Genomic DNA, 141,918 nt, shown 5'->3' on the forward strand with positions numbered 1-141,918 from the left:
TCGGGTCGTGATCTCAGGGTCCTGGGATCGAGCCCCACATCTGGCTCTCTGCTCAGCAGGGAACCAGCTTCCTCCTCTCTCCCTCTCTGCCTACCTGTGATCTCTGTCTGCCAAATAAATAAATCAATCAAAATCCAAAAAAAAAAAAGAGAGCCATAATCTATCAACATTTTGGGTACCTGGGTGGCTCAGTCGATTAAGTGGCTGCCTTTGGCCCAGGTCATGATCCCAGTGTGGGATCTAGTCCCACATTGGGCTCCCTTCTTGGCAGAGAACCTGCTTTTCTCTCTCCCTCTGCCTGCTGCTCTGCCTACTTGTGCTCTCTCTCTGTCAAATAAATAAAATCTTAAAAATCTTACCAACATTTTAATGTTCTCCATTGTTTTCATGCAAAGAACTTGTACATAATTGTAATCATTCTGCATTTTAAGATGCTTGGTTTAATAATAAAAATGCATGAAGATATTGTATGACTTCAATATAAAAATGCATAAATATCTTTTTCTATGGTACACATAAGGAGAAATTATATTGCTATCGTGTACCCTTAAGAAGTTAATATATAAATGGTTTGTGAATCTGTTGTAAGTTCCTCACTTTTTCTCTTTTACTTGTCTTCCTTGAAACATCTTGACTTGGATGATTTTAGGAATCTAACTTAAATTTGCTTTTTTGAAGTTTCATTTTATTATGGTGGTTAGGAATTGCCCATACCCAGGAAACCTGATGGTAAGTTGAAAATTTTAGGATTTCTGAATCTGAACTCCGAAGGCAGGACATTAATAATAAATTCTAAAGGTTTCTTTTCTTCAAGTGAATCTCCAAATTGTTTGAATTTTAGGACTGTAGAAAAATAACTTTTAGTTAAACTCTTATTATTGGACTAGCTTATTCCAGTTTCAGCCTTGTTCTGTGAAGTTTTGTATTACATCTATTAGATCTTTTTTCCTTGAATTCACTGATTTCAGTTCATGCCATTTGAATTTCAGTAGGGTTCCTACTGAAGAATCAATGAAGTAAGAAAAAATCAATTATGGTGCTGATCATACTGTTTTTAAAAACTTGATTTTAATTATTTTTTTCCCAAATGTTCATTAGCGGAGACTTTTTGAAACTCTCAAAAAATGTTTTAGGGGAAGCAAAAGTTTCGGATGTGTATCTTTTGCTTTTGCTTCTTTGCATAATTCAGGTGACACAAAGCTTTAAATTGGAGGAGTGGGAATACCGGAAAGTGAAAAGGTAGTTATTAAAAGTATAAACCTCTCTAAGGTTAATTAAGTTGCTTGAAAATCTGGTTCTGCCATTTACCTTGAATATTAAGCTGGATAGTTGAAGTTGTATATCTACCTTAGAAACTGATGGTTGGCGAAGGCCTGCAGGTTCTAAAGGTCACTCATTAAAGGGATTCTCGCCCTTTTGGCTGAGGTAAGCGTAAAGATGACTCATTAGAGGTCCCATTAGGTGACCCTAGAGGGATTTCGTTAGGTGTTTCTGAGACTTGAAAGGGGCCTGACTCCTGTGATAGCACAGCTTCTCAGACATTTCTTTTTCTGTGATTAGTTTTTCTTGACTGTAAAATAATCTTTTTTTAAAAAAATTTTTAAAGACTTTATTTATTTATTTGACAGACAGAGATCACAAGTAGGCAGAGAGGCAGGCAGAGAGAGGGGGGAAGCAGGCTCCCCACCAAGCAGAGAGTCTGATATGGGGCTCCATCCCAGGACCCTGAGATCATGACCTGAGCCAAAGGCAGAGGTTTAACCCACTGAGCCACCCAGGTGCCTCTGTAAAATAATCTTCATTGAGGACATCTGCAACAGTGTATTTTGGTACAGTAATCTCTGAAAGCTGAGTTGAGACCAAAAAAAATAGTATACTTAAATTCTATGTAAACTTGAGCTTTTGTTGTTAAAATATACTTAGTAATTGACTTGATGGCATTTGATGCATAATACTGTTTTCTCTAGAATTTATAATTGTTCTGGTCTGAAATTTGGTAGGAAGAGAAGAAAGAGTTTTGGCTTTCCCAGACACAGAAGGTGTTTTAGTTTACTTTATAAATACAGTGTCTTCCTTTTTGGAGGACAATTTTGTAATGTCAACATAAAAAGAAGCTAACTGTTAGACCTGCTAATGGGTCTACTTCATGGTATCTTCTTTCAGGAAGTGTCTGTATACCAGGGAGCAAATACTAGGATATAACATTGCAGCTTTTTACCGTTTCATCCTTCCCCTCCCCTTATCATAATCTCAGGGACTACGCTACCTCCAGCACAAGAAATTAACCAGGTCTGTATGTGTGCATTATGATCTCCAGTATGGACTGTTGGAGAGAGAAACAGGCTGCTGAATAATACAGTTCCCAGTTTAAAAGTGCAAAAGAAAATGATTATGTTCTTGTAGGCATATAATACATATGTAAAACTTGTAGTAAACAGGGTTTCAAAAGGATGTACATCAGAATACTCTTGGTGGTAACTTTGCCCAAGAAGAATGGGATTGTGGAGAATGGTCAAAAGGGACATTTGGTTTTATCTGCTGCTAATTTTTGTTTCCCAAAGGATGTGTCACTATAACTTGCACGGTTTTAAAAGTAGAATTAAAGATCAGAGAACCTAGCTGCTTGGTCAGTGGAGCATCTGATTTTTAATCTCAGCTCAAGTCTTGATCTCAGGATTGTGCTTACAAGCCCCGTGTTGGGCTCCACACTGGGAGTGGAGCCTACTTAATAAATACAGTAGAATAGAAGTAAAGGTACAGTGTTTGTCATTAGGATATGTCGAAATTGAAATAAAAGGAACAACTAGCATTTAGGTTTAATTGTCCTTTTATGATTTGAATAGAAATTTTGAGTTAGGTAGTAATAAGAAACTTTGGACAGTTGTGAATGGCAGCTTTTTATCATTTATATAGAAAAAAGCCTTCCAGGTAAGCAGGTGTCAAGAGATGTATTTTAGAATTTAACTTCTTATAGAATTGCAAGATCTATGTGGTTGTGACCACCTGTTTTCTTATGTCATTGCCCTTTTAAAACTTCTGAATAACTTACAAATTTCTTTGAAGTGGGACCTATCATGGTATTCATGGCTATTTTCATTACTATGTGCCAGGTGCTAAAAACACTGGACATGGTATTAATGCCAAACAGTCTTATGGGATATGCCTAGTGAAATTCTGCTTTTTTAGTAATAATAAATCATGGGAAATCGGAATTACACTAGCAAGATGGGTTATATATATTTCTTAAGATAAATCACTTTTGAGGCATAGCAGAAATTTTTTCTAAACTTAGAACAAAATAATGACTAATTTTTGGATGTCAGTGATTGGTCAGGGTCTTGAAATAGGCTCCCTAAATATTTCTGAGACTTGAAAATAATGGTTGTTAGAGGGACATGGGTGGCTCAGTCATTTGGGCGTCTGTCTTCAGCTTAGGGGGTGATCTTGGGGTTTTGGGATTCCCTGCTTAGCAGGGAGTCTTCTCCCTTTCCCTCTGCAAACCCTCCCCCCGCCAATCGTGCTTACTTGTGCTCTCTCAGATAAGTAAAATCCTTAAAAAATGTGTGTGTGTGTGTGTGTGTGTGTATGGTTCTTAAACTTCACTGCACCTAAGAAAGCACTGGTGTGGAATAAGGAGGGAAGACTAAACAACATTATTGATGCTTGCATTCCACTACCAAAGATTCTGGCTAGAGAGAGGAGTAGCCTTAGCATCTATATATATATATATTTTTTTTTTTTAAAGAGCTTCACAGATGATTTTTAATATATGGCTAAGGTTGCATACCACTGCCTTAAAACCAGTCCTTATGGGGCGCCTGGGTGGCTCAGTAGGTTAAGCCTCTGCCTTCAACTCAGGTCATGATCTCGGGGTCCTGGGATTGAGCCCCACATCGGGCTCTCTGCTCAGCGGGGAGCCTGCTTCCCCTTCTCTCTCTGCCTGCTGCTCTGCCTGCTTGTGATCTCTCTCTCTGTCAAATAAATAAAGTCTTAAAAAAAAAAAAAACCAGTCATTGTTACCTTTGGTTGTGGCTTAAAATCTAGTGAGCGTGGCTCATTAGCAACGATTTGCTGTAGCAATTTCACCTCCATGTTCTAGTTGTTTCCTTCCCCTGATGCAGTCTCTCACTGCACATTCTAGAACACCATTTCATAATGCTAGCTGCACATAGAAGAAAATGCTCGATAAATATAGAGTGTATGAAGTAAATACTTTTAAATAATTTTTAGAACAAATTTCTTTCACCTTGTTGGCTTAACTGAAATCTGACTCTTCCTGAGGAAGTCCTGTACTTTCTCTGATAGCCCTCCCAGGTAGATGGATGCTGCCTTCCTCTAGGATAAAATTCCCTGTTTTTCGGGCTTCTTTTATCTACCTAGATACCCAGGCACCTTTCCTTATTACTGTTACCTGTTATTCATTCTCCAGAGAACTTGGTACCAATTTCCAGGCCTGTACTTTGATGTTGTCCTGAGAGACATCCATGGCTTTCCCTAAAGATGCTTTAACCAGTACCACCATATAAATAAGTTCTAGATTCATTCAGCAAACAGATATTAAATGCCTTTTATATCTAACACATTGCCCTACTGAGGTGTTGTGTATGCGGTGGTGAATTAAAGGAACCTGGTGAACAGTTTTTTAGCTCTTAACTTGGACATTTAGGTGGAAAATAGGAGACAGGAAGAATGGAAGCAGGGAGTTCAGTATGGAGACTAGCATAGTAATCCAGGTGAGGTAGTGGTGGCTTGGACCGGGGTAGTAGCAAAAAAGATAAAAAACAGATTGATTTGAGACATGTTTTGGAGGGAGACTAGGCAAGATTTTTTGGTGGATTGGTCACTAGTGGCCTTTAAGCTCTACTCTGTCTCAGATATCCACATGTATATACTAGTGGCCTTTAAGCTCTACTCTGTCTCAGATATCCACATGTATAGCCCTACCTCTGAAATCTTAAATTCACTCATCAGGTTTTCCACTAGGGGATCTTTCTTCTAATAGTGCTTTGATTAGACTTGTTCTTCAGTCTGTGTCCATGCCCTGTTCTCCTCCTTGTTTCCTCCCTGGGGTGACCAACTATCATTGGTTTACTTGAACGCAACTGAGATATTTCTTGGGATGCCAGACTTTGAGCACTGAAATCAGGATAGCTGGTTCACCCTGAACCTACCCCAGTAGACCCTTTTTTCTACTCTTAAGTGGTATGCTTCAGCCATATAGACCTTTTCCTCTTCCTGAGAATTTATACACATGATCACACTTTGCCTATGTTGCACCTCCTCCCGTTTCTTACTGGCATTCCCTTCCTGTAATCGACTCCCACCCATTCTTTGACCTGAGGCGGTTTTCCTAGCTGTCCCAGTTTGTGATCCTGGAACACTCTGCTTACTCTAGCATGTCTTAGCACTTGACTTGATCATTTTATTGTCTGCTGCTGGTGCTGCACTGTGCTTTTATGGGCTGTCTTGTTCGTTGTGATATCTTATTTAAATGGGTCTCCACCACTTACTTTGTTCCTTCTATCACTTCAGGTAGCCTGTACTTTGTTGCTTGGTTTCTTGTTTGTGGTCCCTTGTCCCCAGGTGACCCACCTTGTATGCTCTGGTCCCCCAATGGCTAGCACAAGGCCTGGAACATTGTTATCACTCAGATGATGAGCAAGCGAATGGTGTTCTCCAGTGCACTTTGGTTTTGGGAGTAAGGTGAATGATCAGTAAATGCATGCTGAATGACTGATAGGCTTTTGATTGAGTGAAATGTTATGCTGCCCTTAAAAAGTAATGTTTGAATTTGTGATTATATGAGGGAATGCATATGCTACCAAACAACTTTATAAAAACCATGTATATCGAATAGTTAGTTATAAAACAAAAAGTTTGTATTTTTAGCATTAAAAGTATAAAAATACAGGTGAAATTTTTATGTGTTGTTCCCCCCCAGCCCCCCCAAAAAAACCAGTTAAGCAGAAATTAGAAACCTTTCTTCATATCTTGGAATACTGGAGTGCCAGCATATTATAAGTAGAAGTTTAAAGCTAAGGAACTAGGTATCTGAATGTCTTGTTCCATTTTCTTTATTCTTATATGGCTGTTCATAATGAACTATGTAGCATTTAGTTAGATGGTAACTCATAGGCCTAAAAACTGATAGTGATTAGAGGAATGGAACTATGCATCTTAACACATGTTTTTTCTAAGTATCAGGAGTGACATAACCAGTAGATGGAATCTGCCCATATCTTGCCCTCTTTAATGGAATTATTGATGCCTACAATTTCATCTTACACTAAGTCTGCTCTTCAATCTATGTTACGTTTAAGTAAACATCTTTTTTAATGTTGTTTAATGCCAAATGTATTGGTTTATTTTATCTCCATCTGTAGGCTAAAGAAATCCTGACAAAAGAATCCAATGTGCAGGAGGTTCGATGTCCAGTCACCGTCTGTGGAGATGTACATGGGCAATTTCATGATCTCATGGAACTGTTTAGAATTGGTGGCAAATCACCAGATACAAACTACTTGTTTATGGGAGATTATGTTGACAGAGGATATTATTCAGTTGAAACAGTTACTCTGCTTGTAGCTCTTAAGGTAATTTTGATTTTGTTTGGGGTCATTTTGTACTGGGTTTTCTTTTTTTTTTTCCCCTCCCAGTTTTGGTGTGTTTCTCTCCCCCCCCCCCCAGTGATTTGTGATTTTTCTCTGAATGTTACATTTTAGAATAAAATCCCATATTTAGAAATGCAGTATTCAGGTTTGGGACTTAAAAATCATACGCCTGTCTTCATTCTGAATGAAAGTTAAAAGGTTATTCTTATCAAGTTACTTGAGAAATGTTAGAAGGCTGGTCAAATAAAAATCTTTCTTCATTTAATCAGGGGATGGGGAGGTTGTATAATTACCTTTCTAGGTGCTTTTGAAATAAAAGATACTAAATGTCAGGATGTTTACATCTTAGGGCACAGTAATCCTATAATTAGATTTTTACTGAAGAAGAAATTCAAGAAGAAAAGAGCTTTATTTGTGTGAAAATATTAATTTCAGCATTATGTTTAATACTAGAAAAAGTATTGATCTAAATATCCAATGAAAGTGAATATCTAAATTTTGATTTCTCTCTGGAATAGTTGGCAGCCATTAAAACTTGACAGCCTAGAACAATAGGAATGATAATTAAGGCAAGTTGCTTTATACCAAATCGTAGCTGTAGGGATTGTACGAAGATCTGAAAATGAAACAAAGTAGTGGTCACTGGTTTTTAGAATGGCAGGCTTCTGCCTTTCCTTGGAAAGAAAGTGATTTTACCTTTGGGGGAGATTTTATTAAAAATGTTCACAATGATAAATGGGCTGCCAGAAACCTCTAATACTGCAGAAGTGGTAAGATGTGGTTTTGGCAAGAGCTGAATTTTAGGTAATATGTAATGTATATGTTCATGAAGCTACTAGTTTGAATTGTGTAACATGCTACAAAACATTTTTGGAGGCAATTCTAAGTTCTGCATCTGCAAACGAAGCAGTTGGATTAAATGATGGAAAGTTTCTCTAGATATTATGAAAACAACCTTGCAAGCTAATTTGTACTTAAAGCCCAGGATTAATCCCAATGATTAGCGGAAGAATGAATGTGCTGCCTTTAAGAATTTTATTTAAAGGTTATGGGGCTGAATTGAGCTGCATATACCTCCCCCTATTCATATGTTGAAGTCTTAACCCCAGTACCTCTAGAATGTGGTTGTATTTGGTGATAGGGCCTTTAACAGGTAATTGAGGTAAAATGAAGTCATAGGGGTGAGCCCTACTTCCATATGACTGGTGTCCCCATAAGAAGACATTAGGACACAGGTACAGAGGGAAGATGATAAGAAACATGGAGAAGATGACCTTTTATTAGCCAAGGAGACAAGCCTTCAGAAGAAACTAATCCTGCTCACACTTTGATCTGGACTTCCAGGCTCAAGAACTGTGAGGAAATTATTTTTGTTGTTTGAACTGCCCATTTGTTCTACTTTAGCTGTGGCAGCCCTTACACACTAATGGGGGGAATTGGGGGAAGGAAACTTCAGTAAGTAGTGCTAGGACGGTTGGATATCCGTATACAAAAAAATGGACTTAGATATCTCATACCATACAAATGGATCAAAATCAGAGGCCTAAATGTAAAAGCTAAAGCTATGAAACTTCTAGAATAAAGCATAGGAGAAAATATTTGTAACTCTGGGTTAGGCAGTGATTTCTAAGATATGATATGAAAAGCACAATCCATTAAGAAGATTGTTACATTGGACTCCATCAAAATTAAGATTTTTTTGTTTCTCAATTTTGTTTTTTTTTAATCACTAAGAAAAAAGTACTTGTGTTCATATAATAAAAACCTATTTATAATTCAATAAGAAGACATTAAAAATGGACAAAATACTTGAAGAGGTATTTCATCCAGGAAGATACATGAATAGTCAATAAGCACATGAAAAGATGCTCAAAATCATTAATTATGGAAATGCAAATTAAAGTCACAGTCATACCCATTAGAATGACTATCATTAGTAAGGCTGATAATACCAAGTGTTAGTTTGTGGAGAGATTAAAACATTATACCCATATTTATACCTAGCAGTTATATTGGACTAGGAATATACCCAAGGGAAGTGAAAGTGTAGTGTTTGTCTGTACAAAAACTTACAGGCAAGACGACCATAGCAACATATTCAGAATACTCAAAACCTGTAAGCCATTCAAATGTTCCTCCTACTGGTGAATAAAGAAAAAAAATATGGTATAGCCATTCAACAGGATACTGTGCAGCAATAAAAAGGAACAATAACAAGGATCCACTGATACATATTCAGATGAGCCCCAGAGATACTCTGCTAAGTGAATAAAGCCAGACACATGAAAAACTGTATCTTGTGCTAATCCATTTATATGAAATTTTACAAAAAGATCTCAGAAGAGGAAATCATGAGACCAGGCATCACACAAATATAGAGTTTCTATGATGAGTGTTTAAGGAAATACGGAAAAGACAAAGTAAATAAGTGGTTGCTGGGAGTAGGAGTTGGGACAGCCCCCACAGGGGATAGTTTTGGACTGATGGAAAGGTTCTAAAGTAATTATGATGGTTATTGCATACCTAGACATTGACTCAAAGTCATCTAACTGTAGAAAAAATTTCATGGAGTTCTGTAGCTGATGATTATGCTTAGTGTTAAGTTGGTAGTAGCAGAAGTTTGATTGTAGTTGAGATGGAGTTTGCCGGTTCTCCATGGACAGATGTCTGTGGATGTGGGGTTTCATTTCAGTGTTTGGGGGCATGGGATTTCCCCACCACCACCACCAAAGTTGGAACTCTGGCTTTTCCTGTAGGAAGTTTGCTGAATTGTCATTTAGTCTTTGAAGGAGCCAGGTATTCATATTATTTTCTATTTTGTTGTTTCAGGTTCGTTACCGTGAGCGCATCACCATTCTTCGAGGAAATCATGAGAGCAGACAGATCACACAAGTATATGGTTTCTATGATGAGTGTTTAAGGAAATACGGAAATGCAAATGTTTGGAAATATTTTACAGATCTTTTTGACTATCTTCCTCTCACTGCCTTGGTGGATGGGCAGGTATGTTGGCCTTCCTAAAACTTACATTGCTGGTTATTTTCATGAATCTGCTCTCTTAATGTTTAGGTGCCACTCATTTTTCCACCTGCACATCTCTTCTAGACTTCTAAAGTGCTGCCTTTGTATTAGGCACTGAACTGTATGTTGGGACAACAGGGATAGAAGATGTAGCCCATCCATCCTCTCAGGTTGTTTCTGGATGAGTCTTAGAGATGTAATTAGCTATTTACTAGTCCATGTAGAAGAGTGTACAGAAGACATGGCAAGAAAATTCTATGAGAAAGATGATAGTTTATGCTGAGGTTAAGGTGAGAGAAATGTTATCTGGGAGAAAGGGAGTGTATTCACTAGGTTAGAGTGGGTTGGAAGAAAGACAGCTCCTGCCGAGACAAGCCTGGTTCTGGTAGAATACAGAAACACTAGTCACACCAAGTGATGTGGGCTGCTGCCTGCAGCTTAGTCCAGAATGTTTAAAGTTTCTTCTATGTGAGGTTAACATTATAATAAACCACTCTTTCCAGATATTCTGTCTACATGGTGGCCTCTCACCATCCATAGATACACTGGATCACATCAGAGCACTTGATCGCCTACAAGAAGTTCCTCATGAGGTATTGACTTTTTTATTTTTTTTAATGAGGTATTGACTTTTAGTTGGTAATGAAATCTTTTCAGAAAACCTTTTAGAGGAAAAAATTCTATCGTAACTTCTTTTTTTTTTTTTAAAGATTTTATTTATTCACTTGACAGATAGAGATCACAAGTAGACTGAGAGGCAGGCAGAGGGAGAGAGGGGGAAGCAGGCTCCCTGCTGAGCAGAGAGCCCAATTCGGGGCTCAATCCCAGGACCCCAGGATCATGACTTGAGCTGAAAGCAGAGGCTTTAACCCACTGAGCCACCCAGGCGCCCCCGTAACTTACTTTCTTATATGTATTCTCTCCTTTAATGCCCAAAAATGACCCCATGTGGTATGAATACTCTTGTCAACAACCTCTTTCTTTAGAAGCTGGTATTAAGAAACCTGTCAAGATCACAACACCTTTGGGACTGGGCCTAGAATCTCTGTTGTTGTCTTCAGAGCCTCTGCCTTAAGTACTTGTCTATATTGTCTGATACTGAATTTTGCATACTATAGGACTTATTGCTCTTGGGGCTAATTGATCTAGGATATGTCTTTTTTTTTTTTTTTAAGATTTTATTTATTTGACAGTGAGAGAGGGAGAGCAGGAGCGGAGTGAGGGGCAGAGGAAGAGACAGACTCCCCGCTGAGTTGGGAGCCTGACATGGGGCTCGATCCCAGGACCCCAGGATCATGACTTGAGCCAAAGTCAGCCACTCAACTGACTGAGCCACCCAGGCGCCCTGATACGCCTTTAAAAACATTTGGAAATAGTTTATTTATTTGACGAGATGCTTGACTTTAAAGCAAACCTTAAACTTTGTTTAGCAAATACCACTCAAAGTGTGACTTCACAGGGTGCTCCCTCTGATGAAATACTCAAATCATTTTTGTAAGAGGCACTTTAAAACTTAACTTGCTTTTTAGGGTCCAATGTGTGACTTGCTGTGGTCAGATCCAGATGATCGTGGTGGTTGGGGTATATCTCCTCGAGGAGCTGGTTACACCTTTGGGCAAGACATTTCTGAAACATTTAATCATGCCAATGGCCTCACATTGGTGTCCAGAGCTCACCAACTGGTGATGGAGGTATGTTCTTGTCTCTGAAATCTGATTTGCTTTTTAAATAAATGTAATGAAGGAAGATACTAGGAAGTGTTTTTTTGGTGGGGGGTGCTAATTAATGATATTAATGAGGATACTCCATTTATCCCTTCCGGTGAATTTCCTGTTGTAGCCTGAGCCTTTACTGTAGATGCACATTAGAATTAAAATCTCAAGCTTTTGATCATAATGAGTTTCATAGTTGACGTGTTTTTCAGAGAATTCTTAATGACTGGGTAGTGCTTTGGATTTAAGCCTGGGAGAATAAGGTTCAGGGAACAGGGGAGAGGCATTGTAACATTTTTTATCTCAATTTTGTTTATTTCATGTATTTAACATGTGTATGTATGGAAGAGAGATTGAGATGAAATACCAGAATGTTTCAGTGGTCCTTTGAATGGTAGGATTATAGGTAATTTTAAAGAAGAAACTGAAAGGGAAATGAGATGTTGATTAGCATACTTGCAAAATTAGGGTCCTACTTAGATTAATACTAATAACAATTGTGATTATTATGAAAACTATGACTTTGTTAAAGATAGGGAACAGTATTTGTGTACAGTACTTAAAAAGTAACTCGTGTATTCACATGGACTTAGAATGAGGCTGGAGATCTAGAGCCTATTTCTTGGTACCTAAGCAGTGATTGACTTGGGGACCTTCACCTCTGACTGAGAGAATTAATGTGGTTTTGGTCTTGAAGAGTATTTTATCTGCGTCTGCAAGGAATGCCTGTATACTCATTCTTGGATTATATTCAGGGCCACTGCAGTGGGAAGCTAATGAAATACTGCTATTCACAGGAGGCCAGATGTAGAAGAAGCACTTTATTCTTTGGTGATTGGTGTTTTTTAGTGTCTTTTCTATTTATAATAAGCTAGTTTTGTAATTCAGGAAAAATTCATGTTTTTTTTAAAGTTGTACAGAGTAGAAAATTATTAAAATATCCAGAAACAAAACATTAATAGTTTTTAAGCCTTTGGAAGGGGCTTTTTTTGAGTCACATTTAGTTGTGTAAATAAGGGAGTAAAACTTCAGGGCACTTCACCTTTCTTTTCCTTGTAGGGATATAACTGGTGCCACGACCGAAACGTAGTAACGATTTTCAGTGCTCCAAACTATTGTTATCGTTGTGGTAATCAAGCTGCAATCATGGAACTTGATGATACTCTAAAATACTCTTTGTAAGTATTTACACCTTAGTAGTTGGCTGCTATTGCAGCTGAGTCACACTGTATAGCTGGAATGGGAAGTTTAAGAGTTGAAGGGCTCATGCTATATCCAGATTCCAGTTTGATTTTTATGTTTCCATGTTGTTGTTTTTAGATTTTATTAGAGAGCATGAGTGTGGGGAGGACAGAGGAAGAGGGAGAGAATCTCAAGCAGACTCCATGCTGAGCACAAAGTCCAGTGTGGGGTTCAGTTTCATGACCCTGAGATCATGATCTGAGCTGAAACCAAGAGTTGGACGCTTAACCGACTGAGCCACCCGGGTGCCCCCGTGTTTCCTTTTGAACAGACTTAGGATATGTTGAAATTCATCAATAGAAACTTATTCTATATAGGCCCCTGTGTATATTATTAGGATTTTATCTTCTAAACACATGCTTTTATTGTGGGGTTAATAAAATATATCCTGGGGTTGAGAATACAAGTACATTAGGCTCTTTAAATTTTATTTATTTAGTAAAACCCTTCTTTCAAATAATCTTAGAAGGAATCCCGATGTATAAAATTTCTGTCTTAAAAAATTACCTGAAGTTTGCCTTGGCTCTGAGGAGGCACGCAGCTAGAGGACTGGTTGATTAGGCTACAAATAGGATTCTGTTCCATTAAAGGCAAGCTGAAATTATATAGGCAAAATTGTAAAGTTTGAAAGAACAATGTTCTTGATTGTCAGTACACTGTACATATATGTATAAACAAAATATATGTATAAACAAAAAATATGTTTTGTGTTTCAGCTTGCAGTTCGACCCAGCACCTCGCAGAGGCGAGCCACATGTTACTCGTCGTACCCCAGACTACTTCCTGTAATGAAATTTTAAACTTGTACAGTATTGCCATGAACCATAAATTGACCTAATGGAAATGGGAAGAGCAACAGTAACTCCAAAGTGTCAGAGAATAGTTAACATTCAAAAAAAAAACTTGTTTTCACACGGACCAAAAGATGTGCCATATAAAAATACAAAGCCTCTTGTCATCAACAGCCATGACCACTTTAGAATGAACCAGTTCATTGCATGCTGAAGCGACATTGTTGGTCAAGAAACCAGTTTCTGGCATAGCGCTATTTGTAGTTACTTTTGCTTTCTCTGAGAGACTGCAGATAATAAGATGTAAACATTAACACCTCGTGAATACAATTTAACTTCCATTTAGCTATAGCTTTACTCAGCATGACTGTAGATAAGGATAGCAGCAAACAATCATTGGAGCTTAATGAACATTTTTAAAAATAAGTACCAAGGCCTCCCCTCTACTCGTGAGTTTTGAAATCGTTTTGTTTATTTTCAGGGATACCGTTTAATTTAATTGTATGATTTGTCTGCACTCAGTTTATTTCCCTTCTCAAATCTCAGCCTCATGTTGTTCTTTGTTATTGTCAGAACCTGGTGAGTTGTTTTGAACTGAACTGTTTTTTCCCCCTCCTATAAGACGATGTTACTGCACAAGAGCACTGCAGTGTTTTTCATAATAAACTTGTGAACTAAGAACTGAGAAAGTCAAATTTTAATTGTATCAATGGGCAAGACTGGTGCTGTTTATTTAAAAGATACATCAATTGATAAATTTTAGAATTTATAGAATTCTAGGTAAAGAAAAATAAAATCAAGGTCACTATATAATCTCTCTGGCAACTTCTTGACATTCTTCAGAAGATTTTCAAGACTTATTTGTAATCCAGATAGTACAATTTGTCAGAGAGCCAGCGTGCTCTTCGTGGGGTTCTTCCTGCATATTACCTTGTCTGCAAGAAAGGAAATCTGCAACTTCAGTAAGACTGGACTGTAAAACCATAGAACTTGAGATTTAAGTGTTTTGGTTTTTCTTTTAATAAAACATCATGTTTTCAGGTAGAGCTTGAAAAACTAATGTGTCTACTTCTCAGTGCAGTTTCTGGTTATAAATACCATATTGCTATGTATGTTAGATGGACTCAAAAAAATGATGGACAGATTTTGTATATTGCTTGTCATGTTATCTTAGAGTTAACTTTGTCTCAGATAAAAAAGCTGTTAAAGTATTGTCCTGTATTAAGCTCTTTAAGTGCTACTAGTTAAACCAAATAGAAAACTATTGCTAGATCATGGTTTGGTGTAATATGCATTCATCCAAGGACAAAAATGGCATTTGAAATGAAGTGGCAGTGCTAAGCACTTACTGAGTTTCCTCGCACCCTTTTCTCCTTTGAATAGGATTAGAAAGTTAAAACAGTTCTTCTGTGGAAACTAATATTTGGTAATCTTCAGCTATCAGGGTAAACTTCAGGGCACTTAATCATTACTTGTGAGAATGTAGTAATAAAAGTTCCTTTGCTTTGTATTGTGTTGAATTTGGAACTGATAAGGAAGTTTTTTCATATCTAAGATGCTTTAGGAAAATAACTGACACAGCTCTTACATTTAAAAAAAAAAAAAAAAAAAGGTCTTTTTCTTTTTATCTCTCCTCGGACCTAACTGACAGTATTTTTGGTGCCTTGTGGAGTTGATGGTCCAAAGCAAAAAACACTTTTTCTACATGTCTCCATTCCATTTTATTTTATGCTTTCATAAGAAATACCTATTTGTGTTTCTGCTTTCTCATTTTATGCCCTTCTTTTTGAACAAATAATACATCGGTGTGAGTAGTTTTAACACAGGGTCCAAGTTATCTAGATACCAAGCAGCTGTTTTCAGGTCCTGTGGTAACAGAACTGATTTGAAAGAATGCCTTTCTTCTAATCAACATGTGGTACTATCCTTCAGGTGTACAAATTCTCTAATTCTTGTGGTTAGCAGAAAACGGTTGTGGCCAAAATGGCTTGGATTTAGAACAGTTTTCCAGAATTTGAACCAAGTTTCTAATTGTACGGAATGACTGAGCTTTAGCCTTCTCAACTAGAAAGTGTTAATAACCTACCTGATAATGAAGTAAGTTAAAAAAAAATGCTTTGGTAAGTATAGTAATTTCCCTTTAAAAATAGATAATTGCTGTTGCTGATTTCTCAATTAGTAACAGATTAAAAGATAATTTTTATAATTACTTTTTAAAAAGCTTTTCTTTAAAAAAAAAAATCAGACATCAAGTGAAAATGAGTGCTTTGGGATTTCCATACTGATAACTTGGAGAAGTTGCTTAGGAACTTTGAAGGGTAAAATGAAATGGTAAATGGTGTGCTCATTTCTTAGATGGAATATTCTTAGCAAACGTAGGTGACTTCTTTTCTTGGTTGCAGTAGTTAAGTGTTTTAAATGCAAGCATAGTTAATATTTTTCAGAAAGATTAGCTTTAGATTAGTAGGATAAAGCTGGTTATTTCAGTGTTTCTTAGCGTTGATGCCCATAGAGATTCTGATTTAAATTGGAGGCATATCCAGGCATAGGTATTTTTAAGTTTCCCAAGTAATTTTAATTTACATTTAGATTTAAGACTCACTGTTCAGTATACCAGCTACAAATTTAGGAGAACTGACTTTTGTGGTGATTGGTGGTGGTTGTAGGTTTTGGTAAATAAAATATACCCTGTGACTCTGTTTCAACAGGGAGTTTTATCCTATATACTATGTAGTCCCTTAGTTTTCAAAAAGCTGTAATGTGTTCCTAGAAATAGGCCTTAAAATTTAGTGATGGACTTGTTTGCTTTGTAGTGGATTCTGTTCCCAGAGCTGCAACTTTTTTTTTTGTTTGTTTTTTAAGCCTTCATCTGTTCTCACATTCTTTGACATATTTCTGGGTTTTGTAAACTCTTCTGTTTAACTTGGGTTTTTTCCCTTCACAGTTGTACGTTTGTTTTATGAAGGTTATGGGTGTATTATTTTGGGCATTCCTGATGATCTCCATTCTTGTTTCAATTTTTGTTTAAGCTATATCTTAGGACTATGAGTATATTATATTTCTCCTTTTTATCCTGTATATTTATACAGATACTGCCATCTAGACAAAAATGGGGTGTTGCTGAAATGGCACTGTTGCAGTCCTAGTGCTGTCCTATAAATACGTTAGTGTTTATTATCAGCTGGTGTATAAGTTCAAGGGAAAGAAAATATGGAATATGAGTATTTATAATACAGAAATTTGTTTAAAAGTTGAACTCGCAGAGATCAGTGGTAATGAAGAGTAAGAGGATTGAGCAGAAAACCCTAGATGTGTGATTCCTGTCATACCTGGACCAGAATCTCTCTCCCAGAGGGTAAAAGAGATAGTAAATGCTGGGGAAGAGGCCATGTCTTCTTTTTCTTTAAGGCAAAACACAAATTCTCATGGCTGAAGGTTTTGTTTTAATTGCAGTATAGTTAACATACAGTGTTGTATTAGTTTCAGGTGTACAATTTAGTGATTGAGCAGTTCTGTACATTACTCAGTGCTCCTCAGAATAAGTGTACTCATCAATCCCCTTCACCAATTTTACCAATCCCCCCACCCGACTCCCCTCTGGTACCCATCAGTTCTCTAGATCTCATGGCTGAAGTTTACTTGTTCAGGTAGTTTGTATCCTCAACAGGTTTGGGATGAGTTGATGGGCTGTTGAGTTTTCTTTCCCTGAAAGGCTACTAATAATGCAACATGCGGCTCATTTTGCTACTTAGACCCTTTGGCAGTCCCTCTGGAGATAGCCTTACCCATCCCCAGAGTATTGTCATTGGGAAAGTCCATTTAGGCTTCTATGGACAGTACCAGTTGTGTTCTTCAAAGATGATTAGCGGACATTTCCTAGTGCAACGGTAAGCTGTAGCTGCCAGCAGGTCCAGGGCCCGTTGGTGGGAGTCAAAGAACAGAATTGTGATAGAAAGGAGAGTTAAAGAGTGCTTGCTCTGGAGTCATGAAGTCCTAAGTGAAAGGTTCAATGAAAGCCATTGGGAATGCCAGACACCGCTGAGTGCCCTACCTCAAGGCTTAGCATACCTTCGGAGCTGTAAGGAGACTCAGTGCTCTAATTTGCTTTATGCTTATACAGTAGATCCAGAACTGCTTCAGCATGGCATAGTACTAGGGCAGGGGCAAAGGCTGGTAGGTAGGTTTTTGTCAGCCTGGTCAAGGAGGAGGCCTCCTGACTCCCAAGGTCAACTGTGTCCAAATATGTCTCAGGGGAAAAGCCAGGTTATGGGGTACAGTGAAATTTAACACCTGTAAAACGTGTAGAAAAAGCCTTTTCTGTGTTGGGTCCAGCTTTCCTTTCAAGTACCTTGGCAGCAGTAGTAAGGGTCTGGGAGGTGTTTTGAATGCAGCAGGCCAGAGGAGTTGGAGAAGCTATATAAACTGATTTTGAGCATACATTTGTTTCCCAGAATCATACAAAAGAAGGATGATTAATCTCTTCTTTGTTACACACAAAACTACTGTTTTTATTTTAATCCTTTCAGTGATCTGTGACTAAAAGTAGACCACAAAGATAGACAAACCCCAGCTCACCACTACCTCCCCATAGCCACACTGGAGTTGGTTGTAAAGGGCTGGCACATTTGAATCAAGATCTCATGACTTTGAAGAGGTCAAGGTGATAAGAGATCTGATTATACCCTCTTTGCCTGGTGCTGCTACAGCATATTTTGCCCTTAGCTTTGGGTTTTGTTTTTGTTTTTTTGTTTGTTTGTTTTTAAAAGATGTGTCAGAGGGAGAGAAAGAGCACAGGCCAGGGGAGTGGCAGGCAGAGGGAGAAGGAGGCTCCCCAGCTCAGCAGGGAGCCTTACACGGGGTTTGGTCCCAGGACCCTGGCACCGTGACCTGAACTGAAGACCGATGCTTAACTGACTGAGCCCCCCAGGTGTCCCTGGATATCTTTAAAACAATCTTGAGGGGCTCTTGGCTGGTTCGCATTCAATTTCTGATTCCAGGGCAGGAGTTTAAGCCCCATGTTCGGTGGAGCACCTGGCTGGTTTAGTGGGTAGAGCATGTGACTTGATCTTGGGGTTGTAAGTTTGAGCCCAAGGTTGAGTGTAGAGATTACTTTAAAAAAATCTTGATTGTGGGGCGCCTGGGTGGCTCAGTGGGTTAGGCTGCTGCCTTCGGCTCAGGTCATGATCTTAGGGTCCTGGGATCGAGTCCCGTATCGGGCTCTCTGCTCGGCGGGGAGCCTGCTTCCCCCTCTCTCTTTGCCTGCCTTTCTGCCTACTTGTAATCTCTGTCAAATAAATAAATAAAATCTTTAAAAAAAAAATCTTGATTGTGTTATAGGCCTTTTGGTGTTTCCAACTTAACATCGCATCCTAGGAATAATAACCCTAATTCTAGAAATCAGAAGCCAGGATTTTATTTTTTAAGTTTATTTATTTAAGTAATCTTTATACCCCATGTAGGGCTCAAACTCCAAGAGAATGAGTCAAATGTTCCGACTGAACTGGCCAGGTGCCCCAGAAGCCAGATTTTAAAAATAGGGCCAGAAATGTGGCTAGATGACTTAACCGATCTTCACAAGAGTATTTGTTGAAGCCACCTTTTAGAAGCACTTGAACAGGGGCACCTGGGTGGCTCAGCCAGTTGAGCAGCTGCCTTTGGCTCGGGTCATGGTCCCAGGATCCTGGGATTGAGCCCCACATCAGGCTCCCTGCTCAGCAGAGAACCTGCTTCCCCCTCTCCCTCTGCCTGTCGCTCTGCCTACTTGTGATCTCTCTCTCTGTGTCAAATAAATAAAATCTTATTTAAAAAAAAAAAGCACTTAAACATTTCTGCTATCAACCTGAATGGCAGAGAGCCTACATCATTAGGTATGTTAGAAGAATGTAGGGTAAGTGATGTGTGGCTTCTGAAATACATAATCTCAGTGTAAAAATCTTAATAGTGACGGCTGACATTCTGAACTAGTTTAGGGTTCCGATGCTCAGCATCTGTGAATGAGCAGAGTGCTGGAATGACCATTACTTAACGTAAAGACAGTAGTTGAATCCAGAATGACTTGGAAGAAAAGTAGGTATTGGACATTCAGACCGATATGGCAGAAATAGCTAATGATGAATCATGTCTAATATAGCATTTCCCATGTGCCAGGCATTTTACTTGGATCATTTTACCGTCTCAACAGTTTAAAACGGTAGAGAAGGTAGAGTTATTCAGGCATCTGCCCCAGAATCCCATAGAGAAAACACTAGAGTTCTCTTTTTCCTTTGCTGTGAGATAAGTATTTAGCAGCCTTTGAACGGTGGGCAAAACCCTCCACAGCTTTTGGTTCCTGAGAAAATGACTTTTTCTGTGTCTGACCCCTGCTTCTAGAAGCTGAGTGTGTGCCAGGCCCTTTGGGAAGCATGGCGAGGGAGGTTTGCACTCTGGCCCTGTGGAGGTTGGCCCAAGTCAAGTATCCTGGTCACTGCATTCCTGGAGCTAATGGAATGACTTCACTTGTGTGTCTCAAGGACATTTATATAAACCACATTTTGAAGTTGCTGAGGCTTATTGAGAGTATAATTTTCAACTCGGCACCTCACACTACAGCCTATTCCTGAGAGTAAAAGAATTTTCACATTTGCCTTGGATTGGCAAATGTATTAAAAACGGAAAGGAAGGGGCGCCTGGGTGGCTCAGTGGGTTAAGTATCTGCCTTCAGCTCAGGTCATGATCCCCAGGGTTCTGGAATCGAGCCCCGCATCGGGCTCCCTGCTCAGTGGGGGCCTGCTTCTCCCCTCTCTCTCTGCCTGTTGCTCCCCCTGCTCATGCTCTCTCTCTGTCAAATAAAATCTTAAAAAAAAAAAAAAAAAGGTTTACGGGTACCTCCACAGGCATATATACTAGCATACAAGCCTACCTATTTGTAGAGTGGTCATCATGCCTCATAATCGTGTAATTTAAATTGCTTCCTTTGGGGCAACTTAGGTTAGCTTTGTGTGTGGGTACTCGTTACCTTTTTAAAACACGGTAGCAAACGCGCTTGCACATCTCTTTCAATTTTAACATCTTGAGTAGTGTGACCACCATTATTTTACAAGTAACTAGTAGTGAGTTGGTGCAAAGTATGCTGGGTCCTTGCAGTAGTTTAATGTTAAACAGGGAGGCAAAACTAAGGTAACTCGCCAGGCTTTGTGAGTGTGGTCTTAATTGGGCCCAGTTCCAATACAGGGTGACTACTTGTCTTGGTTTGTCTGGGACTTAAGCAGGCTTTCCGTCCTCAAACTGGGACAGGTGGCCACCCCGCTATGTTCTGTGCCTTCATCTTACAGGCACAGGAAGCCTTTCCCACCCTCACCAGCTTTGCGGGATCAGCTTTGCAGGATCCAGGCTCTGCTTTGGCTGTCCTCTGAGTTCCTGGCAGGAGAGGGGGGAGGTGGTAGCTGGATGAATGACTCACACCTGAGTCCTAAGTCCATTCGTTGTGTGGCCTGGTGTCTTGGGTCAGCAGGAACCAGTCTTTGCATTTAAAAACCTTAGGACTCCGGGACCTGCAGACTCCCGACCTTCCAAGCCTTGTGCTATATTGATGGCTCTTGTTTGTGAGAGAATTTCAAGGCTTTCCAAGTCTTGAAGCAAAGGACAGAAATACTTGTTGAAGGGGGAGATGAGAGGTAGGAATAAATCGAAAAGAAGAGGAAGAAAGGGGGAAAGCGAGAGTGTGGGGGGTGGGGTATGTGATTCTAGCAAGAGGGCTTAGTTGTCTGAGCCAGAGTGTAGTAAGGGGCTGCTTCCATCGGGGGGAGCAGAGCAGTGCACCAAGAAAACGTGTTGCCTGGTGTCTGAGTAATGTCCATGGATAAGTCAACCACTGCCAGGCACCAGCTGAACTGCATGGTTGGGGAGAGTGTGGGTAGTGGCTGGTGGTCTGTCACAGGTACCTGGAGTCTAGACGGTCTCAAAGGGCTTAGGAGTCATTTTGACTTTCATTGCAGCAGAGGGCTGTGTCCTGTCTTCATAACACAGAACGGTATGGCGTGTAGGGAAGAGGAGGAAGCGTAGAATGAGGCCCTGATCCCAAGTGTGTGGTCCTGGGTTTCCTCATGAGCACTTCTCCATGTTAGCCAGGAGCCTTTTCAAATATCACAACCTTTAAAAGGGCAAACAGGAGAAAACAGATTTAAAGGTGCCCAATTAACTACTTACTGAGTAGCAGTTACATGCCAGGTGTTAGTAGGCACTGGGTATAAATACAGTCATGTCCAATGCCAAGTGTCTGCCCTTGTGGAGGTTACGTTCCTGGGAGATAAATACCAAAGTCAGATAGGAACAATGTGCTATGACGAGAAATAAAGCAGGGTACGAGGCAAGGAGGTAAAAAGATGTACCCTGTTTTTAAATTTTTCAAAATTTAGATTCTGTTAATTAACATATAATGTATTATTGGTGTCTGAGGTAGAGGTCACTGATTCAACAGTTTTAGAGAACACCCAGTGCTCACTCCATCGTGTGCCCTCCTTAATGCCCATCACCCAGTTACCCCCTCCCTCCACCCCTTCCCCTGTACCCATCCCCAGCTTGTTTCCTGTGATGAAAGAGTCTCTTGTAGGAGGTACCCTTTTACCACACCCTGATGGCATAATACATATTGATGTAGTAGCTTTTAAATGTTTCAGTTTATATAAATTTTATTTAAATTTAACAACACACCGATTGGGCTGGTAAGGAGGCTGGTGTTTTCCGAGGAAGTGACATTGAGCTGAGACCCAAAGGATGAAAAGGAGCTACCCCTTTCCACCAGTGTATTAGACACTATTTATCACAAGGTCAGCCTTCTTCTAAAAGAGAAAACTAGAGTGTAGTTTGTAGAGCAACACCGACCCTCAGGATGACATCTCCAGAGATTTCTGCTTTTACCTGCTGAGGGGAGGAGGTTTGGGGCAGTAGGAAGCTGCGGGATGGGAACTTTCTGTAGCCCGGGCTGGGATTTTCTGTCCAGAGTCTGACGCCTGCACCTGAGCAGCAGGACCTGGCCAGAGAAATGGACGCAACTGTACCGACAGGGACTCATTTATCCAAATGCCTAAGTGACCGTAGTTACTGCCAGACAATCCCCTCTGCTTCCAGAGATTCCTTCTCAGGCTTCAGGAGGACTGATTCACATAGTCTCTTCTCAGATTGCCAGCACCTCCTCTCCCGAACTCCAGAACTCTGATGACCTTGCCAATTTATACTTTCTTCTTCCTGCCACCACCTCCACCAACCTTTCTGCAGCTCAGTCTGTAATGTTGACCTCAATTGGCTTATTCCCAACAGCATACAAGCAGGGCACCAGTATCTTCAATCCAGAAAACAAACTCTGTTGACCTCATAGCCCCTGTAAGCATCTGTGCCTTCGCTATGCCTCTCTTCTTGGCAAAACTTGGAAGAACTGTTACCTGTTCTCTTGCATTGTCTTCTCGGCCCATTGCTCCACTTAAATAGGTGCCTTTATCAAGGTTATTATTACATTGCCAAGCGGAGTAGACATTTTTCTGACCATATTAAATTCTAGTTTGGGGACATCTGGGTGGCTTAGTTGGTTAAACGTCTGCCATCAGCTCAGGTCATGATCCTGGGGTCTGGGGTAGAGCCCCAGTCAGGCTCCTTGGCTCATCAGGGAGTCTGCTTCTCCCTCTTCCTCTGCCTGTCCCCCTCTTGCCACCAATCGTTCTCTCTCTCTGGAATAAATAAATAAAATCTTTTCAAAAGTTCCAGTTTTTAAGGGCACCTGGCTGGCTCAGTTGGTAGAGTATGTGGCTCTTTTTTCTCTTTTTTTAAAAGATTTTTTATTTCAGAGAGTGAAACAGGGAGTGGGGTGGGAGGTTGGGGCAGAGAGAGAGACAGAGAGTGGGGTGGGAGGTTGGGGCAGAGAGAGAGAGAGAGAGAGTATCCTAAACAGGTTCCATGCTGAGCACGGAGCCTGACGCTGGGCTCCATCTCACAGCCCTGTGGTCATGACCTGAGCCGCAACCAGGAGCTGGATGCTTAACCACCCAGGTGCCCCACTCATGGGGCTCTTGCTGTCAATGTCAGCAGTTCAACCCCATGGTGGGCGTAAAGGCTACTCTTTAAAAAAAAAAAAAAAAATCTGTTTTTGGCATTGGAGGCAATTGACCAAAACAACTTCCTGGAAATTATTTCTTTCCTTGTCTACAATGACACTCGATGGGCTTGTTTTCCTCCTGTCTTTTTGGCTGCTACTTCCCAAGTCTTTTGGTAAATGTTAGTGTCACCCAGTGCTTAGGTTTCTGTCTCTCTTCTACCTAGATGATTTCGTCTCATCCCATCTATAGGCTGAAGGGTCCCAAAAGTCTATTTCTAGCCCATGTTCTCCCTTGAGCTCCAGAGTTATAACTCCGACTATCTCCTTGACATGACTCAAATGTCTAATATGCAGCTCACGCTGAAGTCCTGATCTCCCACCCAAACTCCTGGTGTTTCCTGTCTCTGTAAATAGTACCACCATTTATGCAGTTATCCTCCACTTGTAATCCATTAGCTATACACCTCCACATAGATCTTTCTCCAACTCCACTGGCCTGGCCCTGGGTTGAGCCTCTTGAAAGATCTTACTACTTCCCTTCTTCCTACCAACTACATGCTCCACACAGTCACAGAACGATCTTTCTAAACCGTCGATCAGATCGGGCTGCTTGCTGCTTACCCTTCGTCCTCTGAGGCTGCTAAATACAAACAATAAAATCCAACTTTCCTGTGCCTTCCCTGACAAGTCTCATGCTTTGGTCCTGGCCTTCATTGCATTTCACTCTCCGCGCATTAAGCTCTGATGATGCTGGCCTTGATGTTCCTGGAACATACCAAGGTCATTCTTAACTCGGAGCCTTTGCACTTGATCTCCTTGAATAGCTGTCCCACTTCTTTCCATGGCTGGTGGCTTCTTCGGCAGGTTTCTGCTTACACGTAGTGCTGCCCCTGCCTTCCCCCACTTTCTATATCAGCATTTATTTTCCTCACAATACTTAATCTATTTAACATTCTCTTATTTGTGTGTGCTTATCGTATCTTACCCACTAGAAGACAGACCCCCCAACACCAAAGTCCTTTTTCTGTCTTGTTTACCACTTTCTCTTACTAGGTAAACATTCATTGACGGGTTGATTGACACAGAGCACACTGGCAGCTTTCTGGTCATGGGTTGGGCCTGTACTCAAGAGATTCTCCAGAGGACGTCCTTGCCATTCAGTGGCCTCTGGGCAATCAGGCCTTCCTAACTAGGCTTTCAAAATTCACAAACTAGCCCTTGGTTTGTAAGAGATATTAAAGTCATACTTGCTGGGGTGCCTGGGTGGCTCAGTTCAGCATCTGACTCTTGATTTTAGGCCAGGTCACGATCTCAGGGCTGTGAGATTGAGCCCCACACTGGGCTCTGCCCTACATGTGGAACCTGTTTAAAATTCTCTCTCTCCCTCTGCCCCTCCTCTCTCTTTCAAAAAATAAAAATATAAAATATGAAAAGCAAGTTATACTTGCCTCCCCCTCATTGGTATCTCCCCAAGTCTGGCTCCTGGAATGTTCAGCATCTCAGGGTCGGGCCTGGAGCTCCATGGGTAGCCAGCTGGCAGGCTGGGCTGTGGACCTCTCAGACAGATTGCCTTCTCTTGTGGTTTTTGCCCGTGTGCTGGGCTTCAGATGCCACACTGGGGCTGCTGTCCTCTGGTTCCACTAGGGAGGATATAGTGGAAGATGGTAGGACATGCCTGTCATGATGCTCTCCTCTACAAAACAGCCCTCGGTGGCCTACACCCCCCTGCATTTGACTGAGCATACCTGGCCCCTGTTGACAGGACTTGTGCATCTGACCTTGATTTCACAGAGGGATGCTGTGGCCTACAGGGCTGGAAGCTAATTCCAGGGTCACACTGTGGGTGTGTAGTCAAGCTGTACTGGCATTCAGCTTCTGATGGTCACACCAGGGTTCTGGACAGGACTCTGTCCTGGAGAGTAGAAAGGGCAGTTTCTGGAGGCATCTCAGTGAGGGGACTGTTTTGCATGACTCCTGGCCCTCTGGCACCATCTGCTGGCCAGAGGCAATCAGTGCTTGGGGACTGGCAGGACCAGATCATAGGGCGACCCCCTCCCTGTCCTTGCCTTTGCTGGGCTCTGTGAAGCCATCTTGGTACCCACGTAACCCCATGGACTTTCCCTCCCAGGGGGAGCTGGAACAGAGGTATCGCATGCTCTTCTGGGAAGCTTTGACTCATCCGTGGTTCAATCCCACCTCCCCACTCTCCTGCTGTGTGGCCTGGGACAGGTTACATACATCAGCCGTCTCAGTTTCACGGGCAAGCCCACTCTGGTTTGTTAACCCTTCAGTGCAGCCTGGAACCCACAGGTCTCTGATGGTGTTGGGCACAGATATGGGTCAGGAGGTTTCCTCCTCTTCCATTTAGGTGTGGATGCCACTTCTGCCTAGAGCTTCCATAGCAGCTTCCCGAGGATGGGTCCATAGCCTACCAGAGGAGGGCCCTGCACTGGCTGGCTGAGGTAGAAGCAAGGAAGCTGAGGAGGGGGCGCTCTCTGCAGCTTTGTCCAAGGCCTCAGTTGGACTCTTGGGCCCTGGGCAGGTGAGTCCACTCTGTGCAGAGAAACCTTGCAACAATCTCCCACCTTCCTTCCCAACATCTTGCATTGCTCCTCCAGCCTTGGCTGTGAAGGGTTGGACAACCATGTGAAAGGAGAGGCTACAGCAGCTCAAAAACTTCTTAATTCCTTGAGAAATTGACACTGGCACCATGCTGAGCATGCAACATTGTCACATTGTATGCCTCCCTACTGATAAAAACTTGATATATTACTGTATGCAGTGCACAAATATGAGTATTGCTCAGTGAATTTTTGTATATGGACACACTCATGGGACTATCACCTGGATCAAGATCAGAGAATTTCTAGCATCCCAGAAGCTTCCCTCCTCTGTGGCAGGTAACTACTATGCTATTTTCTCTACATTAGTTTTTGCCTGTTTTCAATCTTCATTTCCGTGCACTCAGACGGTAAGTACTCCTGCATCAAGCTTCTTTTGTTCAACATTACGTCTATGAGATTCATCCATGCTGTTGTTGGGGCCAGGAGTTTCTTTTTTCTTGCTGTTTACCCTTCCACTGGGTGAATGAACGAGGGTGTTTTTTAATTTACAGTTGATGGATTTGTTATTCCTGGCTTTTTCTATTAAAGTTGCTGTGAACATTCTTAAACATACATTCTTTAAAGATTTTATTTATTTGTCAGAGAGAAAGAGTCAGAGAGAGAGAGCGTGCACAGGCAGGCAGAGTGGCAGGCAGAGGCAGAAGGAGAAGCAGGCTCCCTGTCAAGCAAGGAACCCAATGTGGCACTCGATACCAGGACACTGGAATCATGACTGGACCTGAAGGCAGCCACTTAACCAACTGAACCACCCAGGCATCCCTTAAACATATTTTTTGGTGCACGTTAGAATGTGTCCTGTTGGGTGTTTGTAATTAAAATGACTGAGCCACTGGGTATATGTATGGTTTAGTTTTCGTAGACACTGGCAGTCTTCTGGTCTACCAGCCCACACTCCCACCAGCTACCTGGGAGACTTGCAATTGTTCCGCATCCTTACCAAGTACTTGGTGTGGCCAAGCTATTAAGTTCGGATCTCCTTGTGACTCAAATAATTAATATGCACAAAAATCCCGTGAAGCAGGTACTGCAATAAGCCCCATCCTACAGATAAAAAGTCTGAGGCTACAAAGAGGAAACCACTTGCCCTTCCCGATGACACAAGATGTGGGCAGCAAGCGGGAAGCACCGGGTCTGCAGGATACTTGTGCACCTGTGATCACACATTATTTTATAGGTTTTAAAAAAAATTTTATTTGACAGAGTGAGAGACAGTGAGAGAGGGAAAACAAGCAGGGGGAGTGAGAGGGAGAAGCAGGCTCCCCACTGAGCAAGGAGCCCAATGCAGGGGTCAATCCCAGGACCCTGGGATCATGACCTGAGCCGAAGGCAGTTGCTTAATGACTGAGCCACCCAGGCGCCCCCATATGTAATTTTAAAGTCAGAAAACATGGGTATGCCAAAATGATAGGTCTTTTATTTTTTTACTTTTTTGTCCATCCGTTCTATTGGATGGCAGAAATGCAATGTGCTTACTTCCTGGCACAGTCAGTCAAGTGAGTGTATGATCAGGCACTGCAGGGGTACACTCAGTCACATCGAGGGTTCTTGTCCCTCTTCTCTCTAGTCAGAGCTCCATCCTGCAGAGCTAATGTGGTCATGGCATGGAGTAGGAGATGAGAGTTGGAAGTTGTCCCATCTTCAGTCATCATCCATCCTCCTGTACTGCCCCCCGGGATGCAGGCACACCTCATCCTGGCCCCTTGTGAGCTGTCATCCTTGGTTTCTGCTGTGCCCACAGACGGCTGCATTTGTGTGTGGCTTCTGGCTTGGATGATGTAGGTTCCTCTAGGTCGACCAAGTTCCCTTGATTACATTGCACTAGCCCCTTCTTTGCCATCTATCCCCTCTTTGAGCAACTGCCATGATGCTTTAGGGCTTTAGGACGCATTTAGAGGGACTCTGAGATCCCTACGTATTAGGTATGAACCTGAGACACTTTCAGGCCACCTGCCTAGGCACACCCAGCTGCCTCTTCTATTTAACTGATCCCGTATTTTCTCATAATGGAAGACTTTAGACTTTTCTCACAGACTAAGGCATAGATTCTCTCTACTCTCAGAGCCTACAAACCTTTCTGGGGTTCCTAAGCTCTCCCTATCCCTGCACAGAGAGGATGGGGAGAGGGGATGGGAGAGAGGCCTTTCTCAGAGACTGCCCCCCCCCCACCAAGAGTTAACTGCAATGCTCTCTTTGCTGCAGTTTTTTCCCACCCCTATCCTTTTGAAAAATTGGTTCTGGTATCATCATACCTTCTTTGTCCTAACTCTGCTGTTGCTGGTATACAATTTAAGATTTGAGTCCTTCAGCCTCCTGGGATTTCAGTGGTCCAAAAAATCTTCTTGCTCTAAAAAGTCCATCTATTCTAAGAGTTCATTTTGCAAATCAAGATCCAAGAATTTGACCTTTTTCTTTGCATTCAACCCTCTCTTTTCTGGAGTATTAAGGTAGTCTAATTTTTAGATGGAAGGCTTAGATTTTGGAAAAAGGAAGAAGGAAAGCCAGAGATCTCATGGGGACTGGATTACTTCTTAGCTTATATGCAGTCCTATGGGCTGGAACACACCTCCAGAGTTCAGTCTGTCCCATGGGTAGGTGCATGACAAAGGGAGTGCGAAATGAATTCTGGGTAGCAAAGTCCCATTTCAGATGCAGTGAGAGAGCTGGTCCTTATAAGAATTCTCCTGTGAACAACTGACAGCAATGAAACTCAATTTATAAAGGGAGATAATCTCTGGAAATGAATTCACCATAAAAAGCAGATTTTCCCACCTGAACTTGAATGTGAGCCCTTTAGCTTCCCTGCAAGTAGTATGCTGGAAACAGTAGTAAATCAGAAAATATTCCTGGCATTTGAGGACTGTAGCTAAAATTCAGTATGTGTGCTGTTGTCCAGCAGCATAATGGGGCTGGAGCTTGTTCCACAGTGGCTGTGTGACAGTGGGAATGTCCTTTCTCTTTGATTTTATTTCCTCCCTCTGTAGAGTAAAGAGCTTTGAGCACATGGTGTGTGGAGTGACCGAAGTTAGGACAAGACCTCGACCTTCGTGGGGCCAGCTTTGAAGCCAGAAGAACCCCCCCTTTCCTTGCACTCTTACTCATCTAGAGGACCTTGTGGTGGGCTGGTCCTTCCTGATCTGGGCTGGTGATTATGAATAAATGAGGGATAAGCGGTCACCAGCCTGCACCCGACAGTCCTGTAACAGCCTTGTCCGTCCTGAGAGTATGAAGGATGGAGAGGGTTGATTCATAAAGTGTAGGGCTAAATGAGTCACCTTTGACAGACACTGGTGGCCCTTTCTTAGCCATAATTCATCACTGAGACCCTACCTACTTACACAGGTTTCTCAACGTACCCTGGGCTTAAGAATCACTTGGAGAATTTGTTTAAAAGGCAGAAAAACCTGCCACCAGGGAATCAGATTCATTAGCTCAAGTGCGGACCCAGGAGTCTGCATTTTTCTTGACTTGATGCAAATTTATTTTTTGAAACTTTTTTTTCCCAGAAGATATATTTAACAGAGATAGAGAGCACAAGCAGGCTCCCTATGGAGCAGGGAGCCCGATGCAGGGCTTGATGCAAGGACCCTGGGATCATGATCTGAGCTGAAGGCAGACACTTAACCAACTGAGCCACCCAGATGTCCCAAAGTAAAACATTCTTTGAATATGTAATATATTCATACGGATTGAAATCCAAAAGGTAGAAAGGGATATAAAGTGAACAAATCACCCCCAACCCCTGTACCCCAGTCACCTAGTTCCCTTCCCCATGAGGCAAACAATATCTTATGTGTCTTTCCTGAGATAATCTATGAATATAAGAGCATATATGAATAAATGAAATCTGCATTTTAAAAAGAAGCATCTCTTGGTGATTCTAATATTGGGGGTCCCCAGACATAGTTGGAAAAATACACCTACTTCATGCTGGGTCCTCAGGCTAGGTGTGTGACCTGGCATTGCTCAGTCCTTCCTGCTCAGGATGTTTAACAAGACTTTGCAAGGTGCCACCTTGAATGCCACAGGCGCCGGAGCAAAGGGGCCACAGTGGGCCTTGCCTAGGGGACCTGAATCCTGAGCTGCAGAGGGCAGGGCTGTGTTGTGGAAAAAAAGTACGAGAGCTTTAGGTCCTTTCATCTCCCTGCCATCAGCAGTGGCACCTGGCAGACACTGGATAGCACAGCACGTAGACAAAGACCTGGTAACCCAAGAAGCTGCTTGGCCTCCCTGCCCAGTCCCATCCCAGAAGAGCTGTAGGCCTCTGATTTCTTTAGGAGGCCCTGTGTGGAAGTGTCTTTTGTCTCCCTGGCGTCAGGAATCCCATCACATGCCTGGTGGTTAGGTGAGACAGGCGCCTCAGTCTCCTAGGGAGGGGTGGCAATGTTCACCCAGCAGCAATGGGATGGAGTCCCACAGAAGCCCTGACTGGATGGCATGAGGCGGGGTGGGGGGGAGGGGGGCAGTATTTTGCCACGAACTCTAACCCCTTTCCTATAGCGTTGGCTTCATCCTATGGACCCAGGGGACTTCAGGGAGTATCCCATACAAGAGTTCTGTGCACGCTGCACCCTGGCTGCCTGGTTCCCCCCCCCCCCCCACCAGAATCATGCAGGACTGCCTCACACACACGTTTTCGCTCAGTACCTGACTGCTGAGTGAATGGATTTTCGCCGCTAGGGAGCCTCCTTTCCAGACTTGGGGTTTCGCTGCAGCAATGGTTCTTGTGGCCAGGAGGCCTCTCTAGAAAACAACTGTAGGCAACAAGGCTGAAGAGCACTACACCGTGCTGTTCTGGATCTGTTCTAAGGCATAAAGCTGGGAAAGGGGGGCGCCTGGGTGGCTCAGTGGGTTAAAGCCTCTGCTTTCGGCTCTGGTCATGATCCCGGAGTCCGGGGATAGAGCCCCCACCCCCCATCCCCCTCATGGGGCTCTCTGCTCAGCGGGGAGCCTGCTGGCTTGCCTCTGCCTACTTCTGCTCTCTCTCTCTCTGTCAAATAAATAAGTAAAATCTTTAAAAAAAAAAAAAAAAAAGGCTGGGAATGGGCAACACACTGCCCCTCATGGGTCATTGTGGAGAGTAAGTAGCTAACGCATGCCGGGCCCGGGGGATGTCACTGAGACCCTAAGAGGAATCCCAGAGCGGTGACTGCCATCGTCCATCTGCCATTCTTCCTCCAGGTTCCCTCTCCCCATCACGAAAGGGGAGTCACCCTCCTCAACACCAACCCCTCCGCGCCACACACCCACTCGCGGTTTCTAGGCTTTTCAGGACTGGGGTCTTTAATTCGGCTTAGGCCAGCCCCTGCCTGAAGGACCCTTGCAGGCTCCAGAGTGCCCCAGTCAGCCCGGCGTTCCTGCTTTCAGGACAGCAAGCCGCGCTTGCAGGGGTGCGGTGGGGGTGGGGCGGGGGTGCGGGGCGCCGTGTGAGAACGAAGCCCCGCCCCCGCGCCGTCGCGCCCGCCGCCTGCCCGCCCCGCCGTCCTCTGCCTGCGTCAGGCGATCTCGGCGGCCAGCCCCACCGGCTCTGTGACGCCACGGGCGCCGGGGTCCTCGGCGCCTGCGCCCGCTCTTATAAAGGCCGACGCCGCGCCGCGCCGCTGTAGTGGCCTTGTTCTCCGCGTTTCTCCCCGCGTTCCGGAGGCCGCTGTGTTTTTGTCAGCCTCCGACCGGCAGTCGGCCTGAGACCGAGCACCGTGAGTGGCAGCCGACCGAGGGGGAAGGGCGGGGGGCGCCGTAGATTGACGAGCTGGGAGGCCGCACGGCTGAGGCTTGGGCCTGCCGGAGGCGGGAAGCACTGGGCCTGGCCTAAGGCCCAGTGGAACCCGTCGCCCACCCTGTTCTCGGGAGGTGGCGGCAAGCCCCTCTCCTGGCCGCGCGTCCTCACAGCGCCTCGTGGGCCTAGGGGCTGGCGGGCGAGCGGGAGAAGGTGCGAGACGGGCCCGGGATTGGTCCCTCTTCGCACGGGGCGAGTGTCCGCCCGCGCGGAGCTCGGCTGCAAGGCCCAGGCGGCGGCCCGGAGCCTCCTTTGGCCGTCAGCCTGTCGGCCTCCGGGACCCAGGGCGGCGGGGCTTTCAGTGGAGGCCCCTAGGGTGGCGTGGGCGTGGGCGCGGGCGCGTGTTTGTTGTTTTGGTGTCTGGAAGGAGCGTGGCGGTGGGAGTCTGGGAGCGCTGGATTTTCCGCTCCCATCCTTTCTCTTCCTTTTATCTGGCGTTACTAGTCACCGGTGCTGTTAACTGTGCTTGGGCTGCACTTTTGCCCAGCAGGCTGCCTGCTCCTTCAGAGTATTTTTCTCCATTATTTTGCCGTAGTTTGGAGTTGGTGAAACAACTGTTGAAATAGCAGATGTTCTCACCATAGTGGTGTGACTTTTAGACGGCCCAATTCTTTCAAAGCCAGACACTTAAGTTTTACAGAAATTGGAGGTTGGCCTGGACAAGGGTCTCAGGTTTGGGTTTTGGGGTCATGAATTTTTCATCAAAGCCTCACAATAGAGTGTATCTGTGTCATAGAGCAGTGCATACTTGTCCATTCAGCTTTCAAAAGGTGTCAGAATTCGGGTCACTGAAAACACAGGTGTTTTCTTTACGTTGTTGATAGAATCTACCTCATGCCAGTCACGGAGGATGATTAATTTTCCAGATAAGGAACTTTAGGAGTTGTCTTACAAGCATGTCAAATCAAGATCTCGTCCGTTATCAATACAGTTTTGCGTTGAATTCTAGCTCTGTGACATTAGAAAAATTTCTCTTGTGTGTTAAGTTGGGGATCACAAAATACATTCGATTACAGATTAATCCATTGCTGCCTGCTTATTTAATAAGATCTCAGCTCCCTTAATAGTAACCTAATATAGGAATTTGACTATGACTAAGCAGATCTGGTTATTTACCAAGAGTTATTTGAAAGAAATATGAAATGGTCATCGTGCTTAAAATTTTATCGACTGTATTGCCAGACTTGTCTTTCTTTAGTGTTCATTCCAGTACTATGGAATATAAAAAGAGTATAGAATGTTTTGTAATTAAAAATTGGGTTCACGTTAAAATATTTCTTTGGGGGGTACCTTTTGTTATTGCCTTGTCACAGGGAAGGTCCTATGCTCTGGGCCCTTCTCTGTTGAATAGGACAACTGCATTATTGGCAAGCACTAAGCAACATGGAGGAACAGACATATTTGTGAACTGAAAAGTGAAATCTGATTCGCTTCAACCATGGATGAGTGAGAGCAGCATATATCAGTGGCTGATTTTAAAACATAGTTTTACCTTTTTGCTTCCTTTCTCTAACAGCTTATTTGGGAGATGGAAATAATTGTCTAAGAAAAGCCAAATGGATATTTTAACTAATTTAATGGAGGCTTTGATCCTAAAATAGGTGCAGGGAATGTTTTAAATGCCAAATTCTACAGTCTTAATAGTGACATTGCAGTATTATGAATACCTGAGAAGCACGGTCCTTTTAAAATCTATTTTATATTTGAAGGGATCATGAAGTAATTATCAGGTATTGCTGCCCTTCCTTCTTCCCTCAAGAATCTGAAAATAGATTGATTGCTTAGAACCTTAAATTGTAAAGAATTGGTTTTTGTTTTGTTTTGTTTTAGTTTTTGCTAGAATTTAAGTCCTTTGTAGTTAATTGCTTAGCTGATTTTTATCTAAGAGGTATTTTTTTCCCAATGATTCACAATTAATCTGAGTTAATAAACACATTTTTGAAGCAAGTAACAGGTAATTTCAATGAGGATTTTAGCAGAAAAACTTGGGCACCTGGACAGTCAGTAATGAAAGATAAAAAGGCCTGTTAAATTTAAGTACCTTATTTGGCTTAGCAGATTAGATTTATTCTTAAAGATATTATTATCTTGTATATTTTACATTGATGCAAACATAAAACAAGAATTTCATACCCTCTTTGGATCACAACTCATTTTTCAATGGTAAGTCTCACTATTGGAAAGTTTGTATTTTATTTGGTAGCTTTGTTTATTTTGGACTGACCACCCTCTGGTTTGCAGGTTGATTGTGGCAGCTAACTATTCAGATGAGAATAGTCCGTATTTAGTGACATCAGAAAGACAGGCAAAGGGGTCCTTGGGTGATGCAGTCGGTTAAGCCTCCAGGTCTTGGTTTTGGCTCCAGTCATGATCTCAGGGTGATGGGATTGAGCCCCATGTGGGGTTCCATGCTCGCACAGAGTCTGCTTAAGATTCTTGCTCCCTCTGTCCCTCCCTCATGTGGGTATGTGCATGCATACGTTGTTCCTCTCCTGCTCTCTTTAAAATAAATAAATTAAAAAAAATGCAGGCACAGACTAAATAAGTTTATTTTAAATATATTTTGCATTAAAAATGTAGAATGTAAAAAAAATGTAGAATGTAACTCTTAAATTTGTATCAGTAGTAAGTTCAGTAGGGCAAACCTTAAAAACTTGGGTTCCTAAGAGCTATACTTTGAAAAAATTGATAGCAACCCTTCTGTGCTGGCCTGTGAATAACACTTGCAGTGTTTTACAGGGTTATATAGATAACTACATGGCATTAAGATTTTATACATAATTTCTAAAAACAGACTAGTTGATGAAATGTATAAAACGAATCTCTCTTAAATTTCAAATTCAATATAATACTTTTTTTTAGATGCCTTCAATTAAGTTGCAGAGTTCTGATGGAGAGATATTTGAAGTTGATGTTGAAATTGCCAAACAGTCTGTGACTATCAAGACCATGTTGGAAGGTAAGTTTATTAGAAGACTTTGGCCAGGGAAAGAGGAAGTAATATTTAGTTGGAGATAACCCGTGAACATTGAATTTATACATGTCTCAATTTGTCATTAAATCCTCAAAAGTATGAAGGAGTCAAGTTTACATTTTTTTTAATTAAAGAATTAACTGCATCTTTCTGATAACGGGACATCCTTTCTGCATTGTCTAAATTAATGGATTTTTTTCATCTAGGGAAGACCATAAGCTAATATTGAAGTGATTTCCAAGCATCAGACAATGGCCCAATTCTGTTTCAAGTGAATTTGGATTCACAGTTTCTAATGAGAAAAAAGGCTCTGAAAAAGAGATACCTTCCTGTATGGTATCTAAATACAGTACTTTGTTTCAACAGAGAAGTAAGCTGAGTAGATGGTAAACTGAGATGTCTTTTTTTTTTTTAACCAAGTTTTCCATTTTGTCCATTGTCATTCCTCTGAAACTGCTGCAAAGCATATACATAGCACATTGAAGAAGGTAAAGTTAGAAAACAGGTCCTGAAACATTTTGAAACTTGAGTTAAAATTAATATTAACCAGTGGAATGGGGGACATTAATAGTATATGGAGACATTACAATTTGATTTCTAGCATTGGTGGAAAAAAAAACTAACAGTAATAAGACTTCTCTTTAGTATTCAGATATCAAAGGTTTTCATGTAGCTTATGCTTAAGAGAAAAGTTACATGTGAAGCACTAGCTATGGGGGTCAAAGGAAGTTAAGTGTGAAATAGTCTTTGCTCTTGAAGAATTTTTAAACTAGAAAGGGAGAAAGACACCAAACAAGACAGGCTGTCACATGTAATTAGTGTAATTAGTGTATTAGTGTAGTGTGCCAAGGGGTGCTGGATTCCATCTTGGCTGATGTTATTTTTCAAGCTTGTGGAGAAACTACAGTGGATAGTGCTAGTGAGATGGTACTTTCAAATCTAGTAAAATTAGAATTTTGGGGAGATTATTTTGAAGTAAAGTAGACAAGCTATGTTAGCAAAAAGTAGAGTTGAGGTTTTTAGTTGGGGTTTATTGGTGTGGAATGAGATTGTGATACTGTAGTTGGTAAAACTCAAGAATGGGTTTGAGAGAAATGGAAAGTGACTTTGAGGTGACCATGTTAGGTATGTTCAGTCCGCCCTCCCACTTCCCCAGAAGATTTTTGTAACAGTCTACTAGGCAGTTGAGTAGTATGTGGATCTTGGCCTCTGAGCTGTGGACTACTGGAGATACATGGACTTTGTGTAGTGGATTATAGGAGTATTTATGGGAGTAAATGAGGTTGGCAGTCAGCTATATTGGAACGGGAGGCAGGTGTTAAGCAAGTAGAAGTCAGAAGTGGAGAATCAGTGGAGTAAGATTTATGGAAGCCAAGGGTAGAGGGAGGCATTTTGAGGTGATCAGAATGATTATCACATTCATACACGGCACACTAGTCATTTGGAATTTCATAGTAAGAGGATTTCTTAACTGCTTTTATTAGGTGTGGTAGAGGCAGAAGCTAGATTGCAGAGGGTGTGTCTTCTATTTTCTAAGTTGGTGACTTCTGTTTGCTGATAAAAGCTGAAGGTGTAACTCTTTTGGTAATTAGTACCAATCATGTGGTGCTTAGAGTTCTGTATCCTGGTAACTTAAATAAATAGATGACTTCTACTTTGTTGTAAACCCCTTGGTACCTCCTTCAGTCACTGTTCATCAAGTACTTGTTGAGTGAAGAACTATGATATGGTCACTAATAAAGAGTGTGAAAGCAATCCAGGTGTCCCTAAAGGCAGGTGAATAAGGCTTTATCTAGAAGATGTGGAAACTGATGCCAAAATTGCTGCCTGAATACTTGCTTTGGCAATGAAAGTGCTCTTTATTTCATCTCATTGGTGTCTGGCACACTGATCTCTCCTGTGCTGCTTCAAAGAGGCATTTGCCTAGTGTAAGAACATAGGGCTCCTTGAAGGTTTTCCATGCCTCTTTTGATCACTGAAGCAAGTGGAGTGATAGACAGCAACAGTTAAATGATTCTTTTTTTCCATAGTCTTTGGACATCAAAGGTGAATGGCTTTAAGTACCGGCGGCTTATATAGAATTCTAGCCTGTTCAGGATTGGAGTCTATTGAATTTGGCATCTGCAGTATCTCTGATTATGAGTTTTTTGTGACTTAGAAAACGGAAATAAAACCTAATCACAGGATAATCAGAAGTGAAAATCTTGGCATGTATACATGTGGATTGACTGATTTGTTCAGGTCCAGGATGTGGTATCAAGATACAGTTGTCTTTCAGAAGTCCTTGAAACTAAATAGCTTAAAGGCATGACTGTTGATACTTGTGCATTCAGTCTAAAAGTAGAAAAGACATTGTGCATTCTTAGTTTAAATGCTAGAGAAGTGATCCTAAGGCCCTTATTTTTAATTCGACTTAAAAGCCTTCTTCCAAATAATGTTTGAATCTAAACCAGTTGGTCTTCTGTATTATATTTCCTGTACTATCTTGATTCCCCAAACACAAGTATTTTATATAGTGAACTTCTTATTCTCTCCTGATTAAGAATAGTTCATACTAGTACAGGAAAAGCAAAAGTGGGCTTAGTCCAAATTGACACAGTCATTTTTTATAGTTGTACTCTAGGTTGAGATGGGATCAGGGAATAACATTGGTAGAAAGGAGGAGAGTAAATGAGTGATCCATCTCTCCAACAAAATAACATAAATTTTGAATCTGCTCTGCTCTTTACCACTCCAGTGAAACTGCTTGCTAAGCTCAGTGGCTTCCATGTTCTCAAGTGCATCATTTTCTGTTTGATTTCTCATCTAGACCACTCGACCCCATTTTATCATCCCCTTCTAATTCCACTTCCAGGATACTTTACTGAGCTTTTTGTCTTCTCATCTTTAATGCTTGTAGTTCACGAGGACTGACTTAATCATTGGATCTTTTCATTATATTTATACTCCTTCGTTTCCTTGGTTATCTCACTTAGACTGATAGTGTTATAAGCTATCTATACATTAGTTCCCCAAGCTATCCTCTTTTAATTTTTAGTCTTGGCATATTTAACTGCTTGGTCTACTTGCATACCTTTATAGGTACCTCAGACTTAGGAAACTAAGTTCTTAATTCCCAGCCCTTCAAAATAACAGTTCTCTGATAGCCTTCCCCGTATCAGTTAATGGCAACTCCAGTGGCAGTTTCATCCATCGAGCTCCTCATGTCATAAACCTTAGTCTTCCCTTACTCACATTGTACTTGCCATCTGTTGGCAAATCTTTTTGCCTCTACCATCAAAATGCATACAGAATTGGATCATTTCTTCTTCTATAGCTGTAAACCTGTAAACAGGCCACCATCTTGTGCTAGGATTATTGCCAGCCCCATAGCTGATTTCCTTCTTTTCTTGGCTCCTCACTGCCATCTCTTCCCAATACAGTAGCCAAAATGTTTGAGACCCTGTTACCATCAGGTCTCCTGTCACTGGTCTCATCTAGTTCTTTCACCCTTGCTAACCATGCTCTAGTAACACTAGATTGCTTTAGTGTTACTACAACATGCCAGAATGTCCTATCAGACGGCCTTTGTGTTTGTGACTTCTACCGTTTAGGTGTTCTCTCTCCTTTAGGATTTTACTACACAGTATCATCTTGTCAGTGAGACATCTTGAGCAGTTCTATCTAAAATTGTAACAATTCTTTTCTATCCTTCCATATTCATTGCTGACTCTCCACTGCCTAGGACACCTGTTACATATAAAAAATTCAAATGGTTTGACTGAACACTGGCCATGTCAGCATAACTGATACTCAGCTATAAGCAGTATAGAGCTGAAGTAACTTTTGGCCTCTAATATTGGTACTTGCTAACTACTAATTAATTGTGGGCAGCTCTTTTTTAAGTCATGTAGAAACTGGAAGACAGACACATTTGGCATGAAAAATATTCTTATTTAGAATCTTTACATAATAGGGATTTTAATTTTAAGTTTTTTCTTTGAACTTAACCAGTCACTTTGAGAATTTGAAAGTTAGGCTTTTTATCAGAACAACCTGTAGATTAAAAATTATAGATAATATGTATATGAATAATAATGGGTATACATTGAAATTGAATCCCTCAACCCACATTGTTGTTAACTTCCCTACACGTAATATTAATAATTTGTTACGTATACTGCTGGAGATATTTTAAATCTAAATATATAAGCGTAGGGGCACCTGGGTGGCTCAGTCAGTTAAATGTCTGCCCCTGCTTGTGCATGTGCTCTGTCAAATAAATGAGATCTTTAAAAAAAATTTTTTTTAAATAAATAAATATATACATCTATACCCATTTTTATTCAAATAACATTTTCTTATACCTGACTTTTAACAGCTTTAATCCTGAAATCATACCAAGTATGTATGTAGCTGCCTGCCTTATTTTTGTCAGTGGCTGCATGATTTGTTGTGTATGTATATATACATATTTGGGCTTCGGGTTTTAATAGATTGAGATTCCATTACTTGAAATGCTTTTTATTCTGTTTTTCTAAATGCTGCCCATCTAGAGATTTTGGTATAAAAAGTAAGGATAATGGTCTGGCTTTGATGCCTCCAGCCCACATGGCTTTCTAGTCATCTCAGTCCCCTTTGTTACTTTTCTTCCTCATTAAGGATTCTGTTTATGTAATATTCCTGTGTTTGTCTACTCATACAACTTTATATAGTTTTGTGTGGTTTATGGACCTCTTGTTAGGAACTGCTAATTTTTAAATGCTCATAAGAGAACTATTTTAAGTAGAATACTTTTCATGTTACTTGTCTGAGATATCTGGTTAGTGTAAATATTAGAATTGGGAAATAATGACAAGTCTCTTGGTTTTCTTAGATTTGGGAATGGACGATGAAGGAGATGATGATCCAGTTCCTCTACCAAATGTTAATGCAGCAATATTAAAAAAGGTAAGGCAACTAAGTGTGTACTTGAGTATGTACGTTTCTTTTGTCATTGAACATTTGGGCGGTCTTCTATACTGCTACATAGGTAGCTCCCTTACATAGGCGGATTAGGACTCTAAATGTCTGTTGTAATTATTTAATCAGGCCCTGTGAATACTTGATTTGTGTAGTCTTTTTTTTTTTTTTTTTTTGAGTAGGTTCCATCCCCAGTGCAGAGCCCAATGTGGGGCTTGAACTTAGCACCCTGACATCAAGACCTGAGCTGAGATCAAGAGTCGGACACTTAAACTGACTGAGCCACCCAGTCACCCTGAGTTCTGTAGTCTTTTGTTGTTGTTTTTTGATTAACATATAATGTATTATTTGTTTCAGGGGTAGTTCTGTAGTCTTTTTGATTAACATTTAAATTACTGAAGTATGACTGTATGTGCTTAGCAAAAAGGAAAAATTTTGTTTGTCCACTGGATAGCTGTAGCCTCAAAGGAGCTTGAGAACAAATGTTTCCCCATCCTTGATCACCTTACCTTGTGTTTTAAGCATAAAAGGCTCTTGACATTGAATAGAATCCTTAGTGTTTCAGGGCACATGGCTCCATAACAGAACCAGGTATTTAATGGGATACTCATTTGGAGAAACAGCACCCAGTTTTTACAAGGCAGAGGAAATTAACTAGGCTTAGAAATGGGAATGGTTGGTTCCATTTGGCCCTTTTCTCAGAGATTTTCAAAAGTCGTTAGCCATATGCAATTTCATCTTCTGCTTTCTCTTGACCCTGGTGTGTGATGCAGCTGTGCTGCATATTTTTCCATATCTTACCATAATTGACTATTATCAGTTCTTTTAATTGCCCTGAACTGGGTAAAAAGTGATTCTCTAAGCCTGAACATTTTTTATGCATGTTACTGACCATTTATATTTTCTTATTTGTTTTCCCTTGCATGTCTTTCTTACGGGCTTTTAAAAAATTGTTATAAATACATAACATAAAAATTACCATTTTTTTAAAATTACCATTTTTAACTTCCTTACATGGACAATTTAGTGGCATTAAATACGTTTGCACTGTTGTGCAGTCACCATGACTCACTGTCTCCAGAAAATTTTCATCATTGCAAACTGAAACTGTACCTTTAAACAACTCCTCAATACTCCCTGTCCAGCCCCTTGTAACCACTATTCTGTTCTCTGTCTCTATGAATTGGACTGTTGAGGGTACCTTCTAAGGTGGGATTATACAATATTTGTCTTTTTGTTTCTGGTTTATTTTACTTTGCATAATGTTTTCAAGGTTCATCCATTTTGTAGTCTAGTGGGCTTTTTTTTTTTAAGATTTTAAATTAAAAAAATTTTTTTAAAAAAGATTTTATTTATTTATTTGACACAGAGAGAGAGATCACAAGTGGGCAGAGAGGCAGGCAGAGAGAGCAGGGGAAGCAGGCTCCCTGCTGAGCAGAGAGCCCCATGCGGGACTCGATCCCAGGACCCTGAGATCATGACCTGAGTTGAAGGCAGAGGCTTTAATCCACTGAGCCACCCAGGTGCCCCTGTAGTGGGCTTTTTTTTTTTTTTTTAAGATTTTATTTATTTATTTATTTGACAGACAGAGATCACAGGTAGGTAGAGAGGCCGGCAGAGAGAGAGAGGAAGGAAAGCAGGCTCCCCACGGAGCAGAGAGCCCAATGCGGGGCTGATCCCAGGACCCTGGGATCACGACCTGAGCCGAAGGCAGAGGCTTTAATCCACTGAGCCACCCAGGCGCCCCATCTAGTGGGCTTTTTATGGGAGTTATTTATATAGCATTTCTATCACTTTGTGTTTTCTTAGGTCATTTTAGAGTATTTTATGGTTTAGAAGCTTTATATTTTATGTAGTTAGAGCTTCTGGGTTTTGTCTTGCAATTAACATTATATTTTATGCTAATGTAAAGTGCATCTAAAAGGACTTATGTTTGCACTCATTCAAGTGCCAGGTATTTTTTAGGTGCTGGAAGTATAGCAGTGAACCAGAGATAGTCTTTGCCCTTAGGGAATTAACATTCTAAAACTGGGGGAAATGTATAATGTAAGAAATATGTCAGATGGGAAAGCTATGGATTATAAGTGGGTTGATTGGTGGATAGTTAGCAATTTTTAAAATAAAGTGGTCAGGAAATGCCTTACTGAGAAGTTGATCTTTTTTTTTCTCCCCAAGATTTTATTTATTTGATAGAGATCACAAGTAGGCAGAGAGAGAGAGGAAGAAGCAGGCTCCCTGCTGAGCAGAGAGCCTGATGCATGATGCAGGACTCGATCCCAAGACCCTGAGGATCATTACCTGAGCCGAAGGCAGAGGCTTTAACCCACTGAGCCACCCAGGTGCCCTGAGAAGTTGATCTTTGAATAAAGAGATGAATATGTGGAGGAAGAGAACTGTGGGCATTGGGAACAAGTGCAGTGACCCCAAGACAAGAGCATGCTCTACCTTTTGAGGAAAGGTGGGGAGGCAAGTGTTGCTGACTAGAGCATAATGAATAAGCAAGGAGTTAGTACAGAAGGTCAGTTGATGGGCTGGGTGATATAGAGCCACTTCTGAGAGTAAGTTTTTTTAATCTGTTTGCATTATTAAGTCTTAGGCATATTTAAACCTATGCATTGAATAATTAAATGATCTAAAAACTGTAAAAGTACACAGTAAAATCTCCTATCCTTGTCTCTATCGGACCTGAAACCCCCTCAAGTAAGAATAATCAACGTTAATTTCTTAATACTCTTTTAAGAGTTATTTTTAATGCCTATGTAAACAAATATTAATTGCTGTCTTTTTCTTACACAATTGGAATACTTCTTAAAAAGATACTGTTTATTTCATAAAGACTCGTATTTTGGCTTTTTCTTCCAGAAATAGTTCTTTTCTTTTTTTACCTCCTGACAGTATAATTTCTCAGCTCTGCCATTTTTTTCAGCATTTTATTTCTCTAACGTTATGTACTATGAACTAAATTTAATCACACAGAAAAGTGGTATTACACAGCAAATACCCTACCACCCAGATTCCACAACTTAACACTTTCAGTGTTGATTTTGGTCTTTATTATGGTACATGTGGTCTTACCTGCTTCCTGAAACTTAAATGTTTACTGCTTTGTTCTTTTTTTTTTTAACTTTTTTTATAAGATTTTTTTTTTAATATTTATTTATTTGACAGTAGTAGTAGGCAGAGAGGCAGGCAGAGAGAGAGGAGGAAGCAGGCTCCCCGCCGAGCAGAGAACCCGATGTGGGGCTCGATCCCGACCAGGACCCGAGCCGAAGGCAGAGACTTTAACCCACTAAGCCACCCAGGCGCCCCATAAGATTTTTTTTTTCAAGGTTTTGTTTATTTATTTGACAGAGATCAGAAGTAGGCAGAGAGGCAGGCAGAGGTAGAGAGAGGGGGAAGCAGGCTCCCCACGGAGCAGAAAGCCTGATGCGGGGCTCGATCCCAGGACCCTGGGATCATGACTCAAGCCGAAGTCAATGGCTTTAACCCACTGAGCCACCCAGACACCCCAGGATTTTATTTATTTATTTATTTTTAAAGATTTTACTTATTTATTTGACAGAGATTACAAGTAGTCAGAGAGGCAGGCAGAGAGAGGAGGAAGCAGGCTCCCTGCTGAGCAGAGAGCCCGAGGCGGGGCTCGATCCCAGGGCCCTGAGACCATGACCCGAGCCGAAGGCAGAGGCTTTAACCCACCGAGCCACCCAGGTGCCCCAGGATTTTATTTTTTGTAACAGAGAGAGAGAGACGGTGAGAGAGGGAGCACGAGCAGTGGGAGTGGGAGAGCCTGGGCAGGGAGCATGATGCAGGCTCAATCCCAAGACTCTGGGGTCATGACCTGAACAGAAGACAGACGTTCAATGACTGAGCCACCCAGGTGCCCCTGTTTACTACTTTGTTCTTATACTCAGTAGTCTTGTGGTATTTAGAATTGCTTGGTGATAATGTACTCACATCATCTTCACTAGGTAGTTGCTAGATTACTTTTCAAAGGTGTTACACCATTTTACACTCTCCAGTATAAAAGTTCTTGTTGTCCTTACAATGTTGCCAGTGATGAGTATCAAAATTTTAATTTGGGGGGGCGGGGGTCATTCTAAAGTAGGACCTGACTGGAGCGTTGATTTTTGTATCTAATGAGACTGAGCGTTTTCTCCAGTTTGAGTATTCAGATTTCCTTTGTGAATAGCCTGTTCATATCTGTACCCCATTTCTTTGTAGTGTTTTTTTTTTTAAGATTTTATTTATTTATTTGACAGAGAAAGAGATCACAAGTAGGCAGAGAGGCAGGCAGGCAGAGAGAGAGAGATGGAAACAGGCTCCCTGCTGAGCAGAGAGCCCGATGCAGGACTTGATCCCAGGACCCAGAGATCATGACCTGAGCCTAAGGCAGAGGCTTTAACCCACTGAGCCACCCAGGTGCCCTGTAGTGGTTTTTTTTCCAAGCAACGTGGGGCTCAGACTCACGATCCTGAAATCAAGAGTCACATGCTCCACTGACTGAGCCAGCCAGGTGCCCACTTTTTAGTGATTTTTAAGATTTATGTTCTAGAGGGTGATCCATTGCTGCTTGTTCATGTTGCACATATTTTCCACTCATTATCCTGTCTGACTTCATGTATTTTTTTAATGCAGGAGCTTTTTAATGTGGTCAAAGTAATCTCTCTGCCTGGTTTTCTTTTAAGATCTTTTAGTCTCTAAGGTTGTGAAGATTCCTCAAGCTTCAGTTTTGCTCTTCAAGCTCAGCCAGTAATTTGCTTACTCAAGTCACCTTCTAGCTAGCTCTTAGCCCATTGTAGGAATAACTCTGCCCCAGTAGTGGAACGAGTACCTTGTGACGTCATGCCACAAAGGAATGCGCTTTCTTTGTTCCAGGTCATTCAGTGGTGCACCCACCACAAGGATGACCCCCCTCCTCCTGAGGATGATGAGAATAAAGAAAAGCGGACAGATGATATCCCTGTTTGGGACCAAGAATTCCTGAAAGTTGACCAAGGAACACTGTTTGAACTTATTCTGGTATGTTTTTAATGCATTCTTTAAGATATCTCTAGTTCAGAGCCTTATCACTTGTAAGAGAGTTTGTTAAATTCATTGTTACTGAACTTTTAATTCTTTCTAAACTCAAATGCACTGGTATATTTAAATTCACATATTAACAATCACGTTAAATGCAAATGGTCTAAACATAACAAGTCAAGGGTGCAGATTATCACATAGGATTAAGAAAAAAAAGATTCGGCTATGCTGTCTCCAGAATACCCACTTTAAAGACACACTTAGATTTACAGGGTGGAAGAAAAATAAATTACGCTACTAGTAATCAAAAGAAAACTGCAGTGACTATTTTAAAGTAGATTTCAGAGCAAAGAATATCACTGAGGTTAAAGAGGGTCATTGCATAATGATAAAGGGATCAGTCCATTATTAAGAGGCTAGTATAGTCCTAAATGCTAAAAGAATTTCCAAAAAGTGAAACAAAAACTAATAGAACTCAAAGGATAAATAGATAAATCCACTGTCTGATGTGTCTCCTTAATTGATAAAACAAGTAGAATGAGGAAGGATATAGAAGTTTCGAATAATACTATTTTTTTTTTTTTAAAGATTTTATTTATTTATTTGTCAGAGAGAGTGAGCACAGGCAGACAGAGAGGCAGGCAGAGGCAGAGGGAGAAGCAGGCTCCCCGCTGAGCAAGGAGCCCGACGCGGGACTCGATCCCAGGACGCCGGGATCATGACCCGAGCCGAAGGCAGCCGCTCAACCAACTGAGCCACCCAGGCGTCCCTTCGAATAATACTATTGACAAACTTGTTCTGATAGACATTTATAGAACATTAAATCTCATGACAGCCGAATACATCGTCAGGTGTATACAATTGAGATCGACATGGTCGAGGTAAAAAACAAGTCTCAAATTTGAAAGGATTCAAGGCATACACAATGTGATTTCTGATCACGGTGATATTAAATTAGAAGTCCATGAGCGAAAGCTACCTGGAAAAACAAGTAACTTCTCAGTAACCTATGAGTCAAAGAAGAAATCGAAAGAAAAATTGGAAGAGAGAATTAGAAATTTTATGCCAGAAAGTATTTTGATCTGAATGGAAATAAAACCCAACTTATAAGAATGTGTGAGATGTAGCTGAAGTAGTATTCAGTGGGAAGTTGGTAGCTGAAGCACCTGTATTGGAAAAGAAGAAAAGTTTCATAAAAGAAAAAAGGAAAGGAAAAAAAGTTAAATCAGTGATCTAAGTTTTTACCTTAAACTAATCAAAGATGAAATTAAACCCAAAGAAAGGAAATGTTAAAGGTAAGAGCAGAAATCTATATAAACAGAAAACAGAGAAAACCAAAGAATCCAAAAGCTTATTCTTTGAGAAGATAAGTAAAATGCAATGCTGTTACTGCTTCTGCCTCTTTAAATATTTTTGTCAAGATTTGCCATGTAGTGCTTGTGTGCCCATGAGAATACACATACACACACCCACAAGTAGTGGCCATTCTTCACCATTTCAGGTAGTGTGGTTTGCTTAAGGCAGCAGCAGGACTCGCTATTATAGAAGGTGTAACGAAGGGGATGTATGAAAATACTTCACAAAAGAAGCTGATTTTCCCTTTAATTTCACAAACTTAACTAGTATTTTTAGCTTAATTAGGTATGGATTTACAGTCACTAACCTTGGATTTAGTTTAAAACATCACATATACTTTAATAAAAACAATCACTTCCAGGCTGCGAACTACTTAGACATCAAAGGTTTGCTTGATGTTACATGCAAGACTGTTGCCAATATGATCAAGGGGAAAACTCCTGAGGAGATCCGCAAGACCTTCAATATCAAAAATGACTTTACTGAAGAAGAGGAAGCCCAGGTAGGTTGCTCATGGCTTGTTTCTGATCACATGCTTTAAAAAAAAAATAAAACTCAAAACATGCCTGGAGAAGATCTGTCTCTATCGAGGAGACTTGATTTGAAGGATGGTAATAGGTACTTCTCTGTCATAAAACTATTCTTGTTCAGAGGCTGGCCTGTCTTTGAGTCTAACCACTTATATGCTACTGCTCTTGTATAAGCATAAGAACAATTAGTTTTCAACCATAGGGGCTCTTTGGTATTTCCTCCTTCACAGTTCCTGGTTTGGGCACCTGGGACCTTAAAGGTAACCCATAACTGTGACTTCAGAATAGCAACCCCTGTGGGTGTTCTGCCAGGATACTTGAAAGCTAAGACTTGTGAATGGGAGAAGAAATGAATGAATCACAATGTTGACACAACTACAAACTGAAATAATGTGAATGAAGTATTTGAATTTGCTGTTAGCTCTGGCGTCTGAAACTTTAATTGCCCATTGCCTTGCTTTTTTGATAATTTCAGCAGGGCAGAATAAAAACCTGGGGAGGCAAAGAAGGGTAAGGAGATGTACTTGTAACTGGATATTTTTCTAGTTTTCCGTCTGTCCCTTTGTGGCCCTCCTCACAGGCTGTTAATGAATCATTAGGTAGTAGTCTTAAGACTACTTAAGGTACTTCCTTATATCTGTCTCTTCTAGGTACGCAAAGAGAACCAGTGGTGTGAAGAGAAGTGAAATGTTATGCCTGACACTGTAACACTGTAAGGATTGTTCCAAATACTAGTTGCACTGCTCTGTTTATAATTGTTAATATTAGACAAACAGTAGACAAATGGCAGCAGCGAATCAGTTGTTTAAGCAGAATATTGTCCTCCTTGCATGTGTAGTTTGAGTACAGATTCCAAACTTACGGCTGAGTTTCTTCTAGTACGATCAAAAGTTTTTTTTTCTTTGCTCTAAATAAACCTGAACTGTGAGTTCTCTGTAGAAGGTGGCATTTTGGGCTTTCCCTCTCTTTGTAAAGCGATTTCTGCCTAGTTTATTGTCTAGTTAACTTTAGTTTAATGACCTTTTAAAAGTTGGCATTGTAAATAAAACAAGTTGAAAAAAGTTTTCTGAAATAGAATTAACAACGTATTATCTTTATTCATGAGTTGGAAACTGGAAAAAGGCTACTTGAGGTAAATGTTTTGATTGGGATTATTAGGGTGTCTTCCGGCTTCCTGGAGTCAAGGAGTACCACTGGTATTGATTAGCCTGTATGTAGCAGGGTTCCCTTAATTGGATCTAAGGACTTGTTTTTGCATTTTTAATTCTCAGCTTTGAATATGTTGGCTAGAGACTCAGTTACTACTAAGTTTGTGGTTTGGGGGGAATGTAACTAGCCAGTCTGTTAGCTTTTCAATTAAAAAAGACAAATAACCCATGCGGTGTGTCATCTTTTTATAATCAGTGATCCCATGTGGGGGAAACTTCACACTACTTGCATGTAAAAAAATAATTTAACCTTTAACGTTAAAGTGTCTGGAAAAACCTAGAAAGCATCCATCACGAATGCAAGATACTTTCAATAAAAAATAAGTTATGTAGTAGGTGGTAAATGGTTTGCTTTTTTGTACTTAACTGTGTCTCTTTGCTTATTAAATGAGTTAAGTATATGTGTGGTCATGTAGCTGGAGACAGCTTGCAGGAGGTTCATGTCCTAGCTTGCTGGAGGCTGCTGACCTAGCAGCTTGGTTCTGATAGACTCGTGTCTCTCCTGATTGTCATGATCTGGTTCACTGGAACCAGTGCTTCAGTTCTTAACTGGTGTGTGTGGCTGTACAGAACTGCACTGCCCCTGTTTACAGTAGAAGGAAGTTGTCCTGGTGCTTGAGATGGCTTACAAATTGTTATGTCTCTTTCTTTCCTCCTTGTGTTCCCTTTTTTCTTGCTTTCCCATTTAGCATCGTCTGTATTCACATGTAGTCTTACTGCATTCTCTTCATGTTTACTGTGAGCTGTTTGGGCTCAGATTATTCGCTGATAGTAGTTTGCCTTTATAGTTCATTTCTTGTTTGCCTGAATCTGTATCTGACTTAATAAAATCCCATATGCTGTCTCAGATGAATTCCTATTTGTTGTCTTTACCAGAGATTGCAAATTACAGCCCATGTGTGGATGAAATCCAGCCCACAACTTATTTTTGCAGTCTTTGTTTTGGTTTTATGTTTTTAAAGGATTATTAAAAACTCAATATAGGAGACTGAATTTGACCAACAAGCTTAAAATGTTTACTCCCTGGCCTTTGGGAGAAAAAGTTTGCCAGCCCTTATGACTTCTTCTGGATTCCTCATTCTGTTTATTCTCAGGAATTTAAGCTTGTTTCCGTTGTCCTGGGTTCACTTGGGAAGGTAGCAGAATTCAGTCCTAGTTGGAGTATCTTACCTGTTAATTACCACCATAAGGGTCAGTTCTTGCACAGAGTGTAACCACCCCCAGCAAGATCTCTAGCATAATCATGAAAAATAGAACTCTTAACTGAAAGTTTAGGATCATTAACACATGCCTTGTGTAGTTTGGAAAGGAAATAACGGCTTCCAGGAAACAAAAGCTTATTCTCTATTCTCAATCTGTATAACCCCCAAGGATGGTTGGGATTACAGGACTAAATAATGGCACTACCCATATTTAAAGGACACTGGGATTTTTTTGAATAGGTAAGACTGAGTGGACAGACAATACGGTAGTTAAGATTTTTGTTCCCTTCCTGATTTTCTGTAGACTGTGGCCCTAGGCTTTTAAAAAAACATCCTGATGGGGCGCCTGAGTGGCTCGGTGGGTTAAAGCCTCTGCGTTTGGCTCAGGTCATGATCCCAGGGTCCTGGGATCAAGCCCCGCATCAGGCTCTCTCCTAAGCGGGGAGCCTTCCTCCCCCCCCTTCTCTCTGCCTGCCTCTCTGCCTACTTGTAATCTCTGTCTGTCAAATAAATAAATAAAATCTTTAAAAAAAAAATCCTGATAATCTTAAACTCTCAGGTTTGGTAAAGATCTAACCGCTCACATAAGAAAATAGGCCATTTTTGGGTGTTGTGTGCCCACATCAGCCATAAGTAGGGTGTTCAGGGGCCCTTTAGGCTGGCTGCCACATGCTGCCTGCCCTGTTTGCTCTCGCCTGCTGGTTGCTCACTATTTCTTTAATAAGTCTATCAAGAGTTTTCTAGGCCCTCACCTTTCCCAGGGAAAACAAGCGGCTTTTTCCCATTATCCACAGTAGCCAAACCTATCTCCAGAGATACACTCTTTCCTACCCGCTCACTTCCCAGCTGTTCTGAACTAATACTGTGGCATGAAGTCATACTGTGAGGCTGGACTCCTGTTTCTGCCTCTTAGTGCCTACCTGGTCTGTGGTAAGTTGGAAATGGTAGTTATGTGCAGAGAGGTGCTGTTGGTGATGAAGACTCCTGTGTGACAGTTCTTTGGCTTCTCAGCTTTTCATTGACTATGTCACTTATAATTGAGAGGAAACCAAACTCCTTCTGAATACTAGTTTATTAGTCTTTCCCTGACATTGTCATGGATTAAGGATATGCCCCCTCAAACAGATTCTGATAATTCCTACATTGTAGAACCAAGTTATGTCATTTGAATGCTATTATATTTTATATATTATTAGCTTGCCTTTATAAATCTACCTTTAATACACAAGGTGGGTATTGCTTTGCAATTTTTATATTTTTCCAAAGATCCACAAAGTTATCCCAATAAGGTAAAGATTCCTGAGCAGCACAGCAGCTGTGATCTGTTGATTCTGCATCTGTGGGAACATACCAGCTGCTGGAATTAAACGAGATCTTTACTGTAATTTGGTGGAACAATTAGGACTGCACCCCAGTAACACGAAGCAATGGTGATGCTGAGTTTAGACTGGAACTAGTTGGAGAAGAAGGAGAGTAAGTCCTATGAGCATGTGACTCAGGGCAGGCAGATATTCCAAACCACACGATCTCTTAGTGTTCCTTTTTTTTTTTTTTTTTTTTTTTGAGATTTTACCCATTTATTTGAGGGAGAGAGAGCGCATGAGAGCAGAGTGAGGGGCAGAGGGAGAAGCAAAATCCCCACCACATAGGGAGTCCAGCATGGGGCTTGATCCCAGGACTCTGAGCTGAAGGCAAACCCTTAACCGACTGAGCCACCCAGACACCCCAATCTCTTAGTTGACTTAAAAATGAGCCAGTTCTATAGTTTGCTGATCCAAGGGAAATTAAGAAATTAGATAGGTTGCCTAGACTCTTAATAGGGTGATTTATACAGGGATAAGAAGTAACTTCCACAAGTTAAGAACTGAGAGCAGCAGACCTCTTGATCTGAGTATTGTTCACTCTGTCTGTGGCCAAAAAAGCTTTTATATTTGGAAGCTTAACTTCTGCTACCACTTCCCACTTGAAGGTGTTTCAGATCTTTCTTTTTTTTAAAGCTCCCTAAATATATATATATATATATATATTTTTTTTTTTTTTTTTTAAAGATTTTATTTATTTGACAGAGATCACAATTACACAGAGAGGCAGGCAGAGAGAGAGGAAGGGAAGCAGGCTCCCTGCTGAGCAGAGAGCCCAATGCGGGGCTTGATCCCAGGACCCTGGGATCATGACCTGAGCCGAAGGCAGAGGCTTAACCCACTGAGCCACCCAGGCGCCCCACTCCCTGTATATTTAAATGGGAAAGAATCAAAGGTCTTCCTGTGAAGTTGCTTGCACTTTAAAAAGATAATCTTCAGTTATTTAGTTTGTATGAAAACTGATTTCTAGCTAATACAGAAGAGAATAAGGGGAAAGATTGTTGGTAAAGGGAAAGCCTATGAAATGGCTGAATCTCTAAAGTATAGCTCCTGGCTTCTCCTTTGTAGGAAGCGTAAGACATGGTTTTCCTCTTGGGAGCTTTTGGTGGAGCTGAGGCGGCAAAACATAAATACTGCCAGGAGGGGATGAGGAGCTATAATAAAAACGTTCCTGGACAGAACAAGATGAATGAGCAAATGGGGACTCTAGGGCTGGAAGGGTCTAAGAAAGTTTCCATGAGAAGAAACTAATTTGGTGGTTTTGGTTGGAGATGGAGGGATGCCAAGGTGAGGGGGAAAGCAGTGCTCAGTCTGGAACTACCAACTTAGGGTTGGGTCTCAGGTCTGCTGGAGAATATAGGCTAGAAAGAGACATTGTGCTGGATTAGTGATAGAATTTTGGTGACTCTCCAGGAAGAATGTTGATCAGACCCATGTCAGGCAGTACAGTTCCTGGGTGGTTGAGCTAAAATATATGTATTTTTTTTTTTTTTTTAAAGATTTTATTTATTTATTTGTCAGAGAGAGTGAGCACAGGCAGACAGAGAGGCAGGCAGAGGCAGAGGGAGAAGCAGGCTCCCTGCTGAGCAAGGAGCCCGATGTGGGACTCGATCCCAGGACACTGGGATCATGACCTGAGCCGAAGGCAGCCGATTAACCAACTGAGCCACCCAGGCGTCCCTAAAATATATGTATTTTTAAAATATTTATTTATTTGACAGACAGTGAGGGAAGGAACACAAGCAGTTCGGGAAGCTGGAGAGGGAGAAGCAGGCTTCCTGCCAAGCAGGGAGCCTGTTGTGGGGCTCGATCCCAGAATCCTGGGATCATGACCTGAGCTGAGGGCAGACGCTTAACGACTGAGCCACCCAGGCGCCCCCTTAAATATTTTTTTAGTACTGTACTAAAGGATTGTGATGGGGGTTTTGCAGTTGGAGTCCTAATTGATGCCTTTGTTTACTCTTGTTGAAAATTACTCTAACAGGCAGAATGAGTAAGAGAACTGGATGTGCATAGCAAGACAAATGATGTGAGAAGTTTAGAACATACCCAGTGGCCCAACATCGAGCTGTTTGGACGCCTAAGCAGAATAGACTGTCCTTACTGTTGAGCAGTCAGTGGATATGAACCTTATCGGTGGCATAAAGGTGTTGGTCAGGGAGCTCTCGTTTGATGAATTTCCAGTGTGGGACTTGAGTGATAGTCCAACTCACAGGTGACGTATGTGCTGCCTTTGTGGCGTCTTACACCGTTGGCTACATCTGGTGTGTGCCAATCCCGAGAGGCATTTTGTGGCAGGAATATTGAATACAGTTGCTTACAACAGTATCTCTTGGTACATTCTATAGTTCTCATGACCTTCTGACACTGCTTAACTTGAAATTTTCACAAGTATTTACTGAGCACTTGATCTGTATGCCAGCCTGCCTCCTCTTTTACTCTTGAGAATCTGCCTAGTCCATAAAAGTGCTCCCAGTGTCAATACTTAACTCCTGTATCAGGCAAAGTCTTATTTGTCCTGCTGCATATGCTCTTGTACAGCTTCTCTTACCTGCTTCAAATGCTCTGCAGATACTTCTGTCGCAGGAAGCTTAGAGGATGGGTGGGAGCAGAGAGCGCTACACTGTCAAAAACTACATTTAAGAGGAGTTTCCAGAGTGGCCTTTGCTTGCTTGCTTGGTTTCCTTACTTTGTTCCTTTGACCTAATTCCTCCTCTAATTTCTCCCCTTCTTCTACCCATTCCTCCCCTCCTCTAACCATCTCCTCCCCCACCCCAAAATTGACTGCACATGCTTTAAAAGAACAAGCCTTTAGATAGTTATGAACACCTGAATGGAAAAGGAAGATCTGGTCCAAAACCCCAGGTGAACTTGAAAGAAGTATCAGCTTGAACTAGTAACAATTTTCTATATGATTTATAGCTGATGAAATACCCCTTGTCCTGTGTTACTGAACTCCTGAGAACTGCTAAGAGATAAAACAGTTCCTACCCCTAGGACAGAATTTGCTTTTTCCAGTTACTTCTCTGCCTAATCGCACATTATCCTTACCTTTGAAATCTCTCCTGACCTGACCTGGCTTTTATTCTAGCCTCAGACTATGGGAATATCCCCACCCGCCCTTCTCAGACCCCTCTGGCCCATTGTGGACAAGGAGGCCAACAAAGGTCCATTAGTTGCTCCGTGCCAGTAGAGAGTCCGAGAGCCTGAAGTAGTTTCTGGGACAGAGGTGATTGGAATAGTTGGCATTGATGGAGCCTAGGAGGAACCAGGGTCTGTTTTGGGTGGTCTGCTTTCTTTCAGGGACCGGTGGTGAACTCAAAGCTCTGGGTAGAGCTGAGAAAGTCATGATAAAGCAGCCTTTCTAACTTCAAAGAAAAGTCAGTCAGCTTTTTTTTTTTTTAATAAGGAATTGTTCTTGGTCTCAAATCTTCTACTTTGATATATAGGCCTGACAGGTCTTTGTTACCCTTGCCCTTTCTAGGCTGTTTTTCTAGAAATGCATGGAGGAACCGATTTCATTTCTTCTTTGGAACAATATAAAGAATCAAGTCTGTTTCCATGCACTTGTGGCCTTTCTATCCAGACTTACAGTACACTCAGTAGAGCTGGGCAGGAGGGAGTGCTTTCGGGACATTCAAAAGATAGGTAAAACCAGAAGAGTCTAGCCACAGGGCTTCCTGTATAAAACGGGAAAACGTATTCCAGTTGAGAGACCTGGGCAGGCCTCACCAGCTTGCCACACTGAGCCCGCTGCAGATTCTCTGAGCACAGGAGCAGCAGCTTTGGCAACTGCCGAGCCGGTTTGCCTGTTTTCTGGGAAGGTGTAAGGAAGTTGTGGTATCTTTTCTTGTGAGAGCTCAGAGACGGGGCTCGTTCCTGGTTTGCAGTGAGGTGGGACTGGTGTGCTATTTGAAATTGTATTTAGGGCTGCACTCTCAAGTCACCTGTGGCCTCAGGAATGTGCTGGTGTGATCTGGGAGGATTTGAGTTTCCTCTTTGAAGTCACTTTTTTTTAAGAGGCTGGTTTGATTTTAACCAAGTTGCCAGAACCTTCCTCTTTCCCCTCACATTCACAAAGGGTGCATTGTTCCTGTACCCAGTGTGCTCTAAATAAGACACCAAATCAGATGCAGCCAACCCAGTCTTGCATAAGCCTTAAAATGTAGTTTTTGAAACAACTAGGCCAGTAGCCAGAGTGGAATTCTTTAAATGGGACAGATGTCGAGAGAATGGTCTCCTCTCGTACCCTTCCAGAAGAAAAGCAAGTCTGGGATTACAACTTCCAGTGGCCTACTTTAGACAGACACTACTCTGGAAGATGACTTTATTTGTAAATATTTTTAAACATAAAATCTCAAAAATAGAACACCATGAAAATTACAATGCATAATGGTGACCCACTGGCTGACTGTTGGGATATTCTTCTTGCCCAGCCTTTTTATCTAATGTTGGAGTGACCTATTGAAGTGGCTTTTACACCTTTTATGTTCATGATGGGTTTGAGTTAACTGTATTCTTAAACATGATGGAAACTGCTGTTAAAAAGGAGGCTGTAGATTTATCAAACTGGAGAGGTTTTGTATAAAAATAGGAAGATACTTAAAGTACCTAATTAGCTTTTGGGAGGAAAGGGTGCTATTAAAATGCTCTTTCAAGTTTTCTGATACAAGCTTGGAGAGACTCGGTTTGCCTCAAAATAGGATGTGTGCTCATGGAATGTTGGGTCTTTTCTCTCTGCAGAAGGAAGATTGGGGGAGGGGGGGAGATGGAGCCTAGTGGTTGTGTGGGTCTGTGGTGGCAGTTCACAGCCCATTCCCATATGCAGGGTGGCCTTTGCTTGCATCACTTGTGAAGTCTGAAGATTGGGGAGTTTACATGTAGAAGCAGCTTATTAGCTCTTGTGGTTGGGGCAGGGCCTAAGCCTCCAGTAGGAGAGGTAAGGAAAGTAATCTTTGGTTTCTGTAGATTGAAAGTCTTGAGAATGTGTGTCCCATGATAGAGAATAAGCCCCAAGTTTTATGGCTATGGGTAAAAAAAGTGTGTCATGCTCTATTATTGAAACAGCTTATTCCTTAGGGTCAAGTTTTGAAAGAGAAACCCAGTAAAAAGTATCTTTATTCTTATGTTAAAAAAGTTTTTGTTGGATGATGCATTAACAATACAAAAATATTTTTAACACTACAATAGTCCTTTTCTTTCTCTCAAGACTTCTTGCAACACTATACTAGAATATACGTTCTTTGGATTCTGAGAAGCCAGTGGCTAAACTAGGAACTAAAAGGCTTTTGTTGAGGGGTGTACGGGTATGGGAACAGCCCGTTTTCTTTGGAATCAGGCTATGTACAGTGAGGGAAGAGGCAAAAAAAAAAAAAAAAAGTTAAATTAAAAGTTTTTTTTTAAGGCTCAGGGTTGAAGCTTGGCTCAGAAATGGGTTAAAGTAGGCTGTGGTGAAAACCCACTGACTACCACTAGAGGTTCTCTGGGCTCCTTGCTTTGATGGTGATGGTCCTTCCTGCAGGACCATTAGGAAACTGAAGCTGACCTGTTTTGTGCTGGAAGGGAGGCACTGACTGTCATGAGGTTTGCCCTCTCTCTCAACTGCCCAAGAGCTGCCTAGACTGACACGGATAAGTAGGAAATGGAGATGTGAGTGAGGGCTCTAGGAGTAGGGAGGGATGCACACCAGGTTTTGGGCTGTAATTTCTTTCACCTGTTGAGTTCACCCAACCCAAGGCTTGGGACCTTGGTAATCAGAGCTTATGGCGAGGCTGAGTTTCTCTTGGAAACATTTCCAAGTAATTTGAACTAGAGCCAGGTACGTCTCACTGCTCATACTTGCCTGATAAGGTAGTGTCAGGTTATTCCTGCTGCCTGCGGTGATAGGCCTAGATTTAACTGTTCCATTCCCTCCTCGTCTTGCAAGCTCTTGAGAACATGGCAAGAGGCTTCTTTCTGGTCCAGCTTAGGAATGATTACTCCTTTTCTGTCAAAAGAGCTTCTCCAGGCCCTTTTGACATAAGTATTGTCCTCTTGAGCACGTGGTTGTGCCCATGCTCAGGTGTTGTTTCATAAACCAGCTCATTAGTCCATGAAGTGTCTGGTATGGGGAGGGTGTGGCATTGGTGGGACTGGGAAGGTGGAGGGTAGGGAAAGCAGCTGGGCTCAGTCCCGTACATCTAGGACATCCAGTCCCGTACAACTAAGACATCTATAGCAGAAAAGCAGAGGAGGCAGCAGGGGGCATCTGGCCAGCAAGACAGTGGTAAAAGGGATAGATGCAGGCTGCTATAGGCACAAGGGATGCCCTTAATCAGACAACACAACACAGATCTGACTCCTGCCACTCGGAGCAGTTGGAATTGACGGCCCCAGGTTCAGGCGGAAGTTGTGCAGCCTCGGAAGTCTCCTGGGCCTGGTCCCTGAGAGGGAGGTAACAGGGCCCCTGGCCAGTTTCCATGTGCTTTGGGGCTCTGTCGCTTCCTTTCAGAGGATGGGCCCCTGGAGGCAGCCAGGTGTCCTGTGCATGCTAGGCTGCCTGTCTCTGAGATTCCTCTCGTTGCACCTGTGTACTCTGCAGGGTGTTGGGGAGGGCCTGGGGGGGTCCAGGGGGCTGGGAGGCTGAGAGCAGCCGAGAGCCCTGGTGATGTAGGCGCCGGCTCCGCAGGACTAGCAAGCAGTTCTGTGGGGAGGTGGGGCAGCAGGAGGTATGAGGGCGAGTCCTGGGGGGCCGGGGACCCGGGGCAGCCTACAGCACTGTCATCGGAAGGAACGGGGCTGGGGCAGCGGCCTTCTCCGGGTAAGTACCGAATGCATTTCTTTTTCCTCCTAGGAATAGTGAAGAGAGTTATCTGTAAACAGAGGGTGAATTCATAGTCATACACCACAACCAGAAAATGCTGTCCTTGCACAGGCCTAGCTGACCTCTTGTCCCCTCTCCCCAGGACTTGGGTGATGTCCCTGTGCCTTCAAACCTAGCATTGCAGTTCTGCTGGGCCTGGCCCAAACCTGGAACAGGTGTAGTACCCAGCACAGCCACAGGGTGGCACAGGAACCTCTTGTGGTCTGGCCCTGGGGGCTGCCTTCTGTTTTCCTGGTAAAATTATCTCCTAGTTTGGGCCTTAGAGCCTCTGCTTCACATGTTTGTGGGGTTCAGATCTGCATTAAGGCAAAGGGCTGCACTGCTTGTGGATTCTTGGGTGGTGCTCAGTCAGAATAACACAAATACGCTCCCAGCGTGTGTACATACATACATGTCTGTACTACCCAAATTCCTCTTTGCCCTTGGAGTGGGAGCATGGTGGGCACTCTGAGGGACTGAACAGTACTCCTTAGAGTCTGTGAATGTAACGCCTGGAGTAGGTTCAGCTCTACCAGACCTGGCCTCAACTTCAACCAGGCAAACTTCAGTCACTTGGTGTAGGTAGGTATACCTTCTTTCACATACACATTTCTCTACTGTATGGGGAAACACATGGGTTTAGTGCCACAGAGCCTAAGTATGACCCTTTCGCTAGAACAGCCCAGGGATACCCCCTCTTCCTCTCTCCCTACCTCTACAGTCCCCTCATCTCCCGTACAAGGTGAAGTACATGACCACTTGGCATCCAGGTTGTTCTCTACTACAGTCACCTTGGTATGGTGTGTGTGTTTTCCCCCAGTTTTTTAGATTTAAGGGTTCAGGAATCCTAACTTGACGAAGTGAGGGAACTGGTAGACCACAGTGAGTTCTAGGCCTGGTAGCCAGGGGCTCAGTCCACTGATTGGGGTACATGAGATTGGCCTGCTGATGATCTGCTAACCCTAGTCAGCATTAGGCCATCATTAACAGAGGACCCTGGGCAACAGGCACCAGAACTACCTTCTTGAGTCTGCCTGCCTTTTCTAGAACATTTTTTCTCCACCTCATTCTTAGGAGACATGGGTTCCCCAATCTGTGGGTATGCTCTGGGACTGGGGGACCAAAGGAGGGCTACAGGCCCAGCAGAATATGTGCAGAGTCAGGGAAGCAGCTTGAAGCAAAGGGAGGATGGTGGTGGGGACAAACCCACCTGCACGGACCACACCAATCCGTCTGCTGGTTGAGGCCAAAGCGAGCACGGCATTTCTTAGGCGAGCCAGGGTCTGCTCACAGCCATGCCAGAGGGGCAGAGCAGGGCAGAGGGCGAGCAGGCAGGCAGCAGGGCAGAGCAGGGCCCAGAAAGAAGAGGTAACATCAGTGTCAGCCAGTCACAGATACCCCATAGGCCCCATAGGCAGAGGGCCTCTCCATGGCACAGCCAGCCCTCATGGGAGCCCCAGGACCCAGAGCCAGGTTAACAGGAAAGGTGGGCACCTAGCTAGGCAGGAGAGGCAGTGGGAAGAACAGTGGAGGGAGGGAGGGGAATCCAATCAGGTTAGCTCCTCTTTCTGGTTGCAGCATGGGAGCTATGGGAGAGGAGCCCCAGGGAGGCCCTGAGGGCTGCCCATCCCACACATCTCCCTGCCCACTTTATCCAGTTTTTCTTCCTTTTTGCCAGTGCCCACTCTGCCTAACCCCAACCCCCCCCCCCCACAAGGCGTTTAAGCTGTAGCTTAAACCAGGTGGACGGTGAAGTCCAAACTTCAGAAAAAGGGCTGAGGATTCTACCCTGCCTCAGTCCTAGTCTTGAGCTTCCCTGTGTGGGGGCAGCATAACTTGAGACAGTCGTGGATGTGGAGTCTGAGTTCAACTATCAGACTTGGGGCATAAATTCACCCACGGGAAGGAAACTTGAAGCCGTGTGTGGCTTCCTTGAGTCCTCCATACAGAGCACTCTGCACTGTCAAAATAAATGGATGGGGTGGGGGGGGCTGGTGACTGAGTAACAGCCAGGCACCAACCAGTAGGCAGTGGGACTTCTGGGCCTAGGCAGGGCTGCACCTCCACCCCCAGAGCCTGCGTGCAGGTCACAGCAGAACCACAGGCTCAGTTTCTGTTGCAGAGGCTAGCTGGGAGCAGGGCTTGCAAAGGTGGGAGGGTGCAGTAGGGCAACACACCAATGTTACACTGTTACAGGGACTTCGTATAGCTGTTCCTCAGATGCGGGATGAGACTTGTGAGGAGTGGGCCTTGTTTCCAGAGGGCCTAAAGGTCTGTGGCTGAGTGTTCTGCCGGACCTCCCTCTGGGCCAGGCAGGGTGCTCATGAAATGCACACTTGGAGAGCAGTCTCCACTGCTGAGAGGAGGCCTCACCTGTGTTGGATTCCTGGTGCTTTTCCCGAGACCGCCTTTTCTTCTTCCCCTGCAGGGAACAGAGGGACAGATTCTGCTCAGATCTGGGAAGTGGTCCCTTGATAACTCCAATGAGTGAGTGATTGGGAAACCTGCAGCCTAACCTGGCTGTTGCTGAAATTCTTGGGTACAGAGTTCCCTCCTCCTGAGGTGGCTTGGCATTTCTTGGTGGCAGTTTTTGCCAGGGTACCAAGGTGCAGAGGATGGCACAGAGGTTCCTCCTCCCTTTCCCATGCTGATCTCCCTTCTGGATGGAGTAGACAACTTACAAGGAAGGCCCTTCCTCTCTGTTTGCCTATATGGCCAAACACCAGGCAACAGTCCTGGGAGAGTGCATCCCAGGGGAAAAGAGGACATGGGCCTACCTTCAGGAGCAGCTTCCCTTGCTTAGCTCTCTTCAGACTAGCCACATGAGGCCTTGGGCCCTTCACTCCACCACCTGCCCTCCTTAACTCTGCCTTTAGGACAGTGGTCTGGGGCATGGCATCTTGAAGGTTCCCCTCCCCGTCCCTCACTGGCCACTCACATAATTGTCCCGCGCTGACCAGCCTGGGTACAGCTGCATGTGCAGCTGCCTCTCCTTTCGGGCCAGCTCATAATACTTGGCTTGCTCTTCCCGAGACAGTGCATGCCACTGCAGTGGGGAAGAAGGGGTAGATGGAGTGTATCAAGGAATCAGTCATGGGCCACCCCTACCAGCCCACCTGCCCGTGGCCTCACCCTTCGGCCCAAGATCTGGTTGATGGCAGCACTTTCCTTGAGTGTGCACTCTGCGATGACCTTGGCTCTCATCTCCTTCATGTACAGCATGAAGGCGTTGAGGGGCTTCTTGATGGTTGGCTTTTTGGCCTCCTTCTCCACCTTGGATTCTGCCTGTGTCTTCCTAAGGAGTATAAGTCCAGATCACTCAGGAGCCCCCCAGTGTCCACCTAATGCTGCTGCCTTTTTCTAGTTTGTGTCCAGTGTGTGTAAGTACATGGAAACTAGGGTTTTGTAAATGGTATCTTTTTCAGCTGCTCCAAAATGGATGATCAGAACTATGTAACTCTTCCTTACAGGAATGCTGCAGCTAAGAGAAACACGTTTAAGGACTTCTCAGCCCCTCCCCTGTTGGCTCAAACCAAATCTTTGTTCCCCACCTTATCCATTCCCTCCTGCTTCTAAGGAGTGTACGACTCTTGCTATTGGGGTTGTGAGTTCACACCCCACACTGGGTGAAGAGACTGCTTAAATAAATAAAAAAAAAAAAACATTGGGTCATTCAGTGGCGAGAACCACAAGATGGCTTGACCAGAGGCCACCCCTGACAGCCCCTGGAGCTTCTAGGCAGCAGGTGTAGAATCTGGTGGGAAGAATGTGTCTCTGGTTGATGAATGGATGGGCTCCTGAATCTGCTCACTTGTTCCCATCCCTCCTCCACACTGGGCACCTTCTCACTCACAGGCTGCGGTCATACGGCTGCAGTTCCTGCTTCCCTGAGGGAGGTACAATGGCCGGGTGGGGGATGGCTGCAGGGTGACCAGGTACACCAGAGCCCAGCATCAGGGATGGGTGGGTGAACCTAAAGGCAGAAGGAGAGTTAACACCGAGGCAGGAATGTATGGGCCAGACCTTGGACGTCTGGAGGCCCCTGTACAGTACACAAAGATGGGGGCACACCCCACCCCCACTGGCTTGCACACAGGTACACAGATACAAGCACCTGTTCCCCACAGATCATACAGACACACTGCACAAATCTGCATGCATGTCATTCAGTGGGCTATGAAGTCAGTCCTGAATAGCTTTGGAATCTGTCCCCTTACCTTACACTGTCACCAGTTCAGCCTCATGAGCCTGTGACTGCCCTGAGAGTCCCCTTCCTCTCCTGCTTGAACCCTCCAGGCCTCTCTCCACACAACACTCAGAGGGACTTTTAAAAACACTTGAGTGCTCTTGGCCACTCCTGCTGAAATCCCCCCATAGCCCACAGAATAAAACCCAGGATCCTCCACAGGACCTGCCCCACCCTGCATGAACACCCCCGCTAACACAACCTGCTCCATCTTTTCCCCACTTTTTTCTTTTTTTTTTTTTTAAAGGTTTTATTTGACAAGAGACATCACAAGTAGGCAGAGAGGCAGGCAGAGACAGAGGGACGCAGGCTCCCTGCTGAGCAGAGAGCCCGATGCGGCACTTGATCCCAGGACCCTGGGATCATGACCTGAGCCGAAGGCAGAGGCTTAACCCACTGAGCCGCCCAGGTGCCCATTTTCCCCACTTCTTCATCACTTTACAGCCCTCACCATCCCCAACCAGTGCTGTTCCCCTTGGCCGGTTTACTCAGGGCATGTGACTTTTGAGGAAGCTCTCCCTGTCCATGCCCCTGCCCTGGCTGGGGTCTGATTAGGATTATCCCATCACCCAGAAAGCCCATTTGACTCCTAGTGCTCTGTCCATACCTCCCACCCTGGGCTGTGAACCTCCAGTAGGGCTGGACATGTCTGCTGAGTTACTTGTTCCGTCCCTGGCTTGGGTCTGTCACTGAAGTAGTGAGTGCAATGAAGGGACTCAAACATTTACACACACCTGTCACTTTGATTTTCTGCTCTTCTGTGGAAACCACAGTGCCCTTGCTCCTTTCTCTGAGCAGGGAGCCCCTAAGGGTCCAAGGTTGGAGACATGGAAAAGGTGGTGCCTTAGCTTGGGCAGAGCTCACAGAATGCCCAGGAGAGTGTGCCTGACCTGCCCTCCAGCAAGGAGGCACAGGAGAGGTGAGTGCACACACACCTGCACTTGGGCGGACTCAGGCACGCACAGAGGCAGGAGCACAAGCACATGTGTGCAGGCACTGTCCCCGGCTGCTCGAGGGCACTTGGCTGCACGGTATGGGCTGGGCTTAGGCCTCTCGCTCTCCCACTGGCTTTATTCTCAGGCACAGAGCAGCAGAGGCTGCAGAATGACAGACGGACGGATGGACAGACAACTAGCACAGGGCAAGCACTGGCCTGGGCATGGCCTCGTGTGGGCACTGAAGCCTGGGCAACAGGAAGCAGGAGCCTGGCTGCAGGGTATGGGACTCACCTGGGGTAGGGGGCGCCAGGGGCTGCAGTGGGGGCAGGGAAGTGCTGTCTATATCCGCAGGAAGGGGACAAGGGGTAGAGAGGAGGGCTGGGCCTGTGGTTGGGAGAGACAGCTGTTAGCAGTCCGGCTACTGGCCAGATGTGGGGAGAATTCCCCACAGTGCTTGGGCCTGACCCATGGTGGGCAGGGACTCTGCTAGGACTCTCCCAGCGTATGTACCAGGCATCTGCCACCAGAGGGCAACCCATGCTGCTGCTGTTTTCCTCTACATGCTTGTACTGGCGTCTAAGGGGCAGAAATGACAGCATTCTCCCAGGATCCAGCTCGGGAGCCCCGCCCCCCCCGCCCCCCAGCTCACCTCCAGCCTTATTTCCTGGTCAATACAGGGCTGACATCTGCTTTAGGGCTTCTGCATCCACTGTTAAAATGACTGGATTATTTTGCCCCCCTTTGGATTCCTGGTCTCCCTTCAGGCCTTGCTTGGCTATGTGACCTCTCCTGAAAGCCCTTGAAATGCTGAGCTGGATGAGGCACCCCTCTGGGCTCTTACAGCCCCCAGCGAAAGCACTACTAACACTGCCCTATAATTGTTGGGGGTCTGGCCTGGGTAGCGCACTAGGGCGATCAGGTGCTGAGAGGGCAGGGGCCTGAGGTCGGCCAACCCTGCCTGGCCAACTTCAGTCCTGGGGATATTCATTGGTGGAGAGTCCTGATTGGTATTCAGAGTGGAGCACTGTCCGAGGAGAATCTGGAAACGGAGTGAGAGCTGAACATGGGTAAAGAGCACATGGAAGAGGCCAGGCAGGCAGGTGTCAGGTTGGGCCTCCGGCCTTCCCTTCGTTTCTGGGAAACCATGCTTTCCTGCTGCTGGGTGACTGCCCCAGCCCAGAGAGGCTGCAGACCTGCCTGCATCACACTGTGATTCATGAGCAAAGGGCCAACCAGCCTGCTGAGACTCAGCTCCAGCTCCCTTTGGCCCACAGTTGGGCCTGCTGACTTAAGGTTCAGGCTGGCTTTTGCTGGCCCAGACTTTACAGACTCTAAGGCTCTCTAAGCAGCTGGCCAGGGGCTTGGGCTCAAGCAGGCACCAGAGGGGGCAGATAACTCTGCTCTTCAGGGAGCTCAGCCAAGGGACCAGTTGGCAGGAGGTACTGAGGTAAGTAGAATGTATCCCTTTGCCCACCACGTGGCTGAAAAGTAAAAGCCTGTCTCATGGCCATTCATACTGTCATTGTCCCCTCCCTGACCAGGCAGGTCTCCCTTTTCTTCCTTACCTACTCTTACAACCCTGGGCAGCTCGGTGTCCCCGACCCCCCGCCACTCAAGGCAGAGTTCAAGTGTGGCATGACCAAGACCAGAAGTCAAGGGGAGTGCACTGGGCCATCTGGGAAATGCACAGAGCTTCTGGCCAGCCCCTGGTACCAACACAGAGCTGGCAGCAGAGTGCTGGCAGAACAGGATGGAGGGAGGAGGTAAATGACAGGGCAAGTATGGGTCTCACCAGCACAAAGTGCCCTCTTCCCACCGGGCCCACACTCACCAGCTCACAGTGTGGGGGAGTTGTCCCATGCTGCCTGAGGTCAAAGAGTAGAAGCCAGAGAGGTCGGGGGTCTGCAGAGGCCTGTGAACTCCTACAGTGGAGAGGAGCTGAGTGAGTGAGCTAGCCTGACCTGGAAGCTACTTCTGCTAGTTACTGCATCCTAGAGCCGCCAGTGGGGCCTCTAAGATCTCCATTTGCTACAGGACCAGACATACTGGTTTGTTTAGGACTATGCCAGTGTGATGACAGTGTTCCGTTTATAGGGCAGAGAGGCTGGTGACTACCCTTAAGGACACTGGCTGGCCAGAGGAAGAGGTGGAGTCATTCAGGAGTGGGAAGGCCAGGCCTCACCATGCTCTGGTCCACTGCTTGTCTTCACCTGGGGCCTCTCCACTGGGGGCTCTGGTCTGGCTTTGTGTGCAGGAGGCAGGCCCCCTGGCCTGGGCAGCCTGGGATCCACCCACCCCCTCTGCCTCCCCAGGGTTGAGTCAGCACGTTTCCCACAGCCGACAATGGCTGATTTCAGAATGACTTTCCCTGAGGCTGAGGTGAATCAGCCATCACAACCACCACTTTCCATTTTCTCACTGGGGGAAGGGAAGGATACAAGTTTTACTGTCCTGAGCTTTACAGAAATGCCTGCTCCCACATCCTGGCATTGGGAGGCCACTGGGGATTAGGCTCCTACTTGAAGCCTTCCAAGTTTGACCTGGCACCACCTGCCCTCAGGCTCCCCATCCATCTTTCTCATGTTTTGTTTGGGCTTTGAGTTTGTCCAGTCCCAGGTCATCCAGTTGTAAACAGGCCTAGCCCCTGGACTCAGAAGCTGAGGACTTGACCCCAGGCTCAGGGGCTGTCAGGCCCCTCCCCTTCCCAGATCCGTACCTTGTTTCTGGCTGATGTCGGCTGGTGCAGGTGTAGGGTGTGGGCTGCTGAAATGTTCATAGAGAGGAGAGAGTTGTGGGACGCTGTGGGCTGGCTGACTGGCCTTGTTGTGCTGAAAAATGAGGGTGGGGGGTGTGAATGTGGGGATACCCAAAGGAGGAAGACCCAGGGCTGGGGGCATACATATAGACAGAGCCTCTTTTAGCTGTGCGGATAGCCCAAATGTCAAAGGAAAGTGGGGGTGGTAAAAACCACAGGCCTCGAGGAGGGGGCACCACTCAAGCCGTGCTATGTCCAGTGGCCCTGCCTACGGCCCCCAGGCTTTGCTCAAGCAGCCCTCCCACCTAGAGAGCCTCTTGGTTTCTGCACACTCAATTCCAGGAGGCACATCTCCCCCGTCCAGGAAATTCTTTCTCCCTCTGGGTCTGAGGCAGTCCTCCCCCATCCCCCAACCACCCCTTCCTCCCCCGGTTTCTTTGAGGCCCTGTGGCTTGTCTGGGGGCTGCTCATGGCCTCCAGCCCGACATCAGGTAATGGTCTCAAGACCTGGCTTACCCCAGGACAGCCAGGAGTTTTCTTTCTTCCTCCTCCAGCCCCCAGACTCAGGGTTCTGAGTCTGACCCACTATTCCACCTCAGGCTTAACAGGATTTGTGGGCACAAGAAAGGCTCCCATCAACCCTTTAACTCAGACCAGGTGGGCTAGGTAGAGCCAAGGCTCCCTCCAGGGCCAGCCCACCCAGCCCCCACACTTCCTGTTTCCTCAGCAACACAGGACTCTTACTTTTCACACTAGTCACATGGATCTGTCATGAGATGACTCACACTGGGAAGGGGGCTCCCCATGCGAACCCAGCCATAGCAAGGTGCTGCTTGGGGCCAAGGCACAGCTCTGCATCTCCCCAGCGCACGACTGCACAAGCCAGGATCCTGGAAACATCATCTACCACTGAGGCTCAGCTTCCACTTGGAAAGTTCACCTGTGGGGATTCTGCTGACTAGGAGCACAGATAAGTGACTTTTGACTCATGGCACAGAAGAAACACAGGGACATCTTGGAGCAGGAGAGTAGTGAGAGGTTGTGGCCTGGGCTCCTTCCCACCCTGTGGGTGCAATTTCCCACTGGGTGAATTCAGCCAGACTCGCCAACACTTCTGGGCTTCAGTTTCCTCTCTTGTGTAATGGATGTTCATGGTCCCTTCATCACCAGGTCTGGGGAAGCTTAGGGGAGCTCATGGAGAGGAGGCCTGGCACAGGTCCCGCCGCCCCCAGATTAGCTGTTTGGCGTCGTCCAGGGTGAGGCGAGAGGGGAGGCCTGGTATGAGCTGCACCCTAGCCAAGATGTGAGGCTTCCAGGTGGACACAGGCTCGCACACCCACCAGCAGCAGTCCTGGCTGCCCTCTCCCCAACACTCCTGCCTCCAGGGGAGCTTGAGGCTGGGCTCCCAGCTCAGGGCTCGGGGAAGGTGCTGACACTGCCACCTCTTTGGTCCCCTGCTCGTTCCTCTGCCCACCGGGAAAAGCCTCACATCCCAGGACTCATCAGCCTGCCTTCTGTCCTCAGGCACATGGGTTGATGTCCCAACAGCGGTGGCACCACAGACCCGAGGGAGCACCTCTAACTAGAGCCCTCTCTTGGCTTCCTGGGGCAGCTCCGGGAGGCTTCTCCATTGTGAACCTGAGGAGGAGTTGGCTGGCCTGTTCAGATCCTGCTTCGAATGTGTGTGGCCTGCAAGGACTGACCACAGTATCTGAGCATCGGTTTCCTTGGCAAATGGAGAGGATCACAGGGTTGTTGTGAGGGTAAAGCCACATAGTACCCAAGAGCTCAATTCCTCAGGTGCTGTGTCACGAGGAAGGAACATGCAGGAAGCCCCTCACATGCACAAAGGAAATGCTCCTCACTGTCCTTCCCTGGCCCTGCAGTGCTGATCTCTCATGGGCCAGTTTTGGTCTGAATTTGCCAGAGGGGATTTGCCTATGGATGGAAGACCCATCTGACAGCACACCGGCAACCTCAGCCCTGGAGGCCGAGGACTGGGCCGTGGTGTCTCCAGGCCTTGGGTGCAGTGACTTTTCTGTTGCTGTTCTAAGGCAAGGCTTTCTGAGCAAGCTGGGAGGCTCATGCCACGCTCAGGCTTTATCTGCAGCACTGACCCCAGACACAACGGGGACAGAGCGCGCATGTAGGAATGAAGCGGAGAATGTAGGCTCCTCAGGCTTGCTGGCAAGGGCTGGCAAGAGAGAGGAAGTGGGCTGGGGCAGCTATGGGCTGTGAGGACACCTGTGGAATCCTTCCTGTACGGAGTGCCCGCCACATGCCAGGCACTGTGCCAAGCTCTCCACGGGCCCAACCGCATTCCCACCAGGGGACCGACGGGCTGCCATTTCTCCCGGCTCTAAGTCCTCCCTCAGCCACCAGCTTAGGTCTCAATCCCCTTTGCTGCAAAACACAGCAGAAGCCCTCTCCATCCTTGGCTCCTATTCTTAATTCTTGGGCTCCCTTTTAGCCTAGCCATCCCTTGGCACTGTCATTTCACCAGACAGCTCATGTCAAGGTCCCCAGCATCTCCCACACTGCTGAACTCAGTGCTCAGTCTTCCTTTTACCTGACCTCTCAGCAGGACTGAACACAACTCATTTCTCCCTCCTCCTCAAAAGTTTCTTCGCTTGGCTTCCAGAATGCCACACTCATCTGATTTGCCTCCAAGCTCAGAGGCCGCTTCTCTGCCGGCCTACTTTCTGGCTACTCCTCTTCCTGACTTAACCCAAGACGGGCCCTTGGCTTTCCATTTCCCCCTCATTCCCAGAGTGCTCTCATCCAGGGTCACAGCTTTCCAGTCATCAGATGACTGACATTCCGATCTCAGCCCCTGCTTCCTCTAGGAAACTCCACTCCCCAAATGCCTACTCACATCTACCTGGAAATCTGAAATGCTGCCCAAACTCAGTATGTCCAAAGCAGAGCCTCTGGTTTTCTGCCCAAAATGCTGTTCTTCCTCTTCATCAGTTAATGGCAACTCCCTCCTTCCAGTTGCTCACATACCTTGGAGTATATCCTTGACTCTCTCACATCCCATCTCCAATCTGTCAGGCCGTACGACTGGCTCTACTTCAAAATAATCTAGAGTCTGCTTCTTCCTCCTCCCTGTCCCCAACTCAGTGCAAGCCATAGTCACTTCTCACCTGGATGACTCCAGTGGCCTCCTGTCCCTCCACCAATCCTCCATCCAGCAACCATGTAAATCAGATCACAGCACTCCTGTGCCTAGAGCTGCCAATGCACTTAGAAAACCTACAAAGCACTGTAGGTGCTCACTCCCTCCCTCTCTTCCCTGCTCATGCCCAGCATTTCCCATGTGCGCTTCAGCCTCCAGCCTCCTCCTCCAGTTGGTCTAGTGATCACTTTCGGGTGTGCCACAAGGTAAAGTGGGCTAGGGAGCCTAGCTCGAAGGCTCTCTGATGTTTATGTTAACCTTCTCATTACAGGATCCTGGGGCCAGTTTGCCCCTTAAATAATGACAATGAGAAAATCAGCCTCGATTACGTCACTGATCACAGATGCAAAAATTCTGCCTTCAAATTCGGGAGAGCAGTGGCTGAGGGAGGGCCTGGGAAGCTACCTGGAAGCCTCTGGGGCCTTTTTATCCTGATAGGTCCCCAAGACAGTGGTAGCCAGACATCATCAGCCCTGACCAGGCCTTATGACAGACAGGGCCACAGCTTCAGGGCCCATTCTCTTAAGAAGCCGGGATTCTGGTGGAAGGCATTCCACCATTCGCCACCGAAGGGCACAAACGCCTGGAACCCTGGCCCAGTAGGTGGAATGAACACCCTCCACAGGTCCCTCTGACCTGGGGGCTTTTGAATGTAAGCTCCTGCTTCAGAGAAGGCCTTGCCATCTAGGCCCTGACTCTGGCTCTTGGGCCCCCCAGAACTGTAAGCTTGGCTGGTGGAGTGGGACCCATGGAAGGCAGTCTTAGAACCAGAGTCTGGGGTCCAAGGTGCCACCTTCCAGGAAAACCGTCTCAGAGTCCCACTCTCCCAGGAAGGGGGTAGGGTGGATTTGCTCCAAGGGAGGGAGAGGGTGGCCCCACCCCCATCTCTGGGGAGGGCTAGCTTTGGCCAGGAAACCACAGAGAGGTGTCTCACCTGATGGAGGACCAGAGCTGGCTGACCTAGGCCAGGCTGGCTAAGGCCCAAGGTGCAGCACAGCCAGGCCTAGGAAACCCCCAGATCTAGCTCAGCCTACAGCCTGTGGCCTGGGATGCATGTGTGGAACAGGTATTGAGTGGGGGGTGGGAGGTAGGAGGCATTGCCCGATGGTCAGAGGGCTCATCCTGTCCACCACCCTTCACTGGGAACTGGGGAAAGCCTCTAATTAAACAGGAGTCTGCAGCCAAACCACAGGGGGGCAGGGGTGGGGCAAAGAGCCTGCCATCCGCTGGAGGCCATGGGGTGGCCAGGGCTCTAGAGCAGGGCACTGAGGGCCTGGCCAGTCCTTCCCACGTTGATGCAGGCTGCCCCTCCGCCTCACTCCCAGCCCCCTCATGTCTGTGCTGGTAGCCAGGGGGAACCATCTGGCGTAGGGCCCAGTGCCCCATGCCCCCCTCAGCTAGTGGAACGTCCCGCTCCAGGGCCTCAGCACAAGGCTGTCCCAGGGCCAGGCCGCCCAGACAAGGTGGGGTTGCCTGGGGCCTGGCATGTGTATGGGGAGCCCTATGACTAGAGCTGCCCCCTCTCCTCCCTCTGATACTGACTGCCCAGCCTCCACAAGAAGGGGGCAGGGCCTGGGCGGACTCTCCCCACCAGACCCTGAGTGTATGGGACGGCACAAGCTCACCTCTCTCACCTGCGGGCAGAGCGCCAAGCACGGAGCGGCCCCCTCAGTATTGCCCTTCACAGTGTGGTGCAATGCCTACACAAAAGACTCAACAGCAGCCCGGACTCCTTGTTCAGGACTTTGCCTCTGCCAGCACACCCCCACCACATACTCTCTCACACGCACACGCACGACAGGTCCAGGACTCAGAGACCCTGGGGCTGGGAGCCCGGGTCTGCCACAGCCTGAGCTGAAGCCATCCTTCCTGCTGGCACATGGCTATTCCTGCTTGGCACCCTTCCGACTCAAAATCCAGTGTCCCAAAGGTGGTCATCATCTCTGGGACACGTTCATTAGCCCATGGCTGGAAATTCCTCACTGTGCTGCCTCAGCATCGCTCCTCTTCTTGAGGAGCCTGGAGCTGGAAGGGGGGGTCCAAAGGCAGGGTGGGACAGGAGGTGGTGGAAATAAGGGACTCCGGGGCAGGTCTCCTCTGCTCTGAGGTTGAGCTGGGGCCTGGCTGGGCTGCCCTCCCTCACCCCCTCGCCCCCCTACTTCCTGCAGGCTCAGGTGAAAAATAAACACAGTCGGCATTTTCCCTGCAGACCGCAGCGGTCTGCTCACAGGCCGCGTGCACCCTGAGAGCCCTTGCCACCGCCAGCAGAGAAAACTCCCTCGCCTCTGACGGTTGACTCTGAAAACCCCCAAACGCTTGAGCCCCACAACACTTTCCCAGCGAAGAAAGTTGCCGCTTCCTCTGGCCTCACGCGTGGGGGTGGGGAGTGCGTGAGGCCTGACCAGGCCTCCCAAGCAGGCCTCCCAAGCCGGCTTCCCTGTGGCAGGGACTGTGCCAGGACACATGCCCCCCACCCCCTACCCACAGATTCTCCGTTGATCACTACCAGCAAACACGGTCAGTCAGCTCGTATCACTGAGTGCCTGGGTGCCAGGCCAAACAGATGTTTCGGGCTGAGGGAAAAGCATTTCTTTTTTTTTTTTTTTTTTTTAAAGATTTTATTTATTTATTTGACAGACAGAGATCACAGGTAGGCAGAGAGGCAGCCAGAGAGAGAGGAAGGGAAGCAGGCTCCCTGCTGAGCAGAGAGCCCGATGCGGGGCTCGATCCCAGGACCCCGGGATCATGACCTGAGCTGAAGGCAGAGGCTTTAAACCACTGAGCCACCCAGGCGCCCCTAATGGTAAGTGGGCGGCTACCATGTGGCAGGCAGAGTTCTGAGAGCCCTCCAGAGTGTAACTCCTATGCTCAACAACGAGCATAAATATTCTCTCCATGTGACAGAAGAAGAAACTGAGGCACGCTGAGGCTGTACAGCTTGCCTGAGATCCCACAGTAAGTGGCAGAGCTGTGGTGCTGCACACTGTACAACAGAGGCCTACGGTTCTCAGGGACGGACCCAGGGGCGCAGGGTAGGGGGCCCCAGCCCACCCAGCTCCCTTCTGGCTGCTTGCTCAGTTATCTGAGCCACTGCTTCCCTGACTCTCAAAATGCATCAGCAGGTTCTAGGGCCCCTGGGATTACAGTTCAGGCCACACCACCTGCCTGCCTGCCTACCTGCCAGGGCTGTTGGCACCATGAGCCCCTCTGATGGTGGGAGCTGGACCTGCCAAGGCCTCACTGCATGGGTACCCCCACTCATCCTGGCACAGCCACGCAGGCCTGCCCCTCTCCTGCCCGGGTACCAAGCTCTTCTCTGCCTCGGTGCCTTCGCCCACTCCCTCCTCTGTCCCCTTGTAATTTTCCATGCTTCCTCCTGCTCTCTACATGAATTGCTCCTCATTCTGACCTCAGTCTAAGGGTCCTTTCCTTGGAAAGGACTGTGACATGGCTGGGGTCCCCCAAGGTAGCAGGCAGAACTGGCTTGTTAGTCATCTCCGCCTGTCTGGGTTCTGGACTTGGCACATCCACTAAGACTTGCTGAACAAAAGGCCTCCAGAATCCCTGGTGCCCCAGAACCTCTGCCTGCCCCACCCCCCCTCCTCCGCATGGAGCACACTTCAGCCCCCTTATTCCCTATGTTCCCAGTGCTGGAGCTGGAGAGACACCTGTGGGGATGAGCCCATGGGAGTGGCAGATCCACACCTCCAGCCTTGTGTTCCCTCCAGGGCAGAGGCTGACTAGACAGAGAGGTGGGCTACTGGTCCAGTTACCGTTCTCTCCCGGCAAGTGCACAGAGGGGACCGTGCATACCGGAGATGCCACAGGTGACAAGCTATTCGAGACCAGGCATGTGAGGCTCTGAGCTTAAGAAGACTGCCCGTTAGCCATGCAGCCAAGTCCTCTATCAGGTCCATACCGGGGGCCCTTGATAGGCTCTCGGGGTCTTCGGTGATGCCAGATGGCCACACTGTCTCCTCCCCCGCACACCCCCCATGCTCCAGGCACAGGGCCTGCTCATCCGTCTGCCTCAAGAACTCTTCCCCGACTTGGCCTGGCCAATTCCCACCCATCTCACAGGCCTCATCATAAATGAGGTTTCCCCGGGAAGCCCTTCCTCCCCTCCCCGTGTGAGCAGGGGTTCCCTGCTGTGGTCGGGAGCCACAGCACCGACCCTACTGTGCTGAGGTGACTGTCCGCTCGTCTAGCTCCACTGCTTCCCGAGATCGGAGCTAGTACCTTGCACTGTTTCTGTTACCTCAGTTAAAGCTGGGTCCTCAAGGCTGGGTGGGGGGGGTGTCCCAGCACAAGCCAGTGTTTGGGGAGGATGTGGCGGCAGCGCTGGACAGCACCCAGGCTTGAGTTGGGCACAAGATCACAGCAGTACTTGGGAGGCTGGGAAGAGCTGGGGCCACTGCTTGGAGTCAGGGACCTTCTGTCTGACATCTGACACCCCATGCTGCCTCCTACCCCCACCCCCAATCTCTTCTGGCCTACAATATTTTGGCAGTCAGAATACCCAGAAAGTCTAAACCAAGGCTGCTGCTAGTTCATATGGAGCCTTTGTGCTAATTAGAAAAAGTACGTCTTCCTGTCGACAGACACCTGGGCCCAAACGAGGGCATATGGCTCGGGGTGCACGAGTATAGGCTGGGCCTCAGCTCCTTGGCCTGCTCCCCTGCAAAGCCCCACACACTGGCCATGCTCAGAAGTCCCCTCCACTTCTCACTTCTCTCCTCTGCCTTGCCAAGAGCCAGGCTCCATCCAGGGCTTGGCCCCAAGCACCCACTGTGGCCTTGGTCAGTTCCTGCTGGCTCCTCTCCCACCTCTAGGGCCCAACAGGGGGTCCCACAGCCCTCCCACCCCAGACCTGTGTCTGCAGCTGGGACCCACCGTCCAGCACCAGTGGTTGCCATGGAATCCAGCCAACTGCTGAGTGGGAAGCTCCCCCAAGGCCTGGGACATTGAGGGTCAGTTTCCAAGAAGAAAGCAAGCCCCACAGACCTTCCGAACGGGACTTGCCCACATATCAATGGGACCTTGATGTGTGGGTCCTGGCAGACCCTATCTCCACAGGCAGACCCTAGCAGGGCCCGTGCCATTTTATCCCCAGCCCCCACTCAGGGCCCTGCTGCCCAGGACGCAGTGCTCTCCAGAGGACAGCCCGAAAGCTCCCCGCCCACAGCGTGCCGGACGCCTTGTGCCAGACACCCACCACAGAGCATGGAGCCGTGGCTGTGTGGCTGGCTGAGCTGGAGGACTGGGGATGGCTGGACCACACCCTTGGGGACCAGGAGGCTTCGGTCCCACCTGCCAGCAGAGTACTGTTGCCATGGTTGCACACAGCCCTGACAGGTGCGTGTGGCCAGTCTACCAGCTGCCTAGTCTCAACATCAGATAACGGGGCCCTGCCACAGCAGAGGTGAGGACCAGAGTCCCTGCATGAGGCCTTGGCAAACCACAGGCCTGCTCTAGACCCAGCCTGGCCCTGAGGCTCCCTCTGAGCTAGCTGAACCTCGCTGAGCTGAGTGGCCTGGCCCACAGCCTCCCGTGGTTTCTGTGCATTCGTTTACTTGTGTTTTCCTTCCTCCTCTTTGAGGTGAACGCCCCTCAGGACAGGATGTTTTTAGAGGAAAATAGACGCTTCCGGGAGCTGCTGCAGCCGAGCTGCTAGTTGATGCTACTGCCCCGTGGTGTGGGGACTGTGCAGCTGCCCTGCCCTCCCCGCCCTCCCGGCCCAGGCAGTCCCCCTGCCAGCGCCTCTCCCTTGCCTGGCTGCTCAGGAGCCCGCCACGGGCCGAGCAGGCCAGCACCACCTCGGAGCTCAGTCTGCCTGTCGCCGGAGGGAAAGCAAGGCTCTGCAGTGAGGGACCTGGGGAAGTCCAGAGATTTTGCTCCCCTAGGATTAAAGCCAACAGGCTCTGTAGGAAAGGCAGGAAGAAAAGAGCAGAGACACAGAGTTAGAGATAGCAGCCCCCGCCAGAAAGAGCCAGCGCCCGGCAGAGCTCCACTGCCAACCAGCATGTGACTGGTCTTCCCTCGGCACTTTACGGCATGGGCAGACTTTGCAGACAGGGAAAGCAAAGCCCAGAGAGGCTCAACAACTTGCCCGAAGTCTCATGGCACGTAGAGACACATGTGGATTGGAATCCAGCCCCGTGGGGTTCCTGGCCAGAGATCGTCGTCACTCAGGGGCAGACCTCACAGACTGGCTGGGAGCAGGGCCAGCATGGAGACCACACATGTGAAACCAGGGGCTCCCAGATTCCCCTTCCCTCACTCTGAGTCTCCCCACTCAGACCTCCAGCCCACCAGGGACCCAGGATCCCTGACGCTACTGGTTAACACCCTGCCGAGAACCTTTCTTGTGTCACTCACTTACGAGCAGTGTGCCTCTGACCTTCAACTAGCCTGCATGAAGGGTGCCTTCGCCCTGTCCTGGTTAGGAGCGGACTCAGTTTCTCAGTCATCAACAACTAAAGGAAACGTGAGAGGTCATTCCTCCCCCAGGGTCTGGCCTGTGCTCACCCCTCCACACGCAAGGAGGGCTATGGACAGCCGCTGGCCACGGCAGTGGCTCTCACCGGGGCTTGTCTAGAAGGGCAAGCATGCTGCCTAGGACGGAGAACCCAGAGAGCCCAGGCAGCACCTCGAAAGGCGGGGGGCTGACGGAACCTCCAGGGTGGGTAGGGGAGGAGACTTGGAGATCTCAGCACTGCGTTCCTGCCCCGATTAACAGGAGCCAGCTTTGCTCTGAGGAGCAAAGACATGACGGGGGTCTCTGGTCTGCTGTCTCCACCAGCCCCAGGAGGACAATCCTGCCCTGGGGTCATGGCCAGAAAGCTCCCTTGGGTCTCACCCTTGTAGCTCCTGCCATTAGCTTCTGCCACCCTTGGGGCTCTGCCTGGACTGAGCCCAGCAGTTTATGCCAAAGGAAACAAGGGACGGGGCAGAAAGGAGCTGCTGCAGGCTTCACGACTCTCACCAAGACTTTCAGGCTCACTGTCCGCAAACCGAGGAGCGCAGGACTGCTTCGGCTGCCACAGGGGCCCTCGGAAGACAGAGCCCCTCACGAGGTTGAGTCAGAGGGTTCCAAAAACCACACAAGACAGCTCTTACAGATAGTCACCTGGTATAATAGTGTAAAAATACACGGGAGAAAGGGAAATACCAAATTCCTTGGGAGGATGAGGAGTACAAAGGGAGGGGGTAGGGGTAGCCAAGGGGACCCAGCTAGGGCTATAAAACCCCCTTTTTTTCCCCCCCAAGAAGGAGTGGATAGGTATGTTGTCTAAGAGGCAAGGAAGCATGGTCGTAAGGGCAAGAAACATAGAAACCTGGGTTCAAATCACTCCCCCAGCACTTAGAAGGTGCAGGTCTCCCCAAGCCTTGGGCTCCCCATCTGCATAATGGTCCTATCTCATGGGGTTGATGTTGGAATTAAATTAATAAAGAACAAAATAAAAGAAAGAAAAAAGACAAAAGCAAGCACATCCCTAACCCAGGCTTTTCAGGAAAGCTGGACTTTGTGCCAGGCTGGGTCCACTGGCCCTTGATTTCCTTTGGACTTCTGCCTGATTGCTATCAGGCCAGACTGCCGAGTTCTTGACTGGACTTCAGTGACCAGAGCCAGGGGAATGGAGGCAGAAGAAGCCAGAAAAAATTGCTCTCGAAATGCCCCAGCAGGATGTGTCCATGGTGGGACGGGTGGGAGGCAACCCAGTGACAAGGGACAGGACACCCCCATGTGCACGGACACCTCAGCTTCCTCAGTCAGGCTATTCCCAGTGACTCAGGGCCTAGGACAACCTCTAGTCCAACCCCACATCACATGGAGGAAGGCACCTACTCCAGAAAGGCCCTACTCTGAGCGCCAAGCTAAGCAAGGACCAGAGCCATAAAGCAGAGGGTCCACGAAAAGACAGTAAATTTCATCCTGTACCCTTTCGTCAGGCATCAGACCTGACTGATCTTAAATGTTATTTGGAAACACTTACCAGGGCAACATTTATTCTGGAAATCCTAGGCTCCTGCTTCCAACCACGAAACACAACCCCCGTGGCCCTAACAACCCTGACTTGTCAGATGGCCAAGAAGGAAAGTGTCCTGCCCTGACCCAGGCCCAGGGCCATGAGGTCATGCCTCTGAGGGGCACTGAGGGCCAAGTGTGTCCTTGGGGCCAGAGAACCCAGCTGGACGCAGCTCCCGAGCCCAGCGAGGGGGGTTCCACTCAGAGTTGAGGCCTGCAGTGCCCCCATCTCCACACATTTGAGAACAAAGTGGCAGAGCACTAAGGAGCATGGACCTGGGGGTAAAAGAGACCCAAGTCTAAGCCCCGACTCCTCCGGGTCCCAGCACGTCCTTCACCTTTCTGAGCCTCAGCTTCCCCATCTGGGAAATGAGAGAGCTGTAACAGTCACCACTTTCTCAGCTTCCTGTAAGGGTCTCCATACTGGGACCGAAAGTCCTGGACACCGGCTAGCACTTGGGGAGTTCTTGACACACGGACCACTAAAGCTGCCATTACTCCCTCAACCATGGTTTGCTGAGCACCTGCACTATGCCATACCCTGTGCGGGGACTGAGAGGCCAGTCGGGGAGAGGACAGATGTGGCCTTGGACCCGTAGGTCTTCTCCAGCCTTTCTGACCCAAACCATTCCTGGAACCCCACCTCCACAGAGCCATCAACCCTCCTGGCCTTGGCAACCCCAGCTTCATGTGTCCCTACACCCTGCAGACTATGGTCATCCCTGAGCCCCACCCATGGGGCTGCCCACCACAGCTGGGCGGCTCCCGCCTGCACAATGCTTCAAGCTGGCCAGCAAGCTGTGGGGTGGCTGCCGCAGCCTGGCACACACCAAGCAGCCGCCCTGCCCAGACCCCGGCTGGACCCAGCAGAGACCTCACTGCTGCTGCCACAAAGCTCTCTACAGGCTGTCTCTCAGCGTCCCTGAGGGCCCACCCACCCTCTGCCTGCCTGGCCACTGGGCCAGCCACAGAGCCATCTGATTTGAATGAAACTTCAAACTTAATGACTTTCATGCTGGTTATTTAAAACGCAATGTAATTTTCTTAAACACCCTATTATTTCCTTTGATAGCTACAAAGCTTCCCCCAATCCCATAAGCATGTTTATTTTTAGGGAAAAGAGTGGTTTACAGTTGGTCACAGAGACCATAGGGAGAGGGAACCCACAGAAAGCAGGGCAAAGAGTCAACTCCAGCAGCCTGGAGATCCGCAGCTACCCTGCCTTCCTGCTGGGCCCGGCCCTCCGCCGACACTATGGGGCCTGGGCTGGCCCCCACCCTTCTCACGCCAGCACATCAGCCAGTGGCCCTCCTGTCCATCACCTGACAGTGGCCAATGCTCCCCCTCCACAGGGACCCCGTGTTCTCATCTGTAAGATGGTACCACTAGCTTCCCAATGAGTATCCCACAGACATTCCAGGCATGTATGGAGCTGGGAAAGGGGTCCTGGGGCCACCAACACAGCCCCAGCTGCCTCCCTCCTGCTTCCTCCAGACATTCTGCCCTGGATAAAGCCTTGGGGCCTGAAGCTTTGACCAGCTGGATGAGATCTGTGCCCAGATAAAGTGGCCCCAGGCAGGGGCTGCCCACACTGGGAGGGTGGGTGGGTGTGGCCCTGCCAGTCAGGGCTCCCTGTCAAGGGAGGTGGCCTGCTGGTGGGTGTGCGTGCAGAGGTCAGCTGAGCCCCACCAATGCGGGGCGTCCTCTGGGAGTGGCTATTTTTAGATCCTAGGCTTTCATGTGGCCAAATGATGTGGAGTTTACAAAGCATCTGTAATGCGTTTCAGATGGCGGCCCAGCAGACCAGGAGGCTGGGTCTCTATTCCCAGAGCCAGGTCAGAGTTAGTCAGAATGCCCTCAGCCTGGACTCCCATTACCTGTCCCTCTCCTCCTCCCATCTTCCTTGCCTGATGGGGAGGCTGGCCTGGAGCAGTCCTGGCAAGGCCAGCAAGCACCCCCTGAGGCCCACCTGAGTGGCAGGTGTCTCCAGCCCATACTTCTTTGAACCTCAGAAATCCTTCCTGGCCGGGGAGCCCACTCCCAATTTAGAGAAGGAAACTGAGACCTAGAAAGGTTAACAGATTTGCTTGAGATCACACAGCCAGGAGGGAAGGTGGCCCTGTCCTCTGGCTTCCTGCCCTCAGGGACAAACTGGGCTTTCTGGGAGGGGGAGATGTGCCAAACCTGGGTAGGGCAGCCCACACATGGTGGGGAGGGGCAGCCCTAACTGCCAATCCCCAAAGCCCACTCCTCCTGGGGTGGGCCATGTCCTGCCTACCCGTGCCTTAGCCATGCATTCGTCATTGAGAAGCAGACAGTGTGAGGCCCCAACAACTTTCTTGTCTCTGGAGAGAGAAATAATTGGCTGTCTTAATGCGAGGGGTAGAGGAAGCTTATTTGGCAGAACGTCTGCTTCCTCTGACCTCCAGGGAGTCCTGGTTGTGGAGTGGGCTATGGCACAAAAGCTCTGTCACCAATCTTCCTCTGGGCTCTAAGGCCATGTCTCTGGCAAAGCCCAGGGAGTCAGTCTCCATGGTACAAGCTCCACCGGCAGCCCCGCCACAGGAAAGGGCCAGACTCACACCCATCTTGGCCTTAGCCCAGGCCATGGCCCCCATCCAGCAGGGACTGACCCTCCATGCATGAGGGGACTGCGCCAAGGGGAGCCCAAGGATCCAGGAGGACCAAAACAGGCCAAACCCTATGACCAGGACAGACCCACCCGGGACCCACCTGAGAGACTATGCATGCTAAGGCAACATCTTTTCAAGGGAGGGCAGTGGTGCCCAGGAGCAAACCCAAGCATCCTGGATCTGTCAGTGTTGGGACCCCACTGCCTGAAGGAAGAAGCTCAATGTTCAGGGTTCTCAGAGACCCTGCCCAGACCAGAGTCCTGCTAAAGACAGAGCTGAGAAGAGGAGCTCTCTATGCCCTGGCCAAATCACCAGCAGACCGAGGGACCTAACCTCTGCGGTTCAGTTCCTCTCAGTCAACAGGAGGCCAAGACCCTGGGCTCATGACTCTAGAGAGAGAGTCTGGGAGTCAAATGAAAATGCAAACGTCCACCTCTGAGGGTCTGTTGCCTTGTGTGTGTCAGCATGCTGGTTATCCCTTGCCCAAAGCCCACCCCCTCCCTTGGCCTTTCACACTCCTCTTAGCAGCTCAGGGCCTCCCAGCGTCCACTCTGCCCCAGCTGCTGGCCCTGTCTGCCTCCCCCTCCATGTCCAACTCATACCATCGGCCAATAGTCATCGCCTGGCCCTTCCTGCTGCCAACACACCGTGTGTGCCCACCAGCCACTCCCGGGCTCTGGGACCAGTGCTGCCTGCGTATCAAGGTCACATGCTGGGCCCTCCCTACTGGCTCTTCTCCAGCCTCACTCGTGCTCCTCATGGACCCCAGGCTTTGCACTGCCCTTCCAATGACCAAGAGCATACTCATTTCTGTTCTTCTCTGCTCAAACTGCCCCGCCCCCAGAGCGTTCTCCCACTTCACCTGCTCAGGGTTCGAGCTGGTCCTCTCAGGAAGCTCTTCTGGCTGCCCCCCAACCAGCCTCTCCTTCCTCGTTGCCTTTCATCCAACTTGTACAGAACCTTGAAGTTAACTTGAGCCCCCAGGAGAGTCTCTTTGCCTCAAGAGGACTGAGCTCGGTGGGGTAGAGACTATCGCCCCTCTGTGCTGAGCCAAGGCCAAGCATGCAGGGGCTCAGAAAGGCCAATAAGGGCCTGGAACCAGAATTCTAGATACAGCAGCCACTCTGTCACAGGTCAGCTGAGGCCCTGGCGCCACTGTGCTCCATGTCGCCACAGGGGAGCCGGCTATTGAGGTGAGGGACAGCAGGTGAGGGGGCTGTGTCCCAGCTCAGCTTCAGGAGCTCCCCTCCCCACCGCGACCTAGCACAGCACCCTTTGCAGGAGAGCTCTTCACCCTGTGTTAGCAACCCGCCCCCCCAGTGCTTACACTCACAGCATCGGCCGCGTACCAGAGACCCCACACACGCTGCCTCCTTCCATGCCCCAGGAACCCAAGGAGGTCAGAACCCTCCTTCTCCTCGTTTCTAGTTGAGGGAACTCAGGCTTCCAGCAGTTAAGGAACTCACGCAGGGCCTCTCAGCCAAGGAGTGGCAGATACAGTATTTGAGGGTGAGTCTTCCAGACAATGCCTTCCCTTTCCGTGCCTCTAAGGGGCCTTGGATAGGTCCCTTCCCTGACCTGGCCTCCTGTCCCCACTGGTAGAAGGAGGGTGGTTACCCAAAGATCTGTGCACTGTACTGCTGGGGAAGGGGGGCCCTGTGACTTGATAAAACACCTGTTTCCTCCACCAGAGTCTTATTTGTACACAGCGGCAGGAAGCAGCCAGTCACAAGGCGTGAGGGAGTGTCACTGTATGGCTTCAGGACCACAGGCACCAAGGAGCTCCTAGGGAGGTGGCAGCACCCCTGCCCCTCCCTGCAGCTGGACCCACCCTCATCCAGCCTGACCTCAGCAGTCATTTGACTTGCAAGCAGGGCCCCTGGAGTCCATTCTCATGGCTCAGCTGAAACTCCTTTGCTGCAGGGGCAAGGGGTGGGCTGTGGTCTCAGGAGACTCAGGAGACCCAGGACGCCATGGGTCGTGAGCAGCCTCGGGGAGGCTGCCATCAAGCCCGTCCCTCTTCTGCCCCACTCACACCTGCATCTCGGAGCACCTGGGGAGGGAGGCAGAACTATGGAAGCTGGCTTAGTAAAACCCTAGGACGACTGGGTGAAGACTACTGGGCCTTGGTGACCAACCCAGGGCTCTGTCAGCCCCGCCAGCCCACTGAGCTAGAGGAGTGGGCAGGGGTCGGTAGCTGCAGGCCCTGGGGATGGCGGCGGCAGGGGTCTGCAGGAAGAGCCTCCTTTGTGGTGCTCTCCTGACCCTGAAAGGCAGCAAGATGGCACCCTGAAAGTAAAGTCGCACCCTGGGGGCTGCAGATTTTCCAAATACCACAGCCAATACCACACAGCCTTCCAAGTCAGGAAGGAATGCAAGTCAAAATAACTTTTAAGTCCCATTTCCCACCATGAACCTATTAAATGAACAACAGAAAAGAAAAAACTCCATGTTGGGACTTTGAGTGATTAGACACTGCAAGGAACCCACAGCAAACTGGGGCCAGAGGGAAGCAAAATGCTCTAACTCTTGCTACCATTTTATTTTTAAGATTTTATTCTTTTATGTAATCCCTACCCCCGGTGTGGAGCTCACACGCACGACCCCAAGATCAAGAGTCTCATGCTCTACCCACTGAACCAGCCAGACACCCCCGATTTTTCCTGCCTTTTGACCCGGTAATTTTCCTTAAGTGTATTGCTCCAAGAAAATAATCAAAAAGGAAACAAAGGAGTGATTTGTACATAGCATCATTCCCACTGGCAAGGAAGGCAAGCTGTGAGCAAACTAGAAGCTGCCTGAGGGATAACAAAGAGGCTGTCGGTGGGCACCATCTGGGGGTGCAAATATGTACCCCCACACCAGGGGAAGAACTGAGGCAAGACATGACAGGGTACAGGCACGGGTGACCATGTGAGCCAAGGTCCGAGAACGGTCTGGAAGCTGATGACCAAATGGGTCTTTCACTATTTTTCTTATAAAATAGCTTCAGCTCCTAACATCTTACACAAAGGGCTTCTAGATGGCTGGGGAAGTGGGTGCTCCTTTCAGATGAGTCTTTGGGCATGGTAGTAGAGGATCTCAGGATGGACTGAGCAGTGAGGGCTCCCATCCCAGCTCCAGGAACAGTACTTCCGCCTCCCAAGAATTCCTAGGTGAGGTATGGGAGCAAGAAAGGGGCCCATACACAGGGTGCCTGGGTGACTCGGTTGGTTGACTGTCTGAGTCCGGATTTCAGCTCAGGTCGCGATCTCAGGGTCTTGGGATCCAGACCCATGTGGGGCTCCCTGCTCAGCGGGGAGTCTGCTTGAGATTCTCTCCTTCTCCCTTTGCCCCTCCCTCCACTCACTTGCTTACTCTTTCTCTTAGAATAAACAAACCTTAAAAAGAAAGAAAGAAAGAAAGAAAGAAAGAAAGAAAGAAAGAAAGAAAGTGGCCTGTACACCCATGTCCCTGTCTCAAGCTGGGCCCCAGGGCCCTGACCCCCAGGCCCCTGGGGCCCAAAGTAGAGATACAACCCTCCAGATGGGAGTCTAACCACTGAGCCACCACTAGCCCCAGACGAGCCAGGACAGCAAGGGAAAAGGGATCAATTATGGCCAAACCCCCACCTCCCAAGCCCAGGACATGCAGGCACTGCTGCCTCCACTCCACACTCCAACTCTGGGAGGAGGGCTCACCACTCCCACTGTGTGAATGAGGAAACTAAGGTAGAGAGACACTTTGGACAAATGGGCTGCCTTTGGCCTCAGTACAACGAACAAGTGCATCATAAAGCAAGGCCACCCACTGTGGCCTGGAGAACCAAGGTGGATGAGGCAGCAAAGGCCTGGGGGAATGACAGAGGGCCCCACTTGGATGTTCACAGGAGGTGTTTCTGGGTAAGTGATATTTGAATTCGGCCCTGAATGACAAATGAGAAGGTGGCAGCTATGTGAGAGCTAGGGAAGAGAATTCCTAACTGAGAGAACAAGTGCAAACGTCCTGAGGTGGAAAGAACAGGATGGGTGTGAAGCAGAGGGAGACAGTGCAGTAGCTGCTATTTAGGGAGAGAGGAAGAGTATGGTGCAGACAAGGTGGGGGCTGTCCGCAGGGCTGGCCACCCAGGCACTAGGGCTGTGGTGAGTGGTTTGGACCTTACTCCCAGAGCAATGGGAAGCCACTGCGGGGTTTCAGCGGCAAGAGAAGGGATCTTCTCTTGCTGGGCTGCTGTGTGGAGCCTGGGTTGGGGGTTAGGGCAGGGGTTTGGGGGTGGGGTGCCAAGGTCAAGGCAGAGGGAGCCCTGAGGTGGCCGTTACTGCCTTCTGGGTGAGGGATGGCTGAGGCTGGGCTTTAGACGGAGACTAAAGTGGAGAAGTGGGAGATCTGGCATGTTTGGAGGGGAGCCTGGTACTCTTTGTGCTCATGTGCTGGCCAAATCTGCACCTTCAGGTAGTTGCTTGGTGGACCCTCCTCCACAGCCCACAGCCCACGTGGGGGCCAGCTCCACCCAGGATGCCCCAGCTCCACCCAGGATGCCCACCCAGGATGCCTTCTGTGACAGCACCCCTCCAACCAGGGCCTGGTTCCAGTCTAGTCATCTGTCTCCTCCACTCAGCCAGGCACTCCCAGAGGCAGAGGCTGGTTGTGATCTCTCGGGTGCCTGGCCTGATGCCAGACCCCTTCTAACAAGGTTCACTTCAACCAGGGCTGATGATCAACCCTCACTAACTGTCCCCAGCAACACCAGGCTGCTCCCTCTCTCTGAGGCTATGGAGGGCTGGGTGGGTGCATCTCTGCAGAGCTTCCCTGGACATAGTGGCTTGTGTCAGCAGCACTTCCTTCCTCTGCTCAAGTCTTGCTCATACCTGTACCTCCTGCTCCCCACAGGGCTTGTTAGCACAGCCCTCATCTGACCTCAGACCCTGGAGCCCGGGAATGTGAGCTCAATGGCCTGGAACCCAACCATGGGTCCACTGCCTCCCGGGTTCCCCCACATTGGAACTGATGCCCAAGCCCATGGCTTGGGGGGCACGCACACACACCAGGACAGCTGCAGACGTCAGGCCAGGGGAACGGCCCCAAGTCCCTGCAAGAGCCAAAAGGCTCAGCCTTTTCCTTTTTTTCAACTGAGATGTAATTTGCATATCATAAAATTTACTGTTAAAAGTATACAGTTCAGCGGTTTTAGTGTATTCACAAGATTGTGTACCCATCACCACCGTCTAATTCCAGAATTAGAATTCTGGAATTCATCACCCCAAAAAGGAACCCCTTACCCATTAGCAATCACCCCCCATTCCCATCTTCACTCAGCCCCTGGCAGCCACTCATCTGTGCCCCATCTCTACAGATTTGCTTATTCTGGACATTTCATCTAAACGGCAAAAGGCTCAGCAGCCTTCCAGGCCATAGACTCCAAGTGGAGCCCACAGAAAGGACCACAAGAGCAACCGGCCCTCATCTTTTTTCTGAGAAGATCTGCGCCAGTCTGGCAGTCTCACCCATCCAAGAGTCTGAGTTTCCTAGGGAGCGATGCCTTATTCATCCCAGAATTTCCTCAAAGTCAGGCCCAGGACAAGCTTACTGGCCCTTCTACTCCCACCCCCAATCTCAGAGCAAAACAGAACAAACAAAACAGAAACAAGGAGCGACTACTGGTCGAGGCTGGGAACAGTCTGCAAGCCCACATTAGATGCCTCACAAACATCAGCCATGAAATAAACTTTGACCTAATTCTCTCTTTCCAAAACTGAGTTCACTAGAAGCCACGTACCAGAAAAGCAGCACCCTTTTAGGAAAAAAAAATCTTCCTCTACCCACTGGCAGCTGGCTGTGAGGTGGTCATTTGGTCCACCACCCCAGCAAGGTTTGAGTCTGCCCACTTAGAGACATCCAACATGGTAACCACGTGGGCATGCCACCCACAAGTGGGTAGAGGAGGACCCTGGCATGGGCTTTCCCCACTGTGTAGGGAGGTTAAGCGACTGGCCTTAAGAACTCTTCAGCACAACTGTCGACTGCCTGGATTCTCTCAGAGAGGGCAAAGGGGGCCAGGGGCCTAGTTCCCCACGAGCAGGGGCTGGACAGCATGACATCTGTCCCCCTAAAGGGGGTTTAGGAAAGCAGAGCTTGGGAAGAAACCTCCAAAGGCAGTTTTCCTCAAGGCCCTACAACAGACTCCAGACCCACTATAAGCGTATCTTTTCTGTTACATGTGCTCCCAAAACATGGAGTCAATCAAATTTGCGTTTTAAAACCAACAGTATTTTAAACGTCCACACAACTTTTCAGGTTAACACAAGCAACTACCCCGATTTGCTATTCATTTTTAACTATCAGGTTTGCTTAAAAGAGGCTCCCCTATACTCATGGACATCTTCCCCACCCGGTGTCACCCCAACTTAGGCCCTTGACTCTATCCTTGTCCCCAGCCCCACAGAACAGCTGGTTTCAGCACATGGAACGTAGCTCCAGAGCTTGTCTTCCTCCTCCAGTGTTCCCAGAAGCCAGGCAGTGGGAGGCTGCAGTTGGGTGGGGAGTAGGGCAAGGGAATTTACCCTCTATAGGAGAGTGTAATATACAGAAAAGCCTCTGGTATAGCTTAAGAAAGATGCCCAAGTTGAAAAAACAAGTGACGTAGGCCAGGGTAATAGTGATGTGTCTGCCCTCACCCCCCAACCCAATCCTGACTGTTAGAGTTGGCCATCCGTCCGCCTACACTATGACCAGTGTGAGCTTAAGGACACCAAATGGTCCTGTTACCACACCCTTAAAGAGGACGAGGCCCTCGCACTCTGGGCACTCTCCCACTGGCCCAGGCCATGAAAGGAACGCAGAAATCCTGCCTCTTCCCTGGACCACTGTGGAATCACAAGAGCCTGGAGGGGAGCTGCCCCTCCTAGGACTGTTCTAGGGCCTAGGCCTTTTGTCTACTCAAGGCTGTCATGGTGACCCCAGCACCCTGTGCAAGCAACTCACCTGCCAGCAATTTGGCAGCACTGTGTTATATCAAGTTGGCCCAAAATCTAAGGGTTTAGACGTTCTAAGAAACCCAGGAAGCATCTATGCTTAGCATCCGCTTGAGTAGGGTGGAGGTCTCTGGGGAGAGGCTCTGCATCAGGTGGCAAGGTCAGAGGGCAACCCCTTGCCCCATGGACTTGAAGGAAGTGAGCACCTCATAGACAGAGCCACCCTACAGCAGAAGGACCACTCAACCAACATGCTCCTTCCACCCATGAGAAAACACGGAGTCCAAGAGGCAGGAGCTCATTTCTACAGTCAACAGTTAACCAAGTTTTCCATTCTGGGGTTTCTAGAGAGAAGCCTCAATCTGTCTTCTCACCTCCCAGCAGCTTCAGCATGAAAACAGCTTTCAGAAGCAACCCTCCTCTCTCCCAATCTGAGACAGCCTGGCAGTCATCCTCTTCCCTCGGAGTGACCCCCCAACTAGCCATGTGAGCCTCCTGCACTGGGCCTCCATTTGCAGCCACCAGAGTTCCCCAAACACTTGATGTACTCCAGGCGCTCTAATCTCACCCTCGACTTAGGCCAGCTGAGGACAGTCTGAACCACTAATCTCAACTTTTTTAAAGTGCAGTTGTACTGCTCCAATGCACTCAGAATAGGCTCTTCACTCTTTAGATCATCTGTACCAATGAGGCAGAAAAGCATGGTTTGTAACAATCATGGAATCTTTTTGAAGCACTTAAACATATTCAATTAGCGAAATCATTAAACGGGCCCCTTACCCACACCACTGATTTGAAATACCTCTGCTAACCCTTCCAAGAGCTTATGAGAGCAAACCAGTCTCATAAAAGCCTGCTTTCTACACCTAGCGTTCAGGCTCTTTTTCTGGCAAGGGGGTATTCATGACATAAGGGGAGAGTGAGTACAGCCAGTTTCTCCTGCACAAGGAGGAGCTCTGAAACACACTAGCCTTTCTGCCCATTTCTCCAAACACCCAGGCTTAGGGCTTAGGCTGGGGGAGTAGGCAAACTGCAAACCCCACAACTAAGATCACCCTACCAACACCACCCTCAGGAAGGGAGGGGATGGTGTCAGCTCAAAAATTCTGGGAAAAGACTCTACCCTGGCATTACCTAGCACCAGAACAAGGGCCTGCACCTGCTTGTGAGCAAGTTAGGAAGACAAAAGCCAATAGCTGGAGAGAAGGGGGTGCCTAGGGCGGTCTCTCTCCTTCCTTCAGCAAAGTTCTCCTGGTTCAGATCCCACTGGGTGTGTACGGGAAAAGGCACCAGAACAGTTCTCATCGATCTTGTTCTAGGCAGAAGTCACTTGTTGCCCATGCCCCACATACCTGGTCAAGGAGGTAACAGGCACAAGGCCTGCACGGCTGCCGGGGCCACTTACCAGCGGGGGCTGCGGCTGGGGGTGCTGCCCTGCTCCCGAGGGGGGAGGGTAGTGCATGAGCAGATTGAAGGCGGAGTAGACGGTGTCTTTGTACATGCCGCTGGCGCACTCCGGGGCCTTCAGGCCTGGAAAAACCACAGCTGGGTCAGACGTGCCCGACCGGGTGGCTAGGGCTGGAGGCAGTCTGCTCTCCAGAGAAGAACTGCCGAGGGGTCCCGCTCACGTGTGTGACCGGAGGAGGCACGGGCCCCGGGTGCCTCAGTTCGGACGAAGGACCACGAGTTCAGGCCTCCCCTCGGCCCCTACTTGACCCCCAGCCCGCCCTCTGGCCAAGGAACCTGGGCCAACGCTTTCTCCTGAAGACTGGGGATTAGGCAGTCACCTGGGCAGGAGGGGAGGCGGAGATGGCGGGGGTCTGTTTACTCCTATAAAGGTCAGGGCACCGGAAGTGACTCTAGCCCGGCGGCGCCCGGGAAACCCGCCCCCCACTCCCCCCGCCCTGGCTTTGCCGCCTCCTTGATCTGCCGTGGGGGGTCGCCCCGGCCCCCCCAACCCCGTCCTCGGAGGCCCCCCTGTCCCACCCGGACCCTTAGCGGGTGGAGGGGAGGCGGGCCGAAACTCACCCTCCTCCAGAGACTCTGGAAGTTTGTCGGGGAAAAGTCTCTGCGAAGCGTGCTCCCGTCCGAGCGCCTGCGGGGAGATCCAGAGGGGCCGTAAGGGGCGCCGAGCTCGCGGCCCGGGGCAGGAGGGGTCTGAGGGATGGGTACCCCGAGGGCCCGGGAGGGCGGGGCGGGGCCGGCCGGGCGCCGGGGGCTGCGGGCGCGGGAGAGGCGCGGGGCGCGGACCGGCGCTCACCTCACCCCCGACCTCCGCCTCGCCGCGGGCCCCGGTGCCGGCCCCCGGGACCCCCGCGCCGCCCGCCGCGCCCTCGGACTCATTGACCAGCGACGACTTGAGCTCGGCCAGGTCGCGCTCGGGGCCGGCGGCGCTGTCGCGACTCTTGTCGTCCTGCTCCTCGCCCTCGTCCTGGAAGGCCAGCAGTTCGTCAGGCGCGCCCAGGTCGTCGCCCCCGCCCGCGCCGCCCCCGCCGGAGTCCAGCTGCGGCATGGTGCGCTCCGCCCGCCGGGGCGCTGGGCGCGGGGCGCGGGAGTTCGGGGCGCGAAACCGGCCCGGCAGGCGGCGAGCCCGGAGTCCGGACCTCCGAGCCCGAAGCACGGCGGGCGGAGCGCGGGCTGACTCCGCCTGGGCGGGCTGCGGGCGCGGGGCGCGGGCGCCAGGCTGAGCCGCTCCTGGAGCTGGCGGGTCCTAACATCAAAGGCGCCGCGGGCCGAGTGCGGGGGGCGGGGCGGGAACTCCGGGGGCGGGCCCTATGGGTGGGCGGGGGCCAAAGTCGCCCCACCCCGCCCCGCCACTCCCCGAAGAGGCTGGGACGCGAGCGGCGCGCACGATCTTAAAGGGCTCGCTCTCCCCGGCGTCACTCTGGCGTCCGGACCTTTCTTCCGAAATGTGGGAACTCTAAAGGAGACTCCTCACCCTGCTTCCTCACCTACAATAAGGGATTCCCGCTCTGCACCCAGGTTTCTCCCCCAAGGGCTGAGGGACCGGATCCCCTAGGCCCTGCGGCGGGAGCTGGAACGCAAGCCAAGGTGTAATTGCATCGGCGAGCCGGCCAGTGCGTCCAGGGCTTGAAACTGGGGGCTTCCTGGAGGTTGGAGGCTGTTCGAGACTGTGCGCGAACCCGGGCTTGTAGGGTTAGGATTCCTCAAATTCCCGTTCTCTGTCCTGTTCTCCAACCCTAGGCCGGTCTGGGACCTCCTTCCAGGCAGCCCAGATACAACGCGAACACGAGCATATTCCCCTCGCACATTTATGGAATGCCTGTTGCATGCGGGGTTCATGCATCACATTATCTGTGACGTGCCTCTCAGCCCTGTGGCATCTCTGAGGCGCGAACAAAGCCAAGAGAACAAGGAGGAAGGATCCCCCAAACCCCGTGAGGATCCTTCAGCCACCCACCCCCTCCTTCCCTCCCTCCCTCCCAACTCAGTTCTAAGCCTAGAACCTGGGGCCCAGGGATGCGAGGCTTTGGGCGGACACATGGGCCACGGGATTCCGACGAGGTGTGGGTCATCAGAAGCAGCTCAACACGGGAAGTCGCATTCCCATGGAGCCAATGGACTCGGAGCCTGACGCCCGCGGACTCTCACAAGATCCAGGTTGCTGGCTCCATTAGGGTCAGAGGAGCGCGGGAACATGCGCCAGCTTCCATCATGTCTACAATGCACCCAGGGCCGTGTCCACGCAGGCCTCCACAGCACGCTTGGCCTCGGCTCCACCACTGTATCTGCGAAAGACACACGTCCTTTAGAGTCGCGGTGCAGTGAACCGCAGTCCCCCAGCTGGTTTCTGAGTTGGATTCAGTGTAGACTTTCCCATCTCTCCCGAGAGCACAGGGACAGAGGGTATTTGAGAAGGAGGGTGTCTTGGACACCTCTCCTGCTCGGAGGCCCACGGGACCCCTGGCAGCGGCGCAAAGCCGGGCCGGAAGAGGGCCGCGCCACCCCTCCCGGTCCGAGCCCAGCCTGGCTGGCTGCAGATCAAAGAGCCAGGGCCGTCCTTCTCGGAGTTCAGATCCTATCTGCGGCCGCTCAGCGGGGCGGCTGGGCCTCCTACTGCATGGCTGGAGTGCCCACTTTTCCTCCCTTCCGGGGGCTGGGGGTGGGGGTTCCTAGTGCTTAGTTTGGCGACGGAGATGTGGAGAAAAGCCTGCCCATTAGGTTCCCCCAGTCTCCTTTTCTGGGTGTGAGCTTGCTGCTGAGTCTCACTTTATCCCCACTGGGGATCCCCAGCAAATCTTAGCCTGGTAGAGAGGGGGAAAAGCATAGGAGGAGGGGTTCATGCCCTCCCCCTCCTCAGCCCTTGAGGTTATAAGATCTAACTGGGCACGAGCCTCCTCTGGGAAAGCTGAATGGGAAGATAGATCTGCCTAACTCAAAGGCTTTGGGGGTCCTCTTGCCTTTCAGGGTGACCCTAGTTTAGCAGGAGCTTCCTCCAGGTCAAAGGTTCCCAGACCCATGAGTGGACACAGGACAGTGGCAGCCCATGGAGAAAGGAGAGAAGCCAGGGCAACAGTTTGTTCTTCTCAGTAAGGCTGAATTTTTCAGCTTAAAGTATTAACATTTAATCAGAGATTATGGATTTTCTGCTTTATTGGTGTAAAAACAGCCTTTCTTTACTAAAATAAAGATGGAGATTGATTTTTTAAAATGTCCTTATTTGGCAGAAGAAAACCTTGTCTCTCTCCCACTCCCAAATCTCTTTGGACATTTTATAGGGTTGTGGAATCCCAAAGTCTGGGAACCACTACCCTACAGGATCATGTCCTACTGGGTGGAACCAGGGGAGGAGGCAGGTGAGCAGGGAGAATAAGGGTGTGAGGAAGGAGAGGTAAGGGAGGGAGAAACAAGCTGAGTATCAGATATCTATAGCCACACTGAAATCAGCTTGAATGTCTGCTAGAGGGAATCACCTATGTACCTAACCCACAAATCAGGCTGTGGAGAGAGGGGAGGCAGTGGTAGAGTTCCTGTTCTCCAGAAGGCATTGTCTGCTTGAGAAGCTGAGAAATTATTAGAGCTGAGTTTGTTGGTTATTAGTCTATGCAAACCATGGGCAGAAGGAGCTCAGAAGGAGATATGGTGGAATCAATGTGGCTGGAGTGATAGATGGGCTTCCTGGAGGAGGCAGACTTCATCTGGACGTGGAAGGCTCTAAAGTTTGGCGAGATACAGAGGAAAAGGCTTGTCTACCAAAGGCAGGCGTGGCCCAGCAGCAGCGTTCCATCATGACCTCTAAAATTCTGGAAGGGGGTTCTTACCTGCTTTGTGGTCTCTGCAGACAAATAGTGATGAATGAGCTGTGACTAATAGAGTCCTGACTTTCCGAGTGGCTCATGTTGCTTGGAGGGACCACCAGGAGGACTGGGGAATCTCTCTGGTTGGTTTGTATAGGGTAGCTCAAGCTCTTTGCTGCATAGGAGGGCCCAGAGTGTCTCCCTGTAGTCAGACCTCAGTCTGTGCCATCTCTGGGCCCACCTTAGAGAGGTAGAATGGTGCTCTGGGCACCAACTCAGATCCCATACAGTCACAATGGCCCTGGGGTTCCCCCACAGGGTGGTGAGTGGGATCTACTGTGACTGCCCCTTGGGATGTGACCCGGCAGTTTCAGGATGAGGGCCAGAATCTTCTACAGGGAGGCCTGGGAGTCTTCTGCACCCTTGAAGTCCAGGTCAGAGCTAAAGATTTTTTTTTTTTTTTGGTAAGATTTGTTTATTTGAGAGAGAGAGGGTGCACACACACATGGGCACAGGCATGTGCAAGTGGGAGGAGGGGCAGAGGGAGAGAATCTTCGAGCAGTCTCCCTGCCTAGTGTGGAGCCAGTCAGGACCTCCTGATTCCTGGGGCTCAACCTCATGACCCATGAGATCACGACCTGAGCTAAAACCAAGAGCTGGACCCTTAACCGACTGAGTCACCCAGGTGCCCCCAGGGCTGACGAGTTAATGAGGCTTCATCTTCCTGCATGTGAGCCACCAGCAGACATGTAGTGTCCTCCGAGGCTGAACACGGGACAAAGTCATAGCTCACAGGGGTGGAGGGTCTGACCAAGGATTGCGCTCCAGCCTTGGATTTAGGCAGATCTATCTGAGTTTGCATCGCTGTCCTACCATTTGCTAGCTGGGGGATTTCAGACAAACCACCCACCCTCTCTGAGCCTCAGCTTTCTCCTGGGTAAAGTGAGTATCACTCCCCAAGGCTGCCTGGCGCTGCGGGAGTGATGTGGAGAGGATTTCCATATCCTAAGAGTTTAGCTCAAGGTCTGGCACATTCCAAGCTCTCTAATAAATGGGTACTCTTGAGCTAGTTTTCGGAAGTTGTTAGGCTAATTGGCTCTTCATGTAATGTCATGTAAGTCATCTAAGTGTTCTCATGGCCTGGGCCCACCTCATCACAGCTAAGGCTGAAAATAAACTTTTCCTTTCCTTTTCTTTCAAGTTCCTTCACATGAAAGGCCTGTGTGAACTCTCTGAACTTTTCAAATGGGGAGACCCTTGAAATGTGGCATTTCCAGAAAACAACTCAAAGGAGCCCCAGATGGGTTTGGTCAATTACAACGGGGAGAGGTTGGGAGCGGCATCTCTTCCTGCCCGCCAGCCTACCTGGCATCCTGTCGGGACACGCCGAGCACAGCCTGGAGGCCTGGCTGCCTGCTCTGGGCAGGAACACTTCCCGTGCGAGCCTTCTCTCTCAGGGCAGAGCCTGGTCACACATCCTAGAGGCAGACTGTGGTTTGTTACTAGAAACACAGTGTGCTCTCTGGAAACTGTGTCATTTCACTGTATGCTCGTGTGTGTGTGTGTGTGTGTGTGTGTGTGTGTGTGTGTGTTTGTAGGTGGCTGTGGCCTACAGAATGGCAGACACACAATCGTTGTGATGTGACTGCTCTGGGTTGGGTACCAGGTAGCTGCCTTCAAAATGAGGCAAGGGAGAGGGCGGGCCTTGCTGGCTCAGTTGGTAAAGTGTGCACTTTTGATCTTGGGGTCTTGAGTTCAAGCCCCATATTGGATGCAGAGATTACTTAGATAAACAGGTATTTTTAAAAATAAAATAAAATGAAGCAAGAAGGGTTTGGGTTCATTTCTTCTTTCTTTATAATCTTCTGTGGGTTCTTCCTTCACCCTATACCCCAGACTTTATGCGATAACCAAGAATTGCTCTTAAAATAAAAATTCAGGGCGCCTGGGTGGCTCAGTGGGTTAAAGCCTCTGCCTTTGGCTCGTGTCGTGATCTCGGGGTTCTGGGATCGAGTGCCGCGTCGGGCTCTCTGCTCAGCGGGGAGCCTGCTTCTCTCTCTCTCTGCCTGCCTCTCTGCCTACTTGTGATCTCTCTCTCTGTCAAATAAATAAATAAAATCTTTAAAAAAATAAAAAATTAAAATTAAAATTCAATGAGGATGCCTGCCTTTGGCTCAGGGGGTGATCCCAGGGTCCGGGGATCGAGTCCCACGTTGGGCTCCCTGCTCTGAGGAGAGCCTACTTCTCCCTCTGCTTCTGCGTCTCTCTCCTTCTGTTTCTCATGAATAAATAAATAAAATCTTTTTAAAAATATAAATAAAAATTTAATGATAAAGCTAGATGTTAGCTATTTCTTTTTTTTTTTCTTTTAAGATTTTATTTGTGTATTTGACAGAGAGAGATCGCAAGTAGGCAGAGAAGCAGGGAGAGGGGGAAGCAGGCTCCCTGCTGAGCAGAGAGCCCAATGCTGGGCTTGATCCCAGGACACTGAGATAATGACCTGAGCTGAAGGCAGAGGCTTAACCCACTGAGCCACCCAGGTGCCCCTAGATGTTAGTTATTCCTGATGAAAGCCCAAAGGTTGGCTTGCGTGACAGTGGTGGGGAGACTACAAAGAACTGCCCCTCAGCTTCAGAGGGCTTGTTAGGACAGTTTCCCATGGGCTGATTTCCCCACATGGTGCTCACCACAGTGTCCGGTGAATGGGACGAGGATTCGCTCACCAGGAATCACCCGGGGTTTCCACAGGAAGGGGTCTGGACTCAGAGACCGACGTGTCAGCAACATAGGCAGGGTGTGAGTGGCCATTGTGTGCCATGAACCGTGCCATCAGAGTGCGTTGGGTTCCAAAGAGCTTGGGAGTGGAGGCCTGCGCCCTGGTCCCTGCACTAGCCCTCGACCTGCTGTGTGAGCTCAGGTAAGTCCTCTGCCTCCTCCGGGCTCAGGGCCCCTTACCTAATCCCATGATGTAGTGAGGAGCCCACAACAATGAGACTAGAGCGGAGACAAGAAGCAATCACAAATGCAACAGTAAGTGAGAGACACAGACCCAGAGTCCGTGTGGGAGTTGTCTGCTGCTTCACAGAGGAATGTGCCCGTGTTTGGATTGTGGGAACAGCCCCAGACACGTTGATAGAGGAATATCTTCCCAGGAAGGTGCTGCTAGATATCTAATTTTGACACAGGGTTGGAAGGGCTTTGCTCCTTATTACCAGGGCCTGTAATAGAGCTGGCAATGTGCAGTGATCAGAAATTTTAAGAAATTATTTATTTATTTGTCAGAGAGAGAGAGAGCACAAGCAGGGGGAAGGGGAGAGGGAGAAGCAGGCTCCTCGCTGAGCAAGGAGCTGGACACAGGGCTCAGTTGCAGGACCCTGGGATCATGACCTGAGCTGAAGGCAGACGCTTAACTGACTGAGCCACCCAGGTGCCCCTTGCTCAGAAGTTTTTAGACTGAATGGATAGATGGATGAATCATTCACAGCAGTGATCACTTAAAAACTGGGGAGGGGGTGCCTGGGTGGCTCAGTGGGTTAAAGCCTCTGCCTTCGGCTCAGGTCATGATCCCAGTGTCCTGAGATCGAGCCCCGCATCGGGGTCTCTGCTCTGCGGGGAGCCTGCTTCCTCCTCTCTCTCTGCCTGCCTCTCTGCCTAGTTGGGATTTCTGTCTGTCAAATAAATAAAATATTTTAAAAAAACAAAACAAAAAAACTGGGGAGGAAGTACTTGGCCTAGTATCTGCTTTCAAGGAACTCTCGTGGGACACATCAGAACTTTCCAGGAGCCAGGGGTTCAGCAACACGGCTGTTGTGTATATGTCATGGCACACAACCCGGCAGTCAAGGAGGGCTTCTTGGAGGAAAGATGTCAGCCTAGGAGGCAAGTTGGATTAAAGAGAACAGGGCTGGGATGCCTACCTGGCTCAGTCAGTGGAGAGTGTGACTCTTGATCTGAGGATTGTGAATTCAAGCCCCATGTTGGGTGTAGAGCCTACTTTAAAAAAAAAGAAAAAAAAAAGAAAAGAAAAAAAGAGGACAGAGCTTTGATCATGTGGAGCAGTAGCCATTCTCTGGGTTATGGTGGGCTCTGACCCCATAGGGTCTCTGGGGCTTAGGTGAGCCAGGATCCTGGGGGAGAGTTTGGCCATCTATTGAGCATTGCCCAGAATGGCACATCTTCCTATCCCAGATCCACGAGTATCCCTACCCCCACCACCTGGGACAATTCCTCTCCTCCCTACACACTGGCTATCCCTGATTGTTCCCTCTCCTAGAAGACTCCTGGGTGCATAATCTATCATCTCCCACTCAGAAAGTGTTCCCTTTTATTCCTAGCAGGTAGCATGTTGCAAGAAGGACCAGTGGGACACGGTGGGCATGGAGCTCTTGAGGAGGATCTACACCAGACCCTATAGTCGTGGCGGGTCCCCATGTGCACAGCTAGTAAAGGCTCTGAGAAGCCCTGCACCAGAGGTGTCCTGTCTAGCCTTCTTCAGCCAAGTGTCTCCCAAACTTATTTGACAATATAACTATTTTTCTGTGTATGATTTTCCAAAGAACAGAATTCTTCTGGAAAGTCATTTGGGGAATGCTGGTATCCCCACTTTCAGAAGGCAGGGAGTGGCACTCCTTATCCAAAACATACTCCAGTTTGTGTCCCTGATAGGGAGGAAATTAACAATAGTTGAACCCCAAACTGGTCATCAGAGTTCTAACCAGGCTTCACTCCTGCCCTACTGGGTTGTCACCTTCTTGGGATCATGGACCCTTCATCTGTGCCCTTGCTGAGTGCTAACATGGACCAAGCATACTGTGGTGCTTAATAAATGCCTGCTGCCCGTGAGGTGGAGCTGTTGTGTATAGGTCCAACCCAACTTTGGTTCCTCAGTCTCTGGGGCGTGGGGGGCTGGGGGGGGTGGTATTCCCATTTGTTTGTAAGTTGGGAATTCTTACGGGACCTGGAATGCTTTATTTTTCAGGGCTCATTTCTGGTCTCTCCCTCATATGGGACACTTTCGCACCTGCTTCTGTCTACGAGGCCCTCTCTCCCTTCCAGATTCCCATGGCCTTTAGAATTGGAGTCATTCATCTTCTCCTGGGCTTCTCTGTTTCCTGTGAGCGCGTCTCCTGTTTCTCCATGCTATCCGCTTCGTCGCCTGGCTGGGCTTGAGGCTCATAGCCTGCGTGGAAAGTGGGGCTCCTCCACCTACTCGTGGTGGGTGGGAACTGGAGCCAGTCACCTCCCTCTTAGAGCCCTTGTTTGATCGCCTGTCCAGTGGGGGCAATAATAACTCTTGTCTCAAAGAGGCAGGAAGAAGGGATGCGTTCTTGCTTGTGAAGTATTTAACACAGTGTGGTCCAGTGAAGAGTACGTGCTTGCTGATGGTGTCCAGTGTCGCTCACCATTACTGTTCCCAGCCAACCGTGCTGTGCTCGCGACCAGGCCCTGAGAAGAGCCTGTCCCCGCGACCCTACAGTCCTGCTAATCGTGGGTGGAACCCGGAACCCAGGTAAGGAAGGCACTAGGAGCCCTGCCTTCTGAGACCAGCCTGAGGCTGCCAAGCATTCAGCCTGAGTGGAGGAGTCTCCTCCTGCCAAAAGATGGTCATCTCCAGATGTCTACAGGCTGGAGGGAGCCGCCTGGCCTGTGCGGCCTGAGGGCAGAGACAGGACTAATGGGAGGAAATTACATGGAGAGATTTCATCTCAGCTTGAGGAAACAGGTCTACCAGTCAGAGCTGGCCAACCATGGCCTGCCCAGGCAGCCACCAGAGGCAGTGAGCTCCCCATCACCAGAGATGTGCGAGCAGAGGCTGGGAGTTCCCAAGGGAGGGAAGATGCTGAGGAGGGTTTCCACCCTTGAGGCCCTTCTGAGGCTGTGGGCAGTCCCTTATACTTCCATTCAGCTCTGCTCCTCACTTGGCTTGGTGGAGTTCCCTGCAGGCATGTGAGCTCTAGCAGCCTCTGAGGTGAGTGGGAGAGTCAGGCTTGGACATCTCCCGCTCCAACCTGGGCCTGGAGGCTGGAGAAGAGTGCTGTTGTAAGAGGCTGCTTTCCAGGGGGATTAATGACCACATTACCTTTTTGGGGAGGTAACTTAATGTGGTGGCTGGTAGCATGGAACCTGAGCCCAGTCTGTGCCCAGGCACTCCCTAGCCCAGGTCTGCTGGGACTGGGGATGACAGAGCTAGGCGATGGAAGAGGGCTTATTTTTAAATCAGCTTCCCCTCACTTGCTTCAACTTCTCAAAGTGCAGGCTGAAAGGAGAAAGACGGGAAGAAGCAGGAGAGGAAAGAACCTGGGTTTCGATTTTGGCTCTCCACTAGCCAACTCTGTGACTTTGGGCAAGCCACTTAACCTCTCTTTGCTTCAGTCTTCTAATCTGTGAGACGGAATAATAATAATACCCATATCTCTAGGTTCTTGGAAGAATTAAAAGAGTTATTGTTGGTAGAGTCCTTGAAATGGTTTGTGGTCCCTATTAAGTGCCATATAAATATTTGTTAAATAGGTAAAAATTAGTTGAGCAGCTCATAGAAGCCTAGCCTAGTAAACATACAAGGGGTTTTACAATAATCATCTTGTTTGGTCTTTACAAAACCCTAATGAAGTTGAAAATCCTATTATTAGGGAAAATAAACCCGAGAAGGTCAAGTTCCTTGCCCAAGGTCACACAGCTGGTGAGAGGGAGAGCTAAGATTTAAAGTCAGGATGTTCTGTCTCCCAGACCTGGGCTCTCAACCACTCGGCCGGCCGTGTTGCACCAGGAGTTCTCAGCCACTCTAATAAGGGCCGTAAAGTGCCCACAGGAGCAGGATGGCAGATCAGCCGGCAGGAGGGGGTCAGAGAAGCGCCCTCCCTACTCCTTCTCAGGCCGGAAGTTCCCTCTTGCTGCTGCCCCAGGGGAGATTTTTAGGACTAATTGGTGGTAACATCGCTGGGTGACTCAGATTACAAATTGTAGCCCTGCCTCCTCCCGCTGAGTAATCTCCGTTGTGGGGTCGAGGAAGCAGCCGGAGCTCTGGGCTGGTGGTGTGGGCTTTGGCGGTGACACTGCTGAGGGAGGTAGGCTGCTTGACACAGCCTCTAGGAACAGGGACAGGAGTCCAGAGACCTGGGTTCCCTATACAGTCTCTCTGGGTGTGGGTGAGGCTGCGGGCCTGCGGTATCCTGCTCACTTCCATTCTCTCTGCTGTCTCAGCAGGACCCCTTACTCAGGACCATGTCCCCTGGGCTGAGCCAGGGCCTGGCAGAGAGCAAATGTGCAATAAATATGTGTTCGACCCAAGACTGTCTCCGGATACCTGCACTGCCCTTTACTACTTACAAAAGCCTATCCTATCTAGTATCTCATCTGATCCTCACAACAGCCCTGAGAGGTCGGTCTCTTAACCCCATTTTACGGATGAGGAAACTGTGGCTCCCAGAGAGGAAATGACTCGCCCAAGGTCACAGAACTCAAACCCCGGTCTTGGTCTCAGAGCTCGAAATCCACTCTAGCTCTGCAGCCCGTGGAGATGTCCTCCCCTTCCTTGTGTGAGGACTGTGAGGGACAGATGGGACCCCTAGTTGGTGTTGGCTTCTTCAGAGGCTCCTCAGAAATGAGAGATGGGGTTACTGGCTCCCAGTATGTGGGGAGGGGGTGCTCAGGAAGCTAAGCATCCTTGATTCATGTACCAAGTTGTTCCTCTGCCTCTCTTGGGTCCCAGGATGGGGTGGGGGGGGGCGCGGGTTGGTCCATGGCCTCAGGCTTTCTGTCCAGGAGGTGGGTCAAAGTCACTGTCCCAAAGTGTGGCATCAGAGCTTTGTCTCATTAAGGGGGAACAGTGCTCTGTTTCTTGGAGACAGAGCCCCCCCGAAGCCTTTTGTGATTCCTCTTGGGGCTGCTCTAGGACCTGGGGGTGCAAAGCCAGCTCTGCGGAGCTAGCCTCCTTTCTGCAAAGGTGAAAGTGCGTCTCTTTAGCTTTGGGTCACTGGTAGGCCTCTGCTGACTGCTGTGGTTTTCCTTGTCAGCTTTGTTGTTTTTACTTTTTGTTCAATGCTCTATTATTACTGACATCTTAAAGGGTTTCCCCTCTGGTCAAGCTTGGTCTTTGTTTTTATAATTTGAGAACTTCTTTCTTCTCCCTCTTTTCTTTCTCTTCTCAACCCATGATTTTGGAAGGTGCCGAAGCAGGAAGTAGGTGGAGGGTTGGTTTAAAAGCAACTTCTCCCTCCATCCTGCATCTCCCTGACCCTGATCACAGGAAGTCTAAGGGCAAACCATGCCCCTCCCCCAACACACACACACTCTGGTAAACCTTGCTCTTGGAGCTGGGAATTCTTTTTCCTTTTCTGAGTGGGAGTTTTGGTGCCACTAGCCCCCTTTGTGCCCTGACCCATGCATTCTCTTTTTCTTCAATATTCTCTCCTCTCAGGGCTATCCTCCCTGCTGGGGGAAGTTTCTGGCACAGCTGAGCCCATTGACTATAAGCGCTTCTTGGGGTCTATAGTGCCCTGAGAAAGTGGGCACATGGCAGAGCCTGACAGAATGAGGGATAGGAAAAGACTTTCATGGGGCCCTTCTCATCCTGATCCAGAGTGGGACTTGAACTGTGACCAAAAAATCCCCTTCTGGCATTCACAGCCCCTCTGTTTTGGGTGGGAGTATCTTCAGTAGCAGCACACTGGGCCTGAGGCAGTGGATTTCCAGCTCCCAGGGGCTGGGACAGACTTTCCATCCTGACTGGGGCGCCAGTGCTTGCCAGTTGGTTTCTGGGAGCCCAGGGCTGCAGACCTGAGGACCACCAGTCTGTTGCTGACTTGGAGCCAGAGAAATGCTCCTTGTTTCCTGCTAAGCCCTGTCCCCAGGACCTCAAACTGGGGAGGAACAGAATTTTGTCCCAGCTCCTACATAATACTCAGGGTGGGACATGGCTTGTCCCAGAACTTCTCCAGCTTGTGTGGCTGAACTGGAACATCTCAAAGATAAGATTCAGGTCCGCAGGGCGAAAGCACTTAAATTCCCTTTGGTTGCTGGGACTTGTACAGGAGACCAACTCATAGCGTGCCTGCACCCCAGCATGGAAATGGTGTCTTGGCCTTTCCTTTGCACCCACAGAAAGTCCCAAAGGTGCCCTGGGCACCAGATCATGGTGCTAGTTAGGGAGCTGCTCTCGGATGCCAGCGCGGGCGAGGCTAGGCCTGCTTTGTTCACTGCTGGTGCCAGAGCTCCTAGAGAACGCGCAAGTGTCAGGGAGGAGTTCGAGACCACCCTGTATGGAGAAGGGTCTGGTGTAATGAAGCACCTCGGATGGCAGAGTCGAGGTTATGCAGGCCCTTGGAGGACAGGAGAGCAGTGCAGACCACAGTGGTCGGGAGGGTCCCCCGAGGAGGGACCAGAGTTACAGGGTAAAGAGCCAGTGAGATGGGGCCTTGTGGAGAAAGGTTGGGGGGGTGAACCTCTCCTGTCCTACCTTACCTAGACCAGCCCTGAGCACTGAGGAAAACCAGTCTGCTAGAGCTCAAAGAGATGTAGGAGATGGCCAGTACCCCCAAACATGCACACAGGGGAAACTGAGGCCCAGAGGGGCAGGGACCTGCCTGAGTCTCACAGGCCCCTGGGACTCCCCCTTCCTCTACTTCATAGCCCCCCAAATTTAGGAACCATTTGCCCTAAGCACAGAAAATCTTGAAACATGCTGCAAAACAAAACAAAAATCCGAAGAAGCCAGTGTGTGCGTTGAGCATGAGTTGCTTTTGTAATTAAAAAAAAAATAAACCATTTCGGGGTGCCTGGGTGGCTCAGTGGGTTGGGCCTCTGCCTTCGGCTGGGGTCATGATCTCAGGGTCCTGGGATCAAGCCCCGCATTGGTCTCTCTGCTCAGCAGGGAGCCTGCTTCCTCTTCTCTCTGCCTGCCTCTCTGCCTACTTGTGATCTCTCTCTGTCAAATAAATCAATAAAATCTTAAAAAAAAACCAAACAACCATTTCATGTTATTGAAAAATGCTGGTGGAAATAAAAATGGCAGGGGGCGGGTGGGGGGTTGGGAGTTGCTCCTGGCAAGCAGTTCACTATCTCAGGGTGACCAGGTGGCTCCCTCCTCAGCCTCTTGTGCCCTGGACCCCCGGGGGAGGCTATGATTCTGCTGGAGAGCACCCCCTGGTGGCTGGGTCTGGAAGAGGCTGTGTCTGAACTGCAGGGATGGGAAGATGGGACCGTGTAGGACGGTAACTCTTGGACACTGAGCCCCTGCCTCCCCCCACAGCTGCCACCACTGTATACCAGAGGATGGCACTGGAGTCACTGGCAGAATTCATATCCCTCCTGAAGGAGCTGTGACAGGTTCTCTCCTGGGCTGTGGAGTAGGCCTGGTGGCCTGATATTCTGGTTCACCTGAGCCCCAGAAAGGGGGTGTTTTAGAACAGAGTCGCTCACACGGGGCTTAAGGTGGGGGGGACACTTCATAACTGCACCCTGCCTTCAGTGTTGGTGACAGAACCGTGTCACACAACTGGTGAGGCCCCGCAGTGAGGGGTAGAGCAAAGTGTCACGGGGAGTGACAGGGTGTAGGGGGGAGGACTGGTTGGGAGGGCTGGCTCTTCCCTGGCTCACCTGCTCAGTCACGCAGGATGGTGACAAGGATAATTTGGCAGTGACAGCCTTAGGTGACGTTTACTAAGTGCTCCCTGTGGCCAGCACCAGGGAGGATTCACAAAGGCTCTGTGAGGCCGGTGGTCTTTTTCTGGTGTGTTGTTGACGGAAAAATCTCAAAGGTATAGAGGATACACCCACATGTATCCCTTCATCCCAGCTGCACCATTATCAAGATGTTGTCACGCTTATTTTTGCTCATATTCTTTCTTTCGCTTTCTTTCTCTTTTAGTCTGTTTCTTTTAAATTACATTATTAAAGCAAATCCCAGATATCATGTCATTTCACCCTTGTGTGCGTTAGCATATATTTTCTAAAAATAGAGATACTTTCTTATGTAACCACAAAGCCATTATCACACCCCCCCAAAAACGAATGATAATTCCGTGGTGTCATCTAATACTTGACCGTGACTTGAATATTCTTATTGTCCCCATTTGACAGAGGAGGGCAGAGACTCTGAGGGACAAGTGACTTGGTCCAAGGTCACACAGCTATTGTGATGGGGATGGGATTTGGACCCAGGGAGTCTGACTTGGGAGCCCACCTCTCAATCACTCTCTGGGTCTTAGTTTCGTTCTCTGTAAAATCGGGGATAATGAGGACTGCTTTGCTACTTCATGGGATAATGCATGAGTAGACCATGCTGCTCTTGCTTCTAGCAATAACAATGAAAATAATAATGAGGGGCACCTGGGTGGCTCAGTGGGTTAAGCCTCTGCCTTCGGCTCAGGTCATGATCCCAGGGTCCTGGGATCGAGCCCCGCATCGGGCTCTCTGCTCAGCGGTGAGCCTGCTTCCTCCTTTCTCTCTGCCTGCTTCTCTGCCTACTTGTGATTTCCCTCTGTCAAATAAATAAAAATAAAAAAATCTAAAAAAAAAAAGAAAATAATAATGAAAGAAAGCAATCAGAAGAATCATTCAAATGTTGGCATAATTATAAAGGAATAAGACCATCAAAGGAAATTGAGTTTTGCTGAGTTCCCACTCCTCTGTCAGCTCTCCCTCATCTCATTGAATCTTTACCCCAATCCTGTTTCTTAATTACCAGCTTCCCTCTACAGGTGAGGGACCCAGGGACTCAGAGGGAGGAAGCGCTGCCCCAAAGTCAGGCCACTGGCGGTGGCCAGGCTGGTCTGTTGGGGGTGGCAGAAAAGCCTGAGTTCTGTCAGAAGCTGAAGGTGGCCTTTGCTAAAGGCTTTGGAGCATCCTGCCTTCGTGGGGACTGTGCCACGTGACTGCTCACGAGCAACACAAATCCCCTTTGGTGGTCTTAGGCAGAATGACAATCTACTGCAAGGATCTGGGACAGCTCACAGAATGGATTATAAGGAGGAAGCCAGGCTGGCAAAAGATGAGCCTGGAGCAGCCCTGGGGCTTGGAAGACACAAGTGCTCAGAGGGCCCATCTGGGCTCCCCACTGGGAGGACTCCCCTTCTGACTATTTCTCTGCTTTGACGTGCTTTCCAAGACCTAGAACCCTGGGACAGACTTCAAGGCACCCAGCATGGGTGGCTCGGCCCCTTCCCACCGTGGCTGAGAGAGTGTGGCACTTTTCTGGAAGGTTTGAATGCTGGGCCATGCCAGGGTTTTTTAAAGGAGTGAAATGGGGAGGGAGCTTGAGGGGATTCCCCAGAGAAGATGAAGCCGGCTCTGGTTTTCACACGTAATTTTGCTTCTGATCCTGGGAGTGTGAGTCACATGTGAAAGTCTCTTGTTTTGTGAGGCCTGTGTCTGCTGCTGCCACCACCTTTTGGCAGCTGCCACCTCAAGGCAGGAGGCCCAGGTGATGGGCAGGACTCCCGTGTCTGCTGGCTGCTGCAGCGATGGGAGCAAAGCATTAGGGACTGTAAATGTTGGGCCTAATGCCGAGGGGATTTTCCATCCTATGCATTATGTGAAAATAGAATGCAAATGATACGTAAATAAGCCGGTGCCCTAGATGCTCTTCTGCTGGGTAAGATGTGAAGGGGCTGGGGCTCAGGCTGGCCTCTACCTTCCAGAAAATGCTCAATCCCCTCCCCCCAGGGAGAGCCACAGCCTCTGGCATATCCACTGCTACCTACTCCTCATGCTGCAGGAACCCTGCCTAGCTATCCCCAGGCTCTGTACCCATGGCCACGTAGTACTCGCCAGGGATCTCAAACCCTTAGGAGAAGCAGGTGGTACGTAAAGTCTAAATGAACAGAAAGACTCCTGCTCCTTCTGTTTTCTCCATCTGTGGCCCATGCACAGGGCTGGGCACTCAGGGCCTCCCAGATTGACCCAGGGCCAGCCAAGAGGCCAGACTATAACAGCAAGGCCTGGGAGATGAGGGATGGCCCTCTTCCCACTCAGCCTCACTCCCTGGGTCTGGCCCACAAGCTTCTGGTGGGACAAGGAAGGTGGCTGGAAAGGTTGACTCCAGGGAGAGTGTGTGGGGGCTGCATAGCCACTGTCGGAGACCCAGCAGACTCCCTGGCCCCCATGTCCTGGCTGTGCCAGGCTATTCAGATGGGAAGGTGAGCCAACAGGAGAAGTGAAGAGGCAGTCGGTGAGAGGGACCCCAAGAGCCCCAGCCTTTTCACCATATATCTGAAGAGAGCCTTCAGGGTCCTGCGAATCAGGAAAGTTTGAACCCCTGGGAAGTCAAAGGGCAGGTCCCCTTGAAGGTTAGTTCTGTGGCAACCAGAGGGCAGGGCAGAAGAATCCGTCCCCCAAGCCAGGCCCAGCCAGATGACTTTTTCCAGTGGACCAAATTATAGTCCTCCCAAAAGCCCTCCTTCTCAGAGTCTGGTCTCACGGGGAGAAGCACACCAGGCCCTGAGCTGGTGAGATTCAGTGAGTTCTGTCTTTCCTGCCTGTCTCTCTAGTCTCCTCCTCCTCCTCCTCCTCTCTGCCCACCCCCTCCCCATCTTCTCTTCATGAGGCTCTGTTTCTCCTCTGTCTCCGTGTCTCCCTCTCCACCCCAACCTCGGGCAGCCCTAGCAGTGCCCGACCTCCTTGTCCATCACACTGCAGGACCTGAGCCCAGAGTACAGCCTGCTTGCTCGCTATTCCATCTCAGGCCCTAAAACACAACTTTAAATCCAGGGCAGCCTGGCTGGGTTATTACAGACTAAAACTTGGCGCCTTTGGACTTGGCCCCCTCCCCGGTGCCTCAGTGTCTCTGAGCCTTCAGGGGTGAGGGTAGGCCCCCAGCTGGTCCTGGTTACCTTGACCTTAAACCGCTCCTTGGGCAGGTTGCACACAGCACCCATGACACTATCAGGCCAAGCTCATGCAAGAAATCTTCAGGAGCCTGGAGGCAAGTATCGTCCTGTGATGAAGATTGGGCTGGTGGTCAGGGCCATGCAGGGTCTCACCATCTGTCCAGAGGCAGAGGGCTGCAGCATGAGAGGGAAGTGCTGGCAGAGGCTGGCAGAGGATTGGTTGGAGAGAAAGGAATCCCTGGTGTTGGCCAGACCTGTCCTGTTTGGGTCCCCATGTGAAAGCTCCTAGGAACCTGGGGCACAGCTGCAGGGAAAATGAGACAATTGCCTCCTATGGCTGTTGGGCTCATTCTGGACAAACACACACTCCTGCTCTTGTCCTTCCCTCGCCCCAAGCCTAAAGGAGCCCCTCCGCTAAAGATGGCATGTAGAGAGCTGCAGGGACCAAGCCCCCTACCCCTCCGACCCTGCAACCCCTGGACTGGCCTCTCCGGGGTGAACCCAGGGGGCTGCAGGCTTCTAGGAAGAGGTGGCTTCCCTATGCCTGTGCCCGACCACAACTGGGAACACACCCTCACCATTTCATCATCCAAAGATTTTTTAAAAAGAGAGTTTTGTGTTGCGGCTTTTTGGGATGAAGTCTTGGAGATCTGATTTTAAAAGCCTTCCCCCATCCTCTGTGAGTTACCATAGAGGTACTGGAGAAGCAAAGCAGACTTAATGAGCTCGGTGGGGCCTTTTGTGCTCCTGAATGTTTTCCATTTCTGAGCCCTTAACATGTAATTAGAGAGATTATTTAGCACGGACGTTTTCTTTTATTGTAAATTAATTTCAAAACCAAGTTCTGTGGTTAAATAATGACTGTATTCGTTAATCAATCCAGCCTGGATTTCCTTCCCAAAGAAAACAGGATGCCATTGTCAAATGTTGGGAACAGGATGTTAGAGAATTTGGGGGTTTCACTTATCCCAGTCATGTTAAGGCTCCTGGCAGTCGGTCCTAATGTGCGTGGACGTCTTTTTATTAGATAGGGGTGTGTTCTGGGAAGAGGTGAAACTGGGGATGCTTTTGGAGAAAGGGTCATGGGGGTCCCGGGACCCTCTGGTGATGGGTGGGACCCCAGGAGATTCACGGCTTCCAGAGAGGGGCCTGCTGGCACCTTGGCCAGGCCTCCGGGTGCCTGCTGGAGAGCCCACAAGGCTCTAACCCAATGCGATAGGTGGAGAAGGGCTTGCCTCAGGAAGGCCGTGGGACAGGCTAAAGCAGCTTGAGGGCCTCATGCCTCTCCAGCCCTGTTTCCCTGGCAGAGTAAGTTCCACTGTTTTTCTCAGGGTTTTTCAATCTTGCTGCAGTTACAGGACTTAGACTGGATCCTGGCAGAAGAACCAAGCGGCACACGGAGACCTTGGAGGATCAGAGTTTTATTTAACACGATGGGCTCAGAAGAGGTTGTTCTCCAAAGGTCTGAGCCCGAGCACACACAGGAAAGGTAATTTATACCCTTCTACTTCCGCATACTTGGTACTTTAGGCGCGCGTGTGGTCAAGGGGTAGAAAAGAACCCGGAAGGGCTTTGAGACAGGGACCAGAATTCCTTGCTGATTTGGTTGGCCATCTTAGAGTACAGTTTTTCCCTTATCACTACCGCTGACATGTTTTGGCCGGATAATTCTTCGTTGCGGGGACCGTCCTGTGCGTTGTAGGATGGTCAGCACCACTCCTGACCTCTCCTCAGCGGATGCCGGGAGCAGATGCGCACCCCTCCCTCAGGGCTGTGACACACCAAAAGACACCAAAGGTACTTCGTGTGTTGTCAGAGGTCCCTCTTGGGACAGATCTACCCCTCGCTGCGAGCCACTGAGTTAAAAAAAAAAAACAAAAAACATATTTATTGTAGGAAATAAGAGAGAAATAATCTGGCATTCCAGGATCCAGCGTGAACCCCTGTTAAGCTTCTTGGTGGACTCCCTTCCAGACCTTCTCTTGCAGGCGTGTGTGGGTTTCTGATTTTTCATGAAACCGAGGCCATTGCCAGGGCACGGGCTGTCCCGTGTCTTGTTTCCCTCGTCGTCACATCTACCTTGCCGCGCCTTCTTCTCAAGCTCTGTGGGAAGCACCCTTCTTCAGTCATGGCAGGCTGGAGGGCCTGGAAGGGTGGTATGACGCTCAGCAGGATCCCATCGGCAGCTGTAAGGGGCCGGGGACCGCCCGGGGCTGATCTGAGAGGACGGACCCACGCTCACACTAGCACACCGTTTACGATCAACTCACCCTGGCCCTGTTCCCGCCCGGCCCAGAGCCCGGGCTGTGCTCCACGTGGCATAGTGTCTTAGTGGTCAGGCCTGGCAGAGAGCCCACCTCGCAAGGAGGGGTTGCAGGGGCCAAGGCAATTGGGAGCTTTCAGGTGCCAGACAGCAGAGGAAGGAGGGTTCTGCCCAGATGACGGATTGTGGCCCCTCTGAGGGTCTAACAGAGCAGGAAACTTCCTCGGGGGAAACACCCACAATTGCCCAGTTCTGCATTCAATTCCATAGACCCCAAGTTAGGAACTTCTGAGGGCAGGGATTTTCCTGGGGACTTGTGGTGACCTAGAATCTTAACCTCTCTCTTCCAGGAATACTTGTCAAGGCCCTGGGAAGGCTCTGACCTCTCATAGGGCAGGGCCTCCCTCCCAGCACAGGCATCATAACCAAAGCCAGCATTGGCTGAGCCTGTACTAGGGGCTGGACAACTCACCTAATGTGCTCTCTACATCACTACACCGATGGAGAGAAAAGTATCATTATCTGAGTGAGTTGCCACTTTACTGAACTGGAAACAGGCTGAGACTTGCCCAAGAACATGCAGCTTGGTGAATGGGAAGATGGAATGTCCACGCTCCCAACCCTGAAGCTATATCATCTCTAAGGAGAGCAGGACGGAGTTGCCTGGGTTGGGAAGGACAGGTGCACACTCTGCCAGGACATCCTGGGACTTCTGATCCCAGGTCTATGTAGCAAGAATGCTTCTGGCATAAGAAGCCAAAAGGAGGAAGCTGGCTGCCAAAGGCTGGAGGGATGCAGAGGAGAGTCATTGCAACATCGAGTTTCAATGTTGCAAGATGAAAAAGTACTAGAGATCTGTCATGCAATAATGTGAGTATAGAACACTACTGACCTGCACACTTAAAATGCTCAATTTTATGTTAGGTGTTTTTTGTACCACAAGAAGAAAATGTGGGGAAAAAAGTTGCTTGTGGAACTCTGAATGCTTCTGGCTTCTGGCCTGGCTTCTTTTTCCAGAAGGTGGGCAACACCCCGCTCGCCCCTCCACCTGCCCCCTGCCCTCTCCAGCCAGTGCCCTGGGGTGCGTCCAGGCACTGCGGGGAGACACCGAGCTCCCTGGGCTGTCTCCAAGTCACCAGCAAGGGTCTTCGGGAGCCAGAGATAAAGTTTTCCTGGGGGCAAGAAAACGGGAAATGGGTAGCTCAGGGAGGTTTTCTTATACTTTATTTCATTTCTCTTTTGAAAAGACTACACAGGTAGTGGGACAAACTTCAAAGGATACAGGAAAAAAGGTACAAACAATTATGCAGTGAAAATTGTTTCCTTTCTACCCCTCTCCCCTACCCCACCCCTTTCCTGAGGCAGCTGCTCTTACTACTTTCCTGTGTATCTTTCTGGAGGGAGTTCATGCATCTGCAACCATATATGCTTGCATTGTGCGCATTTTTTCCTGCCACAAATAGAATATTAAGCCTACTGTCCTGTGCTTTGGTGTTTTTTTTTTTTTTCCCTTAACAGCACATCTCGGAGATGACGTCCTATCGGTATACAGAGACGCCTGTCCATCTGCTTTAGAAGTGAGAGAGCATCCATTGTGTCCATAAACCTTCTGTTGATGAATTAGGCCTCTTTGGGTCATCATCTAGGTTGTTTTTGATAGGTGTGGTGATAAGCAATGCTGACAGGGATGGTTGTACCCATTCAGCATTGCACACATGTGCAAGTACGTCCACAGGCTAATTCCCTGCTGTGGAAGTGCCGGGTCACAGAAACTTTGTGCTTCTAGCTGTGATGGCAATGGTCAAGTTGTCCTCCACAGGGGCAGTTCCCTCTTAGGAAGATCCCTGGTTTACCGCTGCCTCACTCACTTAGTTGTTTTTTGTTTGTTTGTTTGCAGATTTTATATATTTGTTTGAAAGAAAGAGAGTGAGAGAGAGGATAAATGGGGGGAGAGGCAGAGGGAGAGGGAGAAGCAGGCTCCCCATTGAGCAGGGACCCCTATGCGGAGCTCCATCCCAGGGCCCTGGAATCATGATCTGAGCTGAAGGCAGATGCTTAACCACCTGAGCCACCCAGGCACCGCTCAGTGCTTAGTTTTATAACATGTTTTAGTCTTTTCGGTTCTGATAGGACAAAGATGGCTTTGTGTTGTTTTTACATTTCTCTCATTGTACTGAAGGTAGGAATCTTCTCGTGTGTTTAAAAGCTGATTTTTCTGTTCCTTATCTGTACCACCTCTGTGTCCTTTGCCCATTTTGTGGGGATCACTAGACTTCTTATGAGTCTTAAGAGTGCTTATCAAACTACAGGAATATGCCAATGATTGGAATGAATTTTTAGAGAAAGAGCCGCAGAGCCCTGAGTTTCCAGGCCCGAGTCCCACTCCTGATCCTCTGCTAAGAGCTCACTGAGGAACTGGATGAGGCCCTGAGACGGGGCCCTGGGACCACCTGTTCTAGGGCTGGACTGGGGGTTGAAATAACCACTCCTAGAGGGAAGGTCAAGCCTGCTCAGGGCTGTGGTCTGTGGCACAGCTCCAGGAGTGTCATGGACATGGACTCTGGTGTGAATATTGCCCCTGGAATTAATGTAGCATGGTGGCCCTATTGGGCCCCAATTGAGCAAGTTATGGGCAGCTAGAACTGGTCTCTGCTTTTCTGTTACTGGGCAGGCCCTCTAACTTCCGGACCCCCTAGTTCTAGTGGGGCAAGTTTATATTCATGAATGCATTGACCTACATCTTGGCAGAACAGGAGAGCCACACGGAATGTCTCTGTTGTTGTGGAGTTGGCTTCCTATAAAGGTTAGCTTCCCAGCCTAGCCAGTTCACCTGGAGGGGAGTACCCGGGATCCATCTTCCTAGGGGCAGGGCAGAAGCCTTAGGGGAGCCTTGAGATCTGAGGACAGGCAGAAAGGGCCTGGGTAGACCAGAGTAGATCTGATGGCTGCTCGGGGCATTGTGTGTGGTCCAAGTCTGCAGAGAGCTGACAAGTAGGGACAGCTTGTCCAAGCCTTGGGTCCAGCGTATTCCTCAGCAGAAGCCCACTGGTGCCTGTGCTTACAAGGGTCTTTGGCATAGCCTTGCCAACCCCCAAACCAGCTCCCCAGACCTCTGGCCTGCCAAAGGAAGCCAGACCCCTTTTCTGTGTTTCCTAAATAGCCATCATGGGGGAAGGTCTGTGGTATCTGCCCGGAGGAAGGCAGGGGCAAGGAAGCAGAGGCTCCTTGGTTGCCGGGATGAAGGAGAGACTGACAGCCCACAACTGCTTCCACTCCCTTCCCACCCCCCTGCCCAGCCCCCAGACTAGGGATCTCAGAATGCTGTGAACCCTGGCAGAAGAGCTTCTGGAATCCTGAAGCTAGGTCTGCTGCGTTGAGCCATAGACCTGAGGCCTGGGCTGGAGGCAGGGGCAACGTTGAAGTGCCTTGTCAACTGGCCTGGAGAGTGAGGGCAGCTTGGGACTGGTACTCTTCTGGGGAGCACGGGCCTGGAGGGGGCAGGGAGTGCATTGGCTCCTTCCCCAGTCAGTCAGTGAGGCCAGGGAGGGCCTGGAAGGAACCAGAGTGTGGGAGTCAGGCCCTGGAGGCAGGAAGCATGCTCCTCGCTAAAGTCCCAGGGAAAAGACTCTGTTCCACTTGGGGAGTCGGACTTGGTCACTGGTGCCCTGTGGTTGTGTACGGCTCAAGGAAGGCTAGTGGTCGGATTCCCTGGCCGGGGCAGAAGGCCAGAGCGGCTCTGGGTCTTAGAATTCCCGTGTACCTCTGGGCATGTCTTTTGGGCTTTCTGAAGCTCTCATCAGCACTGTCAGAAAGAACTTCCTGCAGTGGTGGGAATGCTCTCTGGTTTTCTCTCCAGCCACATGGGCCTTCTGAGCACTTAAAATGGGACTGGTCTGACTGAGAAGGTGTATTTTCTTTTTTAAAGATTTTATTTATTTATTTGACACAGAGATCACAAGTAGGAAGAGAGGCAGGCAGAAAGAGAGGAAGGGAAGCAGGCTCCCCGCTGAGCAGACAGCGAGATGCGATGCGGGGTTCGATCCCAGGACCCTGGGATCATGACCTGAGCCGAAGACAGAGGCTTTAACCCACTGAGCCACCCAGGCGCCCCGAGAAGGTGTATTTTCAATTATGATTAATTTTAATCAACTTCAGTGTAAACAGCTGTGTGCGGCGAGTGGCTACTATTCCCAACAGCACAGCCTGGTCTCTGTGCCTCCCCAGCCTCCCCCAGCATGCTAGGGCCCTGGGAGAGTGAAGAGGGGATGGCAACACCAGGTATAGACGCACGTCACCCCAGGGATTTCAGTAAACCCCAGTCCTGTGATAAAGTCCATCAAAAAAAGGTCAGAAGCAATCCAGGGAAACAGCTTACCCCGTCTTTAGATTTTTGAGATGCATATTAGCATGTTAAATAAATGCTCTGAGAGGTTCTTCTCAGAAGAAACCCATTTGGTTTAACTTAAGCTCAAATTTTCCAATCGTATTTGACTACAGTACAGGGTTTGTTTGTTTGTTTTTTTACTACAGTGGATTTTTTTCGTGGCACAGCTATCAGTGTTCTGTGAACACCTTTGAAATGCTGGAGAAGGGGGCAAGACTCCTGGAAGAACTGATGCTTCCAAATGGAGTTACTCCTGGTTGCTGCAGCCTGTGTAAAGGAAAGCCCAGAGCTCTTGGTTAAAACAGAATACATTGCCTTGGGTTGCCACAGCCCTTCCTGGCCCAGGTAGGAACCCAGCAGTGGCCTTGGGAGGCCTCATCACTATGTACTCACCCTGGGCAAGGCAGCGGTGGGGCCTGGAGAGGTTCCCTCCTACTCTGTCCACCGGCCTTAGAGTGTGGGGACAGAGGCCGCTCTGTGGGGAGTGCAGAGGCAGCTGCCCTGTTTCATGTCTTCTCGGTCCTACTGCTTTGACAGCCGCGATTGGACTAGGAGAAGCTCTATTGCTCTTCCAGGATCTGACCTGTGGGGCACTGTTGAGAAAAGAGGAGAGGCGGGCTAGGTATATGTTAGTGTTCCCTCCCTTTGCCCACATAGGCATTTTAGAGGTCGAGGCCCAGAGCAGGCTGGGACTTGGACCCTTGCATCCCTCTGGAGACTCCAAGAGCTCCTACTGGAAATGCTTCGTGCTTGCCGGGAGGAGGTGGTGGCCAGCCCTGGGGACTTGGTTTTAAACCAAGCAGCAGGACAGCTGCAGTGCCCCCCTCCATGGCCTGGCTGGCCCCAGTGGTCTGGGATCACACAGCCCAGGTCTATGGGGCACCTCAGTGGTCTTGGAGCTGTGGTTTACAGGAAAGTAACAGTTACTCTCAGATGAGGCAAGAGATTCCAGCTTGGGGAACATTGAAAGGTTTCCCAGAAGAGGGAATGGCCAGCAGGAGAGGAGCTACTATGGCCGCTTGCTATGCATCTCTGGAGGGTTGGGGCCTGGCAGCCATTTCTCCCTCAGGGGAAGATGGGGCAGAGGGAAGAGTGCCCTTACCCCTACTACACCTAGAACTGTGGGTACTGGTCTCTGCTCTGCACAGAGGCCTATGCTCTCCTGCCCACTCCTGACCTGTGAGCCTGGCATAAGGGACACTGATGGGAATTCTAGAATGAAGTCACATCCGGGAGACCTGGTCAGGCCCTCTGGGCAACTACAGGCCTGTAGGGCTTGGGCCTCGGTGGGATTCCCAGCTCTGCCTTGTGTAAAGCCAGCCTGGTCCAGCCCAGAGTCCCTTGGCCTGGCCCGTTTCCCCACAGACACACTGGGGACACACGCAGATTCCACAGCAGAGTTCCGTGGGTACTGCTCACAAGGGACCTGCGTGGCCGTGCTGGGGACAGACACACATGCATATGGGTCAGTTTTGTCCCGGCTTATGACTTCCTCACCCTCCTCAGTGCTCCCAATACATGGAAGCCCCGCCTTATTAAGAAGAGGCAGTGGTCTTACCCACCCCAGAAGGGAACGGCTTCTCCTAGGGCATTGGAAGCGGTTGCATTCACGTTTAAATTTGCAGGACCGTCTCCAACTCTATCCAGCGAGGTGCACCTGTGCTCCGATGACTCATGCCCACTTTCAGGGGGGCCGGGGCGGCTGCCATTCCCAAACAGCCGATTGCTGGAAGATTTATGACTCAGGGTCAGGAATCCACAAATCACCTTTATTCCCTGGAAGGAGGATTGCGCGTGAGCTTGAAAGAGGCCTTGGCTGCAGGTGGCTTTGGCAAGCCTGAGTCAAATCTGTGAACCAGCCGACAGGGAAATTCCGTTGGTTCTGCTGGGCCCTGAGAAGAGGCAGGGGCTGCAACCAGAAAAGAAGATTCACATGGACATCTCTGATAACATGAGGCCTAGAGTGAATTTACTGAGCTGTAGGTCTACACTACTGGGACAGTACCTTTGTTTCTTCCATGGGGGGGCGGTGGTGGCGGTGCGCAGCTGGGGATCGGTGAGGTGAACAGACCCACGTACTGAGATCTCGAGTCAATGTTGGAGATCACCTGGAAAGACCTGCACATCTTCTAGATGGGGATCTGAATCCAGAAAGGTCAAGGTATGACCCCAGGTTTGAACAGCATGTGAGAGGCAAAACTAGGACCCCAACCTTGGTTTTTTCTAAGCCTGGCCCCTGTGCTGGGGACTTCTACACACAACTCCCTCTCCAAAACAGAGAGAAGCCCAAGACAGTGACTCAGAGGCCCCCTTGGCAGTTTTGCTGATAAATTCTTTGTTTTGAAGAGAGATGTTCTGCCTCCATTTAAAGTCTTTAGGAAATTATAGTGATTTTAACTTCTTCAGACATGTTGGAATTACTCACAGTCTGGAATTCCCGGGCAGGAGGTGAAACCCAGAGAGGCTGCTGAGAAGTCGGGGGCACGGAATTTGGGGTCAGACGGATCTGTGTTCAAATCCCCATTCTGTCACTTGCTGTGTCAGGTAGCCTCTCTGCACCTCTGCTTCCTGGCCTGGTTTTGTAACTAAATGCTGCACTTACTTCAAAGGCTGGTGAGGGACTAAATGAAGTTACAAGCAGAGAGTGCTTGGCCTCTAGGAGGCATGAGTAAATGGGCGCTAGGGTCATTCCCTGGGCACCCCAGGGAGCAGGAAGGCCAGGGTCTTGGTCAGCAAGTGCAGAATCAGCCAGAATCACCTAGGCCTCAGGCAGAGGCTGCTGGGTCTTATCAACTGGGAGCTGGGCTGCCTGGCTTCAAACCCAGCTCTGTCACTGACCTGGAGCCCAAGGACATTTCCTCTCTGAGGCTGTCCGCCTCAAGGAAAGCTAAACGTGATTAACGGCAGTTGAGGTCTGTTGCAAAGACTTGTGTGTTCAGGGCTCAGAATGGGGTCTGGCATACAGTTGGTGCTCCTAGATGATCGTTTTTATCACGGTTTTCATTTCATCCTGTGCTTTCGCCTGTACATGTGCTTTCTTCAGAACAGCAATGGCTCGTGTATCTGTAGAGTCCGTGGAAGAATTTTCATAGCTCCCTTTCAGCCAAATATGGTGTGAATTTGCACTTTTCCTGTTCAGTGTGTGGCTGAGCCTTTGCCCATGCTGTTCCCATTACCAGGAAATCCTTACTTCTCCATCCCCACCTATCAACTTCCTTCTGAGCCCCTGCCTACAAGACTGTGGGTAGAACATTCCTGATCTCTCCAGCCAGAAACATTCCCTAAAAGCCTAACAATTATTTATGGAGCGTCTACTTCTTTTTGAGCACTGTGCTAGCATCAACCTCTCCATCTTTTGTTTTCCAGCCCATTCTGTACTTGAACCCTTATTTATTCCATCCTATTCTAGCATGAACGTTCTCTCTAGATTTTAGACAGTAAAGGGACTTATAAACTTGCATAAGGTTCCATGGCCAGTTTGTGCCCCGGCATTCTCTGTGTCCTGGACTTTTGTCCCTGAGAACAGACCCACCCAGGGGACAGATGTGTTTGTCTCCCATCCCCACGCCAAGGGCAGATGGATCTGAGCATGCTCAGACTACGGGGTACCACCATCCAGCTGGGGGTTCAAAGCCCTTGAGAGGTAGCCCCCAAAGGGAGATGAAAGCTGTAAACTGTTATTGTAAGTATGTCTTCTCCTCTGTGGGTTGCATGGGGATCAAAGTCTGAAGGAAGTGGAAGGTTGCTCTCTGACAAAAACACCGTATTTTTAGAAGTACTCGGTGGTTTAGGATGTTTGCCCCAGTGCTGGGGCTGGGGGTGGAGGCCCAGGGCTCCCACCTTGTGCTGAGGCTTGGTGGGAGTGGGTTTCCTGGCAGAGGGCCTGGGGGTAGAGGCCGAGGGTGGGAGGGTAGTCCATCATCAATCACATAGCTTCCCTGAAGACCAGGGCCCCCAGGCCGTACATACATTGGGTGGGGGGGCTCCTTCCTTCAGAGATGGGAACACTGGGGTGCAGAGCTGAGCGGAGGCTTGGCCAGTGTCCGCCCCTGCCCCCACTCCCATCTGGGGATTTGAGACCTGCACACATGAAACCGTTAGAGAACAATACATGTATTCTGCAATCAGGGCTAATTGGTGTGGTTCAGAGGAGAAGGAGAAGGAGGAGGAGGGATGCCCGGCATTTGGGAGCAGGACATCAGTGGGTCTCTGAACCAAACGTCCAGGAATAGTCTGCAGAGAATTAGAACAGCTCTGGGGCATGGGAAGGGGTATACTTGGGTAGGTGGGAGGACTGTGTGGGCGAAGGCAGGGAGGTAGAAACTGGCTGGGCCTGAATCAGAGTATGAGGGAAGGCATGGCAGGGCAGAAGACAGGAGGTGACCTGTCTCTGCTCCCAGCACCCCAGAGCCTGCCTCGCTAACTCCTACACAGCGTCGTTTTCAAAGAACCCTGGGTGAGGTGCACTGGCTAAACCCCGCACCAAGAGGGGAACAGAGAAATGCATGTTGGGGGGCTGCCCGGCTCTCCCTGCCCTCCCCAGAGTCTCTACCTTATAATCAGGGTGGCCCTTCCTTAATGTTTATGCCAAACTCCCAAACAGCCATGCTGAGATGGTGAGCTATAATTTATATCATTTTTCATATGGGTTCTGGGCTCCAAAGGCTCAGACTCCTTCAAATGGGAACCACATTGGAGAAGGGGTAAACCAAGAGGATGGAATGTTAAGAAATCTGGTCCCAGGAAGACACCTGCTTCTCATTTGGGACATGCTCGGGTTTATTGTTTGTTTCCAGTGCCCAGCTGGCTTTCAGAGGCGGCAGGGCAGCCATGGATCACTGCCCCTGCCAGGCGCCTGGGCCAGGCTGGGGCAAACCTTCGTTGTGAGTCCCTGCAGGCTCCAGGGTACCCCTGGGGAAAGCTCTGAGGAGGAAGCTGGGAGCCCACTGCTCTTGGTCCTGGCCTCCTCCGACAGAGCGAGGCCAGCTGGAGACAACCGAGTCTGGGCAAACCCCCACAGCCTGCGGGAGGCTGGCGCCACAGGCTAGCTCAAGGGAGTGAGGACTCTGGGCTCCCCCAGGCACTGCTTGTTGCAAATCGAGAGGCAGTGCAGCCAAGCAGGCCAGGAGGCAGGCTGCCGTGACGATGCACGAACCAAAGAGACACACAACCATACGGATGGATCTGAAACACGTGGTGTTGATCGAAAGAAGCTGAAAGAATAGGTATGATCGATTCCCTTCACATGAAGTTCCAATCCAGGCGATACTCCTCTACGGTGTTAGAGGAGGTAAGCTCAGGGGCCAAAACTTGAGCTGGAAGGGATTGCCCTCAAAGCTGGGATAGAGTGGTGACCTGTGGTGAGGAGAGAGGGGAAGGGGTGGGACAGGGAGGGAGCAAGAGACATGCAGACCACCTTCTAGTTCTTGGTCCTAGACGTGCTCCAGGAACGTTCACTCCAATTCCTCATGCTATACATTTATGCTTTATGTCTTTTTCTGATGATTTATGCTATTTCTTATAATACAAAAGGGTAAAAAAGCAAAAGCAGGAGCAAATGAAATGACCTAGTCAGGCTGATTACCACTTCCCTCCAATGCACTTTCCCTCAAAGGCCCCCGTGCCCATGGTCGGCCCCCGTGCCCATGGTCAGCCCCTCCCAGGTGTCCCACCCAGACTGGCTCAGGCCCAAGCTTTCTTTGGTGCCGATGGGGTCACAGGCCACAGCGGCCTCCCTAACCCCCAGAGAGCCCAGAGGCTCAGGAGTTGTGGGGCCCCTTTCTGTGTGGTCCCCGGCCCACTCTGGAACTGCCTGTGGGCTGAGGAGATGGGCCAGAGGACCTCTGTGGACGGCCCTGGAGTAACCTCTGGCAGCAGGCCTGTCCTGCTGGTACCCGTGCTCTGGGCAGGCCCTGGAGTACCTCTACCGTGAATGAGGGGCCTGTCTATAGAGCGCACATGCTGTTGCAAAACAAATCTCTGATCTTCAAAGTTCTGTTCGCTCTGTTGATTTTCTTCAAGGAGCACTATTGATAGATGAAGGCAAGTATTGCCTTTCAAAGGTAAAAGGAATCCCTCGGTGTTGATGTTTAAGAAACCATGCAAGAAAATGAATAGTGTGTGTTGAGGGGGGGCTGTGGAGGGTGGTTCCTAGGAGGGAGGGGTCTGGGCTCTGGGGGCCAGTTCCCCACCTCGTTCCTTGTTTCTAGGGGCAGATGACTCTCCCCCAGGTGCCCAGGCCTCCGGGCTGGTCCCCGGACCTTTCAGGTGAGAAACTTTCCATTGTTGCCTTATCTTGCGGCAGTCCGCCTCGCCTCCTTGCAGCGACCACAGGTGTGTGCAGATCTGAGGCCCTGATTTGTTCCACTCTCTCTGTGCCAAGCAGAGTCGGGGACGCGAACCCCAGCATGAAACGGCGCCCACAACCGCAAGGCCGGGTGTGCGCCCTCTGAAACTGGAGGTAAAGACAATTACCGGCAATTTCCATAGCATGGTTTGTGTTTTGTTCAAAGGCCATGGAGGTATTCTCAGCAGCAGGCCCAAAATATATAGTATTCCCACCGCACACCGCCCTCATGAATGTGCGATAAAAGCTGTGGTCGCTTTGTCCCGGCTCTTCCTTTTAACAGTCAAACCTTCAAGTTTGATGGTGAAACTGCTTTTTTTTTCTTCCTCAAATGTTCTTTGATGGCTCAGATAACGCTTCACGATAAGGAGCTGCCTTCAAAACCGCTCACTGTACCTCGTGCTCACCATTAGGATGCGCGTCACAAGGGAAAATCAGGGGCCCGAACTTATGAGAAGTGGGATAGGAAGGTGCTGAGTCTATGACTTCTCCTCTCTGCTGCCTGTACTGGAGATGATGCAGAAAGGAAGGAAGAAGGGAAGGAAAGGAAGAGAAGAAAAGAATCAGGCCCTGACCAGGAGGAGATTTTATGAGAGGAGAAATGGGGGCAAGTCCTAGAAAGAGTTGTTTCTCCTCCACAAAAGTTGCCAAGAATCTGTGCATTCGTGCCCATCAATTTTTTTAAGTTGCAAAGATTCCGTGAGGCTGCCGTTGAGTGGCCCAGGGGGTTTGGGAACATCTGCGCTCTCCTGGGGAGGTCCCTGGGGACCGCGTTCATCAGCCATGGCATCTCCTGCCAATTGATTTGACCTCTTCTGATGGTTCATCAATACTGGGAATCTACCAAGGGCTGCCCACACTGGGAGTCATTACATCACAATAGAAACAGACCCTTGAGTTGTGTCAGCGTTGGTTGGTTTTTCAAAGCAATTTCATGTCCCTTATCTCCTCTCCCATCCCGTGGAGATGGTTGATATCAGTATGAGGGACAAGGCAAACCCCTGCAAGTGTAGCACTATGCCCATTTTACAGAGGAAGTAAGTGTAATGAGGGCAATGACTGCAGAAAATACCCCAAGGCCAAGGGAAGGGATTTCCAGCGGAGGTCCCATAATTGTGTCTGCGGAGGTCCCATAATTGTGTCTGCAGAGACCAGGCGTTTTCAAAGACCTCTAAACTTTGCATGGATTTGGTGGCTCCCCAAGTCTGTTAGGAGGGACCGTCTTGGCTCCCAACTTCATTTTTAGGTTTGCCTTGTGCCTAGGGACCCCCAGAAACCACAGAGACCCCCTGGCCTGTGAGACAAAGGGATTCAACCTGGCTTGCCTCAAACTGAGGCTTTAATCTGGCTTACCAGCTGTGTGACTTTAGGTGAGTTACTTTCCCTCTCTGGGCCTCACTTTCTTGGTCAGGAAAGCACAGGTGTCCCAGGAAGAACTGTCCAGTGTCCTTGCCTGGCATGGCAGTCGATGTGATTCTGCGAGCTGCCCTGGATTTGCATAAGCAGAACATCTTATCGGCCTCGAGGCACTTTCACATACTTTCAGCAGCTTATTTGATCTCAGCCACAGCTCTGTGTGGTGGGCAGGAGGGCATGCCGTATTTTCATGTCACCATTTGAGAGATGGGGAAGTTGAGGTGCAGAAAAATTAAGCGGCTAGCCATGGATAGTCTGGCAAGCTGGTGGCTGGCCAGGACCTGAGCGGACGTGTGGGGATTTCTGGACTGTCTCCCAGGCAGCGCTTTGGGAAGGGATCCCTAGAGGGACTGAGATGCTGGCTAGGGCTTCTGGATCCGGTTTAGAGGGTCTGGCCCTCTGAGCCTCCTTGCCGGGCCCTCAGCCACACACACAACACCTGGCTGCATTTCAGGAGATGCCCTCTGAGGCAGCTGTAAAGGTCTTTCCAAGGCAGAGGCAGAGGAATCACGGCTCCTGCCGACTCTTCCCACCTCAGTCCCTTTCCAGTGGGTCCACACGCACTGCCTTGGAACACACAGGTTTCCCCTCTGAGGATTCCCCTATTCCTCTCCAGTTGAATTCCTAGCTATTTTTTTTGTTTTTAATTTATTTGACAGAGAAAGAGACAGTAAGAGAGGGAACACAAGCAAGGGGAGTGGGAGAGGGAGAAGCAGGCTTCCTGCTGAGCAAGGGGCCCGATGCAGGGCTCAATCCCAGGACCCTGAGATCATGACCTGAGCCGAAGCAGATGCTTAACCACTGAGCCATCCAGGTGCCCCATTTCTAGCTATCCTTAAAGCCCACACCAAAGAGCCCTCTTTTCTATTTATTTATTTATTTATTTGACAGCGATCACAAGTGGGCAGGGAGGCAGGCAGGGGGCGGGTGGCGGGGGGGGGGCGGGGAGCAGGCTCCCCGCTGAGCAGAGAGCCCGATGCGGGGCCCTGAGATCATTACCTGAGCTGAAGGCAGAGGCTTTAACCCACTGAGCCACCCAGGCGCCCCAAAGAGCCCTCTTTTGAGCCAAGCCCTCTACCTACATTTCTTATTTAATCCTGTTTATTGATTTGTAAAAGGAATAGAAATATTCACCATCATATCATTAATCCCTCATTTGGGGGGGGGTAACCAAGGTTCAGAAGGTTAAGCTACATGTATGCCTGAGGTCAGAGAGCTGGTAAAGGCTGGAAGCAAGAATTGAATTTTATGACCTAAAACACCCTGCCGGGACCCTTAGGCACCATACAGCAATGATTTTACCCTATTCACAAACCACTTGGGGACCATTGCTGCTCCTCCTGAGCGCTTCCGGCCTCTGCAGAGTGTGGATTCCATGGGTCTCTCTTGACTGCCTCTCTGGGCCCAGAGTCCCACAGGTCACAGGCTACATCCTGTTCAGCACCTTCCACTTTACACACCTGTGTGGCACGTGGTTGCTCTTGGCGACCCCTTGCCAGCTGAAGGCTCAGGTAGTGGAGCACTGCTGTGCATCGAGATTCCAAGACCAGCTGGGGCCTACACTCGTGGGGGCTGCTTCTCCTTCCAGTGGGTCCCACTGGGCCAGACCACTGAATGTTCCAGGGCTCTGGGGCGGCCCAGTACTTAGAGCATAGTAGTGTAGTGGATGACCCGTTTTGTTTTTCTCAAGCTGACCATACATTTGGTCTTGACTCTCCTAACTGGGAAGAATAATGTATTGTTTAAAAGCCCGGGGTTAGAGTTAGACACTCTGTCCCCCATCCACTGTGTCTCCCAGGACAAGTGACTTCATGTATTTCATAAATCTAAGACTCCATCTATCATTAGGTGTATCATATTTTATGTCCCCACCAAGGAAGAAAAAATGCTCTCTGCCAGTTAAACTATACAGTAAGCCATCAACTATAAGATGTGTCTCAGTTTCTGAGATATTAAGATTTGTAAAGGCACTTCACAAAAGAAAATATACAAATGGGGCACCTGGGTGGCTCAGGGGGTTAAGCCTCTGCCTTTGGCTCAGGTCATAGTCTCAGGGTCCTGGGATCGAAACCCGCATCAGGCTCTCTGCTTAGCGGGGAGACTGCTTCCCTTCCTCTCTCTCTGCCTGCTGCTCTGCCTACTTGAGACCTCTCTCTCTCTCAAATAAATAAATAAAAATAAATAAATAAAATCTTTTTAAAAATTAAAAAAAAGAAAATATACAAATGGCTGATAAGCACATGAAGATATGCTCAGCATCATTAGTCACCAGGGAAATGCAAATTTATAACCACAGTGAGATACCACTACCATATCCAACAGAACTGAAACACACACACACACACACACACACACACCCAAAACTGACCATACTGGGTATTGGTGAGGATGTGAATCTACTGTACTGTTGATGGGACTGTAAAACCACTTTTAGAAGAGAAATGAAAGAGAAATGAAAACATACGCACATAATAACATTCTCAAATGCTTAGAACAATTTATTTTATAATAGCTAGAAACTGGAAACAACCCAGATGTCTACCAGTAAGTAACTGGGTAAATTGTGGTATATCCATATCATGGACTCCTACTCAGCAATATGAAGAGGAGTGAACTATTGACACAGGCAGCACAGGCAACAACATGGGTAAATTTCACAATTCTGTTGAATGAGAAAACCCAGACAAAAGAGGGTGCATATATCATACGACTAGATTTATATAAAACTGTAGAAGTGGTGCCCGGGTGGCTCAGTCAGTTAAGCATCTGACTTTGGCTCAGGTCATGATCTCAGGGTCCTGGGATCGAGCCCCACGTCAGGCTTCCCACTTAGAAGGGAGCCTGTTTCTCTCTCTCCCTCTGTTCTACCCTCCCCCGCCCCCACTTGTGCTCTCTCATGCTCTCAAATAAGCAAATAAAATCTCTAAAAATTAAAAAAAAAAAACCCGTGGGAAATGTAAAGGAATCTATATTGTCAGCAAGCAGGTCAGGTGGCCCGAGATGGAGGTGGAAGGAGGGAGGAGTGGATTACAAAAAGGTGTGGGAAACTTGAGCAAGATGGGAACGTTCGTTACGTTGATTGTGGTAATGATTGCATGAGTGTAATCACGTCAGAATTTAATTATATACTTTAATTATGTATAGTTTAGTATACTTCAGTTATACCCCAGTAACATTAAAAAAATTATGTACATTTTAGAACAAAAAGATTTTCCTTGTCTATGATGCAGAAACGTTGTGAGGCTCCAACGAGATAAGGCAGTCACCCAGTGTCTGGGACTTTACCTCTGTAGCTGGCTTGAGGTTTTTATTCCCATATGAGTTCCCTTTCCAGACAGAGGCCTGGGGATGGGAGAGGCCAAGGACCCTTCCCCAGGTCCCACAGGGAGCTGGCTTGGTGCGGGCCAGCATTCCTGGTCCAGAGTAGACCCTGAGCCCCCTGTGGCCTCTTGCACAGGTCCGACCTCAAGTGGGATAAAAGGTGACAATTCCAGCCTCCAGGGGCCTGGGAATGGTCTGGCCGCAGGAGCCAAGGGCACCGGGGACCCAGATGTGAGAAGCTCTTAGCATTTGACACTGGGTCCTTCCGGAGGACACGCGATTGCAGCCGGGCTGTGCACACTGATTGCCTCTCTTGTGGCCTGCCCGCGTGGATGCAGCACTCCTTCCACAGGCCTGCCACGGGCCCCAGGTCTCCTGCAAGTGGGTGATTCAAAGCCGCTCTTCACAGCGAGTGTGAGAAGCCCCCACCGCAGACCGCCTTCGGAGCCGGCCAAGATTCGACATTACTCACAACTTCCAGTACCTACCCGAGTTCAAACAGGAAGCCTGGTTTTTCCTCTCGTGTCAACAACAGCCTTTATTTCTCTCTTTCTATCTGGCCTCTGGGCTCTCTTGTGGAGTGGGTTTCTTGGGGTGAAAGTCTGGGGTGTCAGTGGTCTGGGAGGCCCCAGCAGCGGATGCCTTGGCCAGAGCCTCCTCACCTGGGAAAGCCTGGGATAAAAATGACGTAGCTCATCTATGGCTTTGTCAACAAAGGGAACATCTAGCCAGGCACATAGTGGGCCTTCCGTATGTGTTTGTTCCTCGGATCTAGATCGATATGGAAGAGGTTCCCAAGCCAGTGCAGCTCCTCCTAGGTTCTTGGCTCAGCAAATACGACCTCCACCTGCTCACCTGGGCCAGACACATTTGAGGCACCTTTCTGGCTTCCTACTCCCTCATTTCCCACCCTGGGTGGACCCCAAGTCCACCTGTCCTTCTTCCTTGGTGTGTCCAAAGTCTGTCTCCTCCTCTTCACCTTCTTTGTGACAGTTTGAATGCAGACTCCAGGCCCCCTTCACGGGATGCTGTCACTCTCTTCTCTGTCTTACCTGGCCCCATTCCAGCCACAGACCACACAGCAGCCAGAGTCGTCCTTCCTAGATGCTTGAAGGACCACATCACAGCTGGACTTTCTTTGCTGACTATCCTTGCATGCCCTGTGTGGTAAATCTAAAGTCCTCACTGTGGCCTGTAGGGCCCAGGGGGGCCTCCCATCTCTACCAGCTCGTCTCTGCTCCCTGAGTGATCTCTCTGTACTGAGACATGCTGCCATTTCACATGGGGCTCCCTAAGTAAGCCCTAGGCTACCTGGCCCCCTGGGCTTTGCATGGTGCTCTGAGTAGACCCCTGCCTGCCCTGGACATTCCACTACAAAAGCTCTTAGCCCTCAGCCAAATGCCCTCCTCCATTTTCCTATTCCCTGTTGCCTTTCCTGAAGGAGAGCCAGTTGATTTCCCTCCTATGCATGTGTATACAGGTTGGTTTTGCATGAACCACCCTTGTAGATCTCCAGCCTCTGAGGCCAGGGCTCCGTTTGGGTTCTGTGTCTGCAGGCCAGCCCAGGCCTGTCTCGTCAAGGAGGGTGGAGCACAGACCAGGGGCTTGGCAGCTGTGTGTCGGACAGCCTTCTCTGTGCCCTTCACATCCTCAGGGAATCGAAGGTCTGGAAACAGCTGGCATAAGACAGCAACTCCCTACCTCCACCTGCTCCCCAGGTTCCCTGATTCAGCTTGCTTCATAAGGAACACGACCTGTGGCACTGATAATTAGGGGGAAAAGCCAAAGGGGAAGGGTCTCTTTCCAGGGGTATTCCTATAGACACTGAATGCCTTTTATGTCCTTCTCCAGCTTTAGCTGCACATCTAATGTGTGGCCAAGGCTGGAACACTCAGATAACCCACATTCCATTTTTCCCAAACTCTGAAGAAAGTATTTCTGGAGGGGCACCTGGGTGGCTCAGAGGGTTAAGCCTCTGCCTTCAGCTCAGGTCATGATCTCAGGGTCCTGGGATAGAGCCCCACATCAGGCTCTCCACTCGGCGGGAGGCCTGCTTCCCCCCTCCTCTGTCAAATAAATAAATAAAATCTTAAAAAAAAGAAAGAAAGTATTTCTGCAGCAGCCTGGAGAAACAGCCCACCCCACCACCCCGGTTGGATGGGTGCTGGGAAGGCAAAAGGAAGGCCTTGCTCTTCTCTGTGCCTCAGTTTTCTCCTCTGTAGAATGGAGTAGTACTTGCTTCTTAGGGTTTTGTGTGCATTAAATGTGTGACTATGTGTAAAGCTCTTAACCAGACTTGGATGCACACACAGTAAGGGTGTTTTGTTAGTGCTATTAGTAAGTGTTAGTAAGTGCTATTTGTTATGCCATACGTTAGTCTTGATGATAATGGTGATGATGATGACTATGCTGAAGAAGGTCCATGGGTGCTCCAGCGTGATGGGGATATATAGTCACAGTGTGGGGAGACAGGGCAGGGGGCTGAGGCATAGAGCCCTCTCTTGTGAGGAATGAGTCCTGTGAGTGCAGAGGTTACATCTGGCACACGATAGATGCTCAGGAAGGGTTTATTGAAAGGACTTAGAGTTCTTGATATTTTGGACCAGGCTGAGGTTTTCCTCCTATCCCAGGGAAAGAAAGCTTTGCCAGGCCAGTGGGAGAGTAAGGAGGTTTAAGGGTGAATATTTGATCTCTTAAAAGAAGAAACGCTTTAGTACACCTGGGTGGCTCAGTCAGTTAAGCATCCAAGTCTTGATTTTTGTTCAGGTCATGCTCTCAGGGTCGTGGGATCGAGCTCTGTGCTGGGCTCTGGGTTCTCTCAGCAGGGAGTCTGCTGGAGATTCTCTCTCTCTCTCTCTCTTTCTTTCCCTCTGCCCCTCCCCCTGCTCATGCTTGCACTTGTATTTGCTCTCTCTTTTTCTCTCAAATAAATAAGTAAATCTTAATTTTAAAAAAAAAGAAGCACTTTAAGTGCTTTCTTACAAGGGTAGTGCTAATTAGTAGTAATTATTATTTGGCCATTAAGTCAGACCTTCCCCCAGAACTGTTAGGTACCCATATAAGCCCCAATTGGGCTGAGTGAGGAAACTGACATTTCTTTAAGACAACCTGATTCTCTTATTGTCTTTCCTGCCTCTCACTTCTTCAGCCTCTTGTACCTAATGGCCTTGTGTCCTTGGATGAGATGACACCCCTAGGAGCCCAGGGCTCGGGGTCCTGTAGGCAAGATGGGGAAAGAGACATAACAAAAATATTAGACACACATAAACATATCATTGTAACATGTGCAACATATGAAGGAGATATCCAAGGCTAGAATGAGAGCTGGGGCACTTGGCTGGCTCAGTCAGTAGAGCATGTGACTCTTGATCTCAGGGTCAGATCAAGCCCCATAATGGGCAGAGAGCTCACAAAAAAAAAAAAAAAAGACTAAAATGAGGACTGACCTCAGCAGGAAATGACCTGGTCTGGGGCACTCAGGAAGGACTTCCCAAGAAGTGACAGTTCAACAGAGATCTGAAGCCGGCATTGCAGTTATCTTGGTAAATGGGGGCTTGGGGAGAGAGCACTACAGGCCAAGGGCACAGTGTGTGAAAGGTCCTGAGTCTGTTGAAAGGACAGAAGGCTGGAGGACTTGCAGCACTGAGCAGGTTTACAGATAGGCTGGAGAAGAGGCCAAGGACCTGGGTCCAGGCTCTGGGGACAGTCACCATGACACCCATGACTGTTCTGTTTGCTCTGTCTAGGTCTGCATGGAAAACAAGCCTTCCTGGTGGATGTTTTCACAGCTTATGTGAGGATTACCAAATACCAGATCTCTGCTTACCTGCCTGGAGCTCCCTCCAACAGCACATGATTCCTTGCAGGGTGGGGTAAGTGTCCTTCTTCCCTAGTTTCTTTTTTAGACTCCAAGTGCTCTTCAGAGGGGAACCAAAGGTCCTCCCACTGCTGAGTGATCGGGATGGGTTTGAGCGAACCAAGAGAGGAAGGGGTAAGGCTACTACAAACTCCTTAGAGGTGAGATTGACTTGGCCTGACCAGCAGACCCTCAGGCAACAAAAGCTCCTGCGTTCCACTCCTACTACTCAGCCCTTCTCTCTTTTTGGGATGACCTTGCATTCATGAGCTGGGGCCAGGACTATGGCAGCTGACTCCCACCCTGGCTCTGTGCTTGATACCAGGTTGCGAGCCCCCCAACCCCACACCGGAATGCTTGCTGCTTGGCTTGACTTCCTTTTTCTAAGTAGATTTAATTTCAAGTTAAAAAAATTTTTTTTTTCTTAAAGTAAGCTCTCTGCTCATCCTGGGGCTTGAACTCAGGACCCCGAGATCAAGAGTCACATGCTCTACCAGCTGAGCCAACCAGTTGCCCCTCAAAGTTTTTATTCATTCTTTAAAATTGACTTCTGATGATGTAAATCATGCAGACACTGGGGGGAAAACATGGCTAAAGCTAAAGCTCTCCCATTCCAGGACCCTACCTGGGGGTTATCTTCTGGGTGGGTCTTCTTCCAGTCTGTTCAACATATTTTCATTTATATGTGTACAGATAAAAGGATAGATTGTTCCGTGAACTTTAGAAAAAAACACATAAATCTGAGTTATGTGTATTATTTAGCAACTTCCTTTATCACTTAACAGTACATCTTGAAGATCTGTATCATTGCACATCAATGTATGTAAACCTGCCTCATTCTTTTATAACCACAGCTTAGTATTCCCGGATTGTTACCATCACAAGCAATACTGTAGCAAACATCCTTGTATGTGCCTCTAAGCCTAGCTCCACTCAAGGATAGCTGGCTTGTCTGGTGATGAGATGTCTGTCAGAGGAGGCATTCAAGTAAAAGGTGAAATAATATGACCTCTTCTTCCCAGAACACTGGGATGCTTATAATTTCTTGTACATGAGAATCACCTGGAAAGCTTCCCCCCCACCCAAAGATTTTATTTATTTGACAGAGAGAGAGTGAAAGAGACGGTGAGAGAGGGAACTCAAGCAGGAGTGGGAGAGGGAGAAGCAGGCTTCCCGCTGAGCAGGGAGCCTGAAGCAAGTTTGATCCCAGGTATCGTGAGCTGAGCCAAAGGCAGACGCTTAACAACTGAGCCACCCAGACGCCCACCTGGAAAGCTTTCTAAGATTCCACTTGCTGGGCCAGACCCCTGGTGTTTATGGTTTAGGAGCTCTGGGCTAGGCCTGAGAACATGCATTTCTAACTAGTTTCCAGGTGAGGCTGCTGGGTCAGGGAACTTATTTTGAGAATTACCACCTTCAGGGTGTTGACTTCTCTGCTTTCACTTGCTTAGAGTCATATCACCCTTGGGAGACAATGTTCAAGGAGAATGCACCCAGGTTTCTCTACTGAGGAGTGAATGTTCTAACTGGCATCCCTCTGGGAGGCAGGGCTCTTCAGGGTACTGGTAGTGGGTCCAGAGGTCTGGCTAGCAAGGCTGTCCCTGCAGGTGTTCTGGCTGGGTCTGGAAGCCCAGAGCCTCTTATCCCTAGACCCAGCCTACAAGACCAGCCCTTTTTGGGCACCAGCCCTTTCTGAACCCACCTCTATCTCACTCCATTCTTCCTTCTGGACCCTAATGAAAGGCTGAGGCTGGTAGGGAAGGGCTCTGGGGTTTTTATAACAGAAAGGACAGGACACCACATCTCCAGAGAAGGTCTTCTAAAGGTCTTGAGGTTTTAGGACCCTAGGGCGCTCTTTGTTCTCTGTTGCATTACAGGAGTTCATACTGGGGTTGGAGGGTGAGGAGGAACATCACTGGTGGGACAGGGTCGGCAGGGGGGGGGGGCTGTTGGAGGAACCTGGAGCCTGAACCCTTGGGAGTAACAACATCCCTCTTTCCTGGTGACTTTGAGAGGGACACTTCTGCTCCTGCTCTCTGGTCAGTTTGCAGGCTGAGGGTCAGAATACAGACCCCATTTAGCCAGTGCCTCTGCCCAGAGCTGAGTTGGACACCCTGCCACTCACCAGGCTCCTTGTCTTTTGACCCCTGGGGTGTTGTTCATGAACATCTGCAACCTTGATCATCAGAAAGAAGCTTCCTCTGGACTGTTGGCTTCTTTGTTTGTTACAGTTACCAGAAGGCAGGACAGAAGGCACCACAAATCTGGTGGGAGCCAAGGGAAGCTCTTTGGGAGCTCAGGAGAGCTGCTCCAGGCCCCTCTCTGGTGGAGGCAAAGTTTGGATCCAGTTCTAATCCAGGGCGGAAATGTTGTCTGAGGTAGGCTTTGTGCCTGTGTGCCTCTCTCTTTTGGGTTATGTGTAAATTTTGAATGTCTTCTCTGAATTGTTCATAGTTGCCATCCCAGTGCTGAGCACAGACTAAGTGCCTAACAGATCGTTGAATACGTGAATAATGAACTTAAATACTTAGAAGGTGTCTGCAAGATGGGCTCAGGCTGCTCACTCCCTGCAGATGGGGGCTAGACCCTCGAGTCAGCTATTTAGCTATTTGAGATGAGGCCCTTTTCTGCACCGCTGCAGCTTGTGGGGGTCACCAATCCCCCTCTCCCTCCCCCCCCCAAACTTTGTACAACCTCAGATGTGCAAGCAGCCCTCCCCAAGCCTCTGCTGCTTATGGAGGGGGGTTACCCTGGTTCCCGCCTTACCGCAGGGGGAATGTGGGGGGGCACTGGTTTCCCCCTTCTCAAAGTGGGGGGCGGGGTGGGGTGGGGTAGGGTGGGATAGGGTGGGGTAGGGTGGGGTAAGGGGCAGGGAGTGGATCTGGAGCGGGAGCTCAAGGTCTGGTGGCTGGAACTACAGGCCAGGCTATGCTCTGTCCAGTATCCCATTACCCACCGGCCTTAGCTTGCTAACTCTGCAGTAATACTGGAACTGGGGGGTAGGGAGGGAGAGAATTGTAATCCTTTCAGACTCAAATCTTAACTTCTCATTTCTTTCATGATACCCACTCCTAACCCAAAAAGCGAAAGCCGAGCTTGGGGGAATTCTGCACAGTGGAAAAGCTCAGGGTGTTACTTTTGTTCTGGCTCGGGCATGTCTTTTGCAGCTCTCGTCTCAGAACCGTGGTGCCCCCGACAGAGGGTGCCTAGAGTCTGCAGGTCAGGTTCCTAAGTGGGGCTGTGTCGCGGCCTCGGAGGGTGTCCCCCGAAGCTGGGCGAGGAGGAGGTCCCCACCTACACAGCCTCTGCACGGTCGGCCTTGCGTGCCCCTGGCCTGCTCGGTGGGGAAGGGGCGGCCTTAGGAGGCTTCTCTTTGTGGCCTCCAAGCCCGGCCCCTTCCTCTGCCCGCCCCAAACCGAGTGCTTTGAAGTGGCCGCGCTCACAGGCCCCCTCCCCAGCACGGCGCCGCCCCCGCTGCGCCCGCACCTTGGCAGTGGCCGAGCGCTTTGCATGGAAATGGGCCCCTGGCACCCGCTGGGCACTCTTTGTAAATTCATCCCGGGGAGGCCCAGCCGTGGGGCCGCTCCAGGGGGATCCGCCTGCGGGGTCCAAGAGCCGAGGTGCTTAGGGTTAGCCCCTCAAGCCTTTTTCATGATTGAATACCTCCTCCCTTAGGGCCTTAGGGCGGGACTGTCAGAGCCCCCCCACTGGTTCCTCTGGAGGAAATGGGGCGGGATGCGGGAACTAGTTTTCAACAGAAAATCCAACAGGTCCTTTTGGCAACATATTTGTACCAGTACTTAAAAACTGTGCAGACCTAAAAAACAAAACAAAACAAAAACAAAAAAACCCATGCAGACCTTTGATCTAGCCAGTCCATTGCTATGAAAATAACCATAGATGGGTGCAAAGATGTTGTACATTTCAAGACACTGGAGCTTTGTTTAGAGCTGGGAAACTGTGGAAGTACCTAGCAGTAGGGATTGGTTATATTCTCTCATTAATTCGTTTACCACAGGTCACACACTGTTGGAAAAACCCACAACTTCAAATCATTCGCAATGATGATGTAGTATATTTACTATCCCCCAAATGCTCTTGATATTAAATGAAAGCAACAATTACATATACCAGTATGGAAAAAAGACTGGAGAATATAGGAGACCACATTGCTGAGATAAAGGATGCCTACGGTTTTTGTAGGATTTTCTGAAATTCTTTGTACTTTATACCATAATCATATATTAGTATTTTTAAAATAAAACTTCAGTTATATGATTATAAAACAGAATTGTACCAGGTTTCTCAGTAATTTCTCATTTGAGTAGCACCCTGCAGGACTCACAACATTTATAAAAATTTTTTTAAAAGATTTTATTTATTTATTTGACAGAGATCACAAGTAGGCAGAGAGGCAGGCAGAGAGAGAGGAGGAAGCAGGATCCCTGCTGAGCAGAGAGCCCTATGTGGGACTCAATCCCAGGACCCTGGGATCACGACCTGAGCCAAAGGCAGAGGCTTTAACCCACTGAGCCACCCAGGTGCCACGGACTTACAACATTTTAAACATATTTTTCTCTTTTCCAAAATGGGACTTCAGCCTGTGGGACGCGTAGGCAAAACTACTGTCTTTTCTGTTTCACAGAAGGGAAGGCGGAGGCCTTGAGAGGTAGCGGGTGGCTCAGTGGATATGAGGCAGTGCAGGGCAGATATCGTGCTCTTCCACAGCACAAAGGGCCTTGAAGGTGGCAGAGTGGGAAGAGGTGCAGGCCAGATGTCCCCTTCAGTGTGTGGCCAGAACCCAGGTCTTCTTGGCTTCCCTGCCACGTTCCGCATGCAGACCACCCCACTGCAGCCCAAATCTGCAACAATGGCGAAAGGAGACGTCTCAGAGAATGTTGGAGCACAGGAACAGGGTCCCAGACCACAGTCCAGGCTCTCAGGTGTCCTAAGTCTCATCTGATGCTACTCAGGGAACCTGGGGTGGTGGAGGGAACTTCTACCAGACTGGGGCTTGTCAAACGTTCAGCTTTCTTCCTAAAAAATCAGCTAGCTATTGGGGTGCCTGGCTGGCTCAGTTAGTAGAGCAAATGACTCTTGATTTCTGGATTTTGAGTTGAAGCTTTAAAAAAAAAAGCTTGCTTTTTTTTTTTTTTTTTTTTAAAGGAGCCTCCTTTAAAAAAAAAAAAATACAGGGCACCTGGGTGGCTCAGTTGGTTAAGCCACTGCTTTCAGCTCGGGTTGTGATTCTGGAGTTCTGGAATCAAGTCCTATATCGGGCTCCCTGCTCATCAGGGAGTCTGCTTCTCCCTCTGACCCTCTCCCCTCTCATGTGCACGCGCCCGCTCTCTCTCTCTCTCAAGTAAATAAATAAAATCTTAAAAAAACAAAACAAAACAAAACAAAACAAAACAAAAACAGGGGCACCTGGGGGCTCAGTTGTTAAGTGTCTGCCTTCAGCTTGGGTCATGATCCCGGGGTCCTGGGATCGAGCCCCGCATCAGGCTCCTGGTTGTGGGAAAGCCTGCTTCTCCCTCTCCCACTCCCCCTGTTTGTATTCTCTCTCTCACTCTCTCTCTCTGTGTCAATTAAATAAATAAATAAAATCTTAAAAAAAAAAAAAAACAGCTGAAAGAAAAAATTAGCTAGATGTGGGAGAGTCCCTTCACTTCTGTGAAGCTATCTCCCCTATCCCTACCCCCCCATCCATTACTGCTGGTCTCTCTCATCCACCTTAAGAACAGTACTGAATTAGTAAGGGATGGCTGGTAAGACAGAAAGGTAGAGGAGAAATCTCTTATCTTGGGGTGTATTCACAGGGTTTGAGCCCAACTGAAATGGCTACAGGCATGGAAATGGGCCCCTCAGTCTTCATCATAAGGTTTAGAGAACACTAAAAAAATTTCCCTTTTCTCTAGTTAGCTTTGGTGATCTTTTGATGTTCTTGGCAGTTTGTAAGTCATTTTATGCTTCTGCGTTCTTTAACATTCATCTTTGTGTTTTTCTGAAAGCACAGTAAAACCTGGGCGGGGGGGGTTCTGTGTGGGCAGGAGTTTTTCTGGGGCCTCCAGAGGGTACTGCTACTAAGTAAAATTTGTTTTTACTAAAATACAGAGAAATCACCTCTCGGAGAACTTCTTTCTGTTCTAAATTCACTTTAGATGAATGTACCAATTCAATGTAGAGATTTCCAAAAGATTAGAAATAATGAAGAACAGAAACCAAGACACCTGAGATAGAAGTAGCAGCTCAAACTCAGCCATGAATTTTCCAAAGCAGATGGATACCTGAATTTTTAGATGAAAGAGGCACAGTGATTTCTGAGCAGAGAAAATAGAATCACTCTATAGTTAGGCACATTGTAGTGAAACTTCACGACACCAGAGACAATGAGAAAATCCTTACAGAAAACCACAGAAAAAAGAAATTTTCCCTACAAAGAAATGATCTTTAGACAGCCTTCTCATCAGCAATGAGAGGCAAGGATGCTATCTTCAAAGTGCTGAGAGAAATCATTGTCCCTAAAATTTTATGCCAGACTACATGTTATTCAAGAATGAAGGCCCAATAAAGACATTTCAGACAAAACAAGAAAAAAGAAAAAGATGTTCTCTTCCATGCCCTTGTGGAAAGAACTGCTAACGGATGTTCCTCAGAAAGAAAAACATTAATCCCGGAGGAAGCAGTTGAAGGAAAGAAGCAGCCCTGAGAAGCTAAAAAGTGACAATAAAAATAAAAAATAAAAAATAAAGTGTATCTAAAAAGTGACAATAATTATATTGGCAACTAATTTTGAAGCGTTTAAAAACAAGAAAGGGTAAAGTACTAGGCAATGATAATGATTAAGATGGAACAGGGTAGGCGTCTGGCTGGCTTGTTCGTGGAGCTTGACACTCTTGTTTGTGACATTGAGCCCCATGTTGGGTGTAGAGATTACTTAAAAATAAAATATTTAGGGGTGCCTGATGGCTCAGTGGGTTAACCTCTGCCTTCGTCTCAGGTCATGATCTTAGGGTCCTGGGATGGAGCCCAACATCAGGCTCTTTGCTCAGCAGGGAGACTGCTTTTCCCTCTTTCTGCTTGCTTCTCTGCCTACTTGTGATCTCTCTCTCTGTCCAGAAAAAAAATTTTTTTTTAAATGGCTGGCATTTTGAGTAGTAGGCTTAAAAAAAAAAATTAGGGTACCTGGTGGCTCAGTGGGTTAAGCCTCTGCCTTCAGCTCAGGTCATGATCCCAGGGTCCTGAGATAGAGCCCCCGCAGTGGGCTCCCTGCTCAGCGGGGAGCCTGCTTCCCCCTCTTCTCTGTCTACTTGTGATCTCTCTCTCTGTCAAATAAATAAATAATCTTAAAATAAAATAAAATATTTAGGGACGCCTGTGTGACTCAGTCGTTAAGCATCTGCCTTGGGCTCAGGTCCTGGGATTGAACCCCACATGGGGCTCCCTGTGCCCTGCTTGGTGAGCCTGCTTCTCCTTCACCTTCTGCCTGTTGCTCCCCCTACTTGTGCTCTCTCTCTCTCCGTGGCAAATAGATAAATACAAAATCTATAAAAAAAAAAAAAAAGAAAGAAAAGAAAAGAAAGAAATTTTAAAAAGCAACAAGTACGGGTGCCTGGGTGGCTCAGTTGTTGAGCGTCTGCCTTCGGTCCGATGAGGAGCCCAGGGTCCTGGGATCAGGCCCGCATCAGTCTCCCTGCTCAGTGGGAAGCCTGCTTTCTCCCTCTCCCACTCTCCGTGCTTGTAATTCCCTCTCTTGCTTTCTCTCTCTCTCTCTGTCAAATAAATAAAAAAATCTTAAAAAATAAAAATTTAAAAAAATAGAAAAGCAACAAGGAAAGATGGAACAGGGTCATTGGTATAAAGCATTCTAACATTCTTTTGTTTTGGGAGAAGGTAGAGTAGAAAGCGAATTTATCAGGATGCTAAGAAAGAAAGCGTAAGCTGTAGGACAGTTCTTTCTACACTTTTTTTTTTTTTTGGTTAAGATTTTATTCATTTATTTGACAGAGAGAGAGAGCATGAGCAGAGGGAAGGAGCAAGGGAAGACAGGGAAACAGGTTCCCCATTGAACAGGGAGCCCAATGTGGGTCTGGAGCCCAATGTGGGTCTTGATCCCAGGACCCCAGGATCATGACCTGAGCTGAAGGCAGACACTAACCTGACTTGAGCCACCCAGGCACCCTCTACACTTTTCTCTTAAAGAAGACTCCCAAGCTGAAAAAAATCTTCATGTCCCATAAAACCTGTATCTGCCTCTGGGGTAGGGTCAATATTTTATATGCAGATTTTATTAGAATAGTTGTGTATGTTTTTTAAAAAAATGGAAATATGATCTGCTGAAAGTTCTAACCTGGTAAGAAAAATAAAGATAAGAAAATTGGCTCCTGAGCACCTGGGTAGTTCAGTTGGTTGGATGGCTGCCTTCGGCTCAGGTCATGATCCCAGGGTCCTGAGATTGAGCCCCACATTTAAGCTCCCTGCTCAGTGGGGAGCCTGCTTCTCCCTTTCCTTCTTTCTGCTGCTCCCCCTGCTTGTTCTCTCCCCCTCATCAAATAAATAAATAAAATCTTCAAAAATAAAATAAAAATAAGTAAAAAGGAAAACAGGGGGAAGAAAGCAAAGAAAACACAAATTAGAGTGGCAAATGTGGCCAAAATGCTTACTTGACCCTTGATATCTGTTCTGCATCTGTCACATGGTAATAAAAGTTTTTATTGAAATATAAGTGGTATATTAGTTTCAGGTATACAACATAATGATTAAATATGTGTGTATTTTGCAAAATGATTATCATAACTAGTCTAGTTAACACTCATTACATGCATTACCGCGTATAGGCTAAAAGAAATTTTTTTTTGGTAATAAAATTTTTAAGCACACCAATTTAAAATCTGCATCTCTTATTGTGCTTTACTTACGCACGTGGCCCATGATAAGTGACCAGAAGTGATGTGGCAACTTCTAGGTTGCCATAGGAAAGGAAGGGAAATTACCTTCTTTTTCTCTTCTGGTTGGCTGGAACTTTTTTTTTTTTTTTTTTTTGAGAGAGTATTAGAGTGAATGGGAGGGGCAGAGAGAGACAGAGAATCTTAAGCAGGCTCCACACTCAGCACAGAGCCCGAGAAGACCCTGAGATCATGACCTGAGCGGGAATCAAGAGTGCAATGCCCAACCGGCTGAGCCCCCCAGGCACGCCATAGTTGGCTGTAGTTTAGATGTATCGGCAGGAGCTAGATCGTCTGTCTCTAAAAGAGAATAGGATGTGTACTGAGGATGATAGAGCAATAAAGAAGGAGACCGGCCTCTGATAACTTTGTGGGGAGTTATCATACCGGCTAGGACTTCTACGTGAGAGATAAAAATTTCCCATCTGGTTTAAGCCGTTTTAAATTTGGTATCTTGGCAAAAGCAGCTGAACCTATATCCTAATTGACTAGGTATAAGTATAGATATGTTATTGAGTCCAGTGCACTGAATGGATTAGACTCACCAGCTAAAGGACAATGATGTTCAGGTCAGAATAAAAGAAAACTGAAATGAACGCTGCTGTGTTTGTTCGTTACGGACTGGTTCTGTCTCCCGCTGCAGTGGATTCACACCTTATTGCCAGGGATGGGGAGTTGTCATAGAGATGGTACTGGCCTGCAAAGTAAAATGTAGTCACTATGTGGCTCTTTACAGAAAAAGTCTGATGACCCCTGAGCTAGGTGACATGGAGGCTGCCTTTTAGGCAACAGGCTCGAGCATTGGAAACCTGTTAGAAGCCAAACGGCCCACGGCAGCCACAGCACTGAAGGCAAAAAGGCTCGGGATCTGTGGCCATAGGTCTTAACTAACCAATGGGATCCTTACAACCAAGCAGAGCTACCAAAAAAAGGGGGGGAAATTCCATATGTTCCCATACCTACTCACTCTGCCCTCTAACTGTAGCTCCTCCCTACTGCCTCCTCATGGACAGTTTCTCCTTTGCGTTCTGCGTGCAGCTCCCTTGCTGTGTATTTAATAAACTTCTGTCTCTTTTGTTCTGCATTTGATGAATACTTTCACTACCTGCACTGCTGGCCTCCACCTGATCAAGCACCCTACGTTTGGTGGCCCCCCCATCCCAGATGAGCCCCCACAGGTCATAATGCTAATTTTAACACCTAGCAACAAATAATTATCATACTGACTATATGCTCCGAACTTTTTTTTTTTTAAGATTTTATTGATCTATTTTATTTTGGAAAAAGAGAGGCAAAGACAGAGCAGGGGGAGAGACTGAGGGAGAGAGAGAGAATCTCAAGCAGACCCACATGGGGCTCGATCCTATGACCCTGTGATCATGACCTGAGCCAAAACCAAGGGTCAGATGCCCAACAAGCTGAACCACCCAGGTGTCCCATATTCTCTGATCTTAATGAGATAAGAGTAAAAGTTAAAATCAAAGAGATAACCCAAATAACCACATTACATTTGGAAGTGAGTCTGAAGGATTCACACGGGGAAAAAAATCATAAATTACAAAATATTTGGAAGTGGAAGACATGGAAACATCACATAAGAAAACTTGTGAGCATTGGTTAATATGATTAGAGAGAAATTTGTATCCTTTAAAAATATATTCCAGGGGGGACACCTGGGTGGCTCAGTTGGTTAAGCGGCTGCCTTCGGCTCAGGTCATGATCCCAGTGTCCTGGGATCGAGTCCCGCATCGGGCTCCTTGCTCAGCAGGGAGTTCTGCTTCTCCCTCTGCCTCTGCCTGCCACTCTGTCTGCCTGTGCTCACTCTCTCTCTCTGACAAATAAATGAGTGGAATTAAAAAAAAAAAAAAATATATATATATATATATATATATATATATATTCCAGGGATGCCTGGGTGGCTCAATCAGTTAAGCCTCTGACTCTTGATCTTGGCTCAGGTCATGGTCTCAGGGTCGTGAGATTGAGGCTTGCCTCAGGCTCTGTGCTGGGTGTGGAGCCTGCTTGAGATTCTGGCTCTCCCTCTGACCCACCCCTATCCAGCCCTGCAAATAGTCTTTCCCTCTCTATCTAAAACAAAACGAACTATATGTATGTGTATATATATATATATATATATATTCAAAAAAGACAAAAAATTAATAAACTCAGTACTCAGCACAAGAATTAGAAAGAGTAACGGAATAATCTGAAGAAAGTAATGAAAAGGAAGTAAGAATGGAAACAAAATAAAAACAAAGGAGGAATAAATAAACAAAAGCAAAAGTTAGTTCTAAAAGTTAGTTCTCTGAAAAGACCAGAACAAACCTCCAACAAGATGGACCAACCAAAAAAAAGAGTAAAGGAACAGTAATACTACACTAATTAATTTACTAATTGAATTAATTTAAAATAATTAAACGTGATGTAATAAAAGATCCTGTAGACATTTTTTTTTTTTTTTAGTTACGAGAGAATACCACAAGCAGCCTTATGCTGATGAACTGGAAATTTCAAAAGATAGGGATAATTTTCTAGGAACTTGTAAACATCCCAAACGGATTCAACGAGTTATAGAAAAATGGAAGTATCCGGTGTTTATGGCCGAGTAACAGGGCTCCCTGAAACAGAATGTCTCAAAACAACCATTTCCTTTGCTCGTGATTCTGTGGGTCAGCATGTAAGCCAGGCATGAGCCAAAGTACAGGCCTTCTGCTGGTCTCTCCTGGAGCATCTCAGGCGGTGGCAGCACCCGGCAAGTGCCCTGGGCCTGGACGGTCCAGGCTGACCTCCCTCCCCTGCCCTGCAGTTGATGCTGGCTGTCAGCTGAGTCATGTGTCTCCATCAGGTGATTCCAGGCTTCCCATGCTAGCAGGATTCCCAGTAAGTGCAGAATAGAGTGAGCCTCAGTGCACAAGAGCTCTCCAGCCCTGTTTGTGTCACATTGGCTAATATTTCACTAGCCAAACAGTATCACATCTTGGCCAAAGCAAGTCACTGAATCATTGTGGCATGGCCTTTATTATTACCATCAGCCAAAACCAAGTCAACATAAAAATCAGCCCTCTCTATAATGTGGTATTTCACACTGGATGCTGGAATAGAAAAAAGAGATGTTGGTGGAAAAATTGGTGAAATCCAAATAAAGTCTGGAGTTTAGTTGATGGTAATGTACCAATGTTAGTTTCTTATTTTGACGTGTCAACCTCTATGCTTAGCATGGAGTCTGCTAGTTTCTCTTTCCTTCTCCCTCTGCCCCTCCCTATGCTTGCTCCCCCCCTCTCTCTAAAATAAATTTAAAAATCTTTAAAAATAAAAATAAAATTAGAAAACCCCAAGTAACTTACCAAATTAACATAGCAAAGAAGAAAACCCATGTAATCTTCTCAATAGATACATATTTTTAAAAAGATTTTATTTATTTATTTGATAGAGAGAGAAAGCACAAGTAGGCAGAGAGGCAAACAGAGAGAGAGGGAGAAGTAGGCTACCCAAGCAGAGAGCAGAGAGCAGAGAGCGGAGAACCAAGCAGAGAGCCCGATGCAGGGCTTGATCCCAGGACCCTGGGATCATGACCTGGGCTGAAGACAGAGGCTTAAGCCACTGAGCCACCCAGGCGCCCCGATACATATTTTTAAAAAAAGATTTATTTGTTTTAGGGGCACCTGTGTGGCTCAGTCAGTTGGGCATCTGCCCTCTCCTTGGGTCATGATCCCAGGGTCCTGGGAGAGCCCTGCATTGGGCTCCCTGCTCAGTGGGGAGTCTGCTTCTCCCTCTGCCCCTCCTCCTGATTGTGCTCCGTCTCTGTCAAATAAATAAATAAAATCTTTTAAAAAGAGGAGATTCATTTATTTTAGAGAGAGAGGGAGGGAGTGTGTGTGCACACACACAAGTGGGGGGGTGGGCAGAAGAAGAGGGAAAGAAAGTCTGAAGCAGACCCCTTGCTGAATGTGGAGCCTGACTCCAGGCTCTCACAACCCTGAGATCATGACCTGAACCAAAATCAAGAGTGAGACGCTTAACCAACTAAGCCATCCAGGTGACCCACAAAAAAATAGGATTTGATAAAATTTAACATCACTCATTGTAAAAATCTTGACTATTTCAGAGTTGAAGGAAACTTCCTGAACCTCAGACAAGATATCTGTCAAATATCGACAGCAAAATATGTTCTAAATGGTGAAATTTTAGAGGTATTTCCTTTGAAATCAGATATGAAAGAAATCTAAACGCTAGTGCCATTAGCATTCAATGTCTTACTACGTGTTTTAGCTAGCATTGTAAAACAAGAAATGGAAAGAATAAAAATTGCAGTGGAAGGAAAAACTGCAATTTTATGTGCAGATTGTCTACCTAAAATATTCAAGGAGATCTACAGGTAAACTGAACTAAGAAGTGTTCAGTTAAGGGGCACCTGGGTGGCTCAGTGGGTTGAGGCCTCTGCCTTTGGCTCGGGTCGTGGTCTCGTGGTCCTGAGATCGAGCCCTGCATCGGGCTCTCTGCTCATCGGGGAGCCTGCTTCCTCCTTTCTCTGCCTGCCTCTCTGCCTACTTGTCATCTCTGTCTGTCAAATAAATAAAAATAAAATCTTAAAAAAAAAAAAGAAGTGTTCAGTTAAGATAGCTAGATATAAAAAATGTGACATAAAAAAACTGACTTGTTTCCTAGAGGAAACATGATACAGGGTGAAGGATGGTCTTTAGCCAGATGTATAAAGTTTGTTTCTTAAAAGAAACTTGTGGTGTCTGGGTGGCTCAGTTGGTTAAGTGCCCTACTCTTGATTTCGACTCAGGTTGTGATCTCAGAGTCCTGAGATGGAGTTCTGTGTTGGGCTCTGTGCTCAGTAGGGAGTCTGCTTGTCCTTCTCCCTCTGCCACTCCCCATGTTCATGCACACTTTCTCTCTCTCAAATAAATAAATATTAAAGAAAGGAAGGAAGGAAGGGAGGGAGGAAGGAAGGAAGAAAGAAAGAAGGAAAGGAAGGAAGGAAAGAAGAAAGAAAAGAAAAGAGACGGAGGGTCTTCTGGGTGGCTCAGTCCATTAAGTGTCTGCCTTCGGCACAGGTCATGATCTCTGGGTTCGAGGCTCACGTCAGGTTCCCTGCCCAGTGGGGAGCTTTCTTCTTCCTCTCCCTCTGCCTGCTGCTCGCCTTGCTTTGCTTTCTCTCTCGGTCAAATAGATAGATCAAATCTTAAAAAAAAAAAAAAAACAACAACAAAGTCTGAAACCAAGTCTCATTTGTCAAATCTGGATGATGAGTACAACTATGTTACGCTGCGTTCTTTTTTAAAATGTTTCTATGCAAGGACACTTGGATGGCTCAGTCCATTAAACTTCTTACTTCAGCTCAGGCCATGGTCTTAGGGTTGTGAGATTGAGTCCCGAGACGGGTTTAGAGCTTGGTGGGGAGTCTACTTGAGAATCTCTCTTGAGAGAGAGCCCTCCCTGGCCCTCCCCTGCTGTCTCTCTCTCTGAAATAAATAAATTAAATCTTTTTTAAAAAAGTAGTTTTCTTTTCTTTTCTTTTTTTTTTTAAAAAGATTCTATTTATTTATTTGACACAGAGAGAAAGGTCACAAGTGGCAGAGAGGCAGGAAGAGAGAGAGGGGAAAGCAGGCTCTCCGCTGAGCAGAGAGTCTGATGCGGGGCTCAAACCCAGGACCCTGAGATCACGACCTGAGCCAAAGGCAGAGGCTCAACCCACTGAGCCACCCAGGCGCCCCAAAAAAGTAATTTTCAAAAATGATTCTTTGGAGGGACACCTGGCTGGCTTAGTCGGAATAGCATGTGACTCTTGATCTAGGGGTTGTGAGTTCAAACCCCATGTTGGGGTTTGAACAAACAAACAAACAAACAAACACACTTAAAAAAAATAGGTTTTTCGGAAGAGGTACTGAGCTTTCATTTCCTTATCTATACTACCTCAGTAGTTACTGAACAGTACTTCCTGAGGGAGCACCTCCCTGGTGCTAGGCTTTGTGTCTGTCTTTGGCAATCTGACCGCTAGTGTGGGGTGGGTCATGGAGCATGGGCTGGGATAATGTGTGTGTGGTGTGTCCACATGGTGGCTGAAGCACGGCTATGCTCAGTATATGGGGACCATGATGATTACGGGCTCCTACGCAATGGCACAAATCTTCCAGCTGCCAAGATAAAGAGTCAGGCTCTCATTAGTCCTACCCTTGGCTTTTCTTGTGCCCAACACGTGTTCATTAAAGTCTGTATTCAGGGGCACCTGGGTGGCTTAGTTGATGGGGCATCTGCTTTCGGCTCGGGTTTCCCAGGATCGAGCCCCAAGTCGGTTTCCCTGC

At 48.2% G+C, this 141,918-nt stretch overlaps 3 protein-coding genes across 7 annotated transcripts in view; 2 read left to right on the top strand and 1 right to left on the bottom strand.

Annotated features, from left to right (window-relative positions):
- The window catches only part of PPP2CA (protein phosphatase 2 catalytic subunit alpha), a 24,166-nt gene extending 9,197 nt beyond the window's left edge, over window positions 1–14,969 (top strand). The window contains exons 2-7 of the mRNA XM_080804748.1: window positions 6,384–6,593; window positions 9,441–9,614; window positions 10,136–10,225; window positions 11,162–11,323; window positions 12,404–12,522; window positions 13,303–14,969. Coding sequence (XP_080660874.1) covers window positions 6,384–6,593; window positions 9,441–9,614; window positions 10,136–10,225; window positions 11,162–11,323; window positions 12,404–12,522; window positions 13,303–13,375 — 828 coding nt within the window. The 3' untranslated portion in view covers window positions 13,376–14,969. The remainder of the gene's footprint in view (window positions 1–6,383; window positions 6,594–9,440; window positions 9,615–10,135; window positions 10,226–11,161; window positions 11,324–12,403; window positions 12,523–13,302) is intronic.
- A 16,580-nt stretch (window positions 14,970–31,549) lies between these two features.
- On the top strand, window positions 31,550–48,197 carry SKP1 (S-phase kinase associated protein 1). The gene is made up of 6 exons (XM_080803749.1): window positions 31,550–31,757; window positions 34,700–34,796; window positions 39,667–39,740; window positions 44,628–44,771; window positions 46,489–46,629; window positions 47,308–48,197. The coding sequence occupies exons 2-6, from the start codon at window positions 34,700–34,702 to the stop codon at window positions 47,341–47,343; spliced, it is 492 nt and encodes a 163-aa protein (XP_080659875.1). The 5' UTR covers window positions 31,550–31,757; the 3' UTR covers window positions 47,344–48,197.
- Window positions 48,198–51,929: 3,732 nt separating this feature from the next.
- Window positions 51,930–88,525, bottom strand: TCF7 (transcription factor 7; the record flags this gene model as incomplete). Of its 5 annotated transcripts, none has more annotated exons than XM_080803754.1 (11): window positions 51,930–57,256; window positions 59,643–59,691; window positions 60,208–60,315; window positions 60,402–60,564; window positions 61,123–61,242; window positions 62,745–62,837; window positions 64,285–64,372; window positions 65,170–65,281; window positions 87,404–87,528; window positions 88,027–88,093; window positions 88,271–88,525. In XM_080803754.1, the coding sequence occupies 11 exons, from the start codon at window positions 88,508–88,510 to the stop codon at window positions 57,177–57,179; spliced, it is 1,245 nt and encodes a 414-aa protein (XP_080659880.1). In that variant the 3' UTR covers window positions 51,930–57,176. The 5 variants fall into 5 exon arrangements, with proteins under 5 accessions (XP_080659880.1, XP_080659876.1, XP_080659877.1 ...); XM_080803750.1 differs by having other exon boundaries at window positions 64,285–64,375; window positions 88,259–88,510; XM_080803751.1 differs by having other exon boundaries at window positions 51,930–57,279; window positions 64,285–64,375; window positions 88,259–88,510.
- Between the last annotated feature and the right edge of the window lie 53,393 nt (window positions 88,526–141,918).

This window comes from Martes martes (assembly GCF_963455335.1).
Source record: "Martes martes genome assembly, chromosome: 5".
Taxonomy (NCBI): Eukaryota; Metazoa; Chordata; class Mammalia; order Carnivora; family Mustelidae; genus Martes; species Martes martes.

Bases quoted from the DNA above. Each gene is read 5' to 3' on its own strand.
- SKP1 (XM_080803749.1), top strand. From the start codon at position 34,700: ATGCCTTCAATTAAGTTGCAGAGTTCTGATGGAGAGATATTTGAAGTT. The intron at 44,772-46,488 runs GTATGTTTTTAA...AATCACTTCCAG, and splicing joins CACTGTTTGAACTTATTCTG to GCTGCGAACTACTTAGACAT. The intron at 46,630-47,307 runs GTAGGTTGCTCA...TGTCTCTTCTAG, and splicing joins CTGAAGAAGAGGAAGCCCAG to GTACGCAAAGAGAACCAGTG.